The 126,170-nt window shown below is 41.0% G+C and overlaps 2 protein-coding genes across 2 annotated transcripts; one reads left to right on the top strand and one right to left on the bottom strand.

Annotated features, from left to right (window-relative positions):
- Positions 1-18,689: 18,689 nt before the first annotated feature.
- LOC145408002 (uncharacterized) lies at positions 18,690-84,619 on the bottom strand. The gene is made up of 18 exons (XM_080278806.1): positions 84,348-84,619; positions 75,853-75,924; positions 73,382-73,423; positions 70,283-70,526; positions 67,513-67,604; positions 65,847-65,973; positions 63,711-64,230; positions 56,483-56,714; positions 54,531-54,752; positions 47,807-47,948; positions 43,832-44,034; positions 40,021-40,218; positions 31,237-31,395; positions 26,979-27,234; positions 25,627-26,108; positions 25,125-25,286; positions 19,722-19,857; positions 18,690-18,832 (listed from the first exon to the last, which is right to left on the bottom strand). Exons 1-18 carry the CDS (start codon positions 84,534-84,536, stop codon positions 18,690-18,692), a joined length of 3,621 nt encoding a protein of 1,206 aa, XP_080134932.1. The 5' UTR covers positions 84,537-84,619.
- Positions 84,620-91,554: 6,935 nt separating this feature from the next.
- Positions 91,555-119,434, top strand: Mob3 (MOB kinase activator 3). The gene is made up of 5 exons (XM_080278858.1): positions 91,555-91,600; positions 110,037-110,187; positions 115,169-115,396; positions 116,800-116,915; positions 119,196-119,434. The coding sequence occupies exons 1-5, from the start codon at positions 91,556-91,558 to the stop codon at positions 119,355-119,357; spliced, it is 702 nt and encodes a 233-aa protein (XP_080134984.1). The 5' UTR covers position 91,555; the 3' UTR covers positions 119,358-119,434.
- The last annotated feature ends 6,736 nt before the right edge of the window (positions 119,435-126,170 follow it).

Below are 126,170 nucleotides of genomic sequence, written 5' to 3' on the forward strand. Positions count from 1 at the left end.
ATTATCTGTGGTCAATTATGAATGATCTCTTCCCTTCTGCTGTGTACCATCACAACAATAAATCTCCATTCACTGTATCTCCATGCATTCTACTCCCATTCACCTATCCCATTTAGTGGTGTGGGCTATAGCTGAGTTTGCAGTCAAGGATAAAATTTTGTATCTTGACTATATAGAATAAAGTCCCTGCGTCGATTGACAAAAACGATTACTGATACCTCGAGATGTTCAAAAGCCTCTGACAAGTTCCTCTATCTATAGGTTACCATGCAGACCATGGGAACGACGACAATGAAGAATATGATATCTCCATTCAGTATCGTAGCCTTTTTCCAAATAAAAAAAGCAATGATTGACTGGTGGAGTGAAAAAGCAGAACGAATAAAATATTAGGGTCTAGGAAGAGGATCTAAGGTGCTGCATGCATTGCGATACCCAAACTGTAAGGGGAAACGAAGACAATTGGATTCAAGGTGCCACATGAGTCAGTTATTGATAATCTGTTCAAGAAGTTTACATAAACAACTAGTCAGAGCTATGGGACAGTAATTTTAAGGATGGTGACCAGGGGTTTACTGGGTTTAAGAAACGGGAGGATATTCGCTATGTGCCGATCAGGAGGAAAGAAACCTTCAGCTAAAATTTATTCTAGAAGGCCAGAAGAAAGGACATGGCTTGCAAGGCGAGATGTTTTAAAATAGTATAATGAACACCATCAAGTCCTTCGCTTGTATTTTTTAAGAAATTATGTGAAGACGACAATTCACGAAAAAAGAAGGGAGCATTAAGGTCTCCCACAGCTGACATAGTAAGAGAGACTGGTACGGATTCATATAATATTTAAGGCAATGCAGTTCCAGAGAGAGATGAGACCCACTACTAATAAGACTAAAAGAATCGCCTAAAGCATTCACAACTTAGAATCCGCCACGAACTGGCCATTGACAAAAGAATCAGAGCTTGGGGCGAGATATGCTTGCCTAATATCCTACAAGTCGAGACTAAACTGCAGCAACAGGTGTATTTTCAAAAGTAGAAGAAACATAGTACCTCCAACCAGAACGTTTGGCCTGATAGATGGTGAGACGGAAGGCAGCGGAAGCTTGATGAAAATACGAAGACTATGAATCTGATCAGGCGTGGACTGTTTAAGATGACATTTGACAGTAGACAGTTGCGTATCACTGGGAATGGCAGTAAGAGCAGCGCTTAAAACCAGGACAAAGAAAAGTAACATATTGTGGAGCGGAAAAAGAGGAAGGTGGAAGAGTGGGCACTGTCAAGGATTTGTGCATAGTCCTTGGGCATTGTAGGGGAAGAAAACAACCACCAGTCAGCAGCATGGAACTGTCAACATGCAAGAGTGAGTGTGATGGGAAGTCATCATTAAAAAGATTGTCCTCTAATACCGACCAGTGGAAGCTGAGAGAAGTCAAAGGTGAACAAAGAGATAAATCCAGGCAAGAGAGGGAATGAATTCGAAGATCCAAATGAGTAGGGTTGCCAGTGTTAAGGATGAAGAGATCTTAAGAAGAAAGAAACTGTTCAAATAAGCGTCCCCTAGTGATGATCACAGAGTCACCCCATAGGGAATGCTGGCAGTTGAAGTAACCAAGAAGAATCGGAGAAGGAAGGGAATGAAGTAGCAAGGCGAAGTGTGGAAAATCAAGAGCGACAGGAGAGAAATAGAGAGAGCTATTAGTGATCCATTGTCGGAGAAAGACACGAGGTGTAATGTGCAGATAAAGAAGGCAGTGACATAAGAAGAAGGGGATCCAAGAAAAGAATAGCCAGAAACAGAAACGGGGGAAGTATGAAGAGATGCTTTCTGAAAGGAGAGAAACAGAGGATTATGTTAAGAAATAAGGAAACGAAGGTCAGTACGATGGGTACATAAGTCTGTAACATTCCACTGAAGACATACCATAACGAAGGAAAGATAATCATGTCTGGGAGGAATGCAGAGATTGTTTATGGCATTGATGGCGAGAGTAACCAGGAGGCATTGGTAAATCAAGAACGGAAATGGTCGAGGTAGACAGGGAGGGTGTAGTGACCATGGAGGAGGAGGGGTGCTGGTTAGACGAAGAGAGAGAAAGAGAAGAGGGGGGAGTGGGAGGCTCAGGAGGGATAGGAGGGGGATTCTGATGCTAGACTCGGTCGTTGTTGGACTTGTGCCTTCTGGCCGTGTTGTCAAAAGTCTTATTCTCGGGAGCCCAACCCATCTCAGCATATTAAAACCAGCCTGTATTGGACATTGCATTGGAGACTGTGCAGTAAAACCACAGTGTCCCAGTTTCACATAACTGTGCGGCGTCCTGGTGTTTGGCCCGGCATGGATACTCCCATGGCCGGCCCCACCACTCAGGACAACCGTATGGACCTCACCTCTGCCGCCGTGGTGGGCCACGTCCCCGCGGTAAGAGAATGAGGACGGCCTCTGCCGTTAGTGATGAGGGTGGTGCCCCAGAAAAGTGGATCCGGCCTTCCTCCCCAGACAGCGATATCACTGGTGCTGCAAGGAGCCTTATCTACATCGGCAGGTCGGCAGACAATACCTCTTTTTTTTTTTTTTTTTTTTTTTTTTTTTTACCACCGCAGGTTGTCAGACTCCATCAACAAGTCTCCGTGGGATAAGTACTGTATACAGTAGTGGGTTCTGGGTAAGGATCTGCCATACGGTTCTATGTATCTGCAGATGATGTGGCTAAAATGGCTGTACAACCTGAGTCCCTCACCCACCTCGGGGACTGGCCCATAAGGTGCTGGTTGACTCACTCACCATACAGTGATGAATTCTCTTATGGGAAAATTGGGCCAGTTGCTCCTCATGTCACAGAAGAGGAACTCTTACACCATCTTCGTTGCCTCGGTAGCGATTCTCCTCAGTTAGTGGAGGTAACCCACCTAGTGGTCCACCCTCGTGAAGGTGAGAACGCAGTGGCGACCAGGGCGATGCGGCTCAGATTTAGGGCCCTTTTGCCGGAGAAGCTCATCTTTGGCAACTCAAGCATTTTCACCATCTTGAGGTGCTATACATGCCACTGACTTGGGCATGGTACAATCTCTTGTAGGAATAAAGTTAGATACTCCCACTGTAGTAGACTCCACCTGTGCAAGTCCCCAACGGATGGTCAGTGAACCAATGACCCTTACTGCTGTTTCTGTGGTGACGCCCACACTGTCACATCGCGATCCTGCCCAGTATACCAGCAAGCCCTTGCCATTCATGCGGCATCTTGGGATGACCCATCCTCCCTCCAGTCTGCAAATACTAAGCTACGTTCCCTCAACCCAGCACCATGCACAGCCCCAACCCTTCGCCTCACTCAGTAACATCATCCATCTCCTCTCACCCACCTAGCCGCCCCAAGCAGCAGGGCCTCAGCTTTGCTGCGGTCATCTCCAACCATTTCTCTGCTCTACAAGACCTGCAACCTTCAGATGAATACTTCACAGACAGGGAAGTGGGCCCTACATCCCACCTTTCCTCACCCCCTGAGGTTGTGACCCATCCTGCTCCAGCTGCGAAGCCCCAGCATGCTCCCAATCGTCCTCGACCCACTCACAGTGTGATGCCAGTTCCTGACCTAACCACTCCTCTGTTTGCTGATCCAGACGACCCTCCTGTGGTTCCTCCAGCCAGTCCCTTACAGCCACAACCCTCCCGCTCAGCTCCTCACCCTGCCACTGCACACTACCTCACCCCTCACCCATCCGCATTGCCTCCTCATCAGGATGACTCTTTGCCACATCCTAGCTCCCATTGAGCACCAGTAGCCGATTCTTTTCTCTGCATACTGACAGATGCACTATCTCTATACCAAAGCGGTCTGCCATTCATGGATATTTGTACCAGACTTCTACTGCACTTATTTTCCCTCCTCACACGACAATAATGGCGCCTCTGCACCTCAACCATTTCTTCTTTTGGAATGCCCACTCCCTCCTGCGTAAGACGCACAACCTGAAGCACACAATGTCGACCCTTTCTCGCAGGGTTGTTGGCATTTGCGAGACCTGACTTTCCCCTGACCTCCATCTGTCTGTCCAGGGATACCGCATTTTCAGCGCAGATCGCCAAGGAATTGAAGGGGTCGTCATGATCTTTGTTCAGGACTCCATCCCCAGCTCAGAGCTCACCCTCCCTAAGCCTCCTCAGGGTGTCATGGAACTCCATACCATCCGTCTTTGCCTCTCTATGGGCTGAATCATGGTAGCCGTAGCATACTGTACAACTTATTTCAAGACGTGACCCTGGAAGAGCTCCAGGACTACCAACTCCAGCCCCCATGTCTCCTAATGGTAGACTTTAATGCCCGCCACCCCATTGGGACCCATGTGTAACCCATGGCTCTTTCAACCAGTCGGGCAGATCTGTCTTTAGCTTCCTCCTTTGAGAGTTCCTGCTTCACCCTCCTCACTCCAATGGGCCTCCAGACTTGCTTTGACCCACAGACCGGTCATCCATCCACCCTATATCTCTGTGTGGGCGATCCACTCTTCCAGCATGCAGTTGTGACAATTGGCCCTTACCTTGGGAGTGACCATCTCTCAGTTCTCCTTGACATTGCTGGCCTGCCACCCCCAGCTGAATATGCCCCATGCCCTTGTTGGCGACTGGCCCCAAATCGGTGGCCACATTTCAGTGTAGCCCTCAACATCCCTCTCTCCCAGTCAGACTCGTCTCTTGAAGACCAGGCAGCCGCCTTCTCCTCATCCCTTGTGGCAACTGGATACACTGTTTTCCAATTATCATAACGTTGGGGTACAACCCGCCTGTCGGTGCCACGGTGGTCTAATGACTGCACCCGTGCCGTTCATCCCCGATGCTCCACATGGAATGCCTGGAGACGCAACCCCTGCTCCCGTCTCAGGATTCAACATTGTTGCCGGGAGGCAGAATGCAAACACAACATAGCAGTGGCATGATGCACAGCCTGGTCGGTCTTCTGCTCCTCTCGGTCTCCATGAAGGGCCTCCCCACCTCACATTCATGCCCTCTGGTTAAGGACAGAGCCACCTTCCTCAACCCCCATGACAAAGGGGAGTTCCTGGCTCAGTTCTTTCAGTCTCAGCTTGACGCTCCTGTCCCTTTAGCAATCTCTGACCGCCTCCAGCTGATCATCCAGGATGGGGTCTCATCCCCTTTCCCAGAGGGACTCTCTTCTCCATTTTCCACTCCTGAACTCCATCATGCACTGCTTACAATTAGGAGTGGTAAAGCTTGTGGCCCTGACTCGGTCCTGAATGAATTTCTTACTCACTTTCCATCCCCCCTCCTAGACTCTACTCTGCCTGTTCAATGACAGCTGGCTCTTGGGTACATTCCTTTCATCGTGGAAGGAGTCCCATCGTCTCCCCTTCCTCAGACCTGGAAAGGACCCCTCCCTACCTTCCTCCCATCTACCTATAGCCCTGTTGTCCAAGGTCGGCAACGCATGGTCTGCAGGGGACTTATTTGGTGGCTGGAACATCATGGTTATCTTCAGGAGGAGCAATGCAGCTTCAGACCAGGTCAGAGCACGGTGGATGTCCTTCTCCAGCTGGAACACAACATTCGTACCACATATTGCCACCGCCGTTATCTCCTGGCAGCTTTTAGTGACATACAATGTGCATATGACTCAGCCTCTCATGCTGGGATACTTTATAAACTCTGCATTAAGGGAGTGAGAGGTTCAGCCCTGGCCTGGGTACAAAGTTTTCTCACAGGCCACACATTCGCAGTATCCCTTGAGGATGTGCTATCATCCCGCTCTGTTATCCACAGGGGTGTGCCACAGGGCTCTGTTCTTAGCCCCCAGCTTTTCAACTTCTTGCTGTCCGACATCCCCCGAGTCCCTCCTTGTTTATGCAGACGATGTAGTGCTGAAACACTACTTAAATCTGTCTGGCCTCCAGCAGGGAGTAACCATCTTTGTTGCCTGGGCTGAGACATAGGGATTGAAGGTGAGAGCTGGCAAGAGCGAAAACTCCCCACCATTCCGCAGATTCAGATTGATGACTCTCCTCTCCCACTGCAATCCAGGCACACTTTTCTTGGATTGTGATTAGATGGCCCCAGACTGTCTTGGAAACATCACATTGACTACCTGTGGTCCTCCTGCCTCAGACGACTAGACATCATGCATAGCATCGCTGGAGTACGTTGAGGTGCTAACAGGGAGACACTGCTCCATCTTTACTCTGCATTCATCCTGAGCCTACTTTCCTATGGATCATCAATATATGGCTCCGCCTGCACTACACATCTGCAGAAGCTAGACATAATCCAAAATACTGCTCTCCGTATCACCCTAGGGGCCTTCATCCCCAACTGTATCCCTTCATGCGGAACGTGCTCCCGTTCTATGCTGCGTGTCAGTCTTGGCTGTTACCTACACTGTCTTCTCGGACATCCCCCCCCCATCACCCGCTCTCTGTTTTATATTCCCGCGTCCCTCTAGTCAGTCCTTCCCCTAGATGGTCTCGGGCAAGCCCACCCTTAATTTTCTGTGGCCTACAGGCCTATCATATTTTATCTGTACCTCCCCTGATAACTGTCCCCACATCCCCCATCTCCCCTGCCTCACCATGGCTCGACCTTTCTCCCATGATATTCCCGGACCTCCCCGTCCCTTTTCAGATGTCCTCTGATGCAATGTTGGCCCGTCATTCCTGGATACTTCTCTCTGTGGTGGCTTTTTTTTGGTTCTTCACCAATGGTTCTTACTCCCTTCCCATCCTCCTTGCCTCCGCAGAGTACTTTTAAGATCTCTCCCTCTGCCAGGGCTGGACCCTATCTGGACCCCACTCTGTTACCACAGAACTCTATGCCATCCTCCAAGCACTGACTTTTGTAAAATGCTTTTTGCCCCCCCCCCCAACCAGTAGTGTTATACACTGACTCCCAATCATCACTGCACCTCCTCCTCTCCAGATGGACATCCTCCCTTGTGCACTAGTCCATGCATTTCACTCCCTCATCTTTTTTGCCTCCCCTCCCCCTTGGATTGTGCGCCTTCAGTGGGTCCCTTCACACGTAGGCATTCGTGGCAACGAAGTAGTGGACCATGCAGCTCAGCATGCCCTCCACTCCGAACATCTTGTTCATCTCTGTCTGGATTCCATTGTTCTCCGTTCCAATATCCGCCAGGCCTGCTGATCTATGTTGGAGCCGTCCCTCTCCCTTGATCTAGTCAAGTTCGAGTAAAAACTAGCAACAGAGCTCTATGATCATGATGCTGAGTTGAGGGGGAGAGCATTGGGTAGACTAGGCAGTAGAAGGTCAGGGGCAGAGACCAGGAATATGAGATGGGGAAGGCTCAACGGCATGTTTACATTTGCTATCACGGGGAGAAGGTGAGGAAGGAGAAAGTGGAAGCATACTAAATGGGAAGGAGGTAGGGTAGAGGGAGCAGAACTAGCAGGTGAGGAAAAAGAGCAAGAGTAATCTGGGAGGGAGACAAGAACAGTGAAAGAACTGGAGATAGGTACTGAAGCTGAGACACTGGAAGAGTCGGAGACTTGTGACACTGGAGTAGAATGGGTCACATGTGCATGGGAGATGCTGGAAGAGTGACCTAGGCCACACATTTCTTAAAGAGTAAGAGCAGATTTCCAACGAAAACAAGACACTTCTGCTTCATGAATATAGACAGGGCACCTTCTGTAGGAGGTTGAATGGTGACCTCCACAGTTCAGGCAAGACAGAAGCTGGAAGTACAGGTAGTGGAAATGTCCAGCTTGAGCACAGTTGGGGAAGACAGCCTGTGACTGGCAGTACTTGGCTGGGTGGCCAAAAGGCCAGCAGAAACTGCACTGATGAAAAGGAGGAACATACTCTTGAATAGGAAGGACAGTGCCCCTGATGATAACTGGGGGAGGGGGGGAAGATCATGAAAGTCAAATACTATTTTCGGAAAGTTAGTCAGCTGATGGCGGCATTCATGGTAGGAGATAGTATAACAACAGACGGGGAGAACTGGGTGATGTTCAGATAGAATAAGGTGAATATCAACTGAACAGTCAGCAAAATTTTGGCTGCCAAAGAACGAAAAAGATGGAAGACAGACAGCACCTGTAGTGGAATTTAACTGGACGTCTGGAGAGACAGCAATGGGATTACTAGAGAACACTTACATTTTTCATCTTGGGTTGCATTGTGCACTTTAGGAAGATGAGAGCCATTGGATCGTACAGAGTATGCAATATCAGTGCCTACTTGGCATACCAAAGAGAGGTGAAGTGAGAGGTCATCTGTATGTAAGGTAATGTAAAAATACTGGAATCAAGTCTGGGGCCCAAAATGAGAGGTGGACAAGATAGGGTTGGTGAGTAGGAATGAAATATGTAAATGGGACTAAGAAGCTGGAAGGGTAGATGTAGGAAGAGGTGGAGGCAAATAAGGCTCAAAAGTTATAACAGAAGATGAACAGGTGGAGAGAGTTGTAGACATGAGGGATTGTGAGGCAGGAGCTGGCGTAGGTAGGCAGGACAAAATGGCAGGGGTAAGTTGAGACTGTGAATGAGAAGAAAGTTGTAAATGCACTAGGAAGAGGAACGGTTGTTGTCCTCAGGATCAGAACATAGGCAGGCCCAGAGGAGGGGAAACTTGAGACATTTCCATCATCATTTGTGAAGAAGTAAAGGCTCATCGTGTCTATCGACAAAGAAAGGACGTGTGGGTAGAATCCACAGTCTAGGGGCTTGGCCAATGACTTAAGCAGGAACCAAGCTCTGAGGAGACATTCCCTACTCTACCCAAGAGGGGATGCAACACAATGTGGGAGTCTCACAGTACTGTACAATGTTGGGCCGTCGGCCAATGGTCGAGAGTCTCACTACAAAGCAACAGCACCCTTAGATCTGCAGCTGCAGTCCAGCAGTAGTTCCACCTCTGCAGAGGTCCATATGCTGGGGTGGTGCCAAACCACCATGGTCCCCACAACAGGCCAGACCACCAGCCTACAGGAACACCCTAATCGTTCATGGTGCAACATCCTACGAGCCATTGACGAGAATTTAGATGAAAGTGGAAAATCCCTTGCCATTTAATGCCAACGATAGAACAGATAGCAGAAATGGGATGGAAGCAGCAGCAGTAGAAAAAAAGACCTTGTAAAATTAGCTGAGTAAGCAATGAGAACCTAAGGAAAGGGGAAAGGGTACCATAGAGTGGAGATATAAATGCAGCATCCACCCAACAACCAAACCACCACACCCTACTGTGGAGAGTGTTGAGGTACCCTGCAAGAGCTTCCCTACACACTGTCCCAGTTGACATCTTTGAAGCTCCCCCATGATGACAATGAGCAAGGAAACAGGATGGGGGTAAGCCTGCTGAGAGCCAAGGCAATACTGTACTTCAAGTATGGATGCTATTTTTTTTTCAGCTTCAACACTTTAAAGGCAAAATTTGGCATTGTGGCTGATGGACATGAATGAAATATGCAAAAATATGCAATAATATATCTGATGGAGCCAAGATTCTGTGGACCTGAATAATGAGTGAATGGAAGCATGGCCCATTGATTGGGCAAACTTAGGCTATCTGGACGTTGCTACTCCTCACCCTGCGCTAGAGTGGGAAAGGAGGTCCGGATGATGATGATGATGATATATTTTAGAATGGAATACAATGGAGTACATCCTTTCTTAACATTCTCTATTGCTATTACGTCTACAGCAAATTGGGGGGGGGGAATCCAGTCACTTCGACTTTACCAGCACCTCCAAACTGACAGTTCTTTACCAGTTGTATGGGAAAAGTTGTGATATTTTGAACAACATCCCACACTTATCCTGGTACTAAAACTGCTTGTACAGTACAGCACATGACAATATTTTAGATGAAAAAAAAAAAAAAAAAAAGGTAATGTTAACTTTTGCAATATATTTGATTACAGACGATGCGTACAGTGTATAAGCTGCAATATATTCAAGGTTATATTGGCGTACAGAATACCAGACCAAGTTAACCCTTTCACACCAGCCATTTTTAACAGTCTGCTCCTGAAGCACAGTAAAACATAATGTCTTTTCTTGATGGCATGAGACTTCATAGCATCTCATATTTAGCACTTTGTTCTGAATACTGGAACTTAACACTTTCTGGTGTTATATATACATTTTCATTACTAACACTGCTTGTATCAATAATGTATGAGAGGTTATTAAGGAATAGTGTCTGCATAAATCACAAAGGAACAGGGGTTACAAAATCTCCAAAATCAATGATAATATGGTCTACATTCTACAAAATACATTACTTGCTAAATAAAATAATAGCTCTGGATGGCTACTTTATACCAGATATCTTGATGTTCCATCATCCTGACATGTAGACATATGAGAATGACAGTAACAGCCAGTCCCATTCTAACCCTTTAGAGATCTAAGAGTCCAACCATCACCACCATCACTCTGACCACTTTTCCACCTAAGAATGAAGTAGAGTCCACATGCAAGGAATGAAAAGGCATGACAGTGGATCTCCAACCAATGAAAAAAGGAAAAAAAAAGGGGGGGGGGGTAAACAAAATCAGTACCATAAAACTGAACATGAACTATGGCAAATGATGTCATTCATAATGGTGTTTAGAGCCCTTTGCTTTTAGTGGTAGGGTTCCATTGGCTAATTATTAATCATTGTTAAAATGCTTTTCTATAAAGTGGAAGAGGAAGAGATGACCTATGGGAGACTTTTGCCAGCCAAAAATGTTTGAAATGTTGACAGCAAGTTAGATGCAAGTTAGCTACTGAGCAGACGATGGGTGGTGTTTGTCATCCACTGGTCAATTAACAATAGCTGATATGAAAGGGTTAATGGTTTACACTTGCTCCTCATTCTTGCTCGTTCAACTAAACAGTGTTAGCTACTTGCACTCATGATACTACTGCATATGAAACTACAAAATACATATGCATATATAAACATTTAATTCTGCTTAGCATGACCATGTTCTTAAAGCTAATGGTATATGAACTTACTCTTAACTACACTATAAAATGAACAGTACTCCATTCTCTGTATGACAATACTACAGAGCAAAATTAAAACAATTCTTTAAATTGTGCCCCTGGTTACAATAATTATTTTATGCATTATATATGTGATAAAAGCACTACCTTCAGCTTCATATGATACCTTCAAGCATCAAGGTACAAGAAGCACTGTACCAACAGACTTAAATTCCATATCTGTATGCAAATAAGCTGCTGCACCTCCTTTAAATGATTAATGCTTTCACAATAAAGTACATATTTACTGCAAATATTATTGTTATTACATGCTGTAATATTTTGTAAACTCAAAAGTTATGTATCAACGAAAACCATAATAAAGCATATAAAGTATTTTATATATATATATATATATATATATATATATATATATATATATATATATATACATAATCTTAAAAGGCAGGACCAACTTGCTTAGCCCTGGGTTCCTACGCTCCTCATGGGGCGACATAGGATTGGATACCGGATGGATGGATGATATATACATATATATATATATTTATTTATTTATTTTATCAAATAAACAGCTGTGGAAATGTGGAAACAGGCTTCAGAATGAAAATTGTAAAGAAACTCTTGGCTACTTCCTTCACTTCTACTATGCTCTAAGATATCCTTCACCATTATCATCAGTATAACTTTAATACCAACATACAAAATAAAGATGGTACGAGGAGCACCACCATGCAGTACAACCTGACCCTCCCTCCTGAGAAGCAGGAATTTATAAACAGGGAAAAACTTGATTGTTTTGAAAGTGGGTCACCACGTGACTGTGCCAGTTAATGACAATTCGAAGCCTATTCCCACCTCTAAACTCACTTATTATGACATGCATGCATTGTAGGTGGAGTAATTTTTCTCCTCTTCTAGGTTGAAATATTTTGAACAGGTCTCTTTAACATCAGTACTTACAAAATAAAAATCATCCTTATCTTTTTTCCCAGCTAATGATGTGATGAAGCTAATTTCTATACTGTACCGCAAAAATTCATAATCAGTACAATTAACAGCTGTTTAGCTCCTTACTGTGCTTTAATCCACACACAAAGATTTTATAATTTCTAATACAATTATCCACAGCAATTTAGCTACCAGTTCTATAAAATACTATACTAGGATACCAACAGTATGAAAAAAAGAAAAACCTAAAAATATATTACTCTCATTCCAATATACTTTCCATGTACCTGCATTAAAAGTGAATTTCCTTTAAACCCAGGCAAGGACCTCTGTAAATGATATACAGTACCATGTATATGACGCCACTAGAACCAGGCACGTGATAACTTACCAGTAACAGCAAATTAAGAATATCATCATCCTATCCATATTTCCCAAAATACATAAGGGGAAAACAATAAATAAAGAGAGTAAATAAAACAGTACTTTCTACCAAAATGTATAAGAAATTGGCTCACAGTGTTAAGCGGCATTTATCTGCATATAACTATAGCATCCCTCCACCCGTTCTCTACCATAATATATAACTATTCATCAACTACGAAAAAAAATAAAATGCTGGCATAAGAAGCTGCCTTCAATACAGCCACATGTCCTTACTAAGCATAATTCACATTTAGGCTAATATTAACAGAGCAGTATACACTGGACATAATGCAAGAAACCACTGCTGTTAATGAAAATTATTATGTATGCACACTATGTATATGTCTACATAATTCGTTCTTCTTAAAAGCAATCTGAGGAAAAAAGCATGGTTCAGTAATGTTTTCCAAGGACACCCACTTCCAAAACAGCTGCAAAACTTTGCTTTTTTATTGTTCTGCATGGGCTCATCATCTACTATTCTTAACCCCTCCCCCCCCAGTTCACATTTATTTATGTGTAGGTTGGGCACACCGCTTCGCGTGAATCAATGTTTTGTCATATTGAGCCATTGTTTGCACAGCAAACCATTGTGGCCTCCCGCCACTTGTCCCCTCTGCCGGCCCCACCACCAGGCCCCTCAAAGGTTCAACCCTCCTTCCTCAACTGCACATCAGTAAAATGTTAAGTCCATGTATCTGTCTGCTATTTGTAGCATGCCCAACTATTTGGTAAGACTGGATTTGCAAATTTTCAGAAATTCATTTACAGCCAAAATATACCAGCGTGGGGGGTTAGACCTCCCACCAGGTACTCAGGGGGGAGGGGTTAATGCAAAAATAGAAGAAACTATCAATTGTAGTTAGTCAATTATGACTGCAAATTCCCTATTATATTAGCTTTATAATTCATGCATCACGGTACATATTCTTTATGTGAATCTTACGTAAATACAGTAAAAATTTTCATAACTACAAACATAGGGTGGAACCGAGAAACTAGCTGCAGTATCATATACTTCAGGAATGAAAAAATGGCAAGTACAGTACTATTTTCACTTGAACCCTTATGATATCCAAAGCAAAATGATGTACCAATAACAGCAAGAGGCTGATGGCCATATTCTTCAATCTGAGGAAATGACTTGGTAAACAACCACAAATTATTCACTGTTATAGCTAGCCTGGTCTTGGACTCCTATACCATGTGCTTTTCAAGGGGTAATAAGTATCTGGCAGTTATATTTTAGCTATGAAATGTAAGGGGGTAAAAAAAAGAAAAATCTGCAACTTTAATTCACTGATGACAAAACTCTGTGGTCTGGCAGGCAGACCAATTATGTATTTTGTTCAACCCCTTCATTACCCTGTGGTCGCCGATGGTAAACATGCACTTCGTTCTTACATTTACATTTTTCACACTAACATCTTCATCAGTGGACACATATGCCAGAATTAAATCATCCCCCAATCAGAGTATCTCTGTTACACTAGGCATAAAATTTCTCATCACTATCGGGAGGGGGAGGGTGCATAGGAGGCCATCACAAACTCACACAAATTCTTACATAATCAAGAGATGGGCTGAATTTTTCAGTTATTGTTGGGGATATAGAACACCAAGAGAAAAATTAAAGAAATAAATAAAATATATAAATGACTGGTCTATGGGATATTATGTCACTGTGGTGGAGAGTGCCACTGGTCAAGGCCTATGACCATTCTGTTCCGTTTTATCATGATTGTGATGAATGATGCCACTCTGCTCATACTGATAGTAAAAGCTAATAGGTCACATGTAAACATGTCAAGGTAGTCACACCGAGCATTCTTTAATCCCAACTGCTTCAACTATATTACCTCAGTACACATGTACGGACATCATGAATTTAGTACTGGACCTGCACATATTTCTGATGTACACATACATGGACAACAAATTTCTGGTAACAAAAACATTAAATGTGTTTCATTAATGACCATCAATATTTTGTGGGCTGTCTACACAACTGCATTCTCAGTATTTAGAATATGACCATCAACGTTTTGCTACTGCAGCTATAGATAATATTATTTAACCAAAGTTGATCATAAACAAAGGCTCTATAGTGGCGATTAGCTACATAAAGCAAAAGTGTACTGGTATGTACTGACTCAAGCAGTGTGAGATGCTTAATTGTTCTACAGTAGAATTTGCCTTAGTCATACACACCCTTTCACTATGACGACATTCTAGTTGTTTATTCTTGCTACCTCCAGACAATCATATTCAAAGACAGGAAAATCTCCCATATCAAAGGGGATTAATGAAGGCTACATCTATCCCTCTTGTTTGAGAAATCTACCCTAAGCTAAATAAAATTGCCTGGGGATAACAAATAAGAAAGAGGTAATGACAAATGTGTTATAAGTTAACATCTAAAAAATAATAATAAATAAAACTAAACAAAATGAAAAGATAAAAAATAAAAACAAGGTCATGCTAACATGAAGCTATGACTTATATATACTTCAGTACCTATTATAAAATATATAACATTAAAACATGAAAGTTATATCGAATCATATATTGTATAAGGTATTATGAAAATGGTCCCATAATGGGATAGGTATTTATTATCAAGTCTAGTGCCACCTCAATTTTGTCCAAATTTTCATTATTCTTTTATCATATGGATCCTATAGACACCAAGATCTGCATGATGCTAAGTAAGCTTACAATTTTAAGTTTCATGAACTTAAGCTGTATGCAAAGAGAGTGTCCGAGCCCACTCAGCATCAAGGTGGCTTAAGTGTGGTGGTTGCTAAGTTACCTGTGCCCAACATGCATATGAGCGCTTAGAAGGCACGCATTCTGTCCATGGGGACTGGATAAATCCCTGCAACAAAGGTGATGAAAAGATTCCGGAAATTGTGGACTTGAGCCTCTACTACTCCAACAGTAATAAGATATTGGGTAACCACCTGTGCTGCTTCCACTGCCACACTATCATCATCAACCTCACCTTGAATGATGCCATAGATTATCTCCACTTCCAGTGCATGACCCATTGTACATTTATCCGAGAAGCCGCAAAAAACTCAATGTTGCCTAAATAACACATCTGCAGCTCCCTGTTGCTCAATGGGCTTGGACACTCATTTTCCGCAAGACTGACTTTCATTATTGACCTAACTACAACTACTGTAGAATAACAAATTTCTGACCTGCCTTCTTCACAAGGACCTCAATGCAGGATTGGGGGCAAATACATACTGGTATTTGAAATTGCAAATACATTACTTTTAGGCTTTGTATTTTTCCTTATTTCAGAAACTATGTATATATATCTGTATTCAGTTCATACATTTGGTGTGTCAGCTTCCAATACAGTTAAGATAAGACAATACTGTAAATTATTAGCTTCACTTTATTTTTACACAGGATGAAAATGACAGGGTGAGGGTCCAGCATAATGACCTTTGAGGGGTCTCAAGGAAACTATACATAATGGTGCAGTGTGGAGAGCTACTATTATGTGTGCAAGGCTTACACATGCTACGTTGGACAGTGTTTAACCCCTACACGCTGGGGGGTTTCCGATGTTGCACGCTTCTCCCTACTGGGGATATCTGTGACGGAAAAAAATACCCTTACTTCAAACCCTAATATCTGCCAAACTATAACAGCTACAGAAAAAATTAAAGATACATAAGACTCTCCAACTCCTTCTTTCACATGAAAGTATCCCCACGACTCCAGATGGTCCCGTCGATGTGTAAAGATAAGTTAAAATTCAAAAGGCGGCGTAAAGGTGCTTGCGGCTATACACGTCAAACGGCGTTGCTCTGCGCCCAAAATCACGACGGCTATACACGTCAACCAGCACGTATGGATAAAGAAACTGAAGGTAAAATGAATGAACAATAATTGTCTATACAGTAAAAACCCTCTCATTCGTCATCTGGTCTTGTGGTCTTTCCGGTCTTTGGGTGGTTTTCATGAAGTACCATTACGAATGTTCTTTGCTCCTCTGGCGCGTATGCCGACCCAATCAGCCATTTTGGAGCTGTTGGCCTAGATCTTGCGCATTTCATAATAATTTGGCGCTCTTCATAATAATTAGCGCCAATAAATATTAGATTTTCTTCTATATCTGGCGTGTTTTGAAGTCCAATTTAGCGTGAAAGTTTGAACAGTTCACCTATAGCTTAGCACATTTTAAAGTTGAGTTTAACACTTCTGAAGAGGTCTGCTTGCCAACAATGCATGCATCATCGGCCATCATGACTCGTGAGTGTCTGGCTATGTGAATGGGACCTTTTGAAAGTTTGGAAACTTTATTGTGCTATTTTATGGTCACCCTCCCGTTCTCATGTTGCACCATGGCCTCTGCTGGTGGAAAGCCTATTGCTGTTGTAAAAAAATGCACCCATTAGGTGCTGACTATCACCAAGAAGATGACAAAATTGGAGCTGGGTATACCTAGGAAGAAGATAATGAGCTCTTCCGCTATATACGACCTTAAGAAACAGAAGGCCAATTTAGTGCTTAGAGTAGACCAATAATGCTTACTAGACACTGTGATTGTATTGGGGTGACCGACCATGAGTACTACAAACTTTTTGACAGGTTTTCCCAGTCATTTGGCAGTTTCTGCTCTTTCGGCACCTGCTTGGTCCTGAATATGCTGAATGAAAGGACCATTACTGTATTTGTAGTTGACTTGTATTGGAAGCTTTGTATTTAAAGTCATATCTGAAGATTTCACAACAGGAATAACTGTACTTAAATTTAACTTGCTGTATTTATATTTTGCTAAGTGTATCTGACTCCAACCCTGAATTTCAAACTGGTCATGATGGAGTATCCTGCCTATCACATGTCATGATGTAAATACTCATCTGTGACCATTTTTTTCCTCTGAGAAAAATTTAACTTCTTTTATTACATGCATTTACATAACAACTTAGGCCAAATATTATCTGCTACTGCCATTGTTCTCATTCACAACTGCCACTGTTCTCATTCACACTGTATCAAATCACCAGCTCCTGGTTATGTAACAGGAAAATCTATGTTTGTTATTTTCTCTTTTCTTGAAATGCAGCTCTCTTTATAAGAAAAAAGCAATGCTAAGACAATTCTATATTCAGGGTACGAAAGTGAATGAGGTAGTCTGAGGGTACATGAGGTGTTGAAATGTATTAATTCGTGGAAGGATTAGGAATAACATACTGTGCTCCTTCAGTGCTCTTTTCTGATAAAATGTGGCATATATATACTGTAAGCCCCGGACTCCTACACTCCTCATGGGGCAATGTAGGATTGGATGATGGATGGATACGTACTTACTGGCAGGAACCCTACTGTCCCATGGCATTAAAGACAGGTTCCTCCCATACACGACAGGATACTTTGCAGTAAGTTCTTTTAGTGCAATACTGTCTTTTTACATATTCTTGCTGCTTTTGGATAATTATATTTTGCAACTCGGAGAAAGACCAGAAGATTCTTGTAACAGGATTAACAGATAGATTCAAAACCCTTCCCTGTGAAAGGTCTCCCTTAAGATGAATATAACTGTCTGATGGTAACAAGATGAAGTACAAAATGATAGTCATAACAGTAAAAAGGTAAAGATTTAACAACCTCTAGTTTATATGTTGTTTTACTGCCTCTAATTAAATACTGACCAAGATTACACCAACAGCTGCTCTGTAATTCAATCAAAATCATCTCTTAACTGTTGAAAAATTGTACAGAAGGTAGTGAAAATACAGACAAGAGCTCTATAACAAAGGCAATTCAACTGAAGAAAATTTATTTTAATATTTCAAAATAATAATTTCTATCTAAATTTGCTGTCAAAGTAACCAAAAATGAAGTGGCACTAGGTCTGAATCATAATACTATGTGATAATTTTATTGAGATTAATAATGTCTTCCATCTTCCTACACACTACCGCTAGGATAATAAACATGAAACATTGTCTATTATTTATGTAAAGGTATGAAGAGGACAAAGGTATGAAAGATAAACTTGAAATTAAACTGTGCTGTTACTCAGCTTCTTTAAAAACTGCAAATGATTAAGCATTACAGTAAAATGGAGGCATAAACAACAACCTAACCTGTTCACCACGAGGCAATGTATCCCCATATCCAAAACAAAAGTAGGAACTTCTCTTTACATCCAATTCTGTCCTTAAATTCTGAAGATAAACATTTGCTTTTCATGATCCTGGGGATATTTATTTAATATGTGGCCACTGCAGTTCCACAGACGAAAGTGTGTTACAGTTGACTGAAAACAATGAATAACAGTACATCTCATAAATTACAAAGTAAATAGGCTTGTATTACCTTCCCTATTGACAATTTAGAACAATAAGTTCTGCCACAGCACGAGCAACATCATTATTGTACTTGGTGAGGAGGAGGTGATTGACCTCATGGTTTGTGAAGCCCATGTCAGCCAGCTGTTGTAATGCCTTGCTCATTTCTACTTCACCTTCAACACTTTCATTCTGCATACCCACCTACAAAAAAATAAACACAAATATTATGTCAATCAATCTCATATCAATCAATTCTGTCCTTTAAAGCTTGATGAAAGAATACTAAAGGATAGAGATGACTGGTCAAAAGGTAAAACGGTATATTTTTGTAACTAGGCAGTAGTAAATAACACATATATTAGGTATGGTATAGCTATTGGCATCATTCCATAATGGCTCCCCAGGTGTGAGGGTAGTGCCTTCATATCCCTAACAGACTCTAGCAACTTTAAAGACAGGGAAGAAGCATGTACTGCCAAAACTCAGGAGCAGGCCAGGGAGGATACAAAAAACATACATCTGCAAAGATGGCTTCATCCATAGATGTGCATACGTAAGTACTTAACACCTATAAGTAAACAAATGTACTATACTGTTGCCTATATGAAACTCAACTAGTATAACAGGTACTGCAAATGAGACAAGTGTGAAGAGATCCATCCCAACTCCTAAAATCCATTCTCTCAATAATAACTGATATTCCTAAGGGCAAAAGAGGTTTGCTTCCTCAAGTAGCTGTCTCTGCTAGTGCTGTTGTGGCCCTACTCTAATCTGGACATGTAACTGACTAATGGCTGATGTTGCCCTTCTCCTTCAGTTCACCATCTTCCTTTCAGAGGATTAGAAGGGAGTTGTGTAACTGGGCAGTGAAGCTGTCTCATTAAGTTGGCACCATCATGTGAAGGTGTCCCTCTCTAAACCAACCCAGCTGTCTCTGAAAGCTGACTTACAAAAGTAAACAGGAGACACGACATACTGTGCTTAATTTTTTTGAGCAACAGTAGCAGGAGTTACTTGTCAGCTTCCATCACTTTGCAATGATTGGCAGCTGCTATTTAGTACTCACCTCTGGGGCTCTTGTGCTGCTCTGTGCTGCCTGCTCACCTTGCTCTTCAGGAGGACTTTGAGATTCTTCTGCTGGCAATTCTTCTTGCGCATAAACTCTACCTGGAGAGTTTGCTGCAGGTGACAACATTTCCTACGCAAAAATGGAGAGATCAGAAGCTTTACTGTCATGGTACTGTATCTGGTTTTCTCTGAAATCTTCTTTATATCTTACCTCAAGGACAAGGTACTCCCTTCAACCTAATACAACCAACTGGCAGTAGTCCTAACAAAATCCTTGTGTACTGACTATTCTTAAGAGTTAAATGAAATATATTTCACTGTTGAATTAGCAAGAGCTGCGTACTGGAGTTTGAATTCAGAAGTAAGAAGGTTAGCTAGGAGAGATAAAAGAAGATGTGTGGATGAAAAGGTTGCAGAGACTGAAATCTTAATAAACAAAAATGATGGACAGAGTCAAAGAATAGCATATGAATCGATTAGAGAACTGAGTGGTAATGCAGGTAAACGCAAGGAAATACCAGTTAGAGACAGGGAAGGAAATTTATTGACCAAAGATGGAGATATTAAAAATAGATGGAAAGAGCATTTTGAGACAGTTCTTAATAGACCAATACCACCAGAAGAGGATATACCGTCTGCTCAGGAAGATTTAAATATAGAAACAGGAGAGTTGAGGCTTGCAGAAGTGGAGAAAGCAGTAAAACAGTTAAAGAATAATAAGGCACCAGGGGAGGATGGTTTGTTTCCGGAAATGTTTAAAGTGGAGGGGGATAGATTAATAATGATCTTGACCAAGCTATTCAATAAGATATGGGTGACGGGGTTACTACCATCAGTTTGGAAGAATGGTGTAATTGTTAAAGTTCGAAGAAGGGAGACCTGAGTGAATGTGGTAATTGGAGGGGAATCTCTTTGTCACCGATAGCTTTGAAAGTTTTCAGTAGAGTGTTGTTAAATAGGTTGGAGCCGGTGGTTGAGGGTATTCTGAGGGATGAACAGGCTGGTTTTAGAAAGGGACGTGGTTGCAATGATCAGATCTTTATAGTTAGGCATTTGATGCAGCAAGTTAATGAAATGAGAGTACCGTTAAGTCTTTGTTTTGTTGATTTTGAAAAGGCTTTTGATAGTGTTTCGAGAGAGACTATGGGGAAGATCATGAGACATTATGGAATACCAGAGGAGTTTGTGAGGGTCATTATGAACATGCATGAGGACACATTTTGTAAAGTGATGGTTGATGGTTGTCTGAGTGATTTGTTTGAAGTCAAGTCCGGAGTAATTCAAGGTGGTGTTCTATCGCCTTTACTATTTATATTGGTCATTGATTACATTATGAAACGCGTTGGAACAGAAACCGGTGCAGGTATACTTTGGGGAGAGAACAGGAAACTTTTGGATTTAGATTATGCAGATGATATAGTTTTGATTTGTGATGGGCCAGAAGAGATGCAGAGAGTGTTGGACTGTTTGGTGAGTGAAGGTCGCAAGGTGGGTTTGGTTATTAATTGTGGAAAAACTGAAATAATCAATATGAATATGGAAAATGTGCAGGAATGTGTAATTGGAGGTATGGTTGTAAAGCAAGTTGATAGGTTTAAATATTTAGGTACTTATTTAGCCAAGGATGGTTCTTTGAACTTTGAATTCGAGGAAAGGTTAAAGAAGGCTAATCAGGCAATGGGAATGCTTAAAAATATTTGGAATAATAACAATTTTTCTGTGCATACAAAAATCAAACTTTATAAGGTAATGGTTAGGAGTATCTTAATTTATGGACACGAGTCTTGGTACAGCACAGTGACTATGGAAAATAAATTCTTGGTGTTTGAAAACAAAGCACTTAGAAGAATATTAGGAGTTAAGTGGTGGGAAAGGATACCAAATAGTAGAATTAGAGAAATAACGGGAGTGCAGCCGGTCGATGAATATGTTAGGTTCTCACGATGGAAGTGGCTAGGACATGTGTATAGGAGATAGGGAATAGTACGAGGTACACCAGGGTGGGTGGCACTTGGTAGGAGAGGTAGAGGAAGGCCAAAAGAGACGTGGGTGAGGACAATGAGACGGGAAGCTGGAGATGAGTGTTGGGGAGATCTTGAGGAGTTAGCACAAGATAGGATGTGGTGGTGTGAGTTCATCGAGGCCCTATGCATCCCCGAGGGTGCCACAGGAAATGATTGATTGATTGATTGTTGTGTAACATCATTATCCACCTAATCATCATCATCTTGACCATTCTTTTCACTGAATGCATTAGTTGTTTAGTGGTGGTAGGAAAATTTTAAGTTAACAATGTAGTTGCTGTTGTTGATCAACCCATCTGTTGGGCTGAGCAGAACCTGCATCTGCATGGATGTCCAGTGCAAGCAACTGGTGTTCCCTTGCAGCTGACAGTCCCTCATTGTTGTAAGGCACAAAATGTGTAGGTATGGTTCCTGGATGGATGCCCCATATGCATCTCCAGGTAACAAGAGGTACTACAGCAGGCTTATCATCCTGTTATCTGATCATACAGTTGCCACCCAGCATTGTAAATGGTTTCCTGGGTTACAGGATACCATCAGGCTTGTCATTAAGTGTAGAGCAACCTGAAGCTGAAAGAAGGGTAATAAAAAGTGACAGGAAGGAAAAGGAGATGCAGAAAGATAGGAGGGCAGACAGAAACAATGATAAAGGTGAAAGAAGTAGGCAGCACTACATCAACTGAGTGGATGAGGGTCATCACCATGTACCACCTGGTAATGCAGTGAATGCTAATAACAACAGTTTCCAACCCCGTCAGTCCAAGTGATCCTTCTTAAGTTGAATATTATTGCTTGGAAAGAACCGCCACTGCCACCGCCACCACCATCATCATCAATGTCCGGACCTCCTTTCCCACCCTAGGGCAGGACCAGACAACCAAAGTTTGCCCAATTCAATGGGCCACGTATCCATTCACTCATCATTCAAGCCCTCAAAATCCAGGCTCCATCAGATAGCCCCCCCCCCCCCCATTTCACCACGTTCTGTAGCTTTATATATACCTATCTCATGAAGTCAATCCGAATGCTGTCACGTTAAAAAGGGGTGCCAAATCCCTGGTTATGTGCATCTCCACACAATATTCATCCAGCCAACTAGGTCTCTTGTCAGTCCCTTAGCTTCACCAACTTCCATACCCCTCTTCCTTACACACTCATCCACCATATTCCCCCCACCTTCTTCTTGGCCTACCTTGCCTCCTCCTTCCTTCAAATTCACTCAGATATACTCTTTTCACCACTCTATTGTTATCCATCCTCACCACATGACCCAACCATCTCAGTACACTCTCTTCGACTCTGGTGTCCACAGACTTCCTCACTCCACATCTTTCACATATCACACTATTCTGTATCCTATCCACTCTCTGTACTCCATATACATTCCTCAGCAGTCCCACCTCCACTGCTCTTACTCTTGACTTTTCATTTTCATGCCACACCTTAGTCTCACATCCGTATGTTAATAGATGAAAAGACGAAAAGAAAAACGAAGAGAGCTGGAACTCTACTGAGGGGGGTTAATAAAGATCATTCCTAATTTGTTCATAAAGTCTCCAACATCCTTGCACGTGTCAGCCTTGGTCACCTAATGGCAGCTCTCCACATTGCTCAATCTCTGGCAGCCTCCCTATTCAGTCCTTTATCCCTCAGGTCATACTCTATGACCTTGTCCCAGGTTTTCTTTAGTTTGTCTCTCTCAACCCTGCCTCTGACATTCACATCTCTCACCTTCTGCACCCAGCTGACGTTTTTCCATCCACTCAACATGCCTGAACCACCTCAATCTATCCCTTCTCTTCACACGCCTAATACAATTTAAGTTCTATCCTTTCTCTCAACTCTACAATCACAATCCTAACCACCTCAGGCCTCTCATTCAAGGATGCACTACACATCCGTCTATTCATTATCATTTCTGTGCATCTAAGCCGACGAATATCCTCTTCCTGTACTGCAAGGCCTCACTACTGTATAGCATTACACTCCTAATGCATGTTGCATACATGGACCCTCTAGCACAGGGAGGGCCCTCTCACTGTCATGAGCAGCAATGGATCTCTGAACTTCCTCTAACTACTCCTCATCCTAGCAAAAGAGCTTTGTTCCAGCCCCACCTCTAGCACATAACATGTCCCCCAAAAGCAAAACTCCTCCACACACTCAAGAGACTCCCCAGTAAAATCAATCCTTTCAAGCCTCTCAATCTTTATGTGCTCTCCTCAACACACTGCACTCGCAAAGTCAGCATATTTCACATCCTACCTCTACTACCACTACATCTCTTATGCACACACTTATAACAAACACAGCACAAGATGGAAGTTCCATCCCACACCTTTGTGGCAAACTGCACATGGCCATAGCTACTACTGCTCTGACAGTACCACCACTAGCCCTAGATATCATCACTTTTGTTTATCAGAATTTATTCTCAAATCCTTGTACTCCATTCCATCTCTCCATTTCCTAAAATCCTTCCTCCCTCTTCCTTCATTCTCTGCAATCAACACCAAATCTTCCCTCAGATGAATAAAATCATCACGAAGGGCAATCCATCTCTTCATATTCTTGTCCTACATTATCCCCATCAGTAATGTTGGGGCCCTGGGCTAGGCAATTTAGTATAGACAATCAAGGGTTAAGATGACCAATCACTTAACCCAGAGCAGCATCAAGTAAGCAATAAATCCTCACCGCTCTTCTGGACATGTTGGTTCAAGAACAGAAGTAACCACTGACACAGTGAAAGGATTAACTTCTTTAGCCACTTTTAATTCTGGTTTAAGTATCATCAGGCATTATATAAATGAGATCCATCCACACAGCAAAGGGATTAAGACAGTTAACCCCTAACCCCTCCAACTGAAAGTAACTCCTATGATGAGTAAAATCTGAAGACCATCATCATTAACATGATCATCAACTTAAACCCTTCACTCAGTTGACATTTTTAGATGTGGAAGAATTATTTGGAGCAACCCAATCAGTTAGCCACACCATACACTTTTTCAGAAGCAAGGTGTACCATTCCTGTAGACTTTAACAACACCCCATATTATGCCCTCCATGGTCCCACAACTGTCTGATAGGTATTTTTGTACCTGTCCAATATTCTTATTATTAACAAATTTTTTTTTTCCAGACTAGCAAAAGTTGAACTGAAGGGGTTTGATATAGCTTTCAACAACCCTTTCACTACTAGACATCATTACTACAGCTGAATAAATACTCCCTGGTGGTAGTTTCATTTAAGTGAAAAATATGTTCATAATGACGATGGAGTACAGGATAACATGAGCAAGAATAAAATTTAAAAAGACATCCGAGGGCTGAAAATGGGTTAAGAGAAACCAAAGGTGTGACTCCTGACCTGGTTAATGCGCGTAATGAAGGTGCGTGCAGTGTTCCACACCCCACGCACCAGGTCTTCGGGTATGATGCTCACCAACTCATCTGGCAGAGCACCGGCACCATCTACTCGGCTCCTCTCATTGTTCACGTTCCCATGTCCTGACACTGGCTTGGGTTTAGTCTGGAAAATTATAATAAATATACAAACTATCATGATTAAATAATTTTGTGGAAAAACATTATAATGAAAATACAATTAATCTTTCCTAAATTAAAGTATTAAGCCATCAGAGAGGGGTGTAGTTTCTCCTATGAAAAGGACGGAAATGTAATTCATCATCATCACTATCCCTGCCCTAATTCCCATAAAGATGGGGTGAGATACGACCCTGAAACAAAGAAAATATAATACTGTAAGAGAACTACTTTTGAGGTTTCTTTTCCTCTGCAGCTGAATCCTACTTCACACCATCTCTGGCAATTCTTTGGAGGTCTAAATAAGAAACATTAATGCAACTTACCTGAGCTGGGAGTGGTTGCTCACATACAACTTCCTTTGAGTCTTGTGCCGCAGAGTTCCACGTTATTGAAGTACATTCTTGCTGATGTGGAACTTCCTCATTCTCACTGGTACCTCGCCCATCTTCTCGAACACTGTATACAACATTTGTTTTCAAGGCTTCAGTTGGGATTTCCATGAAGCCCTTTGTTTCTGGTGGTGGAAGTGGCAAAGGGGTTTTATCTGATGTATCATCACTGCCTTCTGCTGCCTGACAGTTCTCTTGGCTGGTCATCAAAGGTACTATTTTTGTTGCTTCTGACTGTGATAGATGAGGACTGGACTTGGCTGTGGGTGCATCTTCCTCCTGAACATGTGCACAGTGATGTGGAGAACCACAGGCCACAGCTGTTGTCCGGTCATCTTCATCAGCAGTCAAGAAGTCTGGGGAGTCAGGTCTCTCAAAGTCTTCTTTGCCAACTGACAAGGCACCTTCAGCTTCACCTGCAGCATGATCAAGAGGACAAAGAATGAACAATTGCAATTGGTGAAATCACTTAGGATACAGCAGAACGTATTCATTCATCATCTAATCCAATGTTGCCCTATGAGGTGCATAGAAGCCTCGGACCAGGAAAGTTGGTCCTGACATTTAAGATGAGAGTATCCAGCCTCACTCATCCCTGAGTGGCATTATGTGAGCAATAAACCCCAACCATCTCTTGGATATAAACCTACACAGGCTCATTCCAATTGGAGCACCTTAATTACCCACTAAACCACCAAGCGCCATAATTTGGTTACCATATGTGGTTACCACCCAGCGCAGTGAGTGGTTTCCTGGTGAACAGGAAACCATTTGGCTTGTCACTCAGTGTAGTCACCCATAGGCAGAAGGAAGAGGAAAGAATGAAGGAAAGAAAGACAGAAGAGGGAGTGTAAAGTCATCCATAGGCAGAAGGAAGAGGAAAGAATGAAGGAAAGACAAACGGGGAAGGAAGGATGGGAGGAAAAGGCAAATACCAGAGAGCAGCACTACATCGAGTGAATGGATGGTGAGCTCCCCCACCAACCGCTAAGCAACTTCACATAAGCAATAAACTCCACCCATCCCCCTGATTTAAGCCATTATGAGCCACACCCAGTTGGAGTGCCTTAATCTATTTAGATCACCTAGCGCTGATTTGCAGGTAATGTGGCTATCATCCAACAAAGTTAATGGTCACTCAATGCAGTCAGGTGAAGCTATCACTTGATTACACTTTATTACTGTGCTACATCCCATTTTCACTGCTTAATCAAATCACAGCTATGCTCACTAGCTATTTTTGATCCTTGGGACAGCTACTATGAAGTGCAACTAAGGATACAAACCTGTATATGGATTATTGAGGTCAAAACACTCTGGTATATGAACTACGAAGTACTCGAAGTCGGATGTTTCTGAATCGGATTCGTTAAGAATAGCCTGGTCCTCAGAGTCCAACTCTGAGAGGGAGCCACTGGAGTCACTTCTTACTTCAACACCACATGCCTGTCTCTCGGTAGAACTGAGTCTCTTGCCATTTTCAGCATTTAAAGAAACTCTCAAAGACTGAACAGACTCCTTCGCAATGGCTTTTAGTGGACTCTGTAAAATAATGGACATAAATTGGTCAGAGCTGTCTTCAATAAGAAAATATACTTCCATGAAGAATGTAGTAACAAAATCAATTCTTTCTGACCAATTCGGCACACTCATCACCTTCTGAGTAGAAAAATAAAAACAAAAATACATGTATGTCAAAGAATCTAAGTGGTCAATTAAAGATACAGTAAAATGTTAAATAAAATCAGTAACATTAGCTCCTTTACTATTATGAATAATTTTACACATCATTCTTTCTGTCTTCTGATAACTATTCAGATCAGAAGAGACTTTTGGAACTGAAGCACTCACACACTTGCCTTAATTAATCCCCTTCCCATTCACTATCAGGGTGCTCTATGATGGTTAAGAAAATTGTCTAGCAGCAGCAAGAAGACAACATCAATGACCTTCTTGGGCAGAAATGGCTAATAAAATCAAAACTCTAAGGCTAAATACTGTATAACTTTTATTACCTCCACCAAAGAGGTTATGTTTTCACCCCTGTTCGTTTGTTTGTTGGTTAGTTTGTAAGCATGATTACACAAAAACTACTGGACATATTTTCATGAAACTTGGTAGAATGGGCCTTGGCCCAGAATAGACTCCACTAAATTATGGTGAGGATCTGGATAAAGGTGCTGATCCAGGATTTTTTTTATTCACTTTCTTTAACATTGTGAGATTGAGCATTTTTCAACATTTTTGTCAATTTTTCAGGGAATATTGCAAGGATCTTGATGAAAAAAAATCAGGCATATTTAGGATGTTGGTATCTATGAATGTGTACAGTTTGGTGCAGATCCATATAAAATTTCGGATCTAGCAGATTTAAGTATGCTTTTATAGGTGGGTAGTCTTTTTCCAGCTGCCGTACAGTAACAAATGATATGCACTGTTTGTTGGCTGTTACAGTGAGTTAAAAAATTATGATTAAGAGTTATGGTAGTTTAAAATTATGGTGTTACAACTTACAGGGTTATGAGTTTGATATTGGATTAGACTTGACTGAATTAAAAGGAACTGCATGTTGGGCCTTGGTGGAGGTATGCGCTCTACTGAGTGCCATTCTAGTTATTTTATCACTTCCCTCCAGTACCATCACTGATATTTATTAGAAAAACTGGGAGGAGCTTCAATCAACGTTTTAGACAATCTTGTATTTCATATTAATCTCTTTGATTAAAGGATGTATTTTTACTTTTTTCTAACTACCACCACATAATTTAATACAAAACTTATATGATGAAGGTGTTAACAGTTAATTGATATCTTGCCCCATTAACTAGTATGGTACTGAACTGATCAAGCGAGCTTGCAGTCTCACTTTGTTTTTCTGAAACCTCAAATGCAAAAAAGAAAAACTGATTGGACCTGTATATCCAACGTAATAAGTCCTTCTTAAGGTTTCCATTTCTGATGTTCTTGATTTTATTAGCTGGTACCTACAGTAAACGTCCTTTAATCCAGAATGCAGTAGCCCACGGACCTTCCGGATTATCAGATTTTCCAGACTACCAGACAGGTACTGTACCTGAAAATGTTCAAAACACACCCAAAAAAATAACTTCTGGGACCTCCTGAACACAGGTGTGGGTGCGAAATTGGATAGTCTGGCACACCGCTTTCAGCTAATTTTCAATTTTTCCCGATTTTTTACCCCAAAAAACTAAAAATGACCCTGGGCGAAAAATTCCGAACCATCGAGTTTTCTGAACCATCGGATGCCGAATTATCGGAAGTTCACTGTATGATGGTGATTTGCAAGTTTTCCCAAATTTACAGTGCCGACCGTACTAACAATGATGTGGTACAATGGAATTGATCTCATAACTGGTACTTAATCAGGACCTGCCAGTACTATACTCATTCAATATATGCATGTATTGTAATGGGTGGCTTGCATATTCCCAGCAAGGCAGGCAGGTGTATGATAAACTGGTGAGGATACTTGGCATTACCCAGGTAAAACCCGTGACCATGCACACTGGCTGGGACCCTGGCTGGCCACTCCTCCTGTGGGAGACAACCTCTGGGGTCCCATTTTACCCACTGAATGTATGTTCTTCCTTGGGCCCATTTTTCCGGGGATGTATTTCCCATGGGTCTATTCTCTCACTACTCACTCACCCACCCAACCTGCCCGGCCCAGCCCTCCAACCTGCCCACCCATCCAACCCATTGTATCTGCAAATGCCATGGTTGAAGATGTAAATAACTCTATAGCAATTACCACCCAGGTTTTAACCATGCTGACTTGATTATTTCTAATTACTACTAATATTGGCCATCAGGGGAGTGATTTCAGTAACTGTAATGTGAACATCTAAATTTGTCATAAAAAGTTTTACCTGTTAGAGATGTTTAGAGAGTTCCATATGTATCTCCCTTAATTACCATAAAAGACTGACCAATAGACAAGAGACAAATGTTCTTTTTTATATATATACAGTCCACACGCTAGTTTCGCGTCTAACTGGTACCACAATGGCATCGTGAAACTAAAATTCGCAGAACTCGTGCGTATACTTTACATGTAATAAGTGGCAACTGGTTCCGGGGTCAACCACCTCAATCCCCCTTAGCTACTCATTAATGACAAAATACACCTACTATAAATTACATACAGTTAATCAGACATATATTACTGAACTGTAATACTGAAGACTTTACTAACACTGACACATAGGCTGACCTGCTTAATGAGGCTTGAAGATGAGTTCCAAGGCTGGGAGCAGTGGTTAGTTACCACCTGCCGGAAAACATACACTTTATTTGAGGCAGTAGAAGAACCTTATCAAATCAGTTCGTCTTCTTCCTGATGGTCTATTATATTTTTCTGAACATTTCTGAGGTGGTAAATAAACGTTTCATACGAAATTCGTTTCCCCCGTTGTTTTTAGCTATGTTCCGCTGTGTCAAACTCATTTGACTGGTCAGTGGTAATGGCAGAAGGGCTGTCCTAACATAAGTCTTTAAATCCAACCTAATCTAGGTTAACTGTCCTTGTTAATTAATCTAACCTAATGTAACCTAACCTAACCTAACCTAACCTGGCATCCAGTTGGGAAGTTGGGAAATGAAATACACCTTTCAGTACGCTGAGTAATATTTCTTCCATTACGCCATAAACAAACAAGCATAGGTATGGCTTAAGGAACATGATGATAAAAAGTGTGAAATTTTTTCAGCAGGAAAAGGTAATTAACCACCCTAAAAACAGTAAAATACAGAAAACAAACTGGAAGAAAATGAATAGAATGGGTAAGGTGTTTGTACTGCCTCAAACAAAGCATAAGTTCACCCCACCTGCCCCCTCACAGCTCCCCGTCATCACTGTTGAGTCCCCCACATCACCACTTCCTGATGCCTCAACATCAAAGCCCTCAAAATCCAGGGGGAGCTTATCAAGCTTACCAATGTTACGAACAAGTGACTGAGGAGATGCATATGCATGCAGTCACTTGCCACTGGGGCTTGCAAAACTCTCAGTAAAATCGCGAGACTCCTTGCAGAGGAACATTCCTTTGCGTCGCGAAACTGCTATTCGCTAAAGTATATTTCGCAAAACTAGTGACTGCATTGTGTATTCTGATGTTCATGCATGTTTTATGAGTCCTGAAAGGCAACTGGCCCACAGAACTGATGACTACTACTTTATTTTATTGGAGGAGTGACATGCCCCCATTCAGTGCTTAAAGTATTGGCAAAAACATGAAGGATACTGGAATGATGGATGAGAAGTGCATTTAAAAACTGCACTTAAGTGGCTATGTTTTCAAGAGAAAGAGTATATTATTGAGGGAGCCCTGGCAGGATGCAAATATGTGAGACCAAAAGAAAGGGTGAGCTGTACAGTACTAATACCATACACCTTCCAAATGTCCACCCTCAAGCAAGATTGAATTCAAAAGAGGATTAGTAGATGCACATGCTAAGAATCCAACCACCTAAGGTTACATACTCACATTCATCACAACACAAGAAAATAAATAAATCACTAACCACAGTATTAGGTCTCGGAGGGGTGCCAATCATTTCTGGTGTGGACAATCCTGAGGCCAGCAGCTCAGCATCTTCCTCAAAAGATATTAGGTCTGTTTCTTCTGGGTCCACAGTTCCAGGCAAATTTCTTTGATCCATCAGTGTTAAATCCTGCACACCCTGTAACATAATGTACACATTACAGTTCACTCCTGCAGCAAAACTTCATTCACTGATACAAATAATGAAGTAAAACAACTTATAGACAGCATAAAGGTACCTGTTGCCAAGCAGCTGGTGATATGCCACACATACAGTACTGCAATAATTGAACATTCCATAAATGCTCTAGCAAAGTGATGACTAAGATGGTGAGTTGGTAAAGAAGTTAACAAGGCACTTGGAAAGGTTCACTCCTAGTAAAATGGGGTCTAACCTCTGGTTAAAATATAAAGCTGTCTGCATTTGATACTACGATAAGAAACGCTGTAATGTACATTAAGAAACGCTGTAATGTACATTCGTCCTTTGAAGCGATGGCAGATTATCTAGAAGTTATCAGTCAGCGATGATGCACATACTCCTGCTTATATCTTTACAAGATGAAACCTACTGTGTAAAACTGTTACAGAAAACAATGAAAAAACATCAAAATACCAGTATACAGTATTTCAAAATTATAGGAAGCAGTGCGTCTGTTACAGTAATAGGAAATTCTAAACGGAACTAATTGAAATTTCAGAACTATCACTCAGGGATAGTCAGGAATAATTTGCGGAGCTCATATCAAGTATAGTAACAGGAAATAATTTTTAGTAGCATAAGACTGGAAAGAAGAGATTCAACAAGAAATAAAATCAGCCATTATTATTTATAAAATGATTTAGCTTACAATACTTGGGAATAATTTAAAGTAATTTATTTCCCTTCCTGTTTTCTCCATAGTCAACGACAGAAAGCGGGAAAGCAGCCTAGGTTAGTAGGACCATTTTAAATGGTTCGATCAACAGTCAAGAAAGGAGACAACTTTTACTCAATGACATGCAGTTATTATACTGCATTTGGCCAGTTTTCCATTAAGAAAAATCTCTGGAAAAATTAATATATGTCAGTGAACGAAATATGAGGAAAGAACCTCGGGAATCTGCCGAGAGTCGGAGCTCCTTGGAGAATGTCAACTTGTGTCACAGCCTAGTATCCTAAGTGCATAAATGACTGGCAAAGAGTAATCAAATGTAGAGGTTCATAAAGAAATTCATTGAGTTCAAAACTTCGAAATCAGCATTTTCAGATAACCAGGATGTAGTAGTTTAGTTAAAATGAAAGATGTTACAGATTAAAAGATAGAGTAGGCTAGTAAGTATGTGCTTTTGCAATGCAAGAGTTTATACTCGTAAACTAATGTTTTCGTCCTCTTTATTGCCTAATGTAAAAGGGTAAAATCTGACATACCTCCTTACAAATGAAAATAAGTTTGCATCACTGGGAATAAAGTAGCTAATTATAATTACTGTAAGTGAGGAGAAGACAAGGAGTAAAGGCAGAATGGTCTTGCTGCTACTGCAGGTAGGGCTTTACTCGTATTACTACGAACAAATTGTTGTGGCATCCTTATTGTTGCTATATCATCACCGCAGCATTTGAAAATAAGGTAGTGTATTGCAATAACAAGAATTTTCCTTAACTGATCTTTGAAACTAGAGCATTTGTATTTGAAATCCTGGGGAGCAAATAAATCAGGAACACAGAGTTATACTACAGTACACCCTCATTATCGACGAGGGTTAGGTACCTAAGATACCCATCGATGCCTAAAACCGTCGATACCGATTTTCGTCTGGTCAGGTACCCTTTGTTTATATATTTTAGTATCCCTTCAATCACTCGTATGTAATATGCAGTTTAGTTTTAGTGTTTCTTAGAAATAAATTAGTTAGGCAATTGAAAAACTGAATATCATAATAAAACTACTTATATTAAGTAAAGAATTATGGAAAAAATAGCATAATCTCTGATGTTGATGCATAGTGGTCGTACACTGGACCTCAACTTGTAATGGCTGTTGTATCATCACTTCTCTCTCCACTTACACCTCACTCCATCTAAAAATAAAAGGCGAAACCAGCAGTTGTAGCCATCCATACGTTTACATAACCGAGTGTGTAGAAAAAGAAAAAAAAAAGCGAAAGCAGCAGTGGTGGTCATTCATACGTTCTAATAACTGACAGTGTGAGGCAAGTGTTACGTTAGATCAGCTGTTCGCACCGATCTTCACAACACACGCTGGTGCTGCTAGCTCATACCAGAGAGACCAGGCTCTCCTATTTACTTTCATTCTCAAGAGCTTCCTTTCATTCTTGATATTCCATTTCTCCCAGACCTAAATTTTCACGACTGTATGGCAGTTTATGCTATCAAAGATGAATCTTAGCCTAGCTTTCCCTAGGATCTTCTTTTAGGAAAATTCAACTCTCCTTATGCTCGTATATTTCATATTTAATCTCTGCTTAACTTTTGCAAGAAATATCCCTTATTGACAAAAAATCCAACTCATCTAAACATTATGACAAATGATACAGGAGCATGGGTTTTATCATATGTCCTCCTGCATTACTACACAACAGCGCAGACACACGATCTTTTGCTGCTTTAAAGCCTGGCGCACTTTTCTCCTCCTTCGAAATGTACATTCTTTTAGGCATTTTCTTCCACCACAGGCCTGTTTCGTCCGCATTAAACACTTATTCAGGCCTGTACCCTTTCTCCCTTATAAGTTCAGCAAAGTCACGGGGGTACGATTCTCATGCTATCTGATCTGCTGAAGCTGCTTCACCAGTCATCCTAATGTTATGTAGGCCATACCTTTTCTTAAAATTCTCGAACCAGCCCTTGCTGGCTGCAAATTTCTTTTGCCTAGAAGCACCAACATTACTAGGCCTATCACCATCGTCATTACTTTCATCACCATCATCACTATTTTCACCTGCCTCACTTTCATCACCATTATCTTCACCAACACCACTGCTTTCACCAGCAAACCGAGCATAGAGTTGTTTTGCTTTGTTTCTGATGAACTGGGAGTCTAGCGGCACGTGTCGACGGTTTAAGTCCTCAATCCAAATATTCAGTGCCTTTTTCCACTTTCACCAAGGCATCATCTCTCACATGCATCGTTACTTTAGCCGATCCTGGTGTGCACGAAGCCAGAGCATCTTTAATGTCTTTTTCTCTCCATTTTATGCCACGAACACTGGACTCATTCATGCCACACTCACGACCAACCGCTGCATAGCTCATTCCACTTCTAAGTTTTTGTAATATTTCGTTCTTTACTTCCAAGGTAAGTACTTTCCTTGCTCTCTTAGCTGCCTTATTTCCAGTTGGAGTGTTACAAGGGCGCTTCGGAGCCATGATGATCGCGAAATCACGATAGATGTGGCCGAACATGATATGAGAACAACAGACAAACGTGTACTGATGCTGTTGTTTGTTGGGTCGGCGGGAACATGCCGCGAGCAGCCAGAGACACCTGGCGGGATGGTGCGCAAACTTGCTAGGTGGTGCCAATACAATTCTTTATGTTTTTATTTTTTTAATAATAATAATTTAACTCCCAGGAGAAAAAAAAAAAACGTCGATAATCAAATCCGTCAATTAAAAAAACGTCGATAATGAGGGTGTACTGTACTTACTGCATGCGGAATAATACATTACACATTCATTCAAATCGGGAAATGTATCTAAGCGTTAACTTTAAATATATCACTGCGTCATGTTACTCATTTTACATAATTTAGTGTGATACAGTATATATTTTATCTGATATAATGTGATGAAGGCACAGAATTTTTATATTATATTCACTAAGCTTTCACTGAACGTATGGCAGTGCAGTGATCGAACCAATCTGAAACTCTGCCATCACTTCTTGGAGCAACTGTACATACTGTACTGTTCTGTATGTATGGCTTATGACTGCTGCCTTGGTATTGCAACTTTTATGATCCCTGTTCCCGAACTTAACATTTCATCATAGGGATAGATGTATGTGTCAGTTTGAAGCTGCTTTACGACACCAATGATCTTCTATTTTTGGAATTTTCCTCACCCTAAAACTGGTACATGAAAGCAGTTTTGCAGATAACTACTGTATATGGATTAGCCCACCAATGCAGCTGAGATAATGACAACAGCACCAGCATCATCTATTAAGCCATTTTACATAAGCATCATCATTCTTCACAATTTCTCACAGTCATTTGAGGTGAGAAGTTCCAGCACATGACTCTTTGAGGTGGCTTGAAAATCAGAGGAAAAGGGAGCTCAAGGTAAATATCTGCCCTCATCCTGTGCCAAAGGAGGACGAAGGATGCTTGCAATGCAAGTGCTGAGTTATAAGGCTGCCATATCCTAACGCTTGTGCAAAGGTTGGTTTACAGCCTCTACTACTGCCATTAACAATTGCATAAGACAGGCAGGAAATACATGATGGTATTAATTTTTCTCTATTCCTTTAAAATACAGCAAAACCTTCAATATATCAAACTAATTGGGTGAAGCCTGGTTCGATAAACCAGAAAATTTATTAATCAGAGGGTGAGCCCCCACTTGGGAATTCACACATATGATGGACAATACATGACTACAGTACTGTATCACATTCTAGCACTGTAAATGAAAACTAAACACATTTTACACTAACCTGGCCCAGAATTTTGCCGTTTTGCAGCTTTCAGTTCTACTTATATCCATCTCTGCATCTCTCTCTTTTCATACTATACAGTAAATAAACTATTCTTAGTGTCTATAGCCCCTTCTGTGGAAAATAGTAAAATGTTTCCATATACAGGCAAGCAGATGGTGCCAAAGTGATGCCACCAGGCTACCCCCTAATTTGTGTTTGTAACTTACATAGCTAGTTGCCTGCATTTGGCTCTACAGACATACCTCAACTTACGAGCATTCAAGATCCGAGCATTTCCAAGATGCAAACATGAAAAAAATAACAACATTTCACAGGTACAAGCGTAACCACGAAAAACTAATTTAGCTTGTAGCGGCCCGTTGCGACCGCATTTTATTGTGGTGGGCGACATTAGTTGTAAGGCCAGTCACTAGACAGCAGTGTGGGTGCTAGGGGGGCTAACCCACCATCTCGTGTTACTGTTTTGTTCACATGGAGGAGAGAGGATCGCTGCTCAATGTGCTTTTAGTACTTTCACTCCATTTAATATGGCTGATAAATGCAGGAAAATGACTATTAAGGGGTTAACAGGTGCCTTTGGAATAAGAGGGAAAGGGCTTCCTTCTTTTGAAGAACAGGATCTGAATGCCGACCAGTTTGGCAGAGTCTATGCTGCCGTGCATGATGCCCCTGCCTGCTATCGTCTCATCTTTGACGAGAAAAAGAAGAACACTTCCCAGTCGTCAATCATGAGGTTTTTCCCAAGGGTGGAAACAAAATTAGATGAACCACAGCCTTCAACCTCCTATGCTGAGCCTTCAACCTCCTATGCTGAGCCTTCAACTTCCTATGCTGAGCCTTCAACCTTCTTTCCTGCACCTTCGGTCACATCCGTTCAGCCTGCTTCTCCTGAAAATCCTAACTCACCCACTGCTCTCTCCTCACCCACATCTTCCAACTAACTCCACTCCTCCACCTGCCTCCTCTCACTTCCTGCAAGTCCTGCCCTTACGTGAGCTACAGTAATGTTTATAAAATAACTCATCACTTATCTCTAATGTATATTTACAAATAACGAAACAAGCTGCAAGGTTTGGTGGATGAGTTTGGGAGAGTGTGTAAGAAATAGAATCTAAAGGTGAATGTAGGGAAGAGTAAAGTGATGGTCTTTGAGAGAGGTGAGGTCAGTGAAAGAGTGAGAGCAGTGGAAATGAGTTATTTAAGAGGAGCCTGTGGAGTCACATGGAGAGACAGGCTGACAAATGAGGATATAAAGGAGCGTTGTGGTGTGGATGTGGATGTGATAGGAAGCGTTAGGAGGAATACACTGAGGTGGTTTGGCCATGTGGAAAGGATGAAGGGTGAAAGACTGACGAAGAAAGTGTATGTGAGTGAGGTGGAGGGGGGGGGGAGAGGAAGGGGGAGGCCGAGGATGAGATGGAGGGATGGGGTGGAGAGGTATATGAGAGAGGGGGGTGCGAGTTGGGAGCAGGGGAATGAAATGGCGGGGGACAGGGCAACGTGGAGGCAATTTGTTTGTGGCCACCCCGAACGGGATTGAGGTGTCTGGCAATAGATAGATAGAAACAAAATGAAATGCTTGCCAAATCCACATTTTCACAGGTGGCAAACGTTCCACTATCTTTCGTCAATGGTAAATAGGCATCGGACAATAGCAGGAACAGAGTTGTGTCTTATACTGTATGTTTTTCTTGTGTATTTCTAGAGTTAATTTATGCATTTATATTTCATAATACAATATAAACTGCTTACGAACATTTAAAACCCTACTAACAGATCAGTGAACATTTCAGTGTTTTTTATGTTGTACGTGTAGTACTGTATGGGATTTTCATTTTGTGAACAAATTCAACATGCGAACGGCCTCTTGGAATCAATTATGTTCGTAAGTTGAGTTATTTCTGAAAAGTATATACTGTGTATATATATATATATATATATATATATATATATATATATACTGTATTTATATATAAGTAATCCTGCATATTTCGCGGTAGTTACGTTCTTGTAACCCCCGCGAAAATTCAATTCCGCGAATACTCTATTAACAATTGAATCTTACACTTGTGTCCACCATGCTGCCCATCACACAGTCCATGTCCATACTGATTGCGAGACAATTCGCCGTCAGACAATTGCCTGTCAAAACATGGACGATTCCCCATCAGAACAATTCGCACCCTGGACGATTCCCCGCCATTCTATAAATATACTAATCAATACTTTTATCAATATACTTATTATTAATTAATCAATACTTTAATAACTATATTTCAGGGGGATCCAGCAAAGACTATGTTCAGTAGCGTAGGTTCTGGATATTATTTATTAGTTGCTCCTTTAGTCAATAATTAACTTGTTTCTTCCTCGCTGTAGTCGCCTTTGAATTATATTCTAGCGTCACCCATAGCTATCTTCATTAATGAAGGCGAATTGTTTTGTGTTTGTTGTGACTGCGAATTGTCCCGAAACCTCCATACTCATCCCGAAATACCTTCTTACAAGATTGAAAGCACATACTCCATTATGAAGGAAAAACGTAAACACCGTACTGTAATACACAATTATCTACACATTTATTCACAAAATAGTACAAAATAAAAAGATGCATTAACTGGTGATAGCAAACACTCCCACGGTCGTTTCTTAGCTTGTACAGTAACAATTTTCTCTGCTAAGGTCATAACTTTTCTTGATCGTTTTGTCACTTTGGAGTTCTTACTAATTGTATTATTAGCCTTTGGTGAGGCTGGCTTACGTCTTGGGGCCATGTGGAAGGCAAGTGGGAGGCAAGAGGCTCATATCATAGTGCGGTTGCAAGTACACCAGTCTCGTGAGGCAGTCAGGCGTGGACTGAGAGGAATGCGCGGCAGGGAGCAGTGTTGCCATACCCAAACAACGAAATTATGCTAGGGCAGTGAAAAAATTATGCTAGATTGAGCAAATTTGTTCCAAGTAAAAAATGAATTATGCTAACTTGAAGCTAAATGATAAAATTCTATACATATTCGTGCAACATATTAATTATGTATTGTTTACTATGAAAATATTAAAATGAACCTACATACAGTAAGAGGGTAAATATCGGTTTTCTGCCCATACTGCTTTTTCCCACGAAACTTACGTTTTTCTGATGGATTTTGATGTGATTCATTCGATTTTGAGCATCATTTCCGTCGGAAATAACTAGATTTTGAGATATGACCCCCCCATCCCCCTGCAATAATGGGGGATCTTTGGGGAATCGGGGGTTATAGGGAGCGGGGGAAACACAGAAAATGGTCATTTCCGACTGAAATGAAGCTGAAAATCGAATGAATCATACCAAAATCCATCGGAAAAACCTAGGTTTCATGGGTAAAGTACAAAGCTCAAACTTATCCTAACCTAACCAAACCAAACCTAACCTAAAACCTAACCTAACCTAATCCAACCTAACCTAACCTAACCTACCCTAATCCAACCCAACCAAGCCCAAACTGAAAGTAACCAACTATTCAAACATCTTCTTACCTTATTCGTCTCTCCCTCTCTCTCTCTCTTTCTCTCTCTCTCTCTGATTTGTAGCTTTTATACGATTATTCCAAAAATATTCCATTCCATTCTATATTATGCTAGAATGATTCTAAAACTTCTAATATGCTAAAAAATATTCCAGACTCAAAAATTTGATCAAAATTATGCTAAAAGAATAAAATTATGCTAGATATGGTAACACTGGCAGAGGGGCCACGGGAAAGGGACAGAGGGTGGCGTGAGTTTACCGCGCTACAATTGGAAGCTGCGGGAATTTCAAATTTTTTGTTTTCTGTATATTCAAGGATATTTTAGTTGAACTTATTAATGCTAAGAAAATCCGCGAGAGGGCAAAACCGTAGACAAAAAATCCGCAAAAAATGCGGGATTACTGTACTGTATATATATATATATATATATATATATACTGTATATATATATATATATATATATATATATATATATATACACATATATATAAAAACTGTGAAACTGACTGCAATACAGAAACTCAAAAAAGGTGACATATAGCATAGACTTTCCATGAATACTGTAGCCATATGTTCCACCTTTATATATACCTGAATCAGTTGGTGTGGCGAAGGATCTTCTGCATCAAAGTAATCCTCAACAATACCCACTTGGTAGCTGTCTTGATCTGGGAAGGAGTTGTTGCAGGGAGCAGTATTTTCGGCTTCTTCCAGTTCCACTCCTGATTCTGTTGAGTCTTCACCAGCTGTTGTACCCTGCGCTCCAGCACTGCGTAAGTCTTGCATTTTCTAAGAAAGCATTTAAGGTATATAATTACTGTACTTCATCATCCAGACCTTCGTACCTAAGGGTGGGTTGAGGTATGATTAAAAAACAAGGGAAGAGAAAGTAAGAATCTATTATCAACAGCATGCCCACTCAAGGCCGAATGGTTTAACGAAATTTATGGGTTTCGCAATTTTAGGGGACGAAATGGAACGAAAATGTATGCCAATCAGAAAAAAAAAAAAAGATTTTCATCCACGTGTTCTCGTAAGTTAGAGTTCAGAGCCACATTCTTTGTTTGATTTCATGCTTCCCAACACATTTTGGACCAACTGGGCATGTGTTTATGAGTCCTTTCTCATGCCTCACCCAGTTCTTACCCACACTCATCATGGGTTTTGCAGTTTTAAGGGACGAAATGGAACAAAAATGTTTGCTAATTAGAGAAAAAGTTACTCTTATCCATGTGTTCTCTGAGGTTAGTGTTCAGTTCCACATTCGTCGTTCAATTTTGTGCTTCCCAACACATTTCCAACTAACAGAGCATACGGTTATCAATCCTTTCTTGTGCCTCACCTAGATCTACCCCACACTCATAATGGGTTTTGCAGTTTTAGGGGACAAATTGGAATGAAAATGTTTGCTAATTAGACAAAAAAAACTTTCATCTATGTGTTCTCGTAAGTTAGTGTTCATTTCCACATTTTTCGTTCGATTTCGTGCTTCCCAACACATTTAGGACTGACTGAGCACACGGCTATCAAGTCCTTTCTTGTGTCTCACTGACTTTACCTTGCAGTCAAATGGGTTTCGAGTTTTAGGGGACAAAACTTGATGAAAATGTTTGCTGATCATTAAAAAAAAAATTACTTCAATCCAAGTGCTCTCCTAAGTTAGCGTTCAATTCCACATACTTCGTTCTTCTTCTTCCTGATACTCTTTATGTTTTTTGGATTACTTCTAGGTGGTGAATAAACGTTCCATGCAAAAACTATTTCCCCATTGTTTTAAGCTGTGTTCCACTGTGTCAACCTGTTTGACTCGTCAAGGTTACGGCGAAATTAGGGCCTGTCCTAACCTAAGTGTTAAACTAAACTTGACCTAACCTAACTTAGCTATACCTTATAATTTAACCTATGCTAACCTAGCATCCAGTTGGAAAGTTGGGAGATGAAACCACCTTTGAGTACGTCAAGACAATCATAGTATGGCTTAAAGAACATGATGATAAAAAGTGGGAAATTTTTCAGCACTAAAAGGTAATTTACCACTGAAAAGTAAGAAAAATACAGAAAACAAACTGGAGGAATATGAACTGAATTGGTAAGGTCCTTCTACTGCTTTAAGTAAAGCGTACATTTACCGAAATGGCAAAAAAAGCATGGCATGAAGAAAGCCCTATCATAACAATTTGGAAGGAACAGGAGAAGATAAAGATCGAGCTTAGGAAGTGATGTGAACCTGGCAGCTGTGAAAGTTTATATGTTGCCCTGAAGCTGACTAAGTTGCTTATAGGGCGTTATGTGGAGCGTCAGAGAAAGAAAACTCTCACTTTTACCCCTTCTTACCACCTTACCCCACGTAATTTAGCCCCACTTATATTCGCCATCAGGTAAACAAGTGAAAGAGATATAACTGTTGTAATTAAGAACATCAGTGGTTTTAAAAATAGCATTAACAAAACAAAAGTCGGGCTGGGTACCCACGTGTTGATACGTAGCTTCCCAGCACTCTTCCCCCACCCCCTACCCATAATGTCAAAGTTTCACCTTCTCTTGTACCATGAGGCCTTCAGGAGAAACGTTAGGCCATATAGTTAGACTAAAATTTATGGGTCTGGCTGTTTTAGGGGATGAAATGGAACGAAAGTGTTTGCAAACCAGGAAAAAAAAAAAAGAAGAAGACTCATCCATGTGTTCTCGTGAGTTAGCTCTCCATTTCACATTCTTCGTTCGGTATTGCTCTTCCCAACACATTTTGGACTGACTGAGCAGTTTAGCCATATGCTTAGTCTGTCTGAAATGTGTTGGGAAGCGCGATATCAAACGAAGAATGTGAAACTGAACACTAACTCACAAGAACTCATGAATGAAAGTAATTTTTTCTGGTTAGCACAAATGAGTTACTTGAGAGGAGCATGTGGAGTGACATGGAGGGACAGGTTGACGAATGAAGAAGTGAAGGAACGTTGTGGGGTAGATGGGGATGTGGTTGAAAAGATTAGGAGAAATACACTGAGGTGGTTTGGACATGTGGAGAGGATGGAGAGTGAAAGACTGACTAAGAGGGTGTATGTGGGTGAGGTGGAGGGAGGGAGAGGGAGGGGTAGAACGAGGATGAGGTGGAGGGATGGAGTTGAGAGGTATATGAGGGAGGGGGGGGTGAGTTGGGGGGAGGGGAGTCAAATGGTGGGTGACAGAGTGACTTGGAGGCGTTTTGTCTGCGGCCACCCTTTGCGGGATTAGGGTGTCGGGCTATAGATAGATAGATAGACAAATTTTCGTTCTATTTCGTCCCCTAAAACTGCCAGACTCACAAATTTTCATCTAACCATATGGCCTAAGGTAGCTCCTGAAGGCCACATGATATGAGAGAAGGCAAAACTTTGACAACATTGGAGGTGGGGGCGGGAGGTTAATACCAGGGAGCTATGTATCAACAAAAGGGTACCCAGCCCAACTTCTGTTTTTGTTACTGCTATTTTTAATACCACTGATGTTTTTAATTATAATAGTTGTATCTCTATCAATATTTTACCTGATGGTGGGTGCAAGTGGAGGTATTTTACGTGGGGTTAGGTAGTAAAAAGGGGTAAAAGTGAGTTTTGGAAAGTTGCCAGAAAACATTGTACCATTATACATGTAAACATGTTGTCTGAGTGACGCAGATTTGAATACCATGGTCCCTGTCCAGTCCCTACTGCCCACGGTACTCGAGGTTTGAGTGTATATGGTTGGGATTATAAAAGAGATACAAGGTAGGGCAGTGGATGTTGGAGCAGCCCTAATGAGAGAGGGCAGTGTTTGGAAACTCCCTGTCCTGTTGTTTGCAGATGATACTGTGGTGTTAAGTGAAAACGAAGGGGAGCTGCAAGGCCTAGTGGATGAGTTTGGTAGTGTGTGTAAGAAACGGAATCTAAATATGAATGTAGGGAAGAGTAAAGTTATGGTCTTCGAGAGAAATGAAGTCAATGAATGTACCATTAATCACTTAACATTTAAATTCAGCCTCTAAATATTGTTGAATTATTCAAGTTTAAAACCGTCTATTTATAGATGATTTCCTAATAAGATGCTCATGAAGTATGAAGAAGTAACATCATTACTTCAGTTAAACTTGCCTGTGATTAACACTCTCCTTTGGATGCAAAACTGTGCCAAAAAAAGGGAAAGACAGCCCGGCAGGAATAAGAAGGGCCTGGTGGGTGAGACTGGGTTGAAAAAGGGAAAGAATTAAGTTGCTTTGGTGTATGTTTGTTCTTTTAACCCCTGAATCATGAACCAGATGCATATTTTAAAGTTGTTTACTTTAAAGTGGCACTTTGCCTGCATTCATCCGAGACTTAAAAAGTGAAAACTAACTAAATATTCATGCCTAACAAAATCTTCTATACTACGGAAAGACATATACACTAACCTGTGAGACTCTGACTGGTGATTTTAATATGGCTGTGTGTTCTCCTTCAGGTAACACACTGCCAATGTTACTTTCTCTTGGGACGGCCAGGACAGCATCACAATTAGGGGTATCAACAACATGCACGGCACACCACATCTGGTTGCCAAACACTCTTCCTCGCTGGCAAAAACGCCAGTGAGTTGCATACCACCCAGGCTCACCTATGTACAAAAATATATGCAAAATAATTTCCCAGTTTTTGTAGGAGGTAATGATGATACTGTCACCCATAAAATGAAACTCTGAGGTTTGTAGAAAAGTCAGCTATGATAAGAGGGTTATTCATACAAAATTTCAAAGAATACCCCTAGCAACGTGCCGGTAGCAGTAGTAGTAGTAGCAGTTCCCTAGGAAGTCTGGCTGAACAGCCCCGAGTCCCTAAGGAAGGTCACGGCCTAGATGGAGCTTTCCCACAGAGCTCTTAAGGAGTGTATGCTGTGTTGTTGGTGCAGGCGATTATGTGCAATACAGTCTTCCACAATGTGCTTAACAGTATGGGGTACTGTGTTGCATCCTGGACAGGCATCAGCGACTGAGTCATCCAGCCTCTTCTGATAACTCTGGAGGGCTGGATGATGCCCACATCTCATCCTGGCCAGGTGGACTCAGTCCTCACAAGGGAGGTAGGATTCAGAAGGGTGGATATCAGGAGGCCATGCATGCAGCTGTGTGTTGTCAATGAGTGACTGAATGGAGCAGAGAGTGATCTGAGCATGGATATGCTTTTGGAAGCTGGTTTGAGGTGACTGAGAGGGAGGAGATGACAGTATTTGTGTATGATATCGTGTGCTGGGTGTTTCTTGATATTCCTTGGTGTGTGTGGATGTGCTCCCATGTAGTGTAGTGGATGGCGTGGGTTTGCACAGGCTGTGGCAAGAATTTGTGTACCTCTCATGTCTAGATGATCCTTGATGTTGAGGACTTTTGTTTCTTGGTGTAGGTGGTCTGTGGGTGCAGTAGCTGTGCAGCCTGTGATTATTTTTTGGGCATTGTTCTGTATGGTCTGTAGAGTATTGTAGTGTGTTTCAGTGAGTTAGAACCCCAAGCAGGGCTCGCATAATTCATCATTGAACACAGTATATTGTTTGTATGCTGTGGTGGTGGTTTCTTTGTTGTGTCCAAATGTTGTAAGGGCAAGTGACCTTAAGGCACTGAGTCCTGGAGTTAATTTGTTTTCAACCACTAAAAGACAGGGTATGCACATGCTGTCTGAGGGTACTAGGGCCAAAATGACGGGTGTCCGCATATGCTGTCTGAGGTTAGTGGGGCCAAAATGACGGGTGTCTGCATATATGGTCATGCCTCCCCACCCCACACCCTCTACCCCCACACCCCACTATCCCTCAACCACCCCACACACCCCTACTACCCCATCCCCACTCCCCAACCCTCATCCCCACACCCCACACCCCCACCACCACCCAACCCCCCACAGCCCCCCACTATCCCCCTAACCACCCCTAACCCATCTCCCCCTACCCTCCCCCATCCCCTATACCCCCACACCCCTAAACCTCCCCAACCCCACCCCTCCACCCCCACTGCTACCCCCATCCCCCACCCCCTTCCTCCACTCCAATCCCCACCAGCACCCTATCCCCCAGCCTCCCACCCCCTGCACCACCCCACAAACCCCCCACCATATCACACTTGCCGATTATGCCTGTTGTGAGCGAATGTCAAATCATTCCAATGCCCCTCTTTTGGAGGATTAATGTTTGTGATGTGTTGATTAAATGACATTCATATATTGTATGTTACATCAAGGATTGTATGTGTGTGTGTGTGTGTGTGTGTGTGTGTGTGTGTGTGTGTGTGTGTGTGTGTGTGTGTGTGTGTGTGTGTGTGGTAAGGGAGTGCTGTTTACGGTGAGGTGTGGAATGTGACTGATGTTCTGCTGTTAAGTTTGTGAGAAGGGTCACTGTACTGTAGATCTGGCTAGGGCTACTGTGAGTCTTTTTGTGGTGAACCATTCGAGTAGTGTCCTGAGAATGTGTGTGGCTGGAGGATATGTGTGGCTGTGTTTGCATTTTGGTGTGTACATGTAAGTGTTATGTCGTCTGCATAGGATGTTATGTGTATTTGTGGAGTATGGGGTGTGGGTATGTCGTGCACGTATAGGTTAAAGAGTGTAGGGGACAAAACAGATCCTTGGGGGACGCCATTTGTGAAGTTCTGATGTTAGATGACTGGCCAGCAAATATTAAACGTGCACATCTGCCTGCTTAATAGCTTGCCAGCCATCTTTTTGTGTTATTGTGCATGTTTATGTTGAATATGTTGTTTGTGAGGCTGTGGTGGGGGATGGCATCAAAAACTTTGCTGATGTCTAGTTTGGCTCAAAGTGTTCAGTGTGGTGCCCTAGCAGAAATGATGCCATCAAAAACTCTTTGTGCAAGGTCTCTAAGAAGAGTGTTTGTGGAGTGCAGCGGCCTAAAACCATGTTGTGATGGGGCTAGGGGGATGTGACAAGTAACTATTTGTAATACTAGTCGTTCAGCGACTTTGGAGGGGGTGCAGAGTAGTGTGATAGGGTGGTGTGAGGAAGGTAAGGTGGGGTCTTTGTTGCATTCATGGGGCCCGAGAACCAGCATGAGGGTTTTGCACCATGCTTGTTATGAAATTTATCATGGGTAAATATCAGTTAATTAATATAACTGTTAAGGGACCTAACAAGAATGCTATTACTGTAACCCCTTGAATCCAGTGAAAACTTTTTTGTTTATTTTTGTTACTATAGAATTATTCTAATCAACTTAGCAGACTCTATTCTGAACTGTAACTGTCATTATAGATAGACAGATACATACATAGATAGATAGATAGACAGACAGACAGACAGATAGATAGATATAGATATAGAGGTGTTCTGGGCCAGAGGGGCGACCGTGCATTTTGCTTATTTGCTTTGACATCTAATTACCAAACTGTAATATACTTTAAACATGTCATGTTTCCCACCATTTTAATCATCTTGGCTAGCACTTTCAAGCTAAACAATAAAATGCACATAAGTATAATTTTACAATTATCTAATTAGCCATGTCAAAGTTTAATAACAAATTACCAAAAACAAGCAAAATGCACGGTCACCCCTCTGGCTCGGAGCGCCTCATATATAGCCTACATTAACTCCTTCACTATCAAGTCTCAATTACACTGAGAAAAAATGTTTGTGGATAGCTATCTATCTCTCTATCACCAAATCCTTTTTTTGCCCCATCAGTACTGTTGGAGAATGATGTTAGGCTACTTAATCTCCAACTTTTATGGTGAGGGTGATCAACCTTATTCATAATTCCCTGTGTGGCATTATGTGAACAATAGAATAATACTCTCCGACCATCCCTTATATACAGTATAAACCCTAGTAGGCTTAATCCTGTTGGAACACTTAATAAGCTAAATCAATAGGCATCATCTGGTTGTATTGTCACTCCTTAAGGTAGTAAAAGGGCTCCTGGTTTACAGAAAACCATTTGGCTTGTCACACCATGTAGACATCTGAAGGCTGCACTACATTAAGTGAGCGGATGGTGGGTGTCCCCACCTACCAAGTGCTAAGAACACCTGAATCAAGGACAAATGGCATATGTCACTTAAAGCTACTGTATTTCACTTAAAATACCATTTTGTATACACAAATCTATGGCTTTAAGTAGCGAAACTTTTATTACCACATCAAAACTTCACTGACACTTCTTTGCTTGCTGTGGCAATGGAAGATGTTATGGTGTAAAAGAAAATCTTTCTGATGCAACGAGGCACACAGTTATGAGAAAGAAGTATACTCTTCTGACATATGGGTAAGCATATGCCAGGCAAGACACAATGCTAGCTGGGAATTGTTTGTGACCTTCTACTAATGGTCATATACTAGGAGGTAGCAATAAAAGATATACAGGTCAGAATAAACCGTGGAATATTACTGACTTGGTGCAGTGAATGTGATGGATATGTCTCCTTCCTGACCAGGTTCCAAAGGGGGGCACACTACCTTCTTACATGCTGGCTTCAACTTCCACCCAGCTGGTGAGCCTCGGAACCGTACCTGGGTCCACTTACACAGGGTTGTCTGAAAGCATTGATAAATAGTAACATTCTGTTCTAATTTAAAATGCCTGTTTCCTCTTTTAACTTGTATACCTTTTTCAGATCATCATCTGAATGCGTACAGTGGGTACCTATTCATGAGTGTCAACATGGGCACATATCCACTCACTCGATGTAGTGCTGCTCTCAGGTGTCTGCTCTTTCCTCTCCTCCATCCTTCCTTCCTTCCATCCTCTTCCGTCTTTTTTTCCTTCATTCTTTCCTCGTCCTTCTGCCTACAGGTGACTTTTTGCTCCCTCTTCTGTCTTTCTTTCCTTCATTCTTTCCTCTTCCTTCTGCCTTTGGGTGACTCTACACTGTGTGACAAGCCAAATGGTTTCCTGTACACCAGGAAACCATTTACTATGCTGGGTGGTAACCCTATAGCCAAATTTTGGCACCTGGTGGTTTTGTGGGTAATTACAGCGCTCCAATCGGACTGAACTGGTGAAAGTTTATATCAAAGGGGTGGTTGGGGTTTATTGCTCACCTAATGCCCCTCAAGGATGTGCGAGGCAAGTCACTCTCATCTTAAATGCCACAACCAACGTGCCTAGCCCCAGGCTCCTACACTCCTCATGGGGCAACATAGGATTGGATGATGGATGGATGAATATAATTTTTTTGAGTTGACTAAAACTGACTCTATCAGATAGGTATATGTGAAACTACAGAACGTGGTGAAATCTGGGGGGGACCTATCTGATGAAGCCAGGATTCTCTGGGCTTGAATGAGGAATGAATGGAAGCGTGGCCCACTGAATTGAGCAAACTTAGCCTGTCTGGACGTTGCTACTCCTCACCCTGCCCTAAGGTGGGAAAGGAGGTTCGGATGATGATGAATGCGACTAAAATTTCACATAGTGACTGCATTTCACAATCACATGAATTGTCTTTGCTTCCAAAACATGTCTCTGCATTTGAGGACTTGCTGCATCATGCATTTTCCCCTTTAAATAATTAGTCAAATGATCTTATGAACATCAAAACAAATATATAAATTAAAAAATATATATATCCCTTCCATGATGCAGGAACCCAGAGGTTTAGGCTACCGTATTCCAGAACACTGAAAAATAGATACCAGTCTATGTCTCTGATAGTATTAAATGGCTGACAAACTCTAAGGGCCGTAGTCTTAAACACTGGGCAAGCGTTCCCCTTGCCCTATCTGTACCTTCTGGTAATCTTAACGCACGAAAGGGAGAGTGTTCCCCGGCGAACAGAAGAGGATTACCACAGTGTAGTACTGGAATTCATAGGGAGTCTCACAGCACCCATTCATCATATCATCGTAGCCTTGTGCAAAGAAAACTATGCAGAATTTGAAGGACTGTAAGGTGTGTGTGATGGGAATTTTAATTTAATGATAAAACCGTTAAAAAAAAAAAAAAAAAAAGTTTAATATTTTCATCATTTCAAAAGACTTCACTGCTTCTCCAGAGATGGTTAATTTACAACGAAACAAAAATGAAGATGAATTACTGTATCCACTTCCATTTTATTTTTCAATACTTCTACCAAGCCATTTATTGGATATGATGCATGATATGTTTATAATTAGTATAATTAGTTCACGAAATGATTCCTACAATACAGAAAGGCTGAGTACTATCTGAAAAGATGAATCCTGCACAGCCAATTAATGTGAATTACGAACTCTTATGTTTGCATTTAGTACACCTTTACAGGTCAGCACTAAATTGTTCTGGCTTGGCAATATATTTCTCTGATGCATTCTGGTGTGATCTGAACGAATCTGACCTTCAATTTCGGTGCTCATGATTGGTTTTCAAATTAACCCCCCTGTCCAAGTGTCTTGAGGGACTGGTGGGATTTTGGGGTTCTGGGTGAGAAAGATGGCAAAAACATCAATTTGGAGCAGAAATAGTCAAAATCGGTATGGCCAGCCAAGGCGTATCCACAGGGTTATTACTAACTGCATGAACCTCTTTGAAGCTATGTTGGACACTGAAATTTTCCTACAGTACAGGTTCTCCAAAGCCTGTATGCATACTCTTATTCACAGTATTCGAGAACAAATGCCAGTCTTTAATAATAAAATAGGTAAGAATTGCTAACATTAAGAGATTATATTGTACATGAATCTCATAAACTGTCCTATGTGTTTTTTTCTTTTATCTTTAGATTTTAATGTGGTAGGCGGGGGCATTCATCATCCACTCACTCGATGTAGTGCTGCTCTCGGGTGTATGCCCTTTCCTCACCTCCCACTTTTCCTTCCTTCCTTCCTCTTCTGTCTTTCTTTCCTTCATTCTCTCCTGGTCCTTCTGCCTATGGGTGACTTTACACTAAGTGACACACCAAATGGTTTCCTATACACCAGAAAACCATTTACTATGCTGGATGGTAACCATATACCCAGATTATGGCACCTGGTGGTTTAGTGGGTTTAGTGGGTAACTGCAGTGCTCCAAGGGGTGGTTGGGGATATTGCCAACGTAATGCCACTCATGGATGAGTAAGGCTGGTCACTCTCATCTTAAATGTCAGGGCCAACTTGCCTAGTCCTGGTCTCCTATGCTCCTCATGGGTCAATGTAGGACTGGATGTTGGATGGATGGATGGAAATCTTAAAATTAATTAGGGCTACCAACTGTTTGCTGGGCCTACCTACACAAAGGGGTGCACTCTTACACTTTCAAGATTATCGCTTACATTGAAGGTGTGAGCTTCCACTTCAAGCAGGGCACAGGAAGGGTAACCCCTGCCCTCAGTTTCAACACTAAGGCCATAAACCCCTCTTGGAGATTCAAACTTACCACCAGATGTACACAATATTACATCAAGTTCTCACCGTAAATTAAATTTCCTTTTTATTAGCCTATGTTGCTTTTTACTATCAATCCCACAGCACAGTACATTACGTAACTAATATAATTCCCATGTTACCTATGAAACTGACATGATAGTTCCTACAAATTTACTGTATCAGTACCAAAGGTATATACAGTACAGTCTTCATACAACACGAGATAGGTTATGCCGAACCTCATGCAAGATCAATTTTGCACTAAAATGTCATGTGTATTTACATGTAAAATAGGGGGTTAGGTTCTAGGAGCCCCAGATTTTTCATCAAAAATATTTTTAAAGATAGGTTATTACAAATACGTCTGCCGTAAGACACCCAAGACGTGTGTGTACGGTATATACGATCTCACCGACTTGACACATCAGTGCATTTCAACCTAACCTAACCAACTAGTTTTGCCCCCTAATACTCCCCACCAAGGACTGCCACTAAGCCTCTTGAAAGTTCTCATTACTATTCAAGCAAAAATTTCTGACCTAATCAGCACATGAATAACAGAATAACAGCTGACCAGCATCAGGCACATTTCGCCAAGAATCATTTTCGGCGGCGGCGGCGGCGGGGGGGGGGCATTAGTCATCAAAAATAAAAGAAAAAAATATATATACTGACGTCGTTAGCATGGAGTGATTGCATACTTCTCACTTCTCAGATACACACGACTGCAGTATTCGTGAATAATAAACAAGTCAGCCAAGAAGTATAATTTGTATGACAGTACACAATAATTCACAAGAACTGAACTCACATAATTATCTTACCTATTTACGTCAACATGTTAGTGTCTTCACATACCATAAGAGCAGAATTCTCTTGACCAAAGACTGTCGGTTTATAACAAAGGTTGGGCACAAAGCTCTTTCCTCCTCCCCCCATGTTGCACCAAAGGTGAAAACATGAATTTTACTGCTCCTACATCATCAACTTCCCCCCTCCCCAACAAAGAAACTATCCACATCGTAAACACACCCAACTCATTTTACCTGTCCGATCGTTTGCATTTAACCTCCCACACCACATGCCACTTCGTCCAACAGTGTTACATTTTCCTTTTGAATAAATGCTTTTCTTGTGTTCATAGCACTTTCAGGGTGCTCAGGCATAACTAAAGTTAGTTTGGAACCACGTGCTCAGAGTTCTGAGAGGAAATAAGGAGAAAGGAAATAAGCATATAAACATTTCTCATCACAGTGACGATCCACACAACACAGAGGCAAGTGTGCAAGGTGGTATGGGACATGGGTCACGTGGGCCGGGTTGGGTCGGGCTGAGGAAGCTAATCAGCGACCGACAAAAGCATTACACAAGAGTTGTAAACAAATGCAGTCATCTGGAAATCCAGTACCTAAGCGCACACACTTCCCACACAGTTTCTCTCACGCAACTGAGTGAAATTACTGTTATCAAGTAATTATGGGATATATTAAATGCCCGTGTTATCGTAAGATCATTGTTTCTTTTTGTCTTAAATTGCAACTCTACTAGTAATATAAACACCAGCAAAGATGATGATATAACATTTATACCAATTTAACTAATTTCCAGTAGCATATTTGGCCATGGGATATTTTTGTGGCCCAGCAGCAGTTATCATTGGTGTCAGATGACTGATTTTCCAACCGTCCTGAGGTTTTTTGTGGATGCTTGTTGTTTATGCATTGTTTCCTTGGTGTTTTGCATTAATATGGATCATCCTATGTGTGTTCTGATGTCTAAATATGGCAGATTGACCTGAAAACAGTGCCAAAATTAGGAGGGGTACTGTACATACAATAGTGTATAGGTTGGGTGTTTTTTGGTTTTTCAATTTTTTTTTCTTGGTTTTCTTGGTGTTTGGCATTACTTTGGATATTCCTATGTGTGTTTTGATGTCTAAATATGGCAGACTGACCTGAAAACAGTGCCAAAATTAGGAGGGGTATTGTACTTACAGTAGTGTATAGGTAGGATGTCTCTTCGTTTACAACATTTTTTTCATGGTTTTCATTTTAGCATTACTTGTATATTCCTATGTGTGTTTTGATGTCTAGACATGGCAGACTGAACTGAAAACAGTGCCAAAACTAGGAGGGGTACTGTACATACAGTAGTGTATAGGTAGGGTGTTTTTGGTTTTCTGCAAGGCTTGGTGGATGAGTTTGGGAGAGTGTGTAAGAAACGGAATCTAAAGGTGAATGTAGGGAAGAGTAAAGTGATGGTCTTTGAGAGAGGTGAAGTCAGTGAATGTACACCGAGGTTAGATGGTGAGGAATTGGAAAATGTGAGTACGTTTAAGTACTTGGGTAGTGTGATGAGTAAGGATGGAGGTTTGGAGGGTGAAGTGCTTGAAAGGGTACAGCAGGGAAGAAAGGTTGCTGGTTCTTTGAAAGCAGTGATAAGAAACAGGGAAGTGAGCATGGATGTGAAAAAGTTACCACATGACAGTATTGTGATACCAACTCTAACGTATGGAAGTGAAGCTTGGACGTTGTTGGAAGGACACAAGTCAAGAGTGAGAACAGTGGAAATGAGTTATTTAAGAGGAGCCTGTGGAGTCACATGGTGAGACAGACTGACGAATGAGGATATAAAGAAGCGTTGTGGTGTGGATGTGCATGTGATAGGAAGCGTTATGAGGAACACACTGAGGTGGTTTGGCCATGTGGAGAGGATGGAGGGTGAAAAACTGACGAAGAGAGTGTATGTGAGTGAGGCGGAGGGGGGGGGAGAGGAAGGGGGAGGCCGAGGATGAGATGGAAGGATGGGGTGGAGAGGTATATGAGAGAGGAGGGTGTGAGTTGGGAGTAAGGCAGTGAAATGGCGGGGGATAGGGCGACTTGGAGGCGATTTGTTTGTGGCCACCCCAAACGGGATTGAGGCGTCTGGCAATAGATAGATTTTTTTTTTTTTTTTTTTCATGGTTTTCTTGGTGTTTAGCATTACTTTGGATATTCTTATGTGTGTTTTGATGTCTCAATATGCCTGAATGACCAAAAAACACTGCCAAACTAAGCTCAGGCACTGTACAAACAGGTTAGGTATAGCTTGGAGGTTGGGCATAGTACGGGTATATTGTCCATTTTCCGGACAATGCCAATACCCGGACAGGCCTTTGGCTCTATTATGTCAGATAACTGAGGGATTACTGTACTCACTGAACCACCAGGGGCCATAATTTGGTTATATGGTTACCACCCAGCATAGTAAATGGTTTCCTGGTGTACAGGAAACCATTTGGCTTGTCACTCAGTGTAGTCACCCACATGCAGAAGGAAGAGGAAAGAATAAATGAAAGAAGCACAGAAGAGGAAGGAAGGAAGGGAGGAAAAGGCAGACACCGAAAGCAGCACTACATCGAGTAATTTTATAATATATATACATATATATATATATATATATATATATATATGTATGGGTTTACACACATACACACACACACACACACATATATATATATATATATATATATATATACAGTATATATATATATATATATATATATATATATATATATATATATATATACATATAGAGACAGACAGACACACAGACACACAGACATACAGACATATATATATATATATATATATATATATATATATATATAGGCATACATACACACACACAGACATATATATATATATATATATATATATATATATATATATATATATATATATGTTGTGATACTTTGGAGCATGTCACAGCCTTACCATGAGGACTACCTATGCTGAGAACAACAAATCTAACCTTATCATTCCATGTCCTTATTCCAGAATTGGCTACTTTCCATGTCTTTATGAACTCTGCCCCTGGTGCCACTTCTGAGCCATCAGGATAGGTCAGATCACAAACAAAGCGAGCATCAAAGCCCTGGGTGGCTACTGATGCACCTTCACTGGGTGAATCTTCTGCAAGAGCCTCAAGTTCTTGTAAAGCTGAATGTAGGAGTGATGCATCTACAGGAAATGCCTGAAAAGAGGAGATATAATATCTTTCTGGTTTTGTCCCGAAATAGCCATGTAAAATATGTTACTTAAAATACAGACTTACAACAAGGCAATAAACAGGATGCAGGTGGGGAAGGCAGCAGGTGTGTCTGGGTTGACTGCTTAAATGTTGAAAGCCTCAGGCGATATAGGAGTGGGATTAGTCACTGATTCGATGGATATGATTTTATACGAGTGTGCTGTCCCAGATGACTGGCTGAAACGTGCAATTGTAAATGTGCACAAGGGGAAGGGTGATGCCCTGGGAAGAGGAAGTTATAGAAGCATAACGCTTTTGGACCAGATAATGAAGGTAATGGAGAGAGTTCAAGAAAGCATGATTAGAGACAGAGTGAATATTGACAAGATGCAGTTTGAGTTTATGCCACGCACAGGGACCACTGATGCCATATTCACTGTTGGACAGATTCAGGAAAACTATATAGGAACGAAAAGTGAACTGTACTTTGTTTTTGTTGATTTGGAGAAGGCATTTCACAGAGTCCCTGGAGAGGTGGTGAAGTAGGTAATGAGAAAGCTTTGGACTGAGAAGTGGCTGATTAGCGTGGTTATTGCTATGTATGTGGGTGCTTGCACCCAGGTAAGGGTAACTGGAGATCTGAGTGAACAGTTTTTCGTGAATGTCGGGGGTGCATCACGGGGTCAGTCTTGAGTCCCTTGTTATTTATCATGGTACTGGAAGCCCTCTCCCGTGACCTCAGAAATGGACTCCCGCGGGAGATGTTCTATGTTGATGATTTCGTGTTGACTGCAGAGAATGAAAGGTTGGATGAGGAAAGAGTCAGGATGTGGAGAGACGGTATGGGGCTCAAGGACTTATGACTAAATGCAGATAAAACAAAACTGATGGTATCTAGGGCTGGTGGTAGTACTGTACTGTCAAAGAGGAAGGAAAGTGGCCATGTGCGATCTGCCACAAGGGCGTGGGAAGTGATTTCATACTGTGCAGTGTTTGTCCTAAGTGGGTGCATAAGTGATGTAGTGGTACTGGAGGTAGACTGCAAGATACTGCTGACTTTATGAGTGCGGTGTGTTGGGGAGGGCATGTGGAGACTGTCAGGTGTGAAAGGACTGAATTTGCTGGTGAGTCTCTTGCATGTGTGTTAGAGTTTTGTTATTTGGGAGACATGCTGTGTGATGGAGGTGGGGCTAGAGCTAGTTCTGTGGCTAGAGTGAGGAGTGGTTGGAAGAAGTTCAGGAAGCTCTTACCTCTCCCAACACTGGTTACAGCTGCTCTAATCTCTCCATTCCCATTCATCAGACTTTCAAAATATTATTTCCATCTGGTCCTTACTTTATCCCCATGGGTTAATAATCTACCACTTACATCCTTCATACTTTCACATTTCTTTCCACTGTCACTTCTACATTTCCATCCCTCTTTCCAAAATAACTTCCCATTTTCAGAGTAATTTGCATTTATTTTTCTTCTTAGGTCATTTACCTCCTTTATGTCTTCACTAGTATATACAGTATTCAGTCTTATTTCAATTGAAACCCCGTTCTGTATCCACTCTAAGACAGAAATTTTTTATTATAGGCAACTGGACAGCATATACTTCATCCACTCATCATTAAATCCTTTACTGTGTCATTAGCAATATTAGCATCTGGAGCTTGGCTTTAAAATCCTAATAATATACACAACAGGAATGTCTTTGAACAACTACAGTATACTGTACCAAGCCTTACCTTGTTATCAATGCTGACTCTTTTTGCTTTGCCAGCTTTCAAATTACCAGCTTTACGTTCATTGCGTCTCTGTTGTCGCTGCTCTGCAGTAAGAACTCTGTGCTGCTTGTCTACCATCTTTCGTAGTTTGCTTAACTCCCCTAGAGAGCAAGACTGCTTTTTCCTGAGGCCCTCCATCTTGGCTAAAACTTTTTCTTGTGTACGAGTTGGCTTGTCCATTTCTTCTGTATGCCTGTTAAAATAAATTTGCAACAATATTATACTGTACTTTACAAAGGAAGAATATTTTCTTAGTTCCATACAATCATTATAACAGTCACTGCACCTCCGTAATTACAGTAAAATTGTTGCTTAGGTACAGGTGCGGACATGTCAATCAGAAATATCCCATCCGCCAGCAAGGTGGTGTAATGCTTTCTGCATCTGGTAAACTGATTCATATGAAACTTCACCAGGTTTCGTTCAGTCACTAGGACGAACCAAACACGGTGATCATTGCTGCTGTGTGCAGTTACTGGTGGTAATATAATATATATGCAATGTTCTGCCAAAAAATATACTGATAATAGCATGTCATGATTATGGTAAGTTTTCTAAAATTGTCACACATTACACCCTCCACATAATGGTAGTTACTATGAATGAAACTGATTTCATGAGTGGTTTAGTTTTGAGTCATGAACCATGCAACAGTTAGCAATTAATCAGACAAGTCATGGGTAACAGCTTTCCCACAACTATTATTGAACAGTGAATTATCATGATGCCCATCCTCCTTACTGTGAACCCGACACTGGTAAACCTCTAAAATTGAAGCAAGTTCACCACATATAGGAGGTGGCAGGGTGGGGGTGGAGGACCTAGGAGACAGGAGGAGGAAGGTGGGTGAGGAAGGGGACAATAGTGGTCGAACTGCAGGCTAGAGGAGAGGGGTGATGGGGAAGGGGACTGTGGACTTTGGTAGACAACAGGAGCTCAATGGGAGGGATAGATTTCAAAGTGATGACTGGGCCAAATTACTGGTTCATGGAGAACATGGAACTCTAGTCTGACCATGAAACGTTAAGCTGACGTTGCCACATGTTGTAATTGACCATTATGGTTTGTAACAGTTCACGACACACTTTCCATTGGATGGCTCAGTACCCCCCTGCATTATGAGTATGGTGACTATTTGCTAATGTGCAAATATATGACACGTCCCTGCAGTTTGTCAAATGTTACAGCTGTTGTCATAGTGACTGGGAATTACTCTTGTAGCTCGCAGTATCATCATGGATGACGACTGATATCGCAAACAGAGTAGGGACAGACCTATATGTCTCTTTCCTTTCTTACCAATAAATACAGTCTGACAGTAATGATGGTCCCTATGATTCTCACTGATATCTGTATGGCACCAATGTAAAATAAAGGTGGATTTACTTAACCTAATTTTATGTTATCTTTTTCTCTATGCTGTGTTTGGCTACTGAGCAACTATCATATGCCCATGGCATTCCTCCACAAATCCTCGAGCCAATAATGGTGGAACTAGGTTGTAACATCCGCAGTTATCCAGTCTGCACATGTGCATATTACATCAACTATACCGTTAGTTACAGAAATCACTTGGATTAAATGCAAACACACACTTTATCTGCAGTGTGTTTTATTATTCTAAACAATCGAGTACTGTTCACACTGTATGAAATTGGCAGAATAAAGATAAATAAGAGGACAATTGTCCACTGCCATGTTCACTGAGCACAACTACTGAGCCATACATCTCAGTAGTGTTCAGACACAAAGCTGTTGTCCTGGCTGAGTGACGGTGCATGTTGCAATCCATTAAAGAGGACAGGTGAACCACTGTCAATGATGTACTGTATAAACATGTGAACCAGGGTTCATGGTGTAGTAGTCATTATGGCCATCTCCCTTCCCCGTCAGCATTCACGTCTGAGTGCATGCAGTTGTCACGAGGAGGGAGGGGCAGACAGTGAACTGGATACTGAGGTTGTGAATTAGATTGCTTGACAGTTACACATCTTTCATACCCTCGCAGTATAGGGTTTCCAGTAATTCGACATAAAGATCATGCAATACAGCCGATAAGGCATCTTTCTACCCACCTTTTAACCTACCCCAGTACAGTATTGCCACCTGTGTTCTTGAACTCAGTCCATCCTCCCCTCCTAGTAAATCACGTTTTCGTTTACATTGGTGCCATACAGATATTAACAAGAACCATAGGCACAAATCACTACAGTTAACTATTACTTATTGTGGCAAGAGAAAATTTCTCCCTCCCTCTCTTCTGCTTTCATTATTACAATTGTCACCCATGATGTTACTAAGTAAACGCTACAAGAACAGCTCACAAACACAATGTCAACAGGCGTGACATCAGGCAAACATTCAAGGGGCGTTTCATATATCACCAAGTGATGACACAGTTGTTACCATACACTAATAATGCAGGGTTTGTGTGATGTGCCATCCCGTGGGGAGTAGATCGTCCTATAGAAGATATAACATGCTGGTAGATTACCTAACATGCCAAAGTCTGCATAATGTTTAACGGCATGACTATCAAATTCCATATTCAATATTAAACTATAGGTGATTTGGAACCATGCCACCAGTGTATCATTTATCCATCCCATCCTAGCTTCCTGCTACAGTCTACTCTCCCCTACCCAATCACTCATCTCCTGTAGAGCCCCCCTCCCATCAGCCATACCACTACTGTCCCCTCTTCATCCACCACCCTCCTCCTGTCTCCAATTGCCCCACCCTGCCTCCTCCTGTGGCATCATCTCATATGAAACTGCGTCGATTAAAGAGGTCTTGTAGTTCCACGTTCACGGTCAGGGAGGAGAGGGGTCATGGAAAGTCTGTGATTATGATAGGTGATGAAATGCAGATAATGTTATAATGGTTTACATGCTGGCCACAGGTAAATGTTGTATGGATCATAATGTTTGTCGAAGGTCACACTTACAAAACCTGTGTGTTTCATGTGAATAAAATACAAATATGTATGGTGTGAAATTATTTTACCATATTCACAAAAAGTTACTTATTTTCAGTATACTGTCAGGTGGGACGTTGTTTATATACAACCAATAACTACGCAGAGTAACAATGATCACCGAGTTTGGTTCATCCTGGTGAAGTTTCATACGTATCAGTGTTATCAGATGCGGAGAGTATTACATTACCTCGCTGGTGGAAGAGGTGTTTCTGTTTGATATGTCCGCAACTGTACTATGTACAATACTGTACAATGAAGTGTCTAGTCCTGGATCACTGAGGTCAATCTTAAATGAACTGTTATTGGTTGCAAACATGCACATCAGATACTAATTAAAGATAAAATAAAATTTTATATCCAATCACTTGCACACAAGTATAGATTAAATGAAACGGTGTTAGTCTAACATAAAATTGCACCAGTTTTGGGGTTTATTGCCCTCGTAATGCCACTCAGGGATGAGTGAGACTGGTCACTCTCATCATAAATGTTAGGACCAACTTGCCTAGCTCCAGACTCCTACATTCCTCATGGGGCAATATTGGATTAGATGATGAATAAATTAAATGAATTAACTCAAATTCATGGTTAGGCTAAAACCAGATCAGTTTGATCAATTGCAGGAAAATCCAGCAGATACAGGGCTGATCAACCATTTTGCTGCTGTGGATTCATATGCCACATATTCAAGATTAAGTCAAATGATTTAATTCTTTTGAAAAATGACACACTCCTGCTACCACTAGACAATTTTATTTTGCTTTGGAAGAATCCCCTTTTAATAATTAATGACTGCTATATCTAGCCTGATGCATATAAACAACACTAATGGTAACAATTACGTAATGCAGTTAAGGAGAAAAAAAAGTTTTTTCTGGAATGGAAAAAGGGTGGTAACAAAGAGAAATACTTGGATGCCAAGCATAGGGTTAGAAAAAGGGGTTTATAAGGCAAAGTCTGAGTCTCACAGACTTTTACCTGATACGCTAAACAGTGTGGAAAGGAAGAATATGACATTTAAGGTGGTAGATCAGAAGAAGAGGGAGAACAGGGATATCATGGGTGAGCAGTGTGTGAAGAATGCTGAAGGAAAGGTTGTGATGAATAGTGAGGATATTAAAGACACCTGAAGAGAGCATTACAACCAGTTGTTGAATGCACAGTTTGACTGGGACAGGGAAGGTTTGGAGCCAGCAGATCCAGTGTTTGGCCCTTGGCCTTTGATTGACACTGCTACTGTGAGCAGGGCAATTAGGATGGATGCAGGTGGGGAAGGCAGCTTGTGTGTCTGGGTTGACTGCTGAAATGTTGAAAGCCTCAAAATAATACAGGAGTGGGGTTAGTCATTGACCTGATAAATATTACATATAAGTGTGTTGTCCCAGATGATTGGCTGAAGAGTGTAATTATAAATGTATACCAGGGGAAGGGTGATGCCCTGGAATGAGGAAATTATAAAGGCATAAAGCTTTTGGACCAGATAACAAAGGTAATGCTGAGAATTCTAGAAGGTATGATTAAAGAAGGAGTGAATATTGATGAGATGCAGTTTGGGTTTATGCCAGGAAAGGGACCACTGATGCCATATTCATTGTCTGACAGACTCATGAAAACTATATAGGAAAGAAAAGAGAACCGTGCTTTGTTTCTGTTGATTTGGAGAAGGACTTTGACAGAGTCTACAGGGAGGTGGTGAAGTGGGCAATTAGAAAGCCTGGGATCAAAGAGTGGTTGGTTAGGGTGATTATGGCTATCTATCTGGGTGCTTGCACCCAGGTAAGGGTGAATGGAGCTTTGAAAAATGAGTTTTCCGTGAATGTTGGGGTGCATCAGGGGTCACTCTTCAGCCCCTTATTGTGCTTGTTTAACACTGGTGGTGTTTCTAGGTCTGTATGGACCAATCACCTCCGAGTGATAGTCTGTTCAAATTACTGTCCCCCTTCACCTTTTTCTGTGCACTGCAAATATTGCATATACATCAACTGTAGTTCTGAAGAGGGGCAACTACTACAGGTTTCAATGACATGTTTCCTACTTCCATTGTTTTTCAAATTTTACGTGAAAATTTTTCCAATAGTAGTATGATGTAAAGTGATTCCACTCTAGTTCTCTCTACAGAACTGATATAGTGTATTTTAATTTTTAGGCACTGCAAAAAGGAAAAAGGGAAAAAGAAGTGTGTGGCAGTCATAGGGACATTTTTATTCTTTGTGTAATAAGAAAAGTATATGGTAGGAAACTTATTGACAGAGTTAGGGAAATTACAGAAGAATTAGTTGGGGAAGAACAAGAAGGTTTTAGGGAGGGGAGAGGTTGTGCAGATCAGGTATTCATTGTTAGGTCTTTAGTGGAAAAGTTTCTAGAGAAAGGAAAGAAGTTGTATGCAGCCTTCATGGATTTGGAGAAGGCACATGACAGGGTGGATACACAAAGAATGTGGAAAGTATTAAGAATATATGGAGTAAATGGGAAGTTGCTGAATGCCATGAAAAGTATGTATGAGGGTGCTAAGGCTGCAGTGCATGTGGCTAGTGAACTGAGTGAATTTTTCTTTTTGAATGTTGGACTGAAACAGGGATCTCATGTCCTCAAGGTTGTTCAATCTGTATATGGATGGGGTTATAAAAGAGATACAAGGTAGGGCAGTGGACGCTGAAGTGACCTTAATGAGATAGGGCAGTGTTTGGAAACTCCCTGTACTGCTGTTTGCAGATGATACTGTATTGTTAAGTGAAGATGAAGGGGAATTGCAAGGCTTGGTGAATGAGTTTAGGAGTGTGTGTAAGAAATGGAATCTAAAGGTGAATGTAAGGAAGAGCAAAGCTATGGTCTTTGAAAGAAATGATGTCACTGAATGTGCAGTGAGACCGAATGAGGAGGAATTGGAGAACGTGAGTGCATCTAAGTACCTGGTTAGTGTGATGAGTAAGGATGAAAGTTTAGAGGATGAAGTGCTTGAAAGGGTACAACAGGGAAGAAAGTCTGCTGGTTCTTTGAAAGCAGTAATAAGGAACAGGAAAGTGAGCATGGAAGTAAAAAAGTCACTGCATGACAGTACTGTGATACTGACTCTAACGTATGGAAGTGAAGCTTGGACCTTGCTGGAAGGACACTAGTCGAGAGTAAGAGCAGTGAAAATGAGTTATCTGAGAGGAGCAGGTGAAGTTATGAGGACAGACGGATTGAGAAAATGGGGAAGTGAAGGAGCTTTGTGGTGTGGATGTGGATGTGATAGAAAGTGTTAGGAGAAATACAATCAGGTGGTTTGGCCATGTGGAGAGGATGGAGAGCGAGAGACTACTAAGGAGAGTGTATGTGAGTGAGGTGGAGGGGGGGAGAGGGAGGGGGATGCTGAGGATGAGATGGAAGGATGGAGTGGAGCCTAGGTATACGAGAAGGGGGTGTGAGCTGGGAACAGGACAGTGAAATGGCGTTGGACAGGGTGACATGGAGGCAATTTGTCTGTGGATGAAAGAGTACTGTAATTCTGTTCTGATTTGCATACATTTTTGTTCCATTTTGTCCCCTAAAATTACGAGACCCACAAATTTTTGTCTAGGCATACAGCCTACATACCTTACCAATTCAATTCACATTCCTCTAGTTTGTTTTCTGTATTTTTGACTATTTTGAGGGTGGTAAATTACCTCCTCTTGCTGAAAGACTTCCTCCCTCTTATTACCACCACATTCCTTAAGCCATACCTACAACTGTTTCTGGCATAATGGAAGAAACTTCCTCAACGTACTCAAAGGTAGATTTCATTTCCCAATTTCCCAACTGGAGCCAAGGATAAGTTAGGTTAGGTTAAATTATTAAGTAGTTAAGCTAGGTTAGGATAGGTTATCAGTTGCCTCGTCAAACTCCACCCCACCTCCTCTGTGATCGACTTGTGAGCAGGAAGCGTGGGTGGAAGGTAGACTCACCTTGTTTACCATGGCTCTCTCGCTAGCAACTGGATGCTTGCTGTGTAAACTGGAGCTATCATATGGATAATTTTATGCCCTACGAGGTCCGCATGATGATGATGATAATGATTACCATACCACTGAACCATTTGGTCACGGCTTTGATATACCGAAACCTGGATAACCAAGCTTTCACTGTACCGTATGGCATCCACTGTGCCATACTAATACTGGAAATAGTAAAGCTTACTTACAAAAAGTCCTGAGCCACACGGGTAATAGTGCCAATTCTCATACTTACTTTGTTGTTGGTTTCTTCCTCTCTGCTCTCTCCTGTTGTTTATTAAACTTCTCTGCCAGTCTCTCTTGCTTTTTAAAATGCTTTTCCTCCAGTTTTTCCTGAAGCCTGATATATTTTTCATCCATTCGAGCAAGTCGCTCCTCCAGCTTTTCTTGCTTTCGGGTGAGTCGCTCTTCTTCTCTAGTTAACTTCTTACGCTTGGTTCCTGTATCATTTATCTCTGCCTTCATATTCAACTTCTTCAGTTTCAAGCCACAAGGAGATTTCAAGACAAGCTTTGGTGTTTCTTCCATTTTATCATTTTCCTTTTCCTTACATTCGCAGTTAGGTACTGGTAATTCGCTCTCAGCCCCACTTGGTGAAATTCTGTTGCCATCACCTCTCTCTTTCTTCTTTCCTTTATTCTCAAAGTCTGATGTTATTAAGTCTAATTTTTGTGTGTCTGACACTTCTTTTCTTTGACACTCATTTTGTAAATTTCCATAAACAGATTGACTCAATAAGGAACACCTGGAAAATTCTGAAAAAAATATAAGAAATCTCATTAAATTACAGTATTTATTCATACAGTACATACTGCATTCTGTTAATATAAAGTTAGTCCTCTCATTGTTGGTTGCCTTTTTAAACATTTATTTATATTATTATTTTGACCATAAACTGCAGAAAACTTACATTATTACATACAGTTTCACTTTTCCTATAAATTCACAGTACCTTGTCAGTGGAAAACTTCTGATATTTTAGAAAATATCTCTAAATTACAGAGAGGACTGCCTGTAATTAGGACCCATAGTAAAACAGGTGTAACAATTGTACAACTGAAGCAGGAGCTTGATCAATCCATCCATCCACCATCGAATCCTATGTTGCCCCATGAGGAGCGTAGGAGCCCGGGATTAGGCAAGTTGGTCCTGACATTTAAGATGAGAGTGACCAGCCTCACTCATCCCTGATGAGTGATAGCAATAAACCCAAACCACCCCTTGGATATAAACCTTCACCAGTTCAATCCAACTGACGTGCCATAATTACCCCCAAAACTACAGGGCGCCAAAGTTTGGTTATATGGTTACCACCCAGCATAGTAAATGGTTTCCTGGTACATGAAACCATTTGGCTTGTCACTCAGTGTTGAGTCACCCACAGGCAGAAGGAAGAGGAAAGAATAAAGGAAAGAAAGACAGACAAGGGAGTGTAAAGTCACCCATAGGCAGAAGGAGGAGGAAAGAATGAAGTAAAGGATGACAGAAGAGGATGTAAGGAATGAAGGATGGAGGAGAGGAAAGGGCAGACACCCGACAGCAGCACTACATTGAGTGAGTGGATGGTCAGCGCCCCCACCTACCAAAAATCACTTTTAATTACTCCTCTAAATACTTCAGGTAGCTCTAAACTGAGTGACAAGCCAAATGGTTTACAGTAACCCAAGTAACCATTTACATCACTGGGAGGTAACCATATAACCAAATACCAGAGTGATGTTGAGTTTATTATGGTGCCCCTGTCAACTGGGGGGAGATGCAAATATGGCGTCCATAGGGGAACCAAACCTCCACTGATGTTCCTTTGCATATGACAGTGTCTTCCCACAGTGGAGTGCAGGGAAGTGTGAAAATCTGGTTCCTGGGTGGATGCCAATTTTGCATTTCTCCACCTAGTTAAGATGCAACATAGTAGACTCAACATCACCCTGTTATCTGGTTAAATGGTTACCATCTATTGTTGCAAATGGATTCCTGAGTTAAATGAAATCACTAGACTTGTCACTCCACCTGAAGTACAGTAGTATGAAAGAGTGACAGGATGGATAGAGAGAAGTAGGATGTGGACAGCACTTCATCAACTGAGTCGATGATGGCTGCAACCACCCACCACTTCATTCTTTATAACAATCCCATCAAATATTTGCTGTTACCAAACACTCCACCATTGTCACTCAGTCATCCCCACTCCTCTATTGAACATCATATGGGTCTAGTAACATTTGTCCATTCACTACTTTCCCAGCTTTTCTGCTTTGCTCTTTTTTCTTTCTCTCTCTCTCTACACTGCTGACTTCTCCTAAAACATTTTTATGTGACTTCTAATTATAAAAATCAAATTAACTGTTACTTCTACAAAATTCAGACATACTTATTTGCAAGTCATCCACTTGTGCTTCTGTTAGTTGTGGAGGAACACCAGGCAGGGAAACACTGCAGTTCTCTCGCAGCATCTCTGTCACCTTTACAGCAACTTCCTGGCTCATCTCCTCACGAAACTAAAGAAATTATTTCCACTTACAAATGACATAAGGTGATAGCCAAATACTATTGGATACAGAATCTCTACACGTTTTTTTTTTTTTTTTTTTTTTTTTTTTAATAGTTCTGGTTAGAATTTATCACCATTTAAATGAAGCCAAGCTTCATCCACACTGGGATCAGCCACAGTAGATAGGATCTTAAACAAACACCAAACCAGCTAATAACTCTGTAACAGATGCCAGAAATTAAGAAAAAAGAAACAAGCAATACGTAACAGACCTTGGAACAGTGTCAGCATCTCAGAATCAGCTGACACTGTATAGATGAATTCCCTGCCTAAATACTGATGATTAAGTGCAATGTGTAACAAGACTTGGAAGACTGTCAGTCTCAATATGGGATCTGACTGTGTAATTTTGGATAAATATATTGCCTAAATATGGTATGAATGATTGGGTGATTACTGTCACAGTGCATGACTCTGTGGTTGTCATTATCGTACCCTGGCAGCCTACCATTCAAAAGTGCATCCAATTTCATATATTATACACAAATCATATTATTATGCACAAATATATTATACACGAATATTATTATATACAAACATATTATACATGAATCACATGCGCCTCATATTGTACACGAAATCAGATGCACTTTTGAATGGTATGTTAATATGACACCAAAGGCATCAACATGTCCAAAGGGGTTAAGGATGTTAGCAAAAAATAATTTCAAGTACAGGATGTTGCCAGTATATATGTTGCATTCAGCATTTGGTGCAGAATATTCCTCATGTAGCCTACTGGCCATACTGTTAAAGTAGTCCACACATGAAGTTGGGGGATGTATTAAAGGTGTAAAGTGTTCACTGGAAGAAATTGGGATTTCCATTTGCCAGCAGGAATCTGGGTTTAGGATGATGATGGTGATGTATGGCAGGAAAGTGCTGTCAACCTGGTTGTTCATCAGAATCAGTGAGAGTAAGACAATGCCCCTACTTCACACATACACAAAACTAAGTTATTATTATACCTGCCAAGTAAATGGTAACAGCCAATTCCATTTTACCACCTTTAAACTATGGCAGCCCAAGGTTAGGCAGCCATGATCCAATACTGTACATTTAAAGGCAGATGACCAGTCTACTTAGCTTGGGTGCATTACATGATTCATCTCTTCTGACTTGAACCTATGCGAGGCCATCTCTCTGTTTACAGCACTCTAACCATAGACCACCGGGCATCTTAGAGACAAAGATAATAAATAAGGAGGGTATGCACCAGTATGTCCCGTATCACTGACAGTCTACTAATGGCATCTCCTTATATCTTGCTTTTTGTAGCTTGTGAGGTGTACTGTAGTCAGGATTTCGATGGTTTGAATTATGTGTGAATGATTGATTCATTTTGCTGTACTAGCATAATGTTAATAGTTCTTCCTCTTCTGTACCTTTTTTTTCTCATTGTTTGGACCCCACCTTACCCAATCCTTTGATGGGGAAAAAAATTGCAGGTGAAGATAATGAAGATGATGATGATGTGAGTGCTAACCTTGGACATGTAATCTCTGAACCACTGAGGTGGTGATTGTAGGGTGTCCTTTTCTTGCATTCCACTTGGTCTCATCCTGCCACCACCATCACCTGAAAAAATGAAATACGGACAAAGAAAAATTAAGATTATCTCCCTCAGAATATCCATCTATCTATCTATTGCCAGACACCTTAATCCCATAAGGGATGGCCACAAACAAATCGCCTCCATGTCGCCATGTCCCCTGACATTTCACTGTCCTCCTTCCAGCGTGCATCCCTCTCTCTCATATATCTCTTGACTCCATCCCTCCATCTCATCCTCAGCCTTCTCCTCCCTCTCTCCCCTTCCACCTCACTCACATACACTCGTTTCATTAGTCTCTTGCTCTCCATCCTCTCCACATGGCCAAACCACTTCAATGTATTCCACCTAACACTTTCTATTACATCCACATCACAATGCTCCTTCACTTCCTCATTTGTCATTCTGCCTCTCCATTGTAACTCCACATGCTCCTCTCAAATAAATAATTTCCATTGTTTTTACTCTTGTGTCCTTCCAGCAAGGCCCAAGCTTCACTTCCAAACATAAGAGTTGGTATCACAATACTATCATGCAGCTATCTTTTTACTTCCATGCTCACTTCCCTATTTGTTTTCACTGCTTTCAAAGAACCAGCAATCTTTCTTCCTTCCTTGTTCTACCCTTTCAAGCACTTTATCCTCCAAACTTCCTTCCTTACTCATCACACTACCCAGGTACTTAAATGCATTCACACTCTCCATTTCCTCATCACCCAACCTCACTGTACATTCAATGACTTCATTCCTCTCAAAGACCATAACTTTACTCTTCCCTACACTAACCTTTAGATTCCATTTCTTACTCTTCTAAACCCATTCACCTTGCAGTTCCCCTTCATCTTCACTTAACAATACAGTATCATCTGCAGACACAGTACCACAGTTTCCAAACGTTGCCCACTCTTATTAGGGCTGCTGAATTTCAGGGCCCAAACAAAACTCCCTTCCCTCAGGAGGTCCCCCTTGGTCCTATCAGTTTTATGATGTCTTTAGTATCCTTTGCTTGTTATCACAAGTTCATTTTTGTTATATTAGTTCAGATTTAACATTACGGAGTTCAGTAAGAATATACCTAACCCTTACAGTTCGGAAAGACTCCCTTACAGCTGAAGCATATTAGAGAGTGCAAATTTATCCACCATCCATCATCCAAGACAGCACTGCCCCATAAGAAGGATAGGAGCCTGGGGCCATACAACTCAACTAGTTGTAATATTAAGCTGAAAATGAGTAGTTGCTTTACCCTAAGTGGCACTGTGTAATAAACTCCAACCACTCCTCAAGGGTAAACCCTTATATGCTGCATCTGGTTGGAAAACGTAACACACGAAATTATCAGGCATCTCAAAATTGTGTGATGGCAATGAAGTTAATGCAGATAAGTAGACAGTACAAAGAGTTATCCATGATCCCTCTGTGTAAATCAGAAAACTGTTCCATAAAGGGGATGATACTCATGTGTGATGGAACAGATGGGAGGAAAAAAAAAAAAAAAAGTTAAATGGTGAAGTTGACAAAAACAATCTGGCAGCGGCAAGAATAAAATACAACATCAATGTCATCATACTGAACAGGTAAATACATGCAAAGAGCCACCTAATAAACAGTGTAGGTTAGTTAATTTGTATGAGTTGGCAAAAGTATATTCTTGCCCACTTAGCTTTATGACTCAACAAGGTTTTTTCCATGCAGAGTATTACATCCAGGCACTAATGAGAATATAATGCCAATGTTCTTCCAACACTGTGAAAGGGTAAAGAAGACTGACTGTAACCTTTAGATGACATATGGCTTCTCTTGGATGCATAAAACTGTCTGTAGCTAGTGACAACACAAAATGAGCATGTGGCACTAAGTAGTAAGACAAAGTACATTACCATAATTTATATGCTAAGAGGAAACTGCTCATAGAGAAAAGGACAGTCATAATCTCCGTGAATTTTTTCTTTAATAGTCAGTTTAATTCAGCTTAATGGAGACCTACTGTATAAAAATGTCAAATTTCATTCTGTGCAATTAGGAACATTACAAAGCATACGAGTGTAAACATAGCTATACAGCCAATAAAGTAAGATAAGAAGTAACTTTATACAAATTAAGCTTCTGACCCAGTTCATATCTTTGGTGACCTGATGAATATAATAAACATAAAATGAAAAAGACATCCTACTTTATTTTAAGGACTAAATGGGACATCTTAGATCTAAAACAGTGCAACCTCCAAGCAACCTTATCCAGCTAAGGGTCACCCCCAATCCCATGAGTTATAATCTATCTTAATTGATCTCTTGTGGCCCAGCAGAATGAATTTGTGCTGTCTGGGTGAATTTTCAACTGTTAATATGGGTATGAGCCCTAAATTCTTAACCTATGAACCAACAGACGAAGGGTTGTATACCATGTGTAATACTGCACAACCCATGTGAAATCCCATGTGCAGTAATGGGAATGAAACCTAAATTCTGAACCTACCAACTAATGGGAAAAGGGTGGTATGCAAAGAGTAATACTGTACTGTTCATGCAAAATCCCATGTACAGAAATGGGTTAATTCCATAGGGATGGCTAGTACATTTAAGGTTTACTTTTGGCTGCCATCAAAGTCAAGTTCTGGTTAGCGAAGCACCGTAATCTAAATATGTCTCATCGAAATACAAACTCATTGCACATTATGATTAGGATAAGACAACATGAAGGCTTGCCTCTCTCAGATGACAGGAAAGTTGGCAGTAGCTTTCTCTCCATCCCCAAAGCTCTTCCTGTAAATCCTAAAGATTCCTTAGGAGGTGAAGATGCTTTGAAAAATGATGCCCCTCCTTCTTTAGGTGGAGATGAGCTGACTCTCTTGATACCTGAGGAAACGAGGGAGAGCACTGTGGGGAGGCCACCCTGCCGTGTGATGTCCAGTACCAGTTTGTCGTGAGCCTCAGCCTTCTTCTTAGCAATCTAGAAGGACAAATTTGGTCAGAAGCACTCTGGGAACTTGAGGGGTATTATTTTCCTGGACCCATATGACAGTAACTCTTCCTTAAAGGTAGTTGTTTATTTTTTGCTCAAGGCCCATTAATAAGTAGCACAGAAGGGATTATGCCGGTGTAATATCACTGTAAACTGAATCATGGAGGACAAGACTTAGGAGGCCTGCAATAACCCCCTCCTTTATGATTTTGGCTTCTTAAACTATGACATAACAGCCCATGTACAATGCAAGCTCCAAAATTTGAAGTGCTTGTGTCCAAGAAATATTCAAACTTTGTAAAAATATGAACTTTAGAAGGAGCATTTATCTGGCTATCCTCGTCTTATTCTACTTTTACCACAGACATACTTTAGACATGAACTTGGTAGTATGGACTAACTGTAGGAATCCTATATTCCAATGTTTTTATAACATGGACATTATCATTTACTGTACCTCTTGAAACTCAAAATATAATACCCAGCACTAACCATGAGCTTTTTTTTTTTTTTTTTTAACCTCTTTCCTCATGTTCTGTATGTTTACTTCTGTTCTTAAACACTTTGAAGCTATATTCATATTTAAAATCCACTAATACACAGAAAGGAGCCTCTGTGGTACAGTGGTAGAGTGTGCGTTTTGCACGCTGGTGAACAAAGGTTTGCCTCCCGCCAGAGTTGTAAAAACTTTGGGAAGCGTTCACCATGCCACTTGCTACTTTAGCGGACACCAGGGATGCTGTGGTTGAACCAGCATCGCATACTACTGTAATATGCTTGCATCCAATCGGCTTAAGGCGGGCCAATTACACTTGGTTCACAGACTACACACACATCCAAAGCCATTACAACACTACAATCACACTCACAAGCACTTCTCACCCTACATACAATCTCTACCAGACAGCCTAAGCCACTGGGTAGAGATACATTGGCTGTATCGTCCCTGCTGCGGTAGGGATAGGCCGGTCCTGCAGTGGACCTCAACGGCTGATGATGATGATGATGATGATGATGAATACACAGAGTGAGAATAATCTTTCATTCAATTATCTACTCAAACTGGAAATACACGAATAGCCTATAATGTACATATCTCACCATCACTTTGCATTTACTAGTGGGTGATCATCTGACTTTTGTTTTACAACCTATTGATGTGTTTGTGTGGTGCAGTCACTCCATACTCAATGTGTGTGCATACCAAACCTGCAGAATGCTTAGTTCACTGTGTATTTAACATGTATATATGACAATGAATACTTACCTAAGTCCATTACTACAGACTTGTCAGAATATCAAAGTCTTAAATACTGATGCAATATAAGTGTATGCCTGTGGGTGACTAAACTAAGTGACAAGCCAAACTGTTTCCTGTACACCAAGAAACCATTTACTATGCTGGGTGGTAACCATATAACCAAATTTTGGCACCTGGTGGTTCAGTGGGTAATTATTGCAATCCAATCAGATTGAGCCGGTGAAGGTTTATATCCATGGGGTGGTTGGGGTTGACTGCTCATGCCACTCAGGGATGAGTGAGGCTGGTCACTCTCATCTTAAATTTCAGGACCAACTGCCTAGCCCCTGGCTCCTACGCTCCTCATGGGGCAATGTGGACTGAATGATGGATGGATGGAAATTTTTTTATTTTTCTGGGCTTTTTTCAAATTTTTCTGGGCTTTATCCATGGATTTATCTGGCTTGGACTTGCTCTTTGACTTGGATGTACCTGCTTGCAACTATTCATCTACACTTCTATGCATTTCTGGTGAGTAAAACAATAACCCATACCATTTTAAGTGTTTACAGTAAAAGCTTGATAGAGTATAACGAACGGAAGCTTGAGAAAACGGAACTTTTTTCCATGAGGGTACTTGCAACATACCGGAAGTTTTCCGTTCTGTTGCGAAGCGTCGGGTTTCCGTAACGGAAACAAGCCGGTTTGTCCGTGGCTGTGGAAAAATAATGATGCACAAGTCATATCCCCTACATTTGGAGGTGAGTTTTTTACTGTTTTATTTATTATTATTACTGTATTATTATTATTATTATTATTGTGGGTTCTGACTGATCTGTGTGTATCATTATGACTAGCATAGGCAGCATGTCTGTGTGCAGCAAAAGAAGCTACTTTGTAGCAACTGTGTACAGTATAGGCTTCAGGTCACGAGTTAGGGAAGAAATATCGGAAAAATCGCAAATTTCCAGAAAATTCTGTTCCATCCGTGGTTTTGGAATGGAAGCTTGAAAAAGTGGAATATTTTATAAAACGGAATAAGGGTTGGCTGAATTATTCCATTATATCAAGCTTTTACTGTATTTAATACTCATGCACACTCATGATCACTAATTTGACCTTTTAGGCTTCTGTAAGTACTTTTATGGTTGTTCTCCATGTTTTCTCATCATTCCTATCTATATTTAAAAATAAAAATAAAAAAATAAAAATAAATAAATAAAGCCAGCACTGGGGTGCCATGAAGGTCCCAAGTTGGCCAGCACCCCGCAGGTTAAACAGAGATGAGTGAACTCACCTAGCTATGCAGGACATCACCCAGCCCTCCTTTCCCATTAGCTTAGATTTGGGTTGGGTGAAACCACAGATGACACAGGTCCAGCTTGTAGAATAAACCCACACAATATACCACACATAATGGAGCATTGCACAGCACATGCCACACTAAAATGCCAAACACATTAACAGTCTAGGGAACCTATGGGACAACCCCATAGTGGCATTTGCTTACCTGCAGCCAATCAGGCAGCCTAGGGGTGAGTAACAACAACAACAACAACAACAACAACAACCAAAGTAGAATAAAATAATAAGCACTACTTACCTTTAATGCTTCCCTGTACTCTTCTTCTGATTCAATTGGAAGCTGAAAAAAGAAAAGAAATAATATTTAGGAAAATGACATAATGGTAGGTGGTGGTGGGCATCATCCACTCACTTGATGTAGTGCTGCCTACTTCTTCCTTAGCCTTTATCATTCTTTTTCTGTGCCTGCCCTCCTCTCTTCCTATTTTTCTCATCTTCCCTGTCACTTCTTATTGCTTTTCTTTCTTTTACAACTGGCTTTACACTGAGTGACAAGCCCAATCATTTCCTGTAAGCCAAGAAACCAATTACAATGCTGGGTGGTAACCATATAACCAAACCATACGTGCTCCCTACGTGTCAACAAGTGGGTTGGTGGAGGGTTAGTGCCCCTCTCCGTAAAACAAATAACTCAAAGTCAAATGGCCACCCCTTACGGGATTATGGTGTCTGGCAATAGATAGATAGATATACATCCTGCATAAAACTTTATTTCAAGCTTTCAATATTGGACACAGAACAGGAAGCAACCTGAGCACCAACATTCACCATCTCTATTATGATTAAAAGAGGGCATTTCATTGGGATATATATATGTGTGTGTGTGTGTGTGTGTGTGTGTGTGTGTGTGTGTGTGTGTGTGTGTGTGTGTGTGTGTGTGTGTGTGTTTTAAAAAATGTGACCAATCTGTGTGGGTTGGGCTGACCATTGCTAATTTTATTATACACATACAGTACTGTCAGTGTTATAATGCATTTATTTCCTGCCTGTAATGCATAATTTGTTTACATATTTTCTCTGCATACCAGGTATTTAAGGACTGTGTGATAACAGTGAGCCCAAGATTTATTACATGTCATGTCAGCTTAAGACTTAACTATCAACTAACAAAGGTGAGTTAGGATGAGACACGGGATGGTGCTTGTGCCATCCTCCCCTCCCCTCTTCCCTTAATATACAGGGGTAGGAAGGGGGGACTCATGAGCAGACAATAGTGCTTCTTAATACACACACATACTGCATTAGCTATACTTGTCCCCTGTTCCAGTTACAATATTATTTTGGCTACCACCAGACTGATTTACTCAAGTGAGAAAAATTCTCTGCATCCACCAGTAAGAAAAATTCTCTGCATCCACCCAACTTAAAATTTACCTCAGTTAACCTTATCAGTGTTGTGTAACATTTAGCTACACTCCATCTAATGCCACTTCAGGAATTCCTGAGCACTAAAATATGAGAAATAGAATTAACCTGACGAGTGCAAGACAGAGTTCCTTCTGTATTTGTGGGGAAGTGCAATCAACAGCTCAGACGGTGTCACAGACACCTACATATCAAATTTTCCTGCCACAGCCAAGAAAAACATGTGCTGTCATATCTTGGTAGGAGTCTTCCTTTTGTCACACCTTCTCGGTTTCACTCTTGATACCTTGGATCATAGTAACACATCATCCTTGTCTGAAAACATCTTCTAACAATGATACACGTACTCAATTCAGCAACATCACTCACACTACTACATCCAAACAAAGACTAAATTTTTTTCCCTCATTGTCATATGCCCTGTATGTATAATAAAACATGTACAGTAACTGCAATGAAACAAGATCTGCATAAACAGAAATTCATTTTACTCATTACTTAACACACTAAGGGAATGTTCTGTGGCAGGTAACTGTGTACTCCATGGGTTGACTACTGCTCAAACTCGCAAGTCACACACTGGGGAGTGTTCTAAACAGGGCTGTGGAGTCAAAGTCAGTCAGAAGCAATTATGGTGATGCTGGAGTCTGAGTCTGAGTTGGAAGAAAAGTCCTAAGTCTGGCTCTGATCACCAGTATTGAAATTATAAACAAGTTGCAGATGTAATGTGGAACTACTGTCTTTCCAATGACAGCTCCTTCAGTTTAATTTTTTGTTGCTGATGATGTTCTATTTCTTTTATTTTCCACATTTTATTTAGCACTTGTTTGTTGTTCTCCTGTTCTTCATATATGTCAATCATAAACATAGGTGATGCCATCTGTCAACAGAATGACATGAACAGAATGTAAAAAGACACCACAATCAGCAGATTTCCCAGTGAATGAATGTCTGTATAATTTCTGGATTCTAAATTCTAGAGGAGTTTCTTTAATATGAAATTACAGTACTAGGAACAAAATGGTTAAGTGATATGGAATTGTCTGCCAGTGTCTGTAAGCTGTGAGGTGAGAATTCTGAGCATGTGCAAGTAAGTGAAGACCCATCATGGCAAATTTACTGTACGACAGCCAACGGGGCAGAGTCAAGAGTTGGAGTCAAACACACAAGAAATCAAGGAGTCAGAGTCAGGTGTTTTGGATACCAACTCCACAGCCCTGGTTCTAAAGCAGGTAACTGTGCCACTCCATGGGTTAAGCGTTCTCCTACTGTACTCACGAGTCAAATAATATACATCTCAAAAAACAATATCAGCAGGGTAGGTCAGTCTTTATTGGCACATACCTTGTCACCTTCATCATCACTGTAGCTGACACATATATTTTCTTGGTGATTCATGCTCAGGAGATTCTGAAACTGAAACACACACAAAATTAATGCCTTATGTTCCTTTACTTAGTGGTAGGTGGGGGCACTCACCAACCACTCACTTGATGTAGTGCTGCTCTCGGGTGACTGACGATTCCTCTCTTCCTTCATTCCTTCCGTCCTCTTCTGTCTTTCTTTCCTTCATTCTTTCCTCATCCTTCTGCCTACGGGTGACTTTACACTCCCTCTTCTGTCTTTCTTTCCTTAATTCTTTCCTCTTCCTTCTGCCTGTGGGTGACTCTACACTGAGTGACAAACCAAATGGTTTTCTGTACACCAGGAAACCATTTACTACGCTGGGAGGTAACCACATAACTAAATTATGGCACTTGGTGATTTAGTGGATAATTGTGGCGCTCCAATTGGATTGAGCAGATGACGGTTTATATCCAAGGGTTGGTTGGGGTTATTGATCATATAATGTCACTCAGGGATGAATGAGGCTGGTCATTCTCATCTTAAACGTCAGAACCAACTTACCTAGCCCCGGGCTCCTACGCTCCTCATGGGGCAACGTAGGATTGGATGACAGATAGACAGATAGATGGCACCTGGTGGTTCAGTGGATAATTAAGGCACTCCAATCGGACTGAGCCTGTGTAGGTTTATATCCAATGGATGGTTGGGGTTTACTGCTCACATAATGCCACTCAGGGATGAGTGAGGCTGGTCACTATCATCTTAAATGTCAGGACCAACTTCCTCAGCCCCTGGCTCCTACACTCCTCATGGAGCAACAAAGGACTGAATGATGGATGGATGGAATGTAAAGTTGCTCAGGGGTGACAAACTAATCAATTCCACTGTACCTGCTTGATCCCCCCCTCCCCCCACTAAACAATTGCATTCAGCTAGGACCGACTGTCAAGGGGGGAAGTTCACTGTATATTCAGTGGCTTCATGTCTGTCAAAGACATAACCTTATTCTTCTCTACATTCATCTTTAGATTCCGTTTCTTACACACACTCCCAAAATCATTCACCATGCCTTGCAGCTCCCCTTTGTCTTCACTTAACAATACAGTATCATCTGCAAATTAAATACAGGAAGGACCAAACATTGCCCTCACTCATTAGGGCCACTCCAACATCCACTGCTCTACCTTGTATCTCTTTTATAACTCCATCCACATACAGATTAAACAACCATGGAGACATGACACATCCCTGTTTCAATCCAACATTCAGACAGAAAAATTCATTCAGTTCACTATCCACATGCACTGCAGCCTTAACACCCTCATACATACTCTTCACAGCATTCAGCAACTTCCCATTTACTCCATATATTCTTAATATTTTTCACATTCCTTGTTTATCCACACTGTCATATGCTTTCTTCAAATCCATGAAGGTCACATACAACTTCTTTCCCTTCTCTAGAGACTTTTCCACTAAAAAACCTTAGGATCAATATCTGATATACACTTCTTCCCTTCCTGAAACCTCCATGCTCGTCTCCAACTAATTCCTCTGTTATTTCCCTAACTCTATCAACAAGTATCTTACCATATACTTTTCCTGTTACACTAAGAAGATAAATGCCCCTATGATTACCATACACTTTTTTTTCCCCTTTTCCTTTGTCAATCAATCAATCAATCATTTCCTGTGGCACCCCACAGGATGCATAGGGCCTCAGTGAACTCTCTCCACCAATATTAATCTCTTGCCATCTCCTTCAGGTGCCACCAACACTCCTCTCCTGCTTCTCTTTTCATTGTCCTCAACCAGGTTTCCCTCACCCTACCTATACCTTTTCTTCCTCTAGCAGTCCACTCTGGCACATCCTGTATTAAATTACCTTCTTTTCTATACAGTATATGAGCCCTAGCCACTTCCAACGAGACAGTCTCACATATTCATCAACTGGTTCCATTCTCGTAATATCCCATACTCTTGCATTTGTAACTCTGTCTTGCCACTTTACCCCAAGAATCCTTCTCAGTATTTTTTTCTCAAATCCAAATACTTTCTGATCTGTTGCAATTGTACTGTACCATGACTCATGTCCATAAGTTAAAATTGGTCTAACCATGGACTTGAAAATTTTTACTTTAGTATGTACCGAAAGTATATTATTATTCCAAACAGATTTCAACATTCCAACAGCTCACCAAGCCAGTCTAATCCTCTCCTCAATTTCATTGTTTAATGATCCATTAGATGATACAAACATTCCCAAATATTTAAAATTTTCTACATTCGTCACCACATTATTCCCAATTACACAATCGATTTGGTTCTCCACGTTCAAATTAATAATTTCAGTCTTTCCACAAGTTATTACCAATCCCACTTTTTCTCCTTCCTCCACCAGACAATCAAGCACCTTCTGCATCTCGTAAATACTTCTGCAAATCAGTACAATATCATCAGCATAGTCCAAATCCATCAGCTTCTTATTTTCTTTCCAGTTAATTCCTGCACCTATTCTCCTTACAACCTCTCTCATAACATAATCCATAACCAAAACAAACAGCAATGGCAAAAGAACTCCTCCTTGAATCACTCCTGACCTAACTTCAAATGGATCACTCAAAGAACCACCCACCATTACCTTACAAAAAGTACCTTGATGCAGGCTTTTAATAATATTTACAAACTTTTCTGGCATACCATAGAATCTCATAATTTTTAACATAGCTCCACGTGAAACACTATCAAATGCCTTTTCAAAATCCACAAAACGCATACTAAGTGGCATTTTCATATCATTAGTTTGTTGCATCAGATGCCTTACGGTAAAAATCTGATCATTACAACCTCGACCCTTTCTAAATCTCACTTGTTCTTCTCTTAAAATTTTATCAATTACTGGCTCTATTCTGTTCAACAAGATTTTGGAAAAGACTTTTGCAACTACAGGTGTCAAAGCTATCCCCCTTCAATTGCCACACACACTTAAATCTCCCTTTTTTGATATTTTTATAATCACTCCATTTTTCCTTTTCCTTTGTACTGGGAAAAATTATAACTCACTTCCAATCCTCCAGGACTCTAACTTTCTCCCAGGCCAACCTGCACATCTTCCACATCCAATCTGCTACCGGTACCATCTCTCCTCCATGCTCCAGCATTTCACCACACACTCCATCATTTCCTGGGTTTTTTTCCATTGTGACTTTTTTCACTGCTCCCATTACTTCCATCCTACTGATCTCTTCCTCCCTTCTCATCTCCTTCCTCCTCCTTCAAGCCAATCCCCTGCGACTTATACTCACATTATAATTCTCTGTGTTTAACAATTCCTTACAGAGTTCTCTCTGTCTGCCCATTTTTTCTCCCTTCTCCACCAGTTCGTTCGTTTTTAAAGGCTCCAACATGCTTGCATGTGTCGGCCTTGGTCACCTAATGGCGGCTCTCCATGCTGCACGATCCATTGCAGCCTCCCTGTTCAGTCCCTTAACCCTAAGGTCACACTTAATGACCTCGTCCCATGTCTTTCTCGGTCTACCCCTCATAACCCCACCCCCAATATTAACACTTCTCACCTTCCTCACCCAACTATCATCCCCCATCCTCTCCACATGTCCAAACCACCTCAATCTACCTCTCCTCATCACAACACCAATACACTCCAGTCCCATCCTACCTCTCAACTCTTCCATTGTAAACCCAGCCCCTCCAGGCCTTGGACGCAGGGACGCACTGCACATCCACCTAATCATTGTCATTTCTGTACGTCTGAGCCGGCGAATGTCTTCCTCCTTCACTGCCCAGGTCTCACTGCCATACAGCATTACACTCCTAACACACGCTGCATACAAAGACCCCTTAGCACGTAGGGAGAGCCCCCTCAATGTCAGGAGAGGCAAGAGCTCCCTGAACTTCTTCCAACCACTTCTCACCCTAGCCACAGAGCTAGCTCCAGCCCCACCTCCAGCACACAACATGTCTCCTAAATAACAAAACTCTTCCACACACTCAAGAGATTCACCAGCAAGTTCAATTCTTTCACGTCTGACAATCTCCACCTGCTCACCCCGGCACCAGTAATCTACCATTTTTATCTTTCACTCCCCTGCAACCGTATGTTCTTTATCACGTTGTCTTGCTCACTGAACCTCCTTCCAAAACATTTTCTTACATTTTCTCCACTCTACACCCAAATTCTTTCCATACTTCTCACTACTCTCTTCTTAATCTCTCTTGCTACTCTCTTCACTTTCTCAAAAATAACTCTCTGTTTTGTCTCTCAACTTCCTCCATGCCTCTGCTTCCTATCCACTCACTAAATGCTTTCTTCTTTTGTGCCACAGCTTGTCTCACCTCTTCATTCCACATTCTGTTCCTTGCACCCTCTTTCATCTTTTCTTCACTTCACACACCACCTCATATGCTGCACTATTTCTTTCTTTGAATGCCTTGCACACACCTTCCACCTCCCCCATCAGCTCCAAATTATTTTTACCTAATCGTTCCTCAACTTTGCTCTCACATTCTGCTTTTATTCAATCATCCTGCAAACTTTCTACCCTCTTTGTATGGACTGCTTCCTCCTGCCCTTTTCCCCTTCTTATCATCCATCACATTTGTACCTCAACTGTCACCACCACCAAGTCAGAGAGTCCATATCCCTAACCTCCGTATGCTTTCACATCCAGCACATATTTTCTCATTCCCCCTTCTATGCACACATATTCAACCACTGTCTTCTATTCATTCTGCTAACCACCCAGGAACCCACCCTTCTCATCACTCACCATATACAGCTGTGGATCATTTTGTGTCTATGGAGGGTACTGGCTATCACCAATCCCCTTCTCGCACAAATATCCAGCACTCCCACTCTCACCTACTTCTGCAGGCACACTCCACTTATCAACTACTCCATCCACCTTCACATTCCCTACTATTCCATTCAAATCTCCAATCAAAACATTCTTTTGCTCCTCCCAAACTTTTCCATGCATGCTTCCACATTTGCCCAGAACTCTTCTTTCACTCTGCTTGCATGGTCTTCTGTTGGCATATACACAAACACAACTGCCCATGCTTGTACTCCTACTTTCAATCTTGTCCACACAATCTTTGAACCACGTAATCCATAGTTTCTAATATTCTCCATTTTTTGCACACAATACATACACCTGCTTTTGCCCTCTAATTCTCACGTACTCCTGCACATATACCCAATTCATACTCCCACTCTTACCTCTACATTTGGTCTCACTCAGTTCACATATGTCTACTTTTGCATCCATACTGTAAGCACCTGAACAATCTCTCTCTTTCCCCTCAACCTTCGCATTCCATGTAGCAATCCTCAAGTCATTCTTTGTTTGGTCCTCGGACGTCACCTGTCTCAGGCATACTGCTTGTTGTCTTCATTAGTTGTTTTCTAGGGAGGGGCACTAACTCCCCGCCAACCCACTTGCTGACATAGAGAACACATAAGGGTCAGTTATATGGTTACCACCCAGCACATTAAATGATTTCTTGGCAGAAATCATTTGGATTGTCACTCAACAGTCACTCTGGAGCGGCACTATACTGAATGGATGATGGGTGCCCCCTACAGTATCTGGTGGGGCCAGGATGCAAGTGAATGGGCATGTGGCTCATTCAATTTAGCAAACTTCGATTAATATCTTATTCTACATTATCTCATTCTATAAAGTTTTTTCAGGGCCTCTAGATCCTACTTCACCACACCTTTGGGGTGGGAAAGGAGGTCTGGATGATGACCATAACAGTACTGTACTGCTGCATAATACGGAAGTAAACTGTACATGGCCAAGGATAGAAGCACACAGCTATACCATGCTTAGCAATTCACACATGGTTCTTTACATCAACTCTGTATGAAATAAGAAATACCTATATTTCTTATGATAACCTGGACCATACGATAAAGGATATTCTTATTTAATGAAAGCACAGCTGTATCCTTGTATTTCATATTTATAAAAAGCATACCAATGCCTTGGATTTCATGTTTACTAACTGCACAACTGCATAGGTAGGTATTTAGCACACTTTTATTACAATTCAATACCTTTATCCTTGGGTTAATGGGCATTCTACACATTTTCATCATGATCAACTTATTTGTTTTTTCTGTAATACAGTACCAGTAACCAGAATGACAGAGTAAAACGTTACCTCCTCTACCTCAAGTCGCAGAGGAGAAAGATATGCAAGAATAAGCAAGTGCAGCATATAGCTAAGAACAGCACAAATGAACATGGAGGGCTCAGAAACAGAAGAGGGTGTATACAAGTAATGTAATATTTACTCTAAGAATGCAACTACTGTAGTATCAGTAGTTGAAAAGTGCCTGATGACAGACTTGAACATCCTTTGGCCTTCACTACTTCGGTGAAAGTGTATATGGCAAGGCCGACAGGGGTACCAAGTAAGTTCTGAGAATAACTGTGCCTACAGTATATACTGTAGCTATATGGTTAGTGATAGACTGTTTGGGACAATATGGGCTATAGTGCCTAAATGAAACTGAAAAGGAGTGTGACAGCTCTGTGGTGAGTCACAATGAGATAAAGTTGTCACATTATCATGTCTATTTTATATAAGAAAGTGAGCAAGAACCAACACCTGAAAATAGTTACTGTATCTGATCATGTGCTTAAAAACTGATAACAGCTGAGACAAGATAAGTGTTCAAGCATAGAAATGATGTTACGGTACTGATTTCAAGTGCAAGTATCATGTGTGCGGCTAACAAAACCATTTGAATGGCAGAATTAGGATAAGTAGGCTAATGATGTCTTTGAAGGAACAAAGTTTCAAACAAAGTTACTAAAAGTTATAATGTACAACAAAGAAGTATGGAAGGTAACGGAAAGAAAGAAAAAGTTTTGTGAGAACTAACTATGTCAAGGAGAAAGATTAGGGTACCTGTACTTGGAAATACCATAGCTATGCATAGTTGTGGTGGCCATATAATTTTAAAAAACTAGACCCTGAATTTAGCAGTTTGAATTAATTTTCTAAGAGCAGCAATTACACTACCGGTATGAATTATAAATAAGAAGGGAACACTAAGCTGTATGAAAGTTTTCATCTGAAATAGCAGAAGGCAGATATGTGGGGAACTAGATGCAGACACACTCATGTGGTACCGTACAGATACGCAGGGTGCAGGAAAATAGCATAAAATTATGGTAACTGTTGGCATTACTGTAGTTATTACTGTGGCACTCTTACTTATCTTCAAACTTCACCATATATTAGGCTTTGGGGAACGGACTGTCTAGCTGATGCCCGGTCTGAGACAGCCATCTTATTAAATGTCTTCTGAAGCTTAATCTGTTACTCGTCAGCTTTAACAATTTTCCTGGATCTACCCTGGTCAATTTCACAGGTGCTCTACTGCTCATATAGCTTAGGACAATGAGGCACCAGCATAGTCATTGACAAAACATTCCTACTACTGTATCTACGAGATATTACTCACCTTTACCAAATACCAGAAATTTATGACTGACCCAATGGAAAAATGTGATCTAACAATGAAAACAGCCTATAAACTGCACTCATTACAATGGACTTGTTAGAAAGAGAAGTACAATTCAAACTGTGAAAAAATTATGGTACTGTTTGGTTTGACTCAAAATGGCCTCATGGTTTACCCAGTGAGTTCTACAACACTTTCTCATCAAGTCAGCAAAGATCTGGTATACTCACCAGGTGAGAATACCAGGTCTTCTCTATGGCATTTGCTTCAGAAATGCATCTATGGGGGTTTTATTTTCATCCTGAAAATTCGTTCCTGTGAGCATGGCATGAGGATCTGGATTACATATAGACAGACAGATAGATAGATATTGCCTATATACATATATATAGATAGATAGATAGATAGATAGATATAGATATAGCCTATATATATATATATTTATATTTAAACGCCTTGTCCCCTTTTGTTGTTACGGGCTAAGGCGTTGCCCCTGGGTAGAGGACTTTGGTTTTGAAGCATGTAGCACTCTATGACCAGATGCCCTTCCTGAGGTCTACCAATGATCCTTGGGTGGACTCGAACCTCCGACCCTTCGGTCAGAGCGCTCTAACCCACTGGCCACACAGCAGCTAAGATAAATAAATAGATAAATGGTAAATATTTAACAAAGCCACTACTAAAATTTGAGTATTTTGTAGTGGCTTCTGCTTGTCTCATTACTCCTGACATTTCCACTGCTGATTAACTTTCTCTCCCTTTAGGTTCATTAATCCCCCTTGGGGATCATTAATACCTCCCTAAGTTATCTGCGACAGAAGTGACACGGTGTTGACACATGATACACAAACTGAAAACACAGAAAATGCCTCAATTCTTGTCGTGGCTTCTGCTAATTATAACCAAAGAATACAAATGAGGTGACAATAGGTTCCTGTCACGTACCTAAATTAGGCCTAACAATTAACATGCAGTACTGTAGGATACATACAAGATAGGACTTGAATTTCTTCCAGTCCAGCTCTGATAGGTCTTGATCCATCAATCCTAATTCACCAATGGTCTTGCCGTAGAACTGGATTGAGAACACGACAGCATCTGTTTCCGTCTTGCTTGTGATGTTTGCGGAGGCCATGGTTGCTGGCGTGCCATCACAAGCTCGCTCAGGTGACGCGGCCATCCCACCATTATTTCTTCCTGTCACCACACCTCTCTCCGTGTTTCCCAATTCGGTCTCTTCGAATTCGCCATTGATGCCGTACTTCATCGTGTAGGTATTACTGTTATGACAATTATTAAAGACTTGTACTAACGCACCAATTGAATACCCCGAGAACTACGTCGTACTGCTTCCCGACACAAGCTCCATTTGTGACTGGAGATGCATCCGATTCGTTGGGTAGCCAAACACTACGTGAAATGACTTGATGTTATTTTCCATTTCCTTCGTTGTACACGGGAATGGACTGTCTTACGTTACTGTACGAAACGTTGCCATGAAGTTGTTTAAAGTTTAGCCATGGCGTTTGCACTAAATTATAGCTTAAACGGAAAACTCTACGGATCGAACAAAAGCAACCTGAAATTGGTACGCATGCGCACAATTATCAGCTGTTCACTGTAAACAAACAAAGGCACAGATGAGGGTATTTAAATGACTCAAGTTGATTAATGGACCCAATAATAAGACAGTGAATTATGTTTTTACTAATTCCTGCCATCTGCATTTCTATTGAATACTGATTACACATGGTTACTACACAGGACATTCCCACAGTTGCCAGTTACGAAATAATCGTTGATGGAATAATGTGAACATTTCGCCTGAACGCTGCGTCTTATTGATTACTGAAGTTGGAAGTAGTTGTCACTTGGCGGTGACGTCGGTTTAACTGTTGAAAGCATGATGATAGGGCTTGTGCCTGTCCATGCTTGTAATTGTTACTTCCCGAGTGAAGAGGGGGAATGAGATTGGCTGGTGAACATTATTAGTTGATTATTTTTAAAGCCATCTCGATACTGAGAATGTTGCATCTTGCTGTCATGTGGTATGAGATGACAGTCAATTATATTTCAAACCTGCACTGTCTACTGATTGATTAACCTAGCAACGCGGGTTTCCTAATGGCTAGTCATATCTCACTGACTCACTCTCACAGTCCCTGTCTAAGCTGATGCAACCCAAGGGCTCTACTGATGTCATTTTTATTTATTTTTTTAACGCTCGATCATAGTTGTAGCCTACATTATGTACAGTACTAGACACCTGGACAGCTATTTTAACAAGTAGTTTACTAGATGTTTTGTGCGGCCCAAAAATGGTAAAACGGAAACTGTTCTAGAGGAGGGCATAAAGTCACTCCGTGCATACACCCAGGCATGATCGGTTTGGAAGTGGATGGGTTTACGTGAAAGTAAGCCGCTTCCAGGCTGCCTACACTACTGGATAGCTGGTTTGTTTTCGTCTGACGGAACTTGGCCATTCCCACAGTTTGAATATTTAGGTCGTGGTTGCATGACATTCTGCGAACCTACTGTAGTTATGACACAGAAGAGTGTTTTTGGTTATAGTCAAAGTTATCCTGGCTACACTTGGCCATGAATTAAGCTGGAAAGGGACCTTTATCTATCTATCTATTGCCAGACCCCTTAATCCCGTATGGGGTGGCCACAAACAAATCGCCTCCACATGTCGCCCTGTCCCCCACCATTTCACTGCCCTGCTCCCAGCTCCCCCCTCCCCCCCATATATCTCTCCATCCTCGTCAGTCTCTCACTCTCTACCCTCTCCACATGGCCAAACCACCTCAGTGTGTTTCTCCTAACGCTTCCTATCACACTCGCATCCACATCACAACGCTCCTTCACTTCCTCATTTGTCAGTCTGTCTTTCCATGTGACTCCACATTCTCCTGTCAAATAATTCATTTCCTCCGCTCTCACTCTTGACATCTGTCCCTCCAACAAGGTCCAAGCTTTGTGACACATAGGTGTCACAATACTGTCATGTAGAAACTTTTTCACTTCCATGCTCACTTCCCCGTTTCTTATCACTGCTTTCAAGGAACCAGCAACCTTTCTTCCCTGTTGTATCCTTTCAAGCATTTCACCCTCCCAACCTCCATCCTTACTCATCACACTTGTTGAACGAAAGGCAATGATAGACTACGTGTGTGTGGATGAGCGAATGAGAAGACAAGTGTTGGATGCAAGAGTGTGGAGAGGGTGGGGGAATGGAGTCTCGGACCATCACTTAGTGATGGCCAAGGTAGAGCTGCAAAGAAAGTGGTTGAGGAGACGAAGGGGAAGACAGGAGGAAGCAACTCCTGTGAGAAGAGTGGAGAAATTGCAAGATAGTGAGAAAATGACAGAGTATAAGAGCATAGTGGAAGAAAGACTGGGAAGGTATGAGCTAGAGCAGATGGAAGGGGTGGAAGACGTAAGATATTCAAGGAAGAGATAGGCGCAGCGTGTGAGGCGGTTTGTGGAGTGAGGAGGAGATGCAAGGGTGTGCAAGGGACAGCATGGTGGAATGATGAGGTGAAACGAGCTGTGGAACAAAAGAAGAAGGCATATAGTGAATGGTTAGCGAGTAGAGGTAGGGGAGAAGATGAGAGAGAGAAGAGAGAGGTATATGTGAGCAGGAGAAGGGAGGTTAAGAGACTGGTGAAGGAGAGTAAAAAGAAAGTGGATGAAGAGTTTGGGAGGAATCTGAGTGTGAAATGGAGGGAGAGTAAGAAATTGTTTTGGAAGGAGGTAAAAAAAGTAAGGCAGTGTGAAAGTGGATATAGTAGGGGAGTGAAAGATAGGAATAATAGATTGTTGGTGGAGAAGAGAGAGAAACTGAGAAGATGGAAGGAGCACTTTGAGGATTTGTTGAATGAAGAGAGTGAGAGCAGTGCGAGTATAAGTGGTTGGGGAATGGCTGGGAGAAGAAGAGATGAGAGGAGGGAGGAAGAGATCAGTAGGGCGGAAGTAGTGGAAGCGATGAAGAAGATTAAGTTGGGAAAGGCCCCAGGAATTGATGAAGTGTGTGGTGAAATGCTTAGGTATGGGGGTGAGATTGTTAAGGAGTGGATATGGAAGTTGTGTAGATTGGCTTGGGAAGAGGGAAGGGTTCCAGAGGACTGGAAATCAGGTATAATTGTTCCTTTATACAAAGGAAAAGGGGAGAGAGAAGTATGTGGTAACCATAGGGGTATTTGCCTTCTTAGTGTGACTGGTAAAATATATGGTAGAATACTCATTGATAGGGTTAGGCATATGACAGAGGAGCAAGTTGGAGAAGAACAAGGGGGATTTAGGAAGGGAAAAGGGTGTGTAGATCAGATATTTGTTCAAAGATGTTTAGTGGAGAAGTATCTAGAGAAGGGAAGGAAAGTGTATGCTGCCTTCATGGACTTGGAGAAAACTTATGACAGAATAAATAGGCAAGGTATGTGGAAGGTATTAAGAATATATGGAGTGGAGGAGAAATTGTTGAGTGCTGTGAAGAGTATGTAGGCTACGAGGGAGCTAGGGCTACGGTGCGAGTGGATGGTGAGCTGAGTGAGTTCTTTGATCTCAGTGTGGGTCTGAAACAGGGTTGTGTGATGTCTCCATGGCTGTTTAATATATACATGGATGGGGTTGTAAAGGATGTGCAGGGTAGGACAGTGGATGTGGGGGTGGCTCTAATGAATGAGGGTGAGATTTGGAAGCTTCCGGTGTTGCTGTTTGCTGATGATACAGTACTGTTGAGTGAAGATGAATGGGAGTTGCAAGGTTTGGTGAATGAATTTGGGACAGTGTGTAGGAGGAGGAATCTGAAAGTTAATGTAAACAAAAGTAAAGTTATGGTGTTTGAGAGGAATGAAGTCACAGAGTGTGCAGTGAGGCTGGATGGTGAGGATATAGAGAATGTGAGTGCATTCAAGTACTTGGGTAGTGTGATGAGTAAGGATGGAACTTTGGGGGATGAAGTGCGTGAAAGGGTACAGCAGGGAAGGAAGGTTGTTGGTATCCTGAAAGCAGTGATGAGAAATAGGGAGGTGAGTATGGAAAATAAGAAGTCACTGCATGATAGTATTGTGATCCCTACCCAGACGTATGGAAGCGAGGCATGGACCTTGCAAGAGGGGAACAAGTCAAGAGTGAGAGCAGTGGAAATGAGTTACTTGAGAGGAGCATGTGGAGTGACGTGGAGGGACAGGTTGACGAATGAAGAAGTGAAGGAACGCTGTGGGGTGGATGTGGATGTGGTTGAGAAGATTAGGAGAAATACACTGAGGTGGTTTGGACATGTGAAGAGAATGGAGAATGAAAGACTGACTAAGAGGGTGTATGTAGGTGAGGTGGAGATAGGGAGAGGGAAAGGGAGACCGAGGATGAGATGGAGGGATGGAGTTGAGAGGTATATGAGGGAGGGGGGGGTGAGTTGGGGGGAGGGTTGTCAAATGGTGGGTGACAGAGTGACTTGGAGGCGTTTTGTCTGCGGCCACCCTTTGCGGGATTAGGGCGTCGGGCTATAGATAGATAGATAGACTTACATTTTCCATTTCCTCTTCATCCAACCTCACTGTACATTCACTGACTTCACGTCTCTGGAAGACCATAACTTTACTCTTCCCTACATTCACCTTTAGATTCCGTTTCTTACATTCTCTCCCAAACTCATCCACCAAGCCATGCAGCTCCCCTTCGTCTTCATTTAACAACACAGTATCATCTGCAAACAACAGTACAGGGAATTTCCAAACAGTCCTTTCTCATTAGGGTCACTCCAACATCCACTGCCCTACCTTGTATCTCTTTTATAACCCCATCCATATACAGACTGAACAACCATGGAGACATGACACATCCCTGTTTCAATCCAACCTTCAGGTAGAAAATTCACTCAGTTCACTATCCACACGCACTTCAGCCTTAGCACCCTCATATATACTGTTCACAGCATCCAACAACTTCCCATCTACTCCATATATTCTTAATACTTTCCACAACCCTTGTCTGTCCACCCTGTCCTATGTGTTCTCGGAATCCATGAAGGGCGCATACGACTTCTTTCCCTTCTCTAGAAACTTTTCCATTAAAGATCTAAGAATGACTCTGTTCTCCAGCTAACTCCTGTTATTTTCTTAACTGTCAATATGTGTCCTACAACATATTTTTCCTACTACAGAAATGGCCTCTGATTTTTCAAGGTGAGGGCATGACTCACTTTCGCCAAGTTAAAAAATGTGGGCTAATGACCAAACAGCTTTACTATTACCATAACGCTAGATATGAAGGATCCGACTTCACATTAATAAAACATTTCTTCTGGTTTTTCCTGGTTTTACAATGGCTGGGAGAAGAAGAGATGAGAGGAGGGAGGAAGAGATCAGTAGGGCGGAAGCAGCGGAAGCGATGAAGATTAAGTTGGGAAAGGCCCCAGGAATTGATGAAGTGTGTGGTGAAATGCTTAGGTATGGGGGTGAGATTGTTGTGGAGTGGATATGGAAGTTGTGTAGATTGGCTTGGGAAGAGGGAAAGGTTCCAGAGGACTGGAAATATACAAAGGAAAAGGGGAGAGAGAAGTATGTGGTAACCATAGGGGTATTTGCCTTCTTAGTGTGACTGGTAAAATATATGGTAGAATTCTCATTGATAGGGTTAGGCATATGACAGAGGAGCAAGTTGGAGAAGAACAAGGGGGATTTAGGAAGGGAAAAGGGTGTGTAGATCAGATATTTGTTCAAAGAAGTTTAGTGGAGAAGTATCTAGAGAAGGGAAGGAAAGTGTATGCTGCCTTCATGGACTTGGAGAAAGCTTATGACAGAATAGATAGGCAAGGTACGTGGAAGGTATTAAGAATATATGGAGTGGAGGGGAAATTGTTGAGTGCCGTGAAGAGTATGTAGGCTACGAGGGAGCTAGGGCTACGGTGCGAGTGGATGGTGAGCTGAGTTCTTTGATCTCAATGTGGGACTGAAACAGGGTTGTGTGATGTCTCCATGGCTGTTTAATATATACTGTACATGGATGGGGTTGTAAAGGATGTGCAGGGTAGGACAGTGGATGTGGGGGTGGCTCTAATGAATGAGGGTGAGATTTGGAAGCTTCCGGCGTTGCTGTTTGCTGATTATACAGTACTGTTGAGTGAAGGTGAATGAGAGTTGCAAGGTTTGGTGAATGAATTTGGGACAGTGTGTAGGAGGAGGAATCTGAAAGTTAATGTAAACAAAAGTAAAGTTATGGTGTTTGAGAGGAATGAAGTCACAGAGTGTGCAGTGAGGCTGGATGGTGAGGATATGGAGAATGTGAGTGCATTCAAGTACTTGAGTAGTGTGTTGAGTAAGGATGGAACTTTGGGGGATGAAGTGCGTGAAAGGGTACAGCAGGGAAGGAAGGTTGTTGGTACACTGAAAGCAGTGATGAGAAATAGGGAGGTGAGTATGGAAGTTAAGAAGTCACTGCATGACAGTATTGTGATCCCTACCCTGACGTATGGAAGCGAGGCATGGACCTTGCAAGAGGGGAACAAGTCAAGAGTGAGAGCAGTGGAAATGAGTTATTTGAGAGGAGCATGGGGAGTGACGTGGAGGGACAGGTTGACGAATGAAGAAGTGAAGGAACGCTGTGGGGTGGATGTGGATGTGGTTGAGAAGATTAGGAGAAATACACTGAGGTGGTTTGGACATGTGAGGAGAACGGAGAATGAAAGACTGACTAAGAGGGTGTATGTAGGTGAGGTGGAGGTAGGGAGAGGGAAAGGTAGATCGAGGATGAGGTGGAGGGATGGAGTTGAGAGGTATATGAGGGAGGGGGGGGTGAGTTGGGGGGAGGGTAGTCAAATGGTGGGTGACAGAGCGACTTGGAGGCGTTTTGTCTGCGGCCACCCTTTGCGGGATTAGGGCGTCGGGCTATAGATAGACAATGTGTAAGTGATGTCATTTGTCTGCCCCCCACTTTTCGGTGCAAAAGATTTTCTCAGTATAGATAAAACCCAACATCCGCTTCCTCTCTCGCCTTGTCCGGTTAGTGTTACTGACTTCAAACTTCGAAATTGTGTTTGGGTTTTGAGGTTTAGACATTGTCTTACATTTCATATGAACTTAACAAATTTAACGATGCTTTTCCGCGTCACAATAAAACAATTCATGAGGCTGATATAACACAAAATCTTACATATTTTAATGGTGCATTGGATTCGCATGCAGTGTTTGGGCTTTAGTCATGGCCTCGCTCGGTGGCTTCGTCGAGTTCTTCCAGAAAGGGAAAGTAAGTTTTTATATTGACAGGATTGTTCATTATAAGTATGTCAGGTATAATGGCAAATGAATGGTCCTTGTGACAGCATCGCCAGAAAAAAGGTACATGCACTGGACAGGATATTAATAGGTTAACCCTACGTTGGCTAAGATCTTTACTAGAGTTAAGTACCGTATTTTTAGTATCGTCAAGTATTATCGTAGATATAAGGACCGATTTGCCTTGTAGTTTAATAGAAATGCGAATGCTGAACAAATTCTACCTTCAGATTGCCGTCGTATACCAGTTCTGTTACACTGAAAGGTTGTCTTGCAGAATATTGCGAATGACAGATTGGCCATGGTGGAGATTCTCAAACACCTGTTTCTGTCCATTATTGCATCTGACTTGTTCACTCATCCATCTTCCACAAAGATGCAACACAGACAACACAGTCACATTTCTAGAATGACATGAAATTAGACCTATACCAGTCACTGTGTGTCAGATGTTGCAAACAAGAAATTGACATTTTTAACCCTTTCAGACTCATAGCTTATATTTAATTCTTATCAGGCCCTAAACAGATGAATTTATTCAGCTTTGGGGAGATGTAGTAAAGGAACTGATTATTGCTATGTATCAAACCTCTTCTGTTCAGAATGTCTGTATTATAGGCTATTGAATAAAACTGACTCAAATTTGTAAGAATAAAATGAAAATATGTCATCAGAGTGAATGGGATTAATATCTACATTTGCCCTGACCACTCCCATGCAGTACCAGCATAATACATCCCTAAGCTTCTCCCCCAGACATGGACACAAATTCTCTAATTGCTGGGACTCAAATATTAAAAACTGAATTACAAACACAGTGAAAACTGCTGAGGATTCAGTATTGCATCACAGCTCAGCAACATATATTTCTCAGTGACACGTCACAAAACACTAATGGTACATCCCACACCAGGCACACCACTTCCCCTCTCTTCCAGACATTAGGCTACATTCTGTTTGCTCACTTTTGCACTCACTACCACCTGGCAGATGGAACCCAGACTCCCCTCAGATACCTTCCTGTCATTATCACTGTAGGAATACACTCCAGACCAGAGCGATCGCAGATCAGATACACAGATTACAAGGAATCAAACTGGACAAGATGCACCGAAGAAACAGAACAACACTTCCGCACACAAAGCAGCATGTCCATCACCAACATTGACAGGCATATTATGGTACAGTACCATACCTAATTTAACAGCATCATATTCCTTACTCTGCTTCCATTTCTAAGTATTCTTCCATTTTCATTCCACACACTTCTATTTTTTTTTTTTTTTTTTTTTTTTTTACACCCTTGTTTCTGCATTTTCACATCTTGTTTCCTTCAGTAATTCTTTGCATGTTTCTTATTCTCAGTATGTTTCCATCTTTCATTTGAACTCCAGTCTTGCATTCCATGTACAGTAGTCACTTCTTTCTGCCTCCACTGCCCAGTCATCCCACCAGTCTGTACCCTTCCTTTTACTAGTTGTTAAACTTGTAACACCATACACAGGTTTAGCATTCTTAACCACACACTTCCTGTTTGCATTCCACAAGTTGTCGTAAGCCAGTAGGTCCCAGTTCATTGCCTTTTAAGTCCTCCACTTCCTAACCCTGGTTTTCATATGTGACTTGTGTCTCAGCTTCTCCATTTTCAATCTTTTGCTTTGGCCACTCCTTCCTTTCGTTATCCACATCGCTTCTTTCAGTTTAACCTTGCATATAGTACCACAATTGTATGATCAAGTAAACCTCTGCAGTATCTTCTCACCACTTTGATCTCAACCACATTTGATCATATCTCTCAATAAGTCTATAATCAGTCCTTCCAGCATTTTTTCATCTCTCTTTACCAGTACCATGTATACTTTTATGCATCTCTGTGCTTAAAATATGAACTAGAAAGTACCGAGAGAGCTCATATCTCTGCCAACACCAATAAAATTTAGCTTTGATTTACTGCTGTAATTCCTCTGTCACACCATACCAGTACTTGTACTGTCTCATGGTAGTCAGTAATTCTACAGTTTTAGTCTGCCATGTTGCACAATCTGAGAGTGCATACCTCCACTATTGCCAATAAAATTAATTTCTTGCATCCAGATCCGCTTTGATTTCTGATCAGCTCTTCCCTAACCCACTTCCCACATATCGACCAAGTTTCATTGAAATCTTGTAACTGCTGTATATAAGATATCCTGTACACAGACAGACAGACTTGGGTGAATGCATGACTTCATACAGCTTCAGTGACAGGTAATTACTATTGCATAATCTCATTTTCTGATACACGTTTTCCGTCAGTTTTCATTATTGTTCTCTCTTGGTACTACATAATTACAGGTGACATGCATCCTGCTTGTAGAATAGGCCCACACATTGTTGGGTATTACACAACACATGCCACATTAAGCCAGTAACACATCACTGGTGTAGGGAACCTATGGGATGACCTCATTTAGGCGTTTGTTTACCTGCAGTTGACAGTTCTTCAGGGCCAGGCATGACCAGGGTTAAGCAACAACAGCATCTCGGTAATGATCCATTGCATCTTTCATGTCAACTTTCCTGTTCACGTAAACCATCACAAACGCTCATCAAAACTTGGTCATCCGTTCTGTAATCCAGATCTTGCCTTTTTCTATCTTGCTTGTATCATAACAAAGTGTATGTATCACAATCACTGCCACTTTCACTGGTAAACTTGAATTTAGCTTACATACACTTCAGCTTGATACATTTGTAATCTTTCATTCCTCTCTGCCATTCACCACTCATCAACAGCAGAACTCTTTCCATACATTGTCCTAGTTCATTCATTATTTGAGTTTATATACTTTACACCCTCCCATTCCTCTGGTTCACATCTTTTCATCATTGCTTCACACATTACCATCATGCTGTACCAGGCACTCTTGAGAACATTTCTACTAGTACTTCCATCCTCTTAGCTTTCTTCATTCACACCTCTCATGTGCCACACAGCCATATGAAACTTCGTTTTTCCTGGACCGTGGGTGGACAGGTTCAGGACCCAGATCTGTTGTTCTCTATACCTTTGCAGGTAAATAAGAAACACAGGGGGCCATTAATTATTGTTTGTTATTATGTACTTTTATGCGATAGTGTACATTTTTCTTTAAATTACTTGGTTTTTAAGTAATACCCCTTGGAAATGGTTTAATTTATTAGCCTGACTTTGTAACCCTTGGATGTTAGGGATTTCACTGTAGCGAGTAAACTTGTCTGGTGTTATTTGCAGTAAGATAAATACTGTACTAGCAAGCCTCTAACCGTCATCCAGGGGTATATTCATGGAGGCCAGTTTAAGGGTGGGCAAGAAGAAATTGGAGTAATTTGAAAACAGCTTAAGATAATGGTATGAAAATATCCCAAGTGCTTGACAGCTGTCTATGTTGTTGTTTAGAGGGAGGAATGAACCAGAAGTTGTTTTAATGTTGCTCGTACGGTCATGCCCCAGTATGCTGTGGTAGAATATGTGGTGAATCGATAGAACAATTAAAAAGAAAAGAAAAATTATACCCAGTTTCGGGTTGATGATCACGGAATTCACTTATACAATACTTGTGTTGGCCCTGTATGACAGTCTCATGCATATGTGGTGTTGCCTGCACAAGCTGACAGTCCGACTTTTGAACCAAGATGGCCATCCAGTGTTTACATACGCAGAACCTCAATCTGAGGTTTCTGCACCTTCGGCCTGCTCTGCACCACCCCTTTGAAAACCTTATCTCATGTGTCCTGTAACTGTGATCATCTCCCTTGAATTCCCTGTGTTACATAACTGTCTTGTGCATGCAAGGCCATCAAAACACCATTGCTGTTGTCATATAATAGCACCATTGTGCAATGAATATTGCAGTGTGCAATATTAAGTGGAATGACAACTTTTTGTGTGTGAACCACTTAAACATGTGACTTGGGAAATCATGTCTGGCAAGGGTAATATCTTTTCTGGAAAACATGGTACCGTACTACTGAGGTCATCAAGGGCAAGCCTAAAAAGGTAAGATGTAGCCATATCCTGGATGTGGAATTGGATATTAAATGCCATAACGATAGGCGGGAGATGAGCAAGATCCCTGGAGTCCTTAAGCTGCCCCAGTCCACGGTCTCAGCCATAATAAAAAAAAGACTGCCCTAGCTGTGTCATAGAGCACGCTTATCCTGACATTTAAGTGCCTAACTAAACAAGGGATGCCATTATGAAGGAGATGGAGCACTGTGGATTAGCGAACTTAACCGAGTGAAGCAGACCCTGCATCATAGTTTGATCTGCACCAAGGTGCTAGATCTGTGGAAGGATCTCAAGAAAAAGAGAGGAGTGGAGGTGAAGGAGCAATTCAAGGCAAGCACCAGGTGGTTCAAGCAGTTTAAGGTCTGTGTTGGCCTTCAACACATTACTATTATACAGGGAGGCTTTTAGCGCTGACCACATGGCGACTGAGACCTTCCCTGTCAAGCTGAAGGTGATTAAAAAGGAAGGAGTTACTCTCCAACACAGGTCCATGGGTTTTATGAGATGGGCCTGTTTTGGAAATGAATCCTCTGGAAAACCTTCATCAGTAAGGAAGAATGATGTGTGCCAAAGGAGCCAAAGAGCACCTGATCCTCGTCCTTGGTGTGAATGCAAAGGGGGGGGGGGACCATCAGCTGAAATCCCTGCTCATCTGTCATTTGAAGAACCATTGGGCACTAGCAGGGCGTTAAGAACCTGGGTGTTATTTGGAAGAGTAACCCCAGGGCTTGGCTGACTTTTGCATTCTGCTGATCCTACATGACAGGATACCTGTCCCTTGCCTGCATGACTGTGCCAGCTGGAGTGACTACTTCCTCCTCCTAGTGAACATTGCCCTTAGTTACGCAAATGTTATGGAGGGTTGGGTGGACAACATAAAAATGGTGTACATGCCCCCCAGCACATCATTGCTCCAGCCCATGGACCAAAGCATTATTTGTCATTTAAGCCCACTATCTCCATTATGCCATGGAGAAAGTGGTTAGGATGAGTGACTTTGGGGAAACTGACACAGAGCAACAGTTTTGGAAGAAATATAACATCAAGAACACCATTGATAACATCATGGCAGCATGGAAGGAGGTACAGGCAATCACACTTCACACCTCCTGGAGGAAAATGTGACCAGAGTGTGTTCACTCCTTCATGAGGTTTCGGGCAGTAGAAGGCATCCATCGTAAAATCCTCAACCTCTCCCACGAGGCAGGGTTTGGCAAGGTTGACGAGGCTGATGTGCAAGAGGTCCAGGAGAGCCACACCAAGCAGTTGTCCATAGGGGAGCTCACTGAGCTATTTAAGCTAAGGGAGCAGGTGGTGGAGTAGCAGAAATGCAGCGAGGACGTTGAGAATAACAAGCTCATTTGTGTCTTGGACATCAAGACACTAAAGGAATTCCCTGCTAGGATTGACAGTGCCATTGCCTCCATCCAGGATGATGACCTGAACCTGGTGAGGAGTGACATAGCAATGTATGGCATAGAGTAATGCTTGAGGGTGTACAGGGAGCTCTTTGCAACTAAGAAGAAGGCAACGTGACACATTACCATCACTTCCTCCTGCACTTTGGAAGAGTCCAGTCCATCATTGAATGGGGTGCAAACACTATGCTTTGGCTCACCTCTGCATTCCCCCGGTACTTCATCACAGTGCTCTTCCACCCGTTCACTGCAGTGCCCTCCCAACCCCTCACCACAGCACTCTCCTGCTACCTCACCACAGCATACTCCTGGTCCCTCACTGCAGCAGTCTCCCGACGTCTCACCTCAGTGCTTCTCACCTGCCACACTGCTATGCTCTCCCTCAGCCTTACTGCTTAACTCTCCCTCAGCCTCACCCCTTTGCTCTTCCCATTGCTCCTCACCTCTTCCTGACTACCTCGATTGATCTTCCAGGCCCTCCCCTGGGTGATGACCCAGACTGGCCTATGACATACAATATCTACTTAAGGTGGGTGGCAGAATTTTTTTTTAAGGTTTTAGGTTACGTGGTTCTTAGCTCCCTACCAGTCCCCATTGAATTCATGTTAAGTTGACCTCAGTATGTAATTTCTTGGTACGTGATCCATTTTCACAAGATGTAACCCCATTGCATACTAAGGCGTGACTGTACTGTAGCTACTGTATTTCAGCTAGGCTTCGATTAAGAAAATTAGTTTTGTGTATGGATGCTAATTACAAGTGAGTCTTGTATTTCATATAATATTTGTGCAGTCTTTTACATTTCCTTTGTGGCACTTTACATTTCATTTGTGGCACTTTACATTTCATTTGTGGTGCCTTTGTAACATCTAGTTCTGTAATTTGGATTTTTACAGTTTGTGACAGTTATTAAAAAGCCATTCCCTCCTCATGAAAGGGAATTTCTCTTATTGTACTTTAGTGCTTTGGTTCTGGTTGTGAAATATGTGCAGTCAGCTAACTCCTCCACCACAAATGGCTCATCCAAAGCTGAATAAAATCGTCTGGAGATAGTCAACCAAGAAAAAAAATACATTCATATCGTTTGGTTATGTTTGTAATGGCTCCAACAGGCTTGCTTGTGTCAGCCTTGGTCACCTAATGGCAGCTTTCCATGCTGCTTGATCTCTGGCAGCCTCCCTACTCAGTTCCTTATCCCTGAGATCACACTCAGTGACCTCGTCCCAGGTCATTTTCATTCTACCTCTCGCAACCCGACCCGACCCCTAATGTTAGCACTTCTCACTTTCTGCACCCAACTGTCATCCCCCATCCCCTCCACATGCCCAAACCATCTCAATGTACCTTTCCTCATCACAACACCATTACACTCTAGTCCCATTCTACTTCTTAGCTCTTCCATCATGAACCTAGCCCCCCCAGGCCTTGCATTCAAAGATGCACTATACATCACCCTAATCATTGTCATTTCTGTATGTTTGAGTCTGTGAATATCCTCTTCCATTACTACCCAGGTCTCACTACCACACAGCATGACTATACACCCCTAACACATGCTGCGTACAAAGATCCCTTAGCATGGAGAGAGAGCCCTCTCAATGTCAGGAAAGGCAACAGCTCCCTGAACTTCTTCCAGCCACTCCTCACTTTAGTCACAGAACTAGCTCCAGCCCCATCCTCCAGCACATAGCATGTCTCCCAAGTAACAGAACTTTTCCACACACTTCAGACTCACCAGCAAGATCAGTCCTTTCACACCTGACAATCTCCACAGGTTATTGGAGAATGTTTTTAACTCCATTGCTACAAGGGGTATCTTCTTAGCTGACTAAGGTTTTCCTGGGTGACAAGAATTAAGTACAGTAGAGTACACAAATTATCTTTGTACTGCAGCAGTTAAAGATGATGATATCCACAGATTTGAGTGTAGGTTCCTGCTTAAGGGAGTATCTTGTGCAAAAGTAAGAAGGCACTTTGATATTGCATGTTGGTGATGCATACAGGTAGACTGAAATGATTTGGATATGGAGAGAATGTTAGAGAGTAAATACAGTAATTGAGTGAAGCATAACACAAAGCTGGAAGTGGAAGGGAAAACCTCTTCTGTCAGGTGAAGGAAAATGTTAAACAAGGTCTGAGAAGGGGCCTAAGGGTTTGGGGGACTGAGACTGCTACTGGGAAAGTGAAATGAACAAAGCTGAACATGCAGGCATGGAACATTGCCTTTCAAAATGTTTGTACTTAATACCATGATGTCTGGCAACTGCCATTTGTATAAGTTAATCCGCACGTAGCAGTTTGCTGTTGTTATATATGTAGGACGAAATGAAGATGATTTTTGTGATATTGCAGTGTTGTTTTTTCATATTAGGTGTCTGAAAATGTTTGGTGAGCCAAAACAATCTGGAAAAATTGCCGATGACAAACTATATGTTCACTCACAGGAATGGAGAAAAGAGAGGTGTATTTCTTGCCAAATGTGTTTTGACTTGCTTTGGCAACATTTTGCATCAGTTGTGGAGAGGATAAGAGTTTGGATAGGATGTATGATCAGTCATACTCTCTTTCATAACTGATAGATTTAGTTCAGTCTATCACAGCCTATTCCCTCCACCATTTTTGTCAGATGCCAGCAGCTTGCTTGAGAGACATTTGGCTGTAATTGCACATATATCAGGACCAGTGTAGGTATAGCAGTAGGCTGTATAGCATTGTGTACTGATACAGATAATCCTGGAATACATAATACAGCACTTTCAAACCTGTTTCCATAGGTGAATCATATACTGGAGTGATAGACAGGATAGGAAATTTAATAGTGTACCTGTATATGAAAATAGGAGGCCTGACTTCTGGAGCTGTGCAATGAAGTAAGATTTGTAATGTGCTGCAGTTTTTAAGTTATTCAATCCTTTATTCTAAATGTTACACAATTTTTCTTTTTTCAGTTAAACTCCAAAAAAGTGAGTAATTTCTGATTATTTAAAGGTGGTGGAATCCTGTACTGAATGTTCTGCTTAATCTGGGTTGCATTTGGTATTGCAGGCACTTTACCTCATAGCACTTTGATCAGACATGCACATCAGGAAAGGCTTTTGGTGCTGTTCCTTTCTGGGGGTTTACAATTGGTACTCCATCTCTATCAAGGGAAGACAACAATGTTTTCTTGCATCTTTATGTTGTGTCGTGGCCATTCAAGTGACATGCAGTTAATTATAATTTCAAGTTCTTGTATATACTGTACAGTAATGTACTTAGGCCTAATGCAGTGTTCAAGCTCCTAGTAAGTTTCAGTTTGCACTGTGCTTACATTATAGTATATTAATACAGTACTGTGGTGATAGTTAAATGACAAAAACAACAGGCAAGTACAAAACCTTTCCTTTAACACTTGTATGACCCTTTGTACACCATTGCCCACTGATACTGTAGCATGTACTGTATTTGATAATGAAAGAGCTGGATTTTGTAATTTTCCGTAAGCTCATGCCATTTCCTCTCAGAATTACCATTATGGTATGTATTTAAGTAAATGTGTGTAAAGAATTGTGATGGTCATTAATGGCTGAATAATAATGTTGCTTTTTTTTTAAATGGTATGAATATCTTTGCCATTTATGTGCAGGACTGCATATTATTAAGTACCATGCATTGGTAATGGTACTTTATGTTTTGCAGTGTTTAAGCATTTCAAGAGACTGTACATGATCATGAAACTGCTTAAAGATGTTTTAAATAATAAATTCACCATTGGGTATGTTACCATAATAAATATCCAGCACATTTTCTGTTGGCTGTGTTAATAATACAGGTATCTAGCACTTGTCAGCATTATTATTTAGAAATTGATGGTTCACTGAAACAAGCGATTGGCTTAATATGTGTACGTATAAGGAGTTACTACACTACGTCATAAACATGTGTTATTTGATGTACAGTACCATGGTATATCAACAACACTAGTACAGTCTGTACACCTGTTTGAGATTGTTGTACTGTATACAGTTGTACTGTAAATGCTGCTACCTACTAACATTTTCTGCAATTACTGTAATCTATTTTATATAGTACTGTAGTGCCTTACTTTGTGACTAATGATTTTTAACTTCCTTTTCTATTAATGTGCACCTCTGAGCTTGCATACTGGTTTGACAAAAAACCTATTTACACACGCTCTCATACACACCTCTGTTCCTTCACTTTGTCTTGATTTGTCATTCAGGACTCACACGCAGTACATTGAATTTCATGTGCAGTTGAGTGCAGTTGAAATCTGATGTGGTTTTGTTCACATTCACACAGTGATGTTGTGTACAAAAACTACCCTGGCTTCCCTGCCATGAAAAAGTTAGAACTACATGAATTATTATGCAAATGCAGTTCCAGTACAGTAATATAATTATGTATAACCACTTGTACTTTAGTTGTTTTCTCAAGTACCCTACAGTAATAGAATTCTGTTTAACCCCCCGTACTGTACTTGTTGCGTTCTCTCATATACCTAGTTTGCCTATGATAGTAAGGTGTATTGTACTTGAAGTAGTTTTTTGCATTTATGATAGTTATGTTATTATAGCAATGTATGCTTGATACTGCTTTGTCATATGATACATCCAAATCATTGTTTTCCTAGAACTAAATCAGATATTTTTAACTAACTACTGATGTACTTTTACTAAATACTGTACCAATACTGAACTGTGTAGGCCATCGTGCCTTACCTTTAGAAGCTTGGGTGGTTTTGCTGTGCATGTTTGTTGCAGGCCAACAGGATGATGTGAAGGAGTGACATTTGACTCAGATGCTCTTGCACATCACACAGCAGTGTGCTGTCTGTTATCGCTCCTCTCAATAAGCTTTTGACATGTCTGTGTTGTCATACTGTATTATTATATTCATAGTATTGTAATGAAGTATGGTACACCAGAATGTACCAGTACTATACCTTAGTTTGAAAGTCATATTGGTAATTCTAGTTGTGAGTTGCGGTGTGTGCATATCAGACTGCAGTATTCGAGATTGCAATACCTTACACATTAATGTCCATATGATACTTTAAGGTAAATGCCAGTGCTGAAGGTGGATGCCTATTACATGATGTTTTTTCATACATGTGGAACAAGGAACTGTATACTGGTACTGTACTGTATGTTGTACAGATGGAAAGATAGTGTGTCATGAGGATCTGAAGGGTAAGCCTCAAATAGAAACTTGTATTTTACCTTTAATTGTTTAGTAGCATTCATAGCATACCAACTTCATTTTTATGTTCAGTACTGTACACATTCAAAATATTGATGAATAAGAGTGTGGTATCAGTCAGACTAGTTTTGACTGGGTATTGATGTATTTGTTCCCTTCAGTCCGATGATACCTTTTACTACTTTAGTTTATTCTTACTATCTGCAAATGATTTTACCCAACTTTGGGAGGATATTTCATACTGAGGGAGTTACATAAGGCCATGTCTAACCTCACCATTGAAAGGTCTCTCTTAACCCCTAAAGACCTATGTCTACCAAACAACAGTTTCAGAAAATATAGCACAAAGTCCCATGTCTGTTGATGGTACAGAGCCTACCAAAAACTGGCAGTAGGCAGCACTGCCTCTTTTATGACGTATATGGGACCAAGCCAATGGGAACCAGCGTATCTGGTAGGGTATGGCCAGATTGGGCCTCTAGAGGGAGGGTGACTCCCCCCACCTCCGTCATCTCTCCGCCTGCCTCTGACCCACTGGGTCCTCTCTTAATTATGGCCTTCCACATACCCATACCTTCATGTACCCCCTGGATACCATAGCTGGTGTCCGTAGCAAGCATGCTTCCTCTCTTCCTCCACTCCTCCTCACCCCCAACACATCCCTTCCTCGCTCCATCCACCACCACACTCCCTCCACCTTCATCCATTCCCTTTGTTTCCAGGCATGTGGGGTTTTCCCAGCTGGACATTATTATAAACTTTATTTTCCTTTTGTGATCATTATTTCACCTTGCTTTATGCTGAGGAATACAGTAGTCCCTTATTTATCTGGATGCTCGGTATCCAGACGTGTTCATTATCCAGATGCTGGACCTTGGCTCTGTTAAACCATTATCTGAATTTACTTGCTTTTATCCAGATGTATAAGTCCCCGAGAACTTCAGCTTCCAGCCGACATGTTCAAATATTTGGTATCATGATTTGTGACCGCTGGGCTCGTGCCGTGAGCGGGAAGTAGTCTGTAACCCACAGCCAGGGCTAAAATGTCCGTCTGCCCCTGTACTGAATGATCAAAGTTGCACAGTTGTCCTATCGCGCCCAATGAACCTCCATCACCTGAGTAATACGACTGTAACCCACAAGCGGTGTCAAAATGTCTGTACACATTCCCCTCCGAATGTCTAATATCGCGCAGCCATGGGACTAAGTCTTTCTCAACCACTGCCTCCATCGAACACAGACAACAAACTGCGGATACATGTTCAGCAACAGTGGCTGTCCACCTCTCTACCAGTCAAAAGTCCCCTGGTCACGGTGAATTGTGTTCATGGCCACTCGGTGTATAACAGACCTCAAGCTACGAGTAAATGTACGGCAAAAGTGCCCGTCCGCTTGTTGACAGAAAGGGGAGAATCCCACCCACAGCCTTGCATCTCCCCCCCTCCCATCCCTCCTCCATACCCTCCCGGCTTCCCCCTCACTCCCTCAGTCTTTACCCTCCTCTGTGGCGAAAACATTGACTCGTGAGTTTTCAGAGTTTTTTGCAATTATTTACTACCATTGGTCGTGTTGAAATTCCACAGTAAGCATGAAAAAGCTCACGAAATTCTGCATCTAGGCATATGTTAACACTTGGAAGGTGCTGGCAAAATTTTGCACTAGGATGGTGGGAAGTTATATGAAGGTAAGTGTTACTCATGAACACTTTATTCTTGCTGAATTTGTGTAGCTACTTTTACTTTTAGTGGTAGGTGGTGGCGACCATCATCCACTCACTTGATGTAGTGCTGCCTACATCTTCCTCAGCCTTTATCATTCTTTTTCTGTGCCTGCCCTCCTCTCTTCCTGTTTCTCCCATCTTTCCTGTCACTTCTTATTGCTTTTCTTTCCTTTACAGGTGGCTTTACATTGAGTGACAAGCCTAATGGTTTCCTGTAAGCCAAGAAACCATTTACAACGCTGGGTGGTAACCATATAACCAAACAATTACGTGCTCCCTACGTGTCATCAAGTGGGTTAGTGGAGGGTTAGTGCCCCTTCCTGTAAAACAAATAACTCAGAGTCAAATGGCCATCCCTAACGGGATTATGGCATCAGGCAATTGGTAGATAGATAGACTTTTACTTTTCAGTTTCATGTGTTTTTATTAGCTTATCTTATAGTATAAACACCAGCGAAGATGATAGTATACCATTTATACCAGTATAGCCAATTTTCGATGGCATATTTGGCCATGGAGTTTGTTTTGAGCCCTGAGAGCAATCACTCATCACAGACAACAGATTTTCAAACCGTCGTCATTTTTTTTTTTTTCCCATGATGTTTAGCATTAATATGGATAATCCTATGTGTGTTTTTATGTCTAAATATGACAGAATGACTGAAAAACTGCCAAAATTAGGAGGGGTACTGTTCATGCTGTTGTGTATAGGTCAGGTGTTTTTTGGTTTTCAATTTTTTTTTTTTTTTTAATGTTGGGACCAACTGCCTAGTCCCGGGCTCCTACGCTCCTCATGGGGTAATGTAGGATTGGATGATGAATGGATGGATGGATGATTTTTTTTTTTTTTTTCATGGTTTTCTTGGCGTTTAGCATTACTTTTGATATTCTTATGTGTGTTTTGATGTCTAAATATGGCAGATTGACCTGAAAACAGTGCATAATTAGGAGGGGTACGGTACTGTACATACAGTCGTGTACAGGTTGGGTGTTTTTGGTTTTCAATGTTTTTTTTTTTTTAATGGTTTTCTTGGTATTTGGCATTACCTTTGATATCCCTGTGTGTTCTGATGTCTAAATATGGCAGATTGACCTGAAAACAATGCCAAATTAGGACGGGAACCGGTACTGTACATACATTCATGTATACAGTAGGTTGGGTGTTTTTTTTTTATTTTCAGTAATTTTTTTTCATGGTTTTCTTGGTGTTTAGCATTACTTTGGCTATTCCTATGTATGTTTTGATGTCTCTAAATATGGCAGATTGACCTGAAAACAGTGCCAAAATTAGGAGGGGTACTGTACAGTACATGGTGTATAGGTAGGGTTTTTTTTTTTTTTTTTTTTTTTTTTTTTTTTTTTTTTTGAAAATTATTTTAAATAATACTATGTATGTTTTGATGTCAAAATATGGCAGAATGACCGGAAAACACTGCCAAAATAAGGAGGGATACTGTACATACAGTAGTGTTTGGGTAGGGTGTTTTCTGGATTTCATTGGTATTTCTGCATGGTTTTCTTGGTGTTTAGCATTACTTTGGATATTCCTATGTGTGTTTTGATGTCTAAATATGCCTGAATGACTGGAACACACTACCAATTTAAGCACAGGTACTGTACAAATGGGCTAGGTATAGGTTGGAGGTGGGTATAGGTAGGGTCTGGGTATGGTAGGGGAATAGTGTTCAATATCTGGATGTTGCCACTACCCTGACATGCCTTGGGCTCTATGGTGTTTGGATAAATGAGGGATTACTGTATATATTACAGTACAGTGTTTACAGAGCTGGGCACCGCAATCTAAAATTCAGCTCCGCAGTTGCAATTCCGCAACCTCTGACTCTTACCGTCCGCTACCGCAGTTCCGCAATAAACTTGGAATGTGCAGTTCTGTTACCTCAGTACCGCAAGTGCAATCCAGTTTCACAATTTCCAATACAGTGTGCAAAAACAGGGGGTAAATCGATTGGTAATGTAGTGAATTACTGTATTTATAATCTGTTTATGACATTAGTTTCCCACAGTGACACGCATAGCTAATCATGCACAACTGTGCATGATTCGCTATGCGTGCCACAAAATGTACAGCCATGCTGGCTTATAGTATATTGTATCGTATCTCCTGGTATTGCCCCTCCCTACTGCTAACTGATTCAGCAAGTCCTCACCTGACGCTGCTGCCGACTGGGAATCCTGTTCAAGCTTGATATTCACAAGTCATGCTGTAGCCTGTAGTAACTGACACCAACTGCCACAAGAGAGATTGTGGACAGGATTGTGCTTGTGGAAGTACTTCTGTAATGCAATATTGCAAGTTTTGGGCGAGTTTGCCGCAATCGCAATTTTGCAACTGAAATCATGAGGTCCGTTATTGCAGAAATTGTGGATTGCAGAAGTGATTGTGGAGGTGCCCTGCTCTGATTGTTTACAGTTATGTTTGTATGGTTATTAGCCATTCTCTGGCAGATTCAAGGGTTGACCTTTTTTTTTTCATTGGCGGTCGCAAGTACGGTAACCATTGGACATATAAGCGCGAGATACACATTTTCAGGTGTGTAAATTGAAGCTCTTGTAATCTTTAAGAAAAAATTACAATCCGAGTAAGTAGAAAAATCGGACTGTAATTGTGGTTCTGGGGATAGATCTATCTATCTATTGCCAGGCGCTTTTATCCCGTAAGGGGTGGCCATTTGACTTTGAGTTATTTATTTTACAGGGAGGGGCACTAACCCTCCACCAACCCACTTGTTGACATGTAGGGAGCATGTATGGCTTGGTTATATGGTTACCACCCAGAATTGTAAATGGTTTCTTGGCTTACGGGAAACCATTTGGCTTGTCACTCAATGTAAAGCCACCTGTAAAGGAAAGAAAAGCAATAAGAAGTGATAGGAAAGATGGGAGATATAGGAAGAGCTGGGGTGCTCTGAGGAATTTGCAGGCTTTAGGGGTTAAGCTACAAAAGTCTATGAAAGTAGCAAGATTAAGACAAAATCACATGTCATCAGACTGAAGGAATAAATGTAAGAGATGCATACAGGTAGTAGAGTATTCAGAAGAAAAGCATGGCTTTAGTAATTAAAGTCTACAGCCCAAGGACATCTACTTTGACTTGGCTAATGTCAGCGAGTTATATTTAATTTAGGAGAGACTCTTTAGGCTGAAAGTGTTAGCTGTTGTTATAAGAGTAACTACTGTACTCTTTAGTTTAGGAAGTGGCAATTTTATGTATTTAGTCATATATTTGGCGCCGATAAGGTGCCTACATGTGGTGTCACTGTGCACTGTGTGTGAAACAGATATGATGTCCATTTGGGAACCAAACCTCCTCATATTTTCTTGTGCCTGGCTGTGGGAAGTACCTTGGTCTGACCCTGGCAAGGCACGGCACTGTCTACCACAAGAGGGTGCCGGATAACAGCACTGCATCTGCACTGTTCTGTAGGACAGTCCCACAGAAACAGTTGCTTGCCTGTGGGCTATGGGTTTGCTTACCCAGGCAGACTGGGGTTCAGCAACAAGAAGTGACATATTTATTTAGATAGTAAAAGTAATGCCATATTTGGTTTAAGTAATGCCATATTTGGTTTCATTCATTCATTCATCATCCAATCCTACTTTGCTCCATTAGAAGCGTAGGAGCCCGGGGCTAGGCAAGTTGGTGCTGACATGTAAGATGAGAGTGACCAGTCTTACTCATCCCTGAGTGGCATTATGTGAGCAATAAACCCCAACCACCCCTTGGATATAAACTTGCACTGGCTCAATCTGATTGGAATGCCTACAGCAATTCTTTAACATGCCTGTAGAATTTAACTTTTAGTCCATTCATCCATCCATCCATCATCCAATTCTATGTTGCCCCACGAGGAGCGCAGGAGCCCAGGGCTAGGCAAGTTGGTCATGATATTTAGGATGAGAGAGAAATATTTAGCACATTCTGATATATTTCTGTTACAAAATAAAGCCCATTTTGACATTTATTTGTATTTCATTATGAGAATATAATCCACTTTTACTTAAATCCAATTGTTATAAATATTTTATGAATGGAGGATGCCTTTTGGCACATGGACGTGTGTTTTTTTTCTTTTTATTTCCTTTGTTTTTCCTTCCTCCATTCATTGCCTCTTTAAAAAAAAAATCCGTTTTGCTTTAAGACAACCTCTCTTAACACTGTTTTCATTTAACATGATAGTTTCCTAGTCGTTTTTAGGAAACTATAATGTTAAGTGAGGAAGCATATTCTTTACACTGAGCTCAGAAGGATACAGAACTGCTTTGCTGAAGATTTTGATTGGCTCTGGATGTCATGTTTTTGTGTAATCTTTTCATATCTAGTGTTGGATGCTGGCCATTTTTTATTGTGGTGTTACTGTTGTGAACCATGGTTCATGGAGATGTGAACCTCAGTGGACTGTGGAATTCCAACAGTTTCATGCTGGTGCTCCTGAAGATATTTTGTTGTAAGAACAAAAATTTGTGTTGAAGAAGTGGGTATTGATAGGATGTGTGTTTGTTTGACTTCTTGTTCTTTTGTATCATTTATAAAGACTCCATCATGAATGCATGTGTTGGTCTTGGTCACCTAATGGTGGCTGTCCTTGTTGCTTGATCTCTGGCAGCCTTCCTTATCCCTGAGGTCACACACTATGACCTTGTCCCAGTTCTATTTTGGTTTGCCTCTCACTGCCCCGATGATTACACTTCTCACCTTCTGCACCCAGTTTTGATCCTCCATCCTCTCAGCATGCTCAGACCATCTCAGTCTACATCTCCTCATCACAACACCAATACTTTCCAGCGCTGTCCTTCCTCAACTCCTCAATTGTAATCCTAGCCCCCCCCTCCCCAGTCCTCGTATTTAAGGCCACACTACACATCTGCCTAGTCATTGTCATTTCTGCACATTTGAACCTATGAATATCCTCTTCCTTTACTGCCCATGTCATACTACCATAGAGCTTTACATTCTTTACACATGCCACACACACATCTCTTCGCACAGAGGGTGAGCCCTCTCAGTATTAGGAGAGGCAACAGCTCCCTGAATATCTTCTAACAACTAGCCATAGAGTAGCATCAGTCCCACCTCCAGCACATAATGTCCTCCAAAATGTTTGAGCTCATTTTGTGTTGATACTGAAGTAGAGCAGGATGATGGCTACAGTAAGAATGTTAAGGCCATCAAGTCATGTATATTGTACAATTTCCTTCAGCAGTTTTAGATCAGAAATAGGAATGTATGTTTTATTTTCAAATTGTTGTTGTTGTTCTACCCTGGTCTCTCTGGCTAAGCAGATCCATCAACCACAAACAAACACCCACCTCCCTGAGGCAGACAGCACTTTTCCAGGGTCAGAACAAGGTCCTTCCACATTGCGAGGTTCAGGGAAAGAGGAGGTATAACCAGAGGATGAGCTGTGAATTGGAATGTATTATTAGTAGTCTCAGCCTGGGTTTTGAGTACTGGTTGAGTTCCCCTCTTGGGAGTGTTGTTCAAGGACAGCTACTGGGATGATGTTAACCACCCTCTTATTTTACCTTTTGATGAGCTAACAAGTGCTACACCTTGTCCAGGGGTGAATTGGGACTATGCAGGACAGGGCCATCAGTCTGTGCTCCTGCTGCATACACTAATCTTCAGGTTGTTGTCAAGCATAGTTTAAAAACTTTTTCACACATCAAATAGTTCAACATGCTGTAGTTTTTATTGTAGTATATATAATCCTGTGCAGTACTGTACAGGAAAATACCTGTATATTATAGTGCTGGTAATAGCAGTAACTTCAAAGTGCTGTGTTGGTACTACAGAGCATCTAATACAATATATTCCAGGATCTGTGTAACAACTTTTGTAAGCAGTCAGTTTTGGTATTCCTTTTTAATGTAAATACAATACTATAATAGAGTCTATTGGTGGTACTGGGATGTTGTGATTAGTTTCTACCATATACAGGGACACTGTATATGTAATTGAGATATCACTTAAAACGTACCTCATATTGTTGTGAAATATATTGCGCGTGTTTTGCAGACTTTCCGACCTAAGAAAAAGTTTGAACCTGGAACACTGAAGTATTCCTTACATAAACAAGCTCAAGCCTCCTTGAATTCTGGCATCAATCTTCGTAATGTGGTCCAACTCCCGCCTGGTGAGGATTTGAATGACTGGATTGCCGTTCATGGTAAGTTAAAAACAGTAGCACAGTACATTTATATCATATAGTTTTTCAAGGGTCCAAATTCCGCTTTTTCCACACTTTTTCTACCCTAGTGGTGCGAAAAATTTTTTTACCCCCCAATTTTATCCTCTTAGAAAGCATTAATATGGTTCAAAAAATACATTAGGTCAATAGGACTTTTTTATTTATTGTACCTTATGTAAGGAGAAGAGCAGACACATGCTGCCGGAGATGAGGTAGAGGGGGAGAACACACACTCAAATCCTTCGCAACATAAGGCAAACTGAGGAGGATGGTGTGGGTAGGAGTGGGCCGAGTGGGGATTGCGGGAGGCGGGAGGGAGGTAAGGGAGTCCTGATTGGTTGGGTGGCTGGGAGAGTGAGAAAGGCGAAGTGTGATTGGTGGGTGATGACATAAGTATTGTGAGGCTGCACAATGCACACTGCATCACAGCCCGCCAGGTTCAGATTACTGCGTTACGCTAACAGTGCCTGCATTAGAATGTTTATTTCCTTCTGCAAAATCGTGCTGCGTTAGAGCAATATCGCACTACAGCAAACCGCGTTAGCAGAGGACTGATTGTATAGAGAGAGAGAGTGAGAGACACCGAGATGTGATACCCTGGCTTAGCAATGGTGGTAGAAATACCACCCTACCCTGCCGAATGATGACCAAACCCAAGAACAACAATGAGTGTTGCTTTTTTAAAAGTGATTTTGATGATATTTTAGTCTTAAATTTTCCAATTATGTTCATTTATAAAATGTTTTTAGACTTAGAGTCATCTCACGTATAGTGTGTGAATATGGGCGACACAGCCCGTCGCACTTTATAAATTCACACTTTGCAAATCATAGGATCCCATGTTAAAATGGCTTTATGGGTGACACATCCTGAATTTTCATATATTGATTCATCAATACCTATTCCTTACTAAAATGCAAAAGAAAAACTTACAATAGAAACATGCAAGAGTAATACTGTATGCTTATTATGAAAATTCAAGACCTTACCAGCATTGTACAGAGGGTAGACAATGCAAATTGTTGTTGTGGTACCCTGGGCTGTACCACGGAAGCTGAATCAAAACACTCAACAGCTGTTCTGCATGGACCACATCCCGTTCCTCACTATCACTCTCATCACTACTGGAGGGGTTTTGGCTCTCTTCTGTATTTTTTTTTTTTTCTTGGAACAGTTTGTGAGCCTTTGGTTCCTTCTTTCTTGCATTAAAAAAAAGAAAAAAGATAACCCACTGTCTCCATCCTTGGTACACTCATACATATGAAAAGTTCTTCAGGTAATGAATAATTCTGAATCATTACCGATGGAATTTTTGGTAATTAATCATTCAGAATCATTACCGATCAAATTTTTCATTACCAAATTGCCCCATATTTGGTAATGAAAAATACCAAATGGCAGTCCTGGTGACAATTGCGCCAGTGATTAACGAATGCTGTTAAAGCACAATATTGTGTGGCCAGTTTTGTGGAATGCACATCTGAGTTTGCACTAGGTTAGGTGCTGCCTGTTGCTGCTCCAGGAAACCCTCAAAGCCCAGGTCAGACAGTACATCATCATCCTGCAACTGTGGCCACCACTCACACACCTGCCACACCCCAGCACCCCACCACACATACTCACCAGCCCCACCCTTACCCATTGCGCTTTACAAATTATGCTCGCCAGTTGCGAGAGAATACCGTATTTGTTACAATTTTTCATGCCTGTCGCACATTGCAAGTAGCAAACGCTCTTTCTAAATAATTAAATACAGTATTGTCAGACCTCTGTCGCACGTTAGGCAAGACACACTTTGCAAAGGTGCACTTTAGGCGAGATGACTGTAGATTAATATGTTTTAATCATAGGTGGGGTGAACATTGTCATTTTGGGGTACAGTTTATTAAGTTTGATTTTTTCCAGACATATTTTTGATGATTTTCAGATTTTTTTTTCATTTAGGTGAGTTATAAACTGCTTTTAGGCTTAGTTTAGTTTGTTTTAATGCCGTTTGGGGGTTTAGGTTAGCTAGAAACTTGTCTTTGGACTTATTTGGGTGGGTTTAGGACTTGGCTGGGGGGTAAACCCAAGGCTCAAAAACGCATCCATATACTTTTACATGTTAAATTTACCCCGAGATATGATACCCTGCCTAGCTATGGATTTTTACTTAACCAATTGCATCATTAAACCGGGGTATGGCTGTATATATATATATACATATATACATAGTACATCCTCACTATAACGGACTAATTGGGGCCCAAGCCAGTCCGAAAAAAGCGAAAGTCTGATAAAAGCGACATCTGGACTTTATCCTGCTAACCCAGACTTTTTCAGATGTACCGGTATATATCAAACATTAGTCCGGATTGTACCAACTGTTTTTCATTGTGGAGTCACCAACTGTTTTCACTACCATTGTGGTACTATACTGTATCATACATGCACTACAATAATCAAATGGTATGACGATCCATCCATCCATCATCCAGTGGTATAATATATATAATAATACTGTACTGTACACTGATAAACATGTCATGTATTTACCTTATTGTGGTGAACATAGCTGAAGTGGTCCATCAGTGGAGTCTGTACAGTAGACATGATTTTACTGGAGAGGTAGGTGATGCACTTATTTAACTTAAAGGAACTTATACAAAATCAGTACTGTGCTGTAATGTACTCAACTTTAAGGCACATAATTGGAACGTAATTTTGAAACTTAAATTATACTGTACAGTATTGTACACCTGTAACTGAAGGTGTTCCATTAACTTTAGCACTTAAATTTAATGTAGACCTTTTTTGTAATTTTTTGGCATTTAGAAAATTCTTTATTGTTACAGCTTAATTTTAAACACTTTTCAAACACTGTACTGTACACTTTAGACACCATATTATTTACGATCTTACAAACTAAATATGTTCACTTGTTGATAGACTTAGCTGAGGGGTTTGATTAGATGGAGAGAGATATTGTAACTGTATTGTGGATTAATGGCTGCCCCTCTATCAGCAGTGGAGTGTGTGGTTTGCTACTAATAAAATGGTGCATCATTGAGTAGAATGAATAGGTATCTCTGTCTCTCTCTCTCTGTCTCACTTTCCCTCTGTGTAATCTTTCATTGCAAGTGAGTTATAGTTACTTCTTGGTTATGGAGATTTAGTGTTCAAAGTGAAATGGAGATGTGCTTGACAGCATAACATAACGTAGCATGATGGCGAACCTCCTAGCTGACCCTATCTCCTGCCCTGTGCCCTCAATCATACTTTCGGGCTCTCATCCCTTCCAGTTGCTTTCCCTGGGGTTAAATACTGAACAGTGCATAGGTGTGTCTTTGTCTGGCACCTTTCCATAGGTAGTTTTCCATGATGTCAGATAACTGGCTCAAATTGGTCATACTGCATGCTCATGAAATATTTGTATTTTATAGCCTAAAAGTTTTGTAAAACATCGGGGTGGTCTGACATTCATGAACTAGAATATGTGTTCAACTTTCCTTGTACACAAGACATGACTTATTATGTAAGTGATACTCATATCAGTACTTATATATTAATGTCTGTAATTATTACATATTGTCATAACATATTAATGCTGTCAAACTTTGTCTGTACACAGTAGTTCACTTATCACTTGTCACCCTCGAGCAGTATATTGGGGACTATTGGGGAAATGATGTGCAGGGACAACGTCAAGGCAAGTGATGGTAGTGACATATTACTCTCAGAGGTCAGGCAGTCCGGACGGCTCTGGCTATATTGAACTCTTCTCGATATATAAGAATTTAGTCAGGTCGGCTCCTCAAGTCCGATAAAAGTGAATTCTGGTATACTGTATTGAAGTCTCTTATATGGAGGTTTTGCTGTATATATATATATATATATATATATATATATATTTATGATATATTTTTTTGCCACTAATACTGTTGGCATATGATAAATTAATGCCTGACTGATCAGTAGCAAATAAGGATGTATAGCATGCTTCATTAACCCCTTCAGTCCAGTGACATAGTTTATCTTGTATTTTCCTATCTCCAGACATTGTTATTCAGTGTAGGATAGATTTTTTTTTTTTTAACTGATTGGGATAATTATAGCCTTCATCAGTTTCCCCTCCACAAGGGAGCCTAATAAAAACATGTGGTAGTAGCAGAAACAAAATAGAATGACATACTTGTGCTGAGGAGGTTAATGGATGACAGGAGATGATAAGCTGGAGACCTTTGCCTTTCATGACAGCCTCAAGTGTTTTGCAATTATGTATTCCAAATTGTTTAGGGAAATAAAGAACTTAACCCCATCATTCCAGTAACCATCCATCCATCGATCATCCACTCCTATATTGCCCCATGAGGAGCTGAGGAGCCCGTGGTTAGGCGAGTTGGTCGTGACATTTAAGATGAGAGTGACCAGCCTCACTCATCCATGAGTGGCATTACATGAGCGATAAACCTCAACCTCCCCTTGGATATAATCCTGCACAGGCTAAATCCGATTGGAGTGCCTTAATTACCCACTAAATCTCCAGGTGCCATTATTTGGTTATATGATCACCACCTAGCATAGTAAATGGTTTCCTGGTGTACAGGAAACCATATGGCTTGTCACTTAGTGTAGAACCACTCATAGGCAGAAGGAAGGGGAAAGAATGAAGGAAAGAAACACTCCCTCTCCTGCCTTTCTTTCCTTCATGCTTTCTTCTTCCTTCTGCCTATGGGCAATTTAAAAATTTTGTTCATGCTTCCACCAGGCTATTTTATTCTGTTGGGGCGCAGGGGTTAGATGTAACCTTCATTAACCCTTTCAGTACACTTTGTCTTACCGCAGGTGAAAATTTTTTTGTGGATATAGCAAGGTAAAGTTAAAAACACTTTATGGTAATACCAGATGCAATGAGTTAAGCTTTTCCCTTTGTTTTAAGCCCACCCATTAGATCATCATCACCTGTATCCCTGTTTTTCAGTTGTAGACTTCTTCAACCGCATTAACCTGATCTATGGAACGGTGTGTGAGTACTGCACAGAGACTTCCTGCCCTACCATGTCTGGGGGACAGAAGTATGAATACCTATGGGCTGATGGTGTTAAGTACAAGAAGCCCACTTGCCTCCCAGCCACACAGTACATCTCCCTCCTCATGGACTGGGTGGAGGCACAGATAAATGATGAGCATGTTTTCCCAGTCACAGTTGGTAAGGATTTCCATTTATTGCCCGAAGTGAGTTGTTAGTCATGTTTGGTTTTCTGAATGTGATGTCTCACAAGCCATTTCTGCTACAGTGAAGTGGAGCTAGGATTCTGGGGGTTTGAATAGTGTGTGAATGAGTGTCTGGCCCATTTCACAGGGCATGCCCCTAATAGTTCTCCCTCTTTCAGGCTTTGTTTTTTTCTTGTTTTCTGGACCTTATCTTACTCCTTCCTTGAATGGAGTAAGGTTGGTTGATTTTAGATTCCCCTCTCTCCATCAATAACCTTGGTATGGGCCTCTAGGTTTCCTGTTATCTCTATGTACTCCTTCAATGAAGATGATGATGATGATGATGATAAAATAGGCAGTAAAATTCTTGCCAGGTACAGTAGACCCTCGTTATAACGGATGTCAGTAAAGTGGATATGTATATAACATGCCAAGAAGCCCACCGTACTTATGTTGGGTACAATGAACAGTGTCCGTTAAATGTGATGCACGGGGCTGCAGTACATGTGTTTTCTACCCTTTTTTCTGAAACCTGGCCTGAAGTTGCCCTTTCCGTATCATGATTGTGGAGTTGTAATAACAGACTGTAGTAGTACTGTACTTATCACAAAGAAGGGTATGGCAAGGCTGTGAAATAAGCTGCAAAAGGACAAAATTATTGGCCAGGTTACTGTAAAATGGGTATAGTTTAACTCTTTAGTACTAGAATATGCTGCTGTACTCATTTTTTTTTTTTTTCAAACTTGCTTGAAATCCCACCTAGGGGGAGACCTTCAGTTATAATGGACTCTGGCTTTAACGGACCAGGCTTTCCCCCAATTAGTCCGTTATAGGGAGGGTTTATTGTGTATTTCCTACCTATAAGCCAGTCTCATAATATTAAACTTCACTTGAGTCTTAGAATGATTTTTATAAAGCATGATTTTGATTGTTTGGAAAAAGAAAGTTGTAAAAACTAGTATCATTTTATACACATGAGTGCATTCGTAGTACTGTATATATTAATCTGTCATTCATATTGCCCTTTTTAGGGCTTAGTCTTCATATCTTCAGTATATTGGAATAACACAGGACTATAACTGTTCTAAATATTGTAAAAGCAAACATCAGTGTATACACATTTGTGCATTCATAGTACTCTATACATTAAACTATAATTCATATTATCCTTTTCGGAGTTCAGTTTTCAAGTCTCCAGTATATTAGAATAACACAGGAATATAACTTGCAATTATTTATATACTTTAGCCAATGTTGATATACTGTAGTTAACCTGATAATTTGCATTTGTATTGTAATAGTGCACCAAGTTTTTGTGATATTACTAGCACAGTACCATAATGCATGGACTCTGCATATTCTTATGTGTTTTAACGATATGATATTTTTTGTTTTCAGATGTTCCATTTCCAAAAACATTTATACCTTTATGCAAAAAAATTCTGACCCGGCTCTTCAGAGTGTTTGTTCATGTGTATATTCACCATTTTGATCGCATAGTGGCCATTGGAGCGGTGAGTTACTAGCATGGTGTTTGGCACTGTAGCATGGATGTTTATTATACAGTATTGCATGTGCTTTGTTTGAGTAGGTGGGGATGCTCACCATCCACTCACTTGATGTAGTGCTGCTAATGGGTGTCTGCCCTTTCTCTCCTCTTGCCTTCTTTTCTTCCTTCCTCTTCGGTCTTTCTTTCCTTCATTCTTTCCTCATCCTTCTGCCTACGGGTGACTTTACACTCCCGCTTTTGTCATTCCTTCCTTCATTCTTTCCTGTTCCTTCACCCTGTGGGTGACTTTACACTGAGTGACAAGCCAAATGGTTTCCTGTACACCAAGAAACCATTTACTATGCTGGGTGGTAACCATATAACCAAATTATGGCGCCTGGTGGTTTAGTGGGTAATTGAGGCGCTCCAATTGGATTGAGCTGGTGAAGGTTTATATCCAAGGGGTGGTTGGGGTTGATTGCTCATGTAATACCACACAGGGATGAGTGAGGCTGGTCACTCTTCTCTTAAATGTCCAACTTGCCTAGCCCCGGGCTCCTACGCTCCTCATGGGGCAACATAGGACTCGATGATGGATGGATGGTTGGATGGCTTAATTATGCTTTGTATCATAATCTGCAATGCTTCGCTATTTACTCTGAAATCCCAGATTGGATGCTCGTGGCACGGATGTCCCTGTGTTACTGTGTTGTTTCTTTGCATGCTTCTCTTAACTCTGTCACTTCTGATTCCTTTTTATTCACTGCTTACATATTTTACAACATTTTGGCTGGCTAAAGCAGGCTGTATATCACCTGCATATTGTGGGTGAATTACAGATGAGGATATTGTTGACAGAGGACATGAACCTTGACAATACATAATTCATCATGTTTTACTCTTAAATTGTAGCATTCAGATATCTTGTGTTGTGGAAAGAGCATTGGTTTCTCAATTTTTGTTAAGCCAGTATTACTCTTTCCATATGAAAGAAAAATGTTGAAGCCTAGGTGTAAAATTAGAAGATTTTAGTATAAAACCTTGCTTTGACTGTCTGAAAAGATTAATAAAAAATGGAGGGTTTTTAATGTAAAACCTTCCATTGACCGGCTCAGAGGAGTAATAAAAAATGAAGGGTTTTAATGTAAAACCTTCCATTAACCAGTTCAGAGGAGTAATAAAAAATGCAGGGTTTTAATGTAAAACCATCCTTTGACTTGCTCAGTGGATTTAGTGTTTGTAAAAGCTGTATATATGGTGGTAGGTGGGGGTGTAGTGATAGAAAGAAGAGCCAAATATCGTTTTAATTATGTGAGTGCAGTGAAAGAAGGAAGGGGTACATAGAGTTTTAAGCATGTGGATGCAGTGGTAGAAGGAAGAGATAAATAGAGTTTTATGTGGATGCAGTGATAGAAGGAAAAGGTAAATATTCAAAGGATGTTTAAACTGGAATGGCACAGGGAAGGAAAGTGGTTGGTGCTATGTTGGCCTTGATATGAAATGGAGGTTTGAATATGGTAGATACAAGAGGATTGCATGAAGGATTTGTATGCCACATTAACATAGGTGTGAGTGAGTTTTGTGTGGCATGAAAATGAAAGGTCAAGAGTTAGAGCAGTGGAAATGGGGTTATTGAGAAAGGTGTGCACAGTTTGCAGAGTGGATAGGATAAGAAATACAGTAATGTGATTCATGAAAGATGTGCAGGATGGAAGTCTGTGGACATTGGAATTATAGGGAGTGTGCTTAAATGATGTGATAACATGAAGAGAATGCTTATGAGGAGGGTGGTTACAGAAGTACTATATATATGAGTGAGTTTGAAGGTGGGAGGATATGTGGTAGTCCAAGAAGAAGGTGGATAGATATGGTAAATGAAAATGGGAGAAACTGAGGTACACTGTAAAGAGGTTGGTGAGACTAGGGAACTGACAAGTGATCAGACTGGTTGGATAAATTTTTCATGGAGGAGTCTGTGACAAGTGTTTGACACCCTTCTTTTAACCTTATAACAGTCAGTTTGGCTTGATATGATAGGTACCACAATATAAAGCACTTATGTTTATGCTTATGCCTGTGGGGTGGAGGTAGATGTGAATGCTGAATGAAATATTAGTTCTGCCTGTATCATGTTTTTCTCTGTCCTTGTTTCTGGACCCCACCTCACACCAGCTTTGGGTGGGAAAAAGAGGTAGGATGATGATCTGATAAGCACAGCATAATGTGTGTGAAAGTGAGGGTTGATATTAATTTAATGATAAAGTACATGAAATGTATTAATCTTGGACATTATCTTCTGCTGCAGGAAGCCCATGTAAACACCTGCTACAAGCACTTCTACTACTTCATAATGGAATTTGACTTGGTGCCTCAAAAGGAATTAGAACCTTTAAAAGACATGACTGCCAAGGTTTGCTATGATACTCCTGATGTCCCTACAAGTACAAGCAGTGACCAGAAGAAATAGCAGTTATTTAATCAGGAATGCCCAGGAATAAATTTAGTTACAGGATCTGTTAACTTGTGAGTAATCTACTTAAGTGAATCGTCGCTAATGTAGTGCCAGTTTTTACTGTATAATTTATATTGTTTTAGTTCAGAGAAAAGTTTACTTATTATTAGGCTACATCTGTAAATATTTATTCAGGAAATTTAGATAACATATATATACAAGTATGTACACAGGTATGTGCTGGTATATGCACATACAGTGTAAACAAATAGCATTTATTAAGAGCAGTATATAGATGACTAAATGGCTAGGTCATGTCAAAATAGAATTATGATTTACAGCATCACTTTTTTTTTTCTTTTTTTTTCCCCCTCATACCTCCTATTAAGAGCCATTCCTTGTTACACCACCTCATGATGGTTATGCTGGAAATATCAGTAAGTGAAGTGGAAACACCTGTTTGTCCATGGTAATTTTGAAATTACCATGCATAGCAACTTTTATATAATATTTCCATCATAATAATACCATGCCCTTTGAACTTTGGATAAAGCAGTTCTGGAAGCATTACTGTGCCACTTTCATTAGCACTGTCACCCAGATAGCTCATATATTACCAGCATGTTTGAATTATTGATATTTTATTAATTCTTTAAGTTTCAGATGTCAGTAATTAGCGCTTGGCAAAAGGGCTGTTTTGGATAATGAATTCTTTTCTGTTATTCAGAATTGTTTATTTAGGATGAACACATGTGCAGGTATATTTTCATCTGGCAGTACCCAGCTCCTTGAGTTCATTTTTCTGATCTCCATTTTTAGTTATTTTATTACGGACACCAAAGTACTTTTCTGTAAAGCTTATTATTCATAGTTTGACCCTTGGGTTTGAACTAAAAATGTGTGCTGTCTTCAGTGGTTGAATGGTAGCAATCAGCGCAATATTAGTTACCCCTTATGATTCTAGGCTGATGTACTCAGGAATAGTTAACCCCTTCACTATGAGGATATCATTGTTTTGTTTGTACCATCCCCTGACAGTCTTATTCAGTTAATATGTATTTATCAAAGAGGAGAGGTTGCGTTGGATATAGCCCTCATAAAGCCATTCACTTCTAAGGTACTTTCTTAGGTTGAATAAAATCGTGTGGTAACAGCAAGGATGAAAAAGTGACATCCTTGTGTTGAAGGGGTTAAGGGTGTGTGACCTGTGTAGCTACCATGCCATTTAACATCACTTTGCCCTGCTCTTGTCATTTTGGGGATTCTTTCCTTGAGCAGATAATAGAGACTATCAGTTGTTTGCTGTTTGGTTTGTGGATCTTGGAGAAGACCACATCATATCTCTAGAATTATTTTCACAAACCTCTGTCAGGTCCAGTATAATACAGTAGTTGGGTTGTCTGATGATGATATTGGATTTCCAGATGTCGTTCCATCAGATAGTTTGGTTGTCTGATGATGACATTGGATTTCTAGATGTTTTTCCATCAGATACAGAGGAATGAATTGTTGCAGACCTGTTGTTCATTTGGGTTCTTTTATCATGAGATAGGCTGGTAACTTCACACTAAAGTTTTATTTTATTTTATTTTTTTTCTAAGTGCTTGTCCCTACACTTGGATGGGTATCTCTTTCATTATGTCTTGTACACATAAAATATGTATATCACTAATTGATGTTTAAAGGTAACCACTTTACAGATCATTAGTGGTACTTCTTGGCCATCACGGAAATGCATGTGCCACACGTACAGTTGGCTGTGTTTCATCAAATTCTCTAGTTTGTTGTAGTATTAAGATTCTCATTTATAGACTATAGAAGCTCACACAGTCTTATGGTGATACACTGTTCATTAACCCCTCAATGGCTGTTGGATAACGCCATTCGGTGCCAGTGCCGATGACGTCGAATTAGGGCGAGCCATAAAAAACTGCGAACGATTGTGGGAAGGGAATGAAGATCACTGGTATGTTTACATAACCCTACTCTAGCATCCCAAGCTCTCAGGCAGTCAGTTTGTCTCAGATGTTTTAGCCCATGTGTTTATATGTTAATGGCACATGTGCAGTAATTTTATGAATTCTTCCGCAAATCATAGCAAATCACATGATGGGTTTAGGAAACTAGAAAACACATTGCCAGGAGCAACAAGTGATTCTCTTCGCATCTGTAAGAAAAAGAAATCAATTTTAGAAATCTGAAAGAAAGGTCCTGGGGCCGGCCTGGGGTGCATGCAAATGTCTTACCTCATGGCCATTGGGGGTTAAATAACATTGTCATACCTTACAGAAAATTCAAGTGTGACATTAGTTTTTCATACTTCAGCAGACACTTAGGATGAAAGTGTGTCCGTCAGCAAGAACATGTATATTTTCTGGGGACATCCTAAAATCCTTATACAGTATAGTACAGTAAAAGCCTTCCAGTCTGACCACCAATAATCCGAAAATCTCAGTACTCCGAATTTGTCAAGGTAAAAATGTTCAAAATTTTCTGGCATTTTTTCAAATTTTTCTCGGCATTATCCAAGGATTTATCTTGTTTGGAATTGCCCTTGGACTTGGATGTACCTGCCTGCAACTATTCATCTGCACGTCTCTGCATTTCCGGTGAGTAAAACAATAACCTATATCATTTTAAGTGTTTATTTAACCTGTGGATTGCGCAGTTACCTTTTTTTTTTTTCCCACCCCGTGGTGTGCAAAAAATAAAAAAAAATGGTTTTTGTTTATTATAAACTTGAAGATAAACATCCAGGGCATCATCTGGTGTGGAAAAAAAAAATCTCTCTCTCCATCTTTGCGTAGCGCCATGGGAAAGTTTGTGTAGGGGTGTAGTGAAAAAATTATTATTATTATTCTTTTTTTAGTTTTTGTTTATTATAAGCTTGAGATAAACATCCAGGGCATCATCTGGTGGGAAAAAAAAAATCTCTCCGTTTTTGCGTAGCACCATGCTTAAGTTTGCGTAGGGGTGGAGTAGTTAGTGGTGATGCACGGCCACTGCAAGGTTAGCAAAGTCTGAGCTGTGGCTCACAACGCGACGCTTCCCAGCCTGAGTTGTAGCTCGCAATCCACGAGTTAATGATCATGTACATATTTCTGATGTTTTTGAAGGGCCCTCCCAATAGTCCAAAAAAGCCAATAGTCTGAAAAACCCTTGGTCCGCTGCGATTCAGATTACAGGACTTGTACTGTCAATTGTTAACCCATTAACTGCTCTACACTGCCTGGGCTGTTCCGAGTGCGACTGCTCAATATAGCCCTGGCTGCACAAGTGAATTTCGAATATAGTGCCATGGTGACCGAAGCCGACCCATGCAAGCATGTTTGAGTCTTCAAAACTGAAACCGATAAAGAAAACGAAAACCATACATTCCAATAGGGAATCAGACACTTCGATGTTCATCCATGGCTTTACCAAGGTAAATATTGAGCTAATATATCGTTCCTATATACTTTGGCATGTGTTCTCTCAATCCTTAAGACAAAATTTGGCCTTTGGGAAATTTCATTTTTACCCCAATGTCTGCGCACCACGGACACCTCCTAAAAACCGCCATGAGCAGTTAATGGGTTAAATTATTCTTTGCATTCTTTCATTGACAGGAGAATGATTAAAATGCAGTTTTGGAAACTTCTTTAATATAGTATATCATTATTATGTAGTGAACCAAATATCATCAGAAGTTGAGGCTTTAGTTGAATAAGAGCTTTAGTGTAAAGTCCAGATTCAGGTACAGTTGCAGATATCACATAATCTTATCAGAGAGTGTCTTTATGTATATAATTAATACTTGTAAACACAGATCTGAGATTTCTTACAAATGATTATTATTTTACTGAGTTTTTGTGCGTTCAGTGTCATTCTTAGTGTGTAGAATTATGCCATCCCAAAGGATTACATTTAAGTAGTTACAGTTTTGAATAATGTGTGACATTATTTACTCATCAACAGATGTTCAAAATCTTGATACCTAAGCACGTCAGTGTGTGTAATTGTGTGTAAACTGTTGAGTTAGTGGCATGTGTGTTTTTATGCAAGCTGCCACATGTTCAGTATGCTTCATGTTCCACAGAACTTGTATGTTTACATGGGTACGTCAAGCCATAATGACAGGCAGTCATTCACCATGATCTCATATATTTGAGAGACATTGTGCTTATTTCTTGATATCTTGTTACCTAATGGGAGTTGTTATGCATGTTTGTGGAAATATTGTGGACTTGTTGCCATCATGTGGTATTCCTCCTCAAAAATATCACACCATTCTAAATCTTAGGTTTATATTCTCATGAATGGATCAGTCGCTGAAAAGCTCTGTTAGCCCACAATATTGAGTATGGAGCAGACATGTACCTATTGCTTTACTATAAGCCTGCCAGTTCAACATTATCATGAACCACTCTCATAAAACTGTCTACTAATTTTGAGTCTGTGGTAGTACAACAGTTCATTTTATGCTTCCGTCTCTTCTTAGTACATCAGTTATCACTTAGTATGATTGGATGATGGATGGATGGTTGGATGATTTCAATTTTTATACCTAACCTCAGTGTTAGTGTACCATCTTTTGCTTGTTCTGAACAGCCACCACCCTCAGAATTTCATGTCTAGATAAGGAATCAACATTTGAAGATAGTATGATAAGGTAATTTGATTGTTTATTAGTAAAACTAGATGGAGTTATCCAGAATAATTTTAAGTATATGGTAAAACTAGATGGAAATATCCAGAATAATTTTAAGCAGGGTTGAGCCAGACAAATTCTGAGGCATGCAGAGTCAGTCAGAATCAATGAGAGAGAATGAAGGTGACATGTAGAAAATAGTGGCAAGAAGAGATTTTGAAAGTGAGGTAATTGGTAAAGTCATAAGGGGAAAACCTACAGTTCTGTGGGAGAAGAGAGTTGAATTGTTGGTGAGAGAGAAGGAAGTGACACAAAACTAACAGAGTAAATGTGACAAGTAAAGATAAAGCATCCAGGAGACTTTTTTTTTTTTTCTCCAGTCCTTGCAAAGGAGTCCCCAGGAGGTTGCAAGATGTCAGATAAAGGTAGATAAATAGATAGATGACCAGTCCCTGTGGAAGAGTTCCCAGAAGGTTGGAAGCTGTCAGAAAGTGAGGGAGAGAGAGAGAAACTGTATGGAATGTAAATATTGATGAGATTTTTTTTTTTTTTTTTTTTTTTTTTTAATGAAGCTTTTAACAAAACGGTTAATGACTAGTGAAATCTAGGAGGTGTTTAAGTTGAATTATGTGGCCTGTATCACTGGGAATGCTGTTGCTAGTCCTTCCACTTTTGTGGATTCTCATTCCTTGTCTCCATATCTACACAACTCCACCTTTGGGTGGGAAAAAAGATCAAGATGTTTATGATGATTTGGAAAGAGAAATCATCATCATCATCATCATCATTGTCATCATTTAATCCTGTGTTGCCCCTTGAGGAGCATAGGAGCCTAGGGCAAGACAAGTTGGTCCTGCCATTTAAGATGAGAGAGAGCAGCTTCACTCATCCCTGAGTGGCATTACGTTAGCAGTAAACCCCAACCACCCCTTGGATAGAAACCTGCACAGGCTTAATCTAATTGGAGTGCCTTAATTGCCCGCTAAACCACCAGGCACCAAAATTTGTTTTTATGGTTACCACCCTGCATATTACATGGTCCCTGGTGTACAGGAAACCATTTGTCATGCCAGTCAGTGTAGAGTCACCCATAGGCAAAAGAAGAGGAAGGAATGAAGGAAGTAAAGACAGAAGAGGAAAGAATGAAAGGAAGAGCACTACTGTATTGAGTGAGTGGATGGTGAGCCCCCCCACCTACCACAATGTGAATTTGTTAGTGTGAGTAATTAGTGAGAAAGAATTATTTGCTTATTGTGGTGAATGTTGGGTGTAAGAGGAGAGAGAGTGGAAGATGAATGTAATACTAGTTAAGAGGAGAGTGTTGCTTCATTGAAGAAAATGATTTTTTTTTTTTTTTTTTTTTTTTTCCGATACAGGGGATGTATTGGGCATTTACCATAACCTTTTAGCTGTGACATGCAGGTAAGCTTGTACAAAAAAGAAAAGTTGCTGATTGTGACATTTGGGTTTATTGCATGGCTTCCATGCTACTTTCATTGTTGTTAAACAGTTGACACTCTTTGGGAACCAGCAAGAAAATTTATTAAGCAGCCAAAGAGTTGAGGTGTTTTCATATTTGGTATGTAGTCTGTGACTGATATAAGGCAAAGTACCTGTTGAGTGAAGTTTGACCACTTTATTTCCCACTTTATTACATATTCCGTTGCCCACCCCTCTTTTGTTTTGTTTTTTTTACTGGCAAAGGGATGTTGTGAATCAACTGCCCAGCATTTGTGTAGTAAGCATCCTCAAACATTGTATTTCACAGGAGGAAAGATTTAATTTAAAAAAGGGGGAGAGAGAGAGTAAAGCTATTAACCCCTTTAATCTGGTGTTTTTATTTTTTTTTTAGGTGGTACATTTATAATGCTAGGAGATAATTCAGTTTAGAAGAGCCCCTGAGTAGGAAAATTGTTAATGAAGGCTGTTTCTAACTCTTCCATTGCAAAAGAAAAATATCTCCTTAGCTGAACAAAATCATATGGAGGTACCAAATATAAGACATTAATCCAGTCATCAGATTAAAGTTGTTAAGACACCTGTCATGCTTCATATTTTGAAATACAAGGGAAACAAAACGCCAAGATGCTGTGCTATATATTCACTTCCAGTAATCAGTTATTCTAGTCACTTTTGTCACTCATTATTATTATTATTTTTTTAACCTAAATTTTAGTCTTTCAGAAGTACCAGACATG

This window comes from Coenobita brevimanus, chromosome 75, assembly GCF_032717465.1.
Source record: "Coenobita brevimanus isolate Jiangsu-jjx chromosome 75, ASM3271746v2, whole genome shotgun sequence".
Lineage (NCBI taxonomy): Eukaryota > Metazoa > Arthropoda > Malacostraca > Decapoda > Coenobitidae > Coenobita > Coenobita brevimanus.

Bases quoted from the DNA above. Each gene is read 5' to 3' on its own strand.
- Mob3 (XM_080278858.1), top strand. From the start codon at position 91,556: ATGGCCTCGCTCGGTGGCTTCGTCGAGTTCTTCCAGAAAGGGAAA. The intron at 91,601-110,036 runs GTAAGTTTTTAT...CGTGTTTTGCAG, and splicing joins AGTTCTTCCAGAAAGGGAAA to ACTTTCCGACCTAAGAAAAA. The intron at 110,188-115,168 runs GTAAGTTAAAAA...CCTGTTTTTCAG, and splicing joins TGACTGGATTGCCGTTCATG to TTGTAGACTTCTTCAACCGC.
- LOC145408002 (XM_080278806.1), bottom strand. From the start codon at position 84,536: ATGGCCGCGTCACCTGAGCGAGCTTGTGATGGCACGCCAGCAACCATG. The intron at 47,949-54,530 runs GTTAGATTTGTT...CAATGCTTTCAG, and splicing joins TAAGGACATGGAATGATAAG to ACAACCCTGTGTAAGTGGAC. The intron at 31,396-40,020 runs GTATATATAAAG...ATTATGTTACAG, and splicing joins CGCCACACCAACTGATTCAG to GGTGTGCAGGATTTAACACT.